The sequence below is a fragment of the Phycodurus eques genome, chromosome 12, assembly GCF_024500275.1.
Source record: "Phycodurus eques isolate BA_2022a chromosome 12, UOR_Pequ_1.1, whole genome shotgun sequence".
Classification (NCBI taxonomy): domain Eukaryota; kingdom Metazoa; phylum Chordata; class Actinopteri; order Syngnathiformes; family Syngnathidae; genus Phycodurus; species Phycodurus eques.
The window spans coordinates 22,398,751-22,505,721 of NC_084536.1; the positions used below are offsets into that span (position 1 = coordinate 22,398,751).

General features: G+C 40.5%; 7 protein-coding genes across 17 annotated transcripts; 5 read left to right on the forward strand and 2 right to left on the reverse strand.

Annotated features, from left to right (window-relative positions):
- Positions 1-1,911: 1,911 nt before the first annotated feature.
- tlr7 (toll-like receptor 7) lies at positions 1,912-5,661 on the forward strand. Its single transcript, XM_061691506.1, has 2 exons — positions 1,912-1,945; positions 2,483-5,661. The coding sequence occupies exons 1-2, from the start codon at positions 1,931-1,933 to the stop codon at positions 5,618-5,620; spliced, it is 3,153 nt and encodes a 1,050-aa protein (XP_061547490.1). The 5' UTR covers positions 1,912-1,930; the 3' UTR covers positions 5,621-5,661.
- On the forward strand, positions 1,917-12,353 carry LOC133410386 (toll-like receptor 8). Of its 2 annotated transcripts, XM_061691508.1 has the most exons (5): positions 1,917-1,945; positions 7,007-10,056; positions 11,269-11,327; positions 11,837-11,947; positions 12,017-12,353. In XM_061691508.1, the coding sequence occupies exons 1-5, from the start codon at positions 1,931-1,933 to the stop codon at positions 12,040-12,042; spliced, it is 3,261 nt and encodes a 1,086-aa protein (XP_061547492.1). In that variant the 5' UTR covers positions 1,917-1,930; the 3' UTR covers positions 12,043-12,353. The 2 variants fall into 2 exon arrangements, with proteins under 2 accessions (XP_061547492.1, XP_061547491.1); XM_061691507.1 differs by lacking the exons at positions 1,917-1,945; positions 11,269-11,327; positions 11,837-11,947; positions 12,017-12,353 and adding an exon at positions 6,321-6,488 and having other exon boundaries at positions 7,007-10,585.
- A 15,668-nt stretch (positions 12,354-28,021) lies between these two features.
- On the forward strand, positions 28,022-37,227 carry egfl6 (EGF-like-domain, multiple 6). Its single transcript, XM_061691509.1, has 13 exons — positions 28,022-28,294; positions 30,030-30,136; positions 30,931-31,023; positions 31,115-31,234; positions 31,342-31,461; positions 32,669-32,803; positions 32,891-33,013; positions 33,404-33,466; positions 33,855-34,094; positions 34,886-34,960; positions 35,725-35,820; positions 35,965-36,227; positions 36,357-37,227. The coding sequence occupies exons 1-13, from the start codon at positions 28,110-28,112 to the stop codon at positions 36,462-36,464; spliced, it is 1,728 nt and encodes a 575-aa protein (XP_061547493.1). The 5' UTR covers positions 28,022-28,109; the 3' UTR covers positions 36,465-37,227.
- A 405-nt stretch (positions 37,228-37,632) lies between these two features.
- Positions 37,633-40,704, forward strand: rab9a (RAB9A, member RAS oncogene family). Of its 6 annotated transcripts, none has more exons than XM_061691664.1 (3): positions 37,633-38,260; positions 38,996-39,090; positions 39,334-40,704. In XM_061691664.1, the coding sequence occupies exon 3, from the start codon at positions 39,371-39,373 to the stop codon at positions 39,977-39,979; it is 609 nt and encodes a 202-aa protein (XP_061547648.1). In that variant the 5' UTR covers positions 37,633-38,260; positions 38,996-39,090; positions 39,334-39,370; the 3' UTR covers positions 39,980-40,704. The 6 variants fall into 6 exon arrangements, with proteins under 6 accessions (XP_061547648.1, XP_061547652.1, XP_061547649.1 ...); XM_061691668.1 differs by having other exon boundaries at positions 39,352-40,704; XM_061691665.1 differs by lacking the exon at positions 38,996-39,090 and having other exon boundaries at positions 37,633-37,740; positions 38,041-38,260.
- Positions 40,705-42,252: 1,548 nt separating this feature from the next.
- On the reverse strand, positions 42,253-43,913 carry trappc2 (trafficking protein particle complex subunit 2). Its single transcript, XM_061691255.1, has 5 exons — positions 43,718-43,913; positions 43,032-43,142; positions 42,772-42,920; positions 42,596-42,677; positions 42,253-42,516 (listed from the first exon to the last, which is right to left on the reverse strand). Exons 2-5 carry the CDS (start codon positions 43,122-43,124, stop codon positions 42,418-42,420), a joined length of 423 nt encoding a protein of 140 aa, XP_061547239.1. The 5' UTR covers positions 43,125-43,142; positions 43,718-43,913; the 3' UTR covers positions 42,253-42,417.
- ofd1 (OFD1 centriole and centriolar satellite protein) lies at positions 43,616-54,412 on the forward strand. 4 transcript variants are annotated; one of them, XM_061691249.1, is made up of 23 exons: positions 43,616-43,779; positions 43,855-43,967; positions 44,045-44,233; positions 44,317-44,385; positions 44,469-44,490; positions 44,588-44,695; positions 44,784-44,920; positions 44,994-45,167; positions 45,243-45,349; positions 45,427-45,546; positions 46,533-46,606; positions 46,686-46,777; positions 46,855-47,044; positions 48,337-48,467; positions 48,549-48,660; positions 49,264-49,914; positions 50,091-50,244; positions 50,360-50,451; positions 51,715-51,855; positions 51,939-52,099; positions 52,186-52,353; positions 53,977-54,044; positions 54,199-54,412. In XM_061691249.1, the coding sequence occupies exons 2-23, from the start codon at positions 43,875-43,877 to the stop codon at positions 54,248-54,250; spliced, it is 3,105 nt and encodes a 1,034-aa protein (XP_061547233.1). In that variant the 5' UTR covers positions 43,616-43,779; positions 43,855-43,874; the 3' UTR covers positions 54,251-54,412. The 4 variants fall into 4 exon arrangements, with proteins under 4 accessions (XP_061547233.1, XP_061547235.1, XP_061547236.1 ...); XM_061691251.1 differs by having other exon boundaries at positions 50,094-50,244; XM_061691252.1 differs by having other exon boundaries at positions 45,243-45,325.
- On the reverse strand, positions 54,232-94,073 carry gpm6bb (glycoprotein M6Bb). Of its 2 annotated transcripts, none has more exons than XM_061691253.1 (7): positions 93,940-94,073; positions 67,586-67,772; positions 66,363-66,519; positions 63,727-63,895; positions 63,436-63,509; positions 62,152-62,217; positions 54,232-56,850 (listed from the first exon to the last, which is right to left on the reverse strand). In XM_061691253.1, the coding sequence occupies exons 1-7, from the start codon at positions 93,941-93,943 to the stop codon at positions 56,701-56,703; spliced, it is 807 nt and encodes a 268-aa protein (XP_061547237.1). In that variant the 5' UTR covers positions 93,944-94,073; the 3' UTR covers positions 54,232-56,700. The 2 variants fall into 2 exon arrangements, with proteins under 2 accessions (XP_061547237.1, XP_061547238.1); XM_061691254.1 differs by lacking the exon at positions 54,232-56,850 and adding an exon at positions 58,288-60,293 and having other exon boundaries at positions 93,940-94,072.
- Positions 94,074-106,971: the final 12,898 nt, after the last annotated feature.

Consider the following 106,971-nt stretch of genomic DNA (forward strand, 5'->3'; position numbering starts at 1 on the left):
TTGGAGACTCTAAATTTCCTGTAGGCATGACTGTGAGTGCAAATGGTTGTTTGTTCCTTTGTGCCCTGTGATTGGCTGGCAACCAGTTCAGGGTGTACCCCGCCTCCTGCCCGATGACAGCTGGGATAGGCTCCAGCACGCCCGCGACCCTCGTGAGGAGAAGCGGTTCAGAAAATGGATGGATGGATGAATCTTGGGAAGGGAAGAAATTGGAGGGATTTTTTTTGTTGTTGTTGTTCCATTTCCAAATATTGTAATCAACCCAGACAGATTTGGGCAGTGGTTACAACTACGCAGTCATCCACACAGCATTAACTGTGTTAATCCCACGGAAAATCAACAGGCACCCCTTTGTCTGTTTTAAGATAAACTATGAATTTGTAACAAAACGTGAACATTATGATAGTAACATAAGGCCAAGTTACTTTCATAGGCGCTAGAAATCTTAGACTGTGAAGCTAACAAGGTTAGCCTGTTGCTTTTTAAGCGAATGGCTTATTAATTATTGTCATAGTAAAAAGAGAGTCAGCCATTGAAAACTGTTTTGTTACTTAATATAATTGTTTCGAAGGTTCATCAGGCGATCAGTTGGTTTACTTTTGTCTATTTAATTTTCCCATGCAGGTGGATCAGAAATGTACAAACGAGTATAAGAAAAGTATATTTTTTAACAAAAATAGTTACCTAATAGAGAAAAAAGTTGTAATGTCTTATATTGTTGTATTTATTTTATTATTTCTTAATGTTGCATTTTTTTTTTAGATTATTACATTAGTCTTTAGAAAAAGTGATAATAATACTATCCATCCATCCATTTTCTGAGCCGCTTCTCCTCAGTAGGGTCGCGGGCGTGCTGGAGCCTATCCCAGCTGTCATCGGGCAGGAGGCGGGGTACACCCTGAACTGGTTGCCAGCCAATCGCAGGGCACATACAAACAAACAACCATTCGCACTCACATTCACACCTACGGGCAATTTAGAGTCTCCCATTAATGCATGTTTTTTGGGATGTGGGAGGAAACCGGAGTGCCTGGAGAAAACTCACGCAGGCACGGGGAGAACATGCAAACTCCACACAGGCGGGGCCGGGGATTGAACCCGGGTCCTCAGAACTGTGAGGCTGACGCTCTAACCAGTCTCCACTGTGCCGCCATAATAATACTACAACTCCTTTAAATTTTACAAGCAAATATATTATTTAAAAAGTGAATTTAAAAATTCCCCCAAACACATCTGAGTCAAGCAGTCCCTCGTCTCTCTCAGACTTGGCATACAATTCCAAACTAATAGTCCTTTCTATACAATCAACAGGTAACATAACTGATGAATAAATGAGCATTACTGGATGATGACCCAGCATGCTTAGCACTCCATATCTGTGGGCTTCTTTCTTCAGAACATAGACAAACAGTGACACAATCGCTTCAAATAGCAAAACTAATTATATCAGGTGTTGGTGCCAAAAGACAATTTCATTATTTTTTTAAACATCCCAGTATAAATTGACAAGATACTCCACATTGTTCATCTTAACGCATGCAAAAAACTGCTCTTCTGATATCCTTCTTTGCAGTATCGTTTTGGCCACTCATTATATACAGAGACTGAAAATGCCAATGTCAGACAAACTTATTTTTCTTTCGAATAAGACCATGCAAGTGTGTCTATGATTGAAGATTTCTTTGTCAGCACTGTCTGCTCATGAAGCTTTAAAAAAACTTCTCATCTAAGCGTACCCATAGTTGAGGCAACCATGACATAAAAAAGGTCAATTGAGCAAATCATGTCAAACAGTTTAATATGAAAAGGGACAATTGCATATGCATGTGATAATAGGGAAGTGATACTGGGGAAACAGTCTAAGGTCAGGCACCTGGAACTTTCATCTCTCATTATTTTTTGCAACTCAAAGAAATCTCTTGCAGGCATCATGTTTTTTTATCTGGTGAGTAGCGTTTATTCTTACTTTTGCTCTGTACAATGTTTGGAATTATGAGTAGTGGCAAGTCAGGTGGATCAGTTGGACCGACATATTTACTGTATACTCACCACTCAAAGGTTCCTCCTTTATAAAAATTAAATTGCTGAGTTTTGATTGACACTGTGAGAGAGATACTCATTTAGCAATGTTTCTTGTTGTTACTGTAGCTCATAGGCGTGTAGAACTGCACTCCATCATAACAAGAGCGGTTTCTGATATTTTGAATATCTATTCATCCAAAATGTGAGAGACGAAATATTACTAACATTTCTCATGATTCAAAATGAGAAAGTTGCCAACGCAAAACCTTTATTGACTGCAAAAATGTATGTAGAGGTGTAGTTATAGTGTAGTATGTGCACAATATGTCACCATATAGGCAAAAATATCATCAAATAAAACTCAAATATTAGATAGACGTCATTGGATAATGCGGTACCAAATAAAGTGGCCCCTAACCCTCCCACCCTTTCTCTGATAACTTTGTGTGTTTCCGTACAGATGTGTGTTGCACTGCAAGCACTTTTCTACTGTCCTTATAAAAGTGCGGCTATCACTTCATACCCCAAAACTCTGCCATGCGATGTCAGTGAGGTCGACAACGGGAGCGTGGTGCTCGTGGACTGCAGCGCAAGAGACCTCAAAGACGTTCCGTGTGGCATTCCAAGAGACACAACCAACCTGACGCTCACCATCAACCATATTCCCAAATTGAACGCCACCTCCTTTGGCAACTTAGAGAACCTGACTGAACTTAACATGAAGTGCAACTGCGTGCCCATTAAAATCGGATCCAAAGACCACATCTGCACCGAGAGTTTGATGATAGAGGAAAATACGTTTGGTAGCCTTAAGAAACTACGAGCACTCTATTTAGATGGAAACCAACTTAGCAGCATACCTAAAGGACTGCCTTCCAATCTTATCCTGTTGAGCTTAGAAGTCAATCACATCTATCAAATTTCTCACAAAAATTTGTCTACAATCCAAAGTGTCGAGATGCTCTACCTTGGTCAAAACTGCTACTATCGAAATCCATGCAACATTTCCTATCAAATCGAAGATGGCGCCTTTTCACAGCTTCACAATTTAACTCTGTTGTCTCTGAAGTCAAACAATTTATCTTTTATTCCACATGAGCTGCCTACAAGTCTGAAGGAGTTGTATCTATACAACAATAACATTGAGGAGGTCACGGACAATGATTTAAAAAACCTAACGAACTTGGAGATTCTTGACTTAAGTGGAAACTGTCCACGGTGTTACAATGTTCCTTTCCCATGCACCCCTTGCCCGAATGAGTCCCCGCTTCAAATTAGCAGGTCAGCTTTTAGAATGTTGACTAAACTAAGGGTTCTCCGTCTGCACAGTAACTCTTTGAGAACTGTGATGCCTGAATGGTTCAAGGGTACAAGAGAGCTGAGAGTCCTTGATCTTTCGTCAAACATTTTAGCCGGGGATATAGGAATTACAGAGTTCCCACATTTTCTGAGCAAACTGGAAATACTGGACCTTTCCTTTAACTATGAACTACAGCGATATCCCCAAACTCTAACTTTGAGCAAACATTTTTCCAAGCTAAATTCCCTTAAGGTCCTTCATATAAAAGGCTTTGTGTTTCAGCATCTGAAACTCGAGAGCATTGCTCCATTAAAGCCTCTGCTAAATTTAGAAGTCATAGACTTGGGTACAAACTTTATTAAAATGGCAAACCTTAGTATTTTAATGGGTTTGCCAAGTTATAAAATGATCAGTCTCTCTGACAACAAAATATCGGCCTCACCTGAAGGGCAAAATGATATTGAAGGAGAGGGGAGGCCATTGCTCTGGTCTCACATGCTGTTTGACTACCAAAATAAGGAACTGCGAGAAATGCAGTACTTCCGATATGATGAAGAAGCGCGCAGCTGCAGATATAAAGATAAAGAATTTGGAGTTGCTAAATCATTTGCCCAAAGGGAATGCACTAGGTTTGGAAAAACCCTGGATATAAGCAGGAATAACATTTTCTTTTTGCATGCAGCATTTTTAAATCTATCCGAGCTGCGGTGCCTTAATCTGTCAGGAAATGCAATGAGCCAAAGTCTGAATGGTTCAGAATTTAGCTACCTGACTCATTTACAATATTTAGACTTCTCATTTAATCGTCTAGACTTGCGCTACGCAACTGCCTTTCAAGAGCTGAAAAATCTCGTAATCCTTGATATCAGCTCCAACTACCATTATTTCGAATCCGAGGGCCTCACTCACATGCTGAACTTCACAAAGAACCTGAAAAAACTCAAGACACTGCGCATGAACCACAACAAGATTTCTACTTCGACAAACACTGAGATGGAGAGTGACTCTTTGGTGAGACTTGAATTCAGAAATAACCGACTGGATATGTTGTGGAGAGACGGGGACACCAGATTTGTCAATTACTTTAAGAAACTGTTTAACCTGAAGGTGCTTGACATCTCTCAGAACAACCTCAATTTTATCCCATATCAAGTGTTCGGCGGTCTGCCAGACAAGTTGTCTGAGCTCTACATAAAAAACAACAGATTGAAATTGTTTCAATGGTCAAAACTAAAACTTTTACAATCACTGCAAGTCTTGGATCTTAGTGGCAACAGTTTATCCACTGTTCCAAGCATCCTCTCAAAGTGTACCAAATCTCTCAAGAAGCTCATCTTGCAGCAAAACCAAATCCTGACCCTTACCCCAGATTTCCTCAAGAATGCGCATAACTTAACATATTTGGATGTTAGTTTTAATCACATACGACACATTGAGAAATCTAGCTTTCCAGATGATGTTGTCAATCAAATGGAAAAACTACTTTTGCACAAAAACGATTTTGTGTGCTCGTGCAACGTTACTTCTTTTGTCACGTGGCTCAACAGCACCAAGGTGCCCATCCCCAAACTGGCCACGGATGTGACCTGTGCCGCCCCAGAGACACAACGAGGTCATGCCGTGATCTCGGTTGACCTCCTGGGTTGTCAACACAATGACTTGTCAATCATTCTCTACATGGTCAACGCTTCTCTGGTCCTGAGCTTCCTCATCCTGTGCATCTCCAGTCATCTCTTCCTGTGGGATGTCTGGTACATCTACCACTTCTGCCAGGCCAAGCTCAAGGGCTATGGTCGCTTATACTCGCAGACTGCTCTCTATGACGCCTTTGTATTGTATGACAAAGAAGATCCTGCCGTGTTGGAGTGGCTTACAAAGGAAATGTGTGTCCATCTGGAGGGACGAGGAGATCGCCGGCTAACTTTGTGTCTGGAGGAGCGAGACTGGATTCCCGGCTATCCGCTGATCGACAACCTCTCCCAGAGCATCCACAAGAGCAAGAGGACGGTGTTCATTCTCACCAATAAATACATTAAAAGCGGAAACTTCAAGACTGCTTTCTACATGGCCCACCAAAGGTTAATGGATGAAAAAAATGACGTTATCGTGTTGATCCTCTTGGAGAAAGTGCCTTGCAATTCCAAGTACCTCAGACTGCGGAAAAGGCTGTATAAACGCTCCATTCTCGAGTGGCCAACAAACCCTCAAGCTCAGCCATACTTCTGGTTCAGCCTGAAAAGCGTTTTAGCCACTGAAAGCCACAAGCAATACAACAACCTCTTTAAGGAGACACTGTAAAATAAATTAGTATGACCAGTATCACTCTGCAAACACCTTCCTGCTACCTCTCCATTACATTTGTATGTGTCTTCAAAGTGTGATAAGTTCAATGTTATTTATCTCTTTTTTTTTTTTTTTTTTTATTACACAGTGGTTAACTTCTCTTAAGTTCAGAATGTTAAAATGTTACTTAAGATATTTCCAGTACATTTGATCAAGGTGATATTTATGTAAGTAACAAATTGATTCGCTTTTCATTATTTCTTTTAAGAAACTTGGAAGTCAATCAGCTTCATGGAATTGACTGTGCTGGACTTAAGATGTTTCACTGTACTGTATATGCATTTTAATGGAAGCTTCGAAAAGCCACTCTGAACCCTCCATTCTCGAGTAGCAAACATCCCATACAGCTGAGTCATACATCTAGTTTCTTTTTTTAGCCACCGAAAGCCACAAGCAATACAACTACTTCTTTGAAGAGATGTTGTCAAATAGACCAGTAGAGTTCTCTACACATATACAAGGGTTTTTAGTGTACTGTGTGAATGTTCTAACATTAAAATTAAAATAAAACAACATTGATGTAACATGATGTAACTTCTTTCTCTGTGTAAAAAAGCAGGCATAATGCGCATCTCATTTGTTCAACATTTTATGAAACAAGGAAGTTATGCTCTAATGCACTTCTGCAATTCTTTTTCTACTTCTGTCCCAGAACTTAATGCAGGAGATCATCTGAGCTTTGCACCTGTTTGATTAGAGGGGGTTATCGACAGAATACAATAAATACAAAAGAAGAGTTGAGAATTGTTGACTTGTGATTCCAGGCTTTATAGTCTAACAAAGCATTTGGGAATCCAAAGGAATCAGTGACGCATCCGCAATGGTGAGTGTCACCGATGCAAACTTCTCTCGACACATTTTCAAGCTTTAAACGTTTCCTTAAAACTACGCAGGCAGAAACTTTTGTGAATGCCTTTGTTTATATTAGCTATTGTAGACCTTTGTGTAATAAATCTTGGCATAAGGGCCACATGCATCTGTTACTGTGCTAAGAACTGAGGAGCTCCGGCTAAAAAGAGTCAGAAGTTGTAGTTAGTCATTCCCTAACACCCGTGATACCGCTTACACCATAATTGTCAAAAGGAAGGCGAGGGGGCGAGGTTCGACACACCACATCTTTTTATGTCGCCCAGCAAAGCAAATAAAGTCAACTTTGTTTCTTGCTGATTGGATTTGTTTCTTTATTGTTTGCTGAAAATCTCTGCCAAATTTCAAAATCTTCTTCAATTTTAACAGACATTACAAATCCCCTTCTTAACATAAGAAGGGGATTTGGTAAAATATAAGGTGAGGAAAGAGTTCAAAATATTTTACTGACTTAATTTTGTTGTTCATCTACAGGCTGCCAAATGTTGGGTGCACTTGCTCCTGCTCTTTGCTTGTTTTTGTCCAGTTGCGAGCAAACCTGAATGGATGTTACCTCAGTTCCCTTGTGATGTCAGGGCCCAGAATGTCTCAGAAGTCAAATTTGACTGCCAAAGGCGCAGACTGCAAAAAATACCACATGGGATAACAAGTAACGCAACAGTGCTGAACTTATCAGAAAATCAAATCAAGCATATTGAATCTAATATATTTTCACGCCTACTGAATCTCACTCGAATCAACCTGAGCTGGGCAAATCAAAAGCAATCAGTGAAGATTGATGACAATACGTTCAGAAACTTGACCAAGCTGCGTGTGCTGGAGCTGAATGGCAACCGCCTGACTGCACTGCCTGCCCCACTCCCTCTTGGTTTGACTGACCTCGAGCTAAACAGCAACAACATTTTGTCTTTGGATAACAGCAGCCTTATTGGACTTCCAAATGTGACAAAACTATGGCTATCCAAGAATTGCTACTACTGGAATCCCTGCGGGACAAATATGAACATCGCGGAAGGCAGTTTTGCACCAATGACCAAGCTACTGAATTTGGACTTGTCCTTTAACAACCTAACCAAAGTTCCCAAAGGACTCCCCTCATCATTGAACACGCTGGAGCTGGCGTCCAATCAAATCCAGGACATATCTGAATATGATTTTCGTGGCATGGAACAACTGAAAGTCCTCAAGATACAAGGGAACTGTCCGAGATGTCAAAACGCTCCCTATCCTTGTGTTTCCTGCAAAAACGAGTCTCTTGCCATTCATGTGAACGCCTTTAATGATCTAATACAGCTACAAAGTCTGAGTTTGGCAGGAAACTCACTGACCAGCATAAACCCATCCTGGTTCAAGAACCTATCCCAACTTAAAGAGCTGTTCATTTCATTTAACTTCTTAGAAACAGTAATTACCGGGGACGCTATATTTCTTACACATATTCCGAAACTTGAAAAAATTGATCTCTCCTTCAACTTTTTACTAAAGATCTATCCCCAAACATTAAAACTTTCCAAGTATTTCTCACATCTAGTGTCACTCAGAACTTTGCATTTGGCGGGTTTAGTCTTCCAGGAAATTGGAACGGACACACTTCAACCTCTTTACGACCTTAAAAACCTGTCTGCACTGAACTTGGGGACCAACTTTATCATTCATTTCAATTCCAGCATAATGGGCAAATTCTCAAACCTGAAAATGATATACCTTGCAGAAAACCGTCTGTATCCGACTAAGGTGAGAAGTGTGATGCATTCGAACGAGGGATACAATTTGTTTTCAACATTCACAAGCCACCATCCGCAGGACTTTGAGATATCGCACAGCCTTATCAAACAGGAGTGTTACGATTCTGGGCGGGTGCTGAGCCTCAACTCAAATAATCTGTTCTTCATCTCGCCACAGCAGTTTGAAGGCTACGGCAACATCACATGTCTCAACCTCTCAGGGAATGGATTCTCGTCAGCGCTCAACGGCACAGAGTTCACCTCGATCCCAACACTGACGTATCTAGACTTGTCCTTTAACAAGCTCGATCTGGCCTACGACCATGCCTTCAGTGAGCTAAAGAAATTACAAGTACTGGACATCAGTTACAATTCGCACTACTTTCAGGCCTACGGCATAACACATAATCTACACTTTCTACAAAATCTGCCTGTCCTGAGAGTTTTGAATATGAGTCATAACTCTATTTCCACATTGACAACAAAACACATGTGCAGTAAATCATTGTCAGAACTACAGTTTCAAAACAACCATTTAGGGAATCTGTGGAAAGAAAGGGATCCGTCATACATAGCACTTTTCAGCAATTTAACAAATTTGACCATATTAGATATATCCAATAACCGTATCACCAAACTTCCCGACAAAGTTTATAATTTTTTTCCCAAAAACCTGACGATATTATGTATAAGTCACAATTCCCTCTCAGTTTTCAGATGGGACAAGTTAAACCATTTCCTTCACCTTCAAAGTCTGGACCTGAGCTACAATGTCATATCTGATGTAACGGGTATCAACTTCAATGCCACCAACAAGTTGCTCCACCTGGACCTGAGTCATAACGAGATCTACCACTTGGATGATGGCTTTTTGAAAGGCGCCAAAAGCCTCACGACTCTTTCCCTTAGCTACAACAAACTGGCTGTCATTAATCAGTCAACCTTCCAGTTGAGCCCTGAATCTCCAATACAAAAGTTGTTCCTCGGGCATAACCCATTTCAGTGTACCTGTCACATGTTAGACTTTATTCTGTGGATTGAAACCAGTGGTGTGCACATCCCCCAACTGACCACTGATGTCACATGTGAAGCTCCAGAAAACCAGAAGGGTCGCGCGCTCATTTACTTTGAGATCAATCAGTGTGTGAATGGCAGTTATGCTTTCTTGCTCTGCTTGTTATCAAGTTCCTTCATTATTGTTTTCATGTTTGTGGTGACGAGTGCTCACTTATTTTACTGGGACGCTTCCTACATTCTACACTACGTGAAAGCTAAACTGATGGGGTACCAATCCCTGAACTCGGGACACAGTGTTTATGACGTCTTTGTGACTTACGACACCAAAGATCCACACGTCTCTGAGTGGGTGATGAGGAACCTCAGGGTGAAGCTGGAAGAGGAGGGGGAAAAGCATCTTCCTCTGTGTCTGGAGCAGAGGGACTGGCTTCCTGGAGTGCCACTCATGGATAACCTCCTTCAGAGCATCCGACAGAGCCGCAAGACTATGTTCGTCTTGACGGAGGGCTACGTGAAGACCGGGGTCTTTCGGCTGGCCATGTACCTGGCCCATCAACGCCTGCTGGACGAGAACGTGGATGTGATCGTGCTCCTGATGCTGGAGCCCGTGCTGCAGCACTCGTACTTCCTGCGGCTCCGGAGGAGACTGTGCGGGAAAAGCGTGGTGGAGTGGCCCAAAACAGCGGCCGCCGAGCCTTGGTTTTGGCAAAACCTGCGAAATGTCATCAGAGTGGACAATCAGGTCATGTACAACAAGACCTACTCCATGTACTTTACCAATAGGTGATGGAGTCCTTCACAGACATCAACTTGTTTCCAACGACAGCGAGCAAACTGGCCTAATGATGCGTTAATATGAATCCCACCCAAGCGCTCGATACGACATGCCCCGATGCAATAGAATTGACTGTTGCATCCAGGCGGGATATGCCCTACCGCATCCAGGTGGGAAGCGCGGGCTTTGCAGATGAAACGAGGCGACCATTCAAAATGTGTATCACATTTGTACAAAATAAAAACAATCAAGTTTGCTAGGGTTAATGGGATTCATAATGACACCCCCACACTGAAGTAATAAGTGAATACTGCCTTTCCCGCCTGGATGCCGTAGGGCGTGTCCTACCTTGGGATGCAGCAACCAATCATATTGCAGCGGGGCGTGTCCCATGACGACAACTCAGTTGGATTCCTAATAACGCGTCTAAAACTTCTGTGCATCTTTGTAAAGATACTGTGTTGATATCATGCAAATATCCTGAGAATGTTTAGCTAATTATGTTTTTTATTTTACTGTGACACATTAAAAACAGAATTGCAGTCTCGAAATAAATGAAAATACCTGTATTTCAAGCTATATGTCTACATACATAAGTAGAACTAACAAAAGACAATTGATGAGGCAGGTAGGTAGATTAGATAGATCGATCGATAGATAGATAGATAGATAGATAGATAGATAGATAGATAGATAGATAGATAGATAGATAGATAGATAGATAGATAGATAGATAGATAGATAGATAGATAGATAGATAGATAGATAGATAGATAGATAGATAGATAGACTGGTGCTGTGAATTTACGCCGCCATTACTCCATTCCACCACAAAGCGTCACTGCTGTTGCATTTTCCACTGTCAGAGTTTTGGGGAACCTAAAACGCGGTTCACTTGAGAATAGTTGGACGTGAAACATTTCCTTTCTTGCAACGGGAACTAACACAGACTTAATTAACTTCCGGTGGAAGGAGGAGGGATATACCTTCGGATACACAGCTGAGACCTAAAATAACGGTTTTATTTATTAATGACGACTGCTATAAAATAAAATTTAAAAATCGGTTGGTTTGAGAGAGTGTTGAATCCAGAATTAAAATATAACCATATGCCATTTCTTTAAAAAAAAAAAAAAAAAAAAAAAGGGGAGGGAAGCGCTACGTATTGACGTCATGACTTATTTGCATACTGCATCATATTTAAACGGTACTTGCGGAAATGAACGCCACTTCTTCTACTGCCACTCGCCGTGCTTTCTTCTGCATCGTGCTACAGCTAGTGAGTTTACTTTTTTTTTTTTTTAAATTAAAAAATAATTGTATTGAAACGTGCCCATTTTAGATAGCATTTGGTTTCCTTTCGCTGTCATTTTGAACGTTGTTGCGACATCCGTTCTCATTAGAAACCGAAGGAAGGCTACTTTGATCTCAGCTCCATCTTGCAGTAAAGGGTGATAGTCGATGTTAGTGATGTAGAAAAGGGGGCATCAAAATCTCGAGAGCGCCGTTTTTGGTTTTTTACTATCCTGTTTATTTGCGTGTGGTCTGCTGGGCTTCGGGAGCATGCTTTGTGTCGCTAGCATAAAGGGCGTTGGTTCCGCATCTGCACAGTTCCTCCAGTCGCATGCTGTTGTGTGTTTCCTTTTGTTTCTCAAGAACTCCACTTTTGTTTGCGTGATCTGGTTGAGGTTGAGAAATGTAACCAAAACTTTTTTTTTTTTTTTTTTTTTTCCCCCCTCTCTCTCTCTCACCCCCCCCCCTCCTCCTCTCCTCTCTCTCGGGTTTAAGTCTACGCCAACATGTCTGACAAACCCGACATCGCGGAAATCACAACCTTTGACAAGACCAAGCTGAAGAAGACCGAGACCCAAGAGAAGAACCCACTGCCAACCAAAGAAAGTAAGTGCATCTTTTTCTCACAAAAATGTGGCTTTTTACATCGATGTTAAGCAAATGTGTCTTTTGCAGCCATCGAGCAGGAGAAGGCGTCGTAAAGTCTGACCTAATGTACTGTACATTCCACAAGCCCTTCAACTGAAGTCCACCTGCAATGGCTGGCCAAATGCCACCCCATCACTTTGCTGCAATCACGTTTTTGTCACAGTGAAGAGCCGCTTGTTCACATGGATCCACGGTCTTGTTTTTTTTTTTTTTTTTTTTTGTGGAGGCTTCCTTTGGGGATGGAAGAGTGGAACCACACTTCATGATGTGGAACGCCTGGATATCCTCTCACAGAAATGTATTATTTTTTTGTAAATCTGGAATTCACTTTGTTAAATATGCAAAATAAAAGTATAAAGGGTCAGTTGTGTCTGGTTTTGATTGAAATTGTGGCTCAAACAATGGTGTGTGTGTGTCTGTGTGTGTGTGTGTGTGTGTATATGCTTCAATGGTGACTGGGGAGTGATGTGGGGGAAGGGTATTTGCAGATTTGATCAACTCTTACCTAGAAGGGCTCATCAAATTTGCGAAAAGCTTTTGAGTCTATGGTACAACTCCACTGTGGTTGGGGTGGGAATTTGTTAGGAGCTAAGTGATGACCGCTGCTTCATGTGCATTTAATCAGATCATTATGCAACTTCAGCTGCTCTGTTAACAGCTGTGCTTTTACAACAATCTGCTCTGCTGTGGGATTGACACAGATTTCCATTCAGTCTGTGAGTGGCTGCATTTAACCTAGTCTGAGAACAGCCAAGGGGGTATGAGGGCAAGTGTTTATTTGTGGTATTTTTAGCTAAAGGCCACAATTCCTACACTGTACACACAGCTGGGAGATCTCCCAGCTGCAGGCACAAATATCCTGTCATAATGCACTAGATGTGAACTAAATTTCATATAAAACACTATCTTACTCCGTGGAACCTCTGAAGGACACTGGTCAACCTCAGTTTGGTAAGTAGGTAGCCACCTTTCTACCCCAGAGCAAACTGGGAACATTATAAAGTCCATTGCATGGCCTTTTTTAACTACAGATTTGCTAATAACTAGCATAAAAGTGTGAAAAGAAGAACTATATCTGCAACACGAGACAACACAGCATCCGTAAACCTCTACCACTGCCAATAGCGACCTTTCTCTTCACCATCTTGACATATTTAACGCCCTGCTCTCGCCGGCGTCAAACCCATGAGCCTCGCCTTCCTGTCGGCCCTCTACCGAATTCTTCTGTTTGCTGTCAAGCTGGCTGGGTATCAGCTCGTGGCTGACACTAGCTACGTGTACTTCTCTACTAACATGGAACCTGAGAAGTTGAATAGTTGTTTGTTAGGTTTTACAGAAAAGAAAAGAATTGCGATGAATCGCAAATCTGCGGTGATTCACTGTATATTGATCCTGAAGGACATTCTGGCTGAGTGGCAGCAATAACTGGTACGAAACATCACAAACAGGTATTAGGTCGTTAAATAGGCAAGTATGAGCAAATATATAAAAAAGCTGAAGGCCAATTTAAAAAGTAATAAAACAAAGACAGGTTTGGTATATACAGGATACTGTAAGCGCCAATTTATTGTCGACTTGACAGAACGTGCACTATTTTCCTATGTTACATTTTGTTTCTGGTTCTATGCTTATCAATTCTTGTTCTCTTTTCAACTCGTGTAGTTGAACCTTTAGTTGTTCACTGAGCTGAAGTTTCATGATATTTTCTGAAGTTTTTACATTTTAATCGGTTTTCCAACTCCACAACTTTAGCGCGTTCATATTTAAAGGTTCTTCTGCAATTTGCGACCAGTTCAAACTTCAATTCATGTTATCTAATCAAGCGTGCTGACGTTGATTGTTTCGAATGAGAAACGATGCAAAGTTGGCCAGAAGGGACACCAAGTGGTCATCTGCCAGCCCTGTGGACTGACGGCTCATGACGACGATGCGGTCGCATGTGTAATGTGATTTGAGACAGCGAGAAGATTGCTTTAATTGGACTACTGTTGTGATTGCTACTTCCAACACAATCTACAAATACTGAACAATTAACACAGGCAATAGAGGTTTTCTGAAAATGCCCATCAAACCCATGCCATCTTAAAGGAAACAAAGAACAAAACAAGCCAAATGTGTCTCTGTTTTCATCCACAACACATGAAGACTGGCTCCATCTTTCCTGTTCTGTTTCCATGGAAGCACACAGTGGGTGATGAGGGAAACTGCTCTGAAACCAAAATGATTTCACTATAGCATATTGACATCCAAGGAGTCAGTGCAACACTCTACAATTAGCAGCAGCGCTCTCTTCCAGTTACAGTGCAATGACATTTTCAAAATGTGGACGTTTATCCATCCATTTTCGATTATGCTCTTTCTGTTCAGGTCCGCAGGGAGCTGCAGCCTATCCCAAGTGACTTCGGGCAAAATTCCATCATCAGTCCATCGCAGGGCACATACAAGACAAAAAAACACCCCCCCCCCCCCCCCCAAAAAAAAAACCCACTTACACTCACATTTATACTACTACCTAGTCCACACCTAACTCACGCTGCACAAAACTAGAGTAACCCATAGTATGATATTGTCATTACACTTTGCCAACCATACCGATAGAATTACGATAAAGCAATTGTGCGATAATCGATATAGTGGAAGAAAACACACGTGACACAAAGATATCTGTTTATGAGGAGAGGATGTTTTTTATTTTTTAAAGTACAGTCGGTGGAGATACTTGAAAAGAAGTGTGATGTAGATGTCATGAAGTATGTCTTTATTGGTTTATTGTTTTTTTTAGTGCTGATATAAAGCAATATTGATATCTTGACGCATAAAACTACGATGCATTGTGATATTGATATATTGCCCCACCCCATACAATATTGTACTATGAAGGGTTACACTACTCATCAGAGAGCATAAATGTCCCAGAACTCCATGTTAATATTTAATGGAACATTTTCTTTCTTGTCCCTATAGTCTATATGTTGCCGTGCATACAGATAAATAAATCAAAATAAATAAATAGGAATAAAAGTTCTGAGAGTACCAAACAAGCCGGGATGGTTTTGTGGTTTGCAGGTCAGCTGATTGCAAGAAACATTCCCTCCAGGTTTGGGGGGAGGGGCAGTACAGCTAAAGAATGTTTTTCTTGTTAAGGCATGTTTTGGGGGATGTGCCTCACAGCATCACTGGCACCGATATAGACCTGACATTGATAATTAGACAGTGTGGTAACTTTAAACCACAAACACACTAGCAGTTTTATAATATTAATATTATTAGTTTTTTAAAGGTAAAAAAAAAAAAATGGAAAGGAACCAGCTACTGAGGCTAAAACAACAGTCTGCTCTCTTACTTTCTGATGTCAACAGCAATGTTCTAAATAGCACGTATATGTTCTACATCGTTGACTATACATTTGAATTTGTAAAGCTCAAACGTAGCTGCACCATAGGCCAATGAGCAGTACTGCATATCCCTGTTTACTGTTTGAATGGCAAACAAGGGGCTGACAGCCAGAAAAGGAACAGGAAACAGGAAGTCAGACAAACACACACGAAGGAAATGACTCCAAAAACAGCACAATAAGGAACACAAGACAATGGCATTGATACAGATTAATTTCACAATTGTGTCACTGTTCTGTATTCAATCACGTATTGGAAAGAAAGACAAACTTCCAACGCTGTACAAATAGACACATCCAGAGGAATACTTTTTAACAAATGGTTACAAACAGTAAGAGTTAAACTGAACACCAAGACTACAGCTAAATCAAAGTGTTTTGCGGCATTGCAGTAATGCTGTGCAATTCATTTATACGTGAAAGACGAACCTGCATTTGCAGCGTAATGCGAAGGTGTGATTAAAATCAGAAACTAAGACCTTCTGCCGGTCTTTAACGGTGCACCAAGAAAAGAACAATTCCTCTTTGTCTTCATGATCATGCTCACGGTGGGGAAAAAATCTCTGCTGCTATTGTGTGATAGGTGGACACAAAAGTTGAGGGTGTGAGCTCTCCAATCCAGTCACTACAATGCCTTTTTGTGACCGAAACATTCCCATTCCTTTAGTTCAGTTTTTTTTTTTCCATTTAAATAAGCTCCATTAAGATATATAGCTAGAGCGCGTCGAATAATTAACTTGGTACTGAGTTTAATAAGAAATAGGCTATCTGAAAGGTTTTACCTCCATAAAAGTCAAAACAACTGTCATCGCCTAACCAGTTTGTTCCTATCTACAGATTGTTCAACATTATGGACGATAAACTCCTACATCTTGCCTTGGTGGCTTTTGGAGTACAGAAGTGCATAGCAAGGCGAACAGCCAAGGGGCTTTCTGGCTTGTTATGTGAAACATAAGAACTCACTAAATAAGGGAGGAAGAGATAGTGGAGAAACGGGACATTCCGAAACCCTGAATCATATCAACTTGTAAAAATAAAATGTCTCTAAACAGCTTAGAAGCTGCTTTTCTTTGAAGTAAATGGAAACCAACTAAACTGTGCGTCCAGCAAAAAGCTGGCTTTGTATACAAATGGAGGTCCAAGACATTTTTCCGCAGGCCTCCCTCCATTTGGTATATCAAGTTAAATACCGGCATTTACTTGCTGCATTACTGCTACTTCCCTGACTTTGTGGATTATTATCTTTTGTGCAAAATGGTGGCCATAATGAGTACTATGCGAGCGGTGCAATTCAGGTATATTCATATGACACATACTTTGTGTGCGCATGACAGAGCATGCAGGGAACAATTTCTATTTACTTTGTGTGTTATTTCTAGTCATTCTGTTTATTTCTATTTCTATTATTATCAGGAATAACTATCAAGAGGAACCATCGCATTCATTATTTCGCATTCATTATTTTGTATTATCATACGTAGCATGCGCATATGCGCTTGTGTATGACCAGCTGTGTAGTGGACTATTTTTTGACTCTGTGGACTATTTCAAGTCATTCTGTTGATTTCTACTTTGCAAGGTGGTGGTTATTATGGACAACTGGCAAGAGATGTGATCACTTTAAAGCACCTACGTCATATTGCGAATATTGGCATTTATTCCATAGTTCTGGACTTAAAAACAATGTCTGCAGAAAACATTGTCCCAAAAATAGACTGTAGTAATATTAGGCTTGTTTTCTGATGAGGTATTTGACCAATTTCGGCCCGTCCACATTTACGTCGAAACCTGCGTGAGCGTGCTGTTCTTAGTTGCTTCACAAATCGATACTATTTTGTCATGTGCCCACCTTGTCTGTTATTTTTACATTATATTAGCCAATTTAAAGTGTTGAAATTAGCTTGACAACAAATCTATGAATGCTCTTGAACCCTCAAAATGTCTTAAGTGTTGTAAAACTCCGCTTAGTTCCATGTTCGGCAGAAGCCTGCGGCGTAATTGTTGCCCATATTGAAAGTCGAGATTTTTTTTTTGTAGACAATAACGAGTTAAAACAATGAGATTAGATCATTTGAGTAGGCTTGTTTTGTTAAAATTGATTGCTGTAATGCTTCGTGGCAGAGGGAAGAAAGCCGCATGAGTCGTGTGGAGGTAAGTGAGTGCAGATTAAATTTCTGTCTACATGTGTTTAGTCACCTCTTTGTTGTACTGATTGCATCACTCATGGGTCAAAGGCCTTTGAAAAAGATTAGGAAGATGACATAACACAGGCCTTTGCTTTTGTGAAGTTAAGGGCTTTTTGTATCGTCGGTGGTGTCATGTGACCGTGGCAGACCTTTATGGACACGGCTGGTGCCCGGTGCCATGTTCGTATCATTTTAATTCATGACAGTGTAATGAATTGCATTTTTCTTGTGGCATATTAAATTAGAAATTGAACACAATTTTGGGGTGCTGTTGTGTTGATGTGAGTGTGCAACAGTATATGATAGCAATATATATATATATTTAAAATAGCTTAGAATAAAAAAATATACCAGGCGGAAAAATACCAACTTGAACAAAGCGGTGTTTGGAAACTCAAGCAAGATGTTGTTTTCTTTCTAATTTCCTGAAATTGTTATTAAATTTGGAGGCACGAGGATTGCGTCCAAGAGCAACGACATGCAAAATAGGAGTAAATACTGCCACTTTATAGTATAGTACATTCCTTTGTCCACACCGGATATACAACAAATTTGGTTTCCAGTTCAGTCGCTGACATTACCCAAGACATGGCAGCATATCAATTTTGGTGGTCAAAGGCGGCGTTCACCGGCCAATTAGTTATTTACCGATTGCTCCGAAATGGATTAATAAAATTGGAAATGACCGCCATTTTCATTTTCCTGAGCAAAAATTACATAAAGAGAACGTGCTCGTGAAATATAGGCCATCTGGATGCTATACCGTAGGTCCTTTAATCATATGACACATGCATCTGTGCCTGGGTGCGACAAAACGCACAGTGGACTTTTTTGACTACGTGGATTATTGAGAGTTGTTGTATTGATTTGCTTTATGCCAGCTGCCACTTATTATGAATAGCTGGCATTACAGTAGTTTTCTGTAATATCTGTGCTGCGCTCGCACACGTACTTGTGCATGACTGATGGTGTTGGGCCAAGGGCCCACCTCTTCTAAGCGTGCCAAAAGTGGGGAAGTGTACAGAGCTTGAGACTGAAATGATGATCTTGTCTCAATTTACTGACAAATGGGATTACTCGGTGTGAAATCTGGGCTTATTTAATTGAACACAAAAATGATATACTCATAGGAAGTCTTGACTCGTACTGTTGTATGCATGGCAACAGGTGGTTACAGAAGTTTATTGCACTTTCTGTCATCTGATGGAAGAGCATTTAACTATTCTGCCTTTGACTATCCGTTGTTGGCATTGATGGAGTAACAAGATGTATTTGTAATAAATAATTATTTTCATACGAATTAAGTGAAACTGGATAATGAGTCTCTCACGGCACACGAGGGTGCGACAGTACTTTGGCTGGAAATCATAGCCCCAAGGGTATGGATAGAAGAGAGCATTGAGCAAAACAGGTCTGAACAGATGACAGCATGATTAAAGCATGATTCCTTGTTCCCATAAACCTTCATGCAATCATTGTAATATTCTTTTCACCAAATGTTTTCAGGCTGCAAAATCCCATTATCATGTAAACAGTCAAGATGATGCGGTTATTTCCCAAAATCAGCCCTATATATACAACTCCAATTCCAATGAAGTTGGGACGTTGTGTTAAACATAAATTTAAAAAAAAGAATACAATGATTTGCAAATCCTGTTCAACCAATATTTAATTGAATACACTACAAAGACAAGATATTTAATGTCCAAACTGATAAAATACGACAACGTTGTGCAACTTTGTAGTGTATTCAATTAAATATAGGTCGAACATGATTTGCAAATCATTGTATTCTGTTTTTATTTATGTTTAACACAACATCCCAACTTCATTGGAATTGGGGTTGTATTTTATCTTTTTCAAAGTGCTGTAAATTGACATATAGTGTTGGTTTTTAAAATGTAACACTTTATACTACACCACAATGTTTTTGAGCTAAAACAATTTAGATGAAATTTAAGTGTAGACTTTCAGCTTTCATTGAAGAGGTTTCGCAAAATATGGCGTTTACCTTTTAGGAATTACAACCAATTTATGCACGCTTCCATTTGAAAGGCTCACAAGTATTTGGACAATATGATACAACTGTCATACCTCTTCAATTAAAGTTGAAAGTGTACATGTCATTCACATCTAAAGGATAATCATAACTCTGTCACTGTCCAAATACATCTGGACCTAACTGTATCTCAAGCACAATAATGATGCTTTTTGAGAGTCAAAAGCACAATTGAACATTTTTTGACAAAACAGCTACAGTGGTGGTAGGAAAAAAAAGGAAGCTTGTCGAAAGTAGCGAACACAGACAACGTTTATGTTAAAAGAGGAACAAACTGAAGCTGAACTCAACTGCTTCGGCAGGGCCAGCCACACATTGTCTTGTTAGTGGAGAACTGATTCACTGAGCAAAGAAATACAAAAGAAACCCATTCTCTACAGTGGAAACGGCATCACATGGGACCTCAGCAAACCCCATAAGTAGAGCTCAGTTTAGCAGGCATCAAACGATTTGGCACATCTGTTTTGCTTTTTCTCCGACTTTTTTTGGTAAGTTTGCCAGTGACAGAGTAGCTGCTATACGTTTTGGGGGTGGGGGCTGAGGGTGGAGAGGTTAAACCCTGGACTAGTCGCCAGCCAATCACAGGGCACGTATAGTGGAGAAAAACAACCCATTCAAACTAGAGTCAACAATTAACCGAACATGAATGTTTTTGGAATGTGGGAGGAAGCTGATATACCTGGAGAAAACCTACGCAAGCACGGAAAGCGCATGCAAACTCCACAGAGGAAGGCTGGAGCCGAGATTCAAACCCCGAACCTCAGAACTATGGGGCAGACGTGCTAACCACTACCCTCTGCTGACTTTCCATGGTTCTTCACAAGTAAACATGAACTTACGGTTAAATGGACCACAATTGTACGCTTATAGTTAGAAATCCAGTTCACAACATATGGCAGCATGTCAACTGTAAATATATCAATATATAGTCAGAATATATTATATTTTAAAACACATAGCTGTGTTAGTAAGAAGCTAAAAAGCTCAGTTTTTTTTTTTTTGCTCTAGGTTTTTTGCAATCCAAGTATAAATTAGGCAGATGTGTCCTGGCGGCGATGCAGTGTAGTGTGATGCAAAGTGACGTGTGCATGCAAGCTCTCAGCAGAGAGAGAGTGAGAGAGAGAGAGGCATCAGTCTGGTGTGCACAGGACCTCTCCAGCTGTGAACCTAACCCAAACCCTCCCGAATGTCTCCATGCACGTATAGTTTGCATGTGAGGACAGGAGCAAGTATTTCAAACTTGAGCTGAGTGCGCATGACAGAAATACAGGAGGAAGTGAGGCACGCCCCTGTGCGCAAAAAAGGGGGAAGACAGAGATTGCGTGACAGTCTTAATCATGTGATTCCTCCTTAGGGAAGAAAGGGCTTTGTATAAAATGGTGTATTTGACAGGCTGCTTGATGTAAATGTTTGACCTCTGCAGCCAAGTGATTTATCGTGCCTGAGCAGCCTTTGACTGATTTATCAGTATTGCGTCTGGTCAATTACCAATATGAAAAACACTGAGTAATATAAGCGTATTGTAATGAGCACCCTTGACCTAACATCACATAAAGTGAAGATTTATGAAAATGTAAGAGACCCCACTTATCTTATAGCTCATCTAGTTGCTCCAATTTGTAAATGTTCTTCCAGTATTTGCTTCAGTTTTTGCCAAAGGTGCAGGTTGCTTTGCTTTCAGCGACCTACAGTAATGACCCAAGTTTCATTTTGCTTCATACTGTGTGAGCACTTAAATCATGAGTTTTGACTTTTGGCTGCAGGTAATGTACTCATAGAGTATACAGTGGAACATCATTTTACAAACTTAATTCGACTGTTTACAAACCGAAATGTGAGTGAACCAAAGCAATTCCCCCCCCCCCCCCCCCCCCCGTTAAAATGAATGTACATGTAATTAATCCTTTGCAGCCTGAGAACCAAATCTCCTTCAAGCGCAGCCGGCACAGACACCTGGTCCAGACGGCCAGCAGGGCCCAGCAGCATGGCGGGATGCTAGTGCCCATCCGCTCCTTGCCGGGCATTTGCGCCCAGCCCAACTAGCAAGAACTTACCAGACACATTTGGAACCGTGACACTTTCCAGCATCATCCTAGTAGCAAAATCACCTGCACTTTCCAGGGCTTCGTTATATAGCAAAATCACTTGCACTTTTTGACTGAGTGATTATCTCACAAACCAGTGCATCTCTCATATTAGATGTCAATTACTGTGAAGTACGGTATATTGTTTTTGTAAAACCAGGCAGAAGACTTTTTTTTTACAGAATGTCAATTTTATGAACGGTAACACTCCACGGTTAACTGCAATGCACCATGTTTAGAAACAAAATGTCACGTTTAGTTTATATTTCTTTCATCTCTTTATAGGGGCAACCCTGTCAAGGTGCAAGCTTGTTTTAGAAGTAGATACAACTCAGTCATCCGCCTGTTGCACACAGCCTTGTTGCGTAACAGGAAGTGGCTTTTAAAGCTCTATACAAAATGTAAAGCACAGCTGGTGAATGAAACAGCATGGGTGAATTTGCAAATATTATACTGATGCGAGTGACTGTGAAAGCTCGGATTTCAGTTAAATATTGTCCAAATTATGTCAGAATGTGCATCTAAGTCTCAGCAATGTCAGTTAAGGCTACCATATTTTTGTGTGCACAAGCCGGCCACCTGAAAAATGTGCCCGTCTGCATTTAACATGCCTGAACTAGACAAGCAGATCATTGGAACAGGCATGTGTTGACAGCGTTTTACAATGCTTTGCAAATACTTGAAGAAATGCGTCCCTTTTTCTGTGTGCGCGCACATGTGGGGTTGGAGTAAGGCATCAAGACAAAGTATATTGAAGTTGGGTTCAAAGTTTCCCAACTGTGAACTTCCGTCTTCATGGCGTCCCTCTTTTTACAGGCTATTTCAAGTACATATCTCCAACAAGGGTGAACATAATGCATTCAAAATTATTATTATTTACGTTATTTGATTTGTATTTAATCCATGCATTTATATTTGAACATATTTTAAAATTTGAGTCATGTATTAATATTTTTCATTTTTTATGCATGTATTTATTTATATAGTTTATTAACTTGGTTTCATATGTGTATATTGTTTAACTAATACTTTGGAATACTATTTGAACTGATTGATTTTATTGTTGAATTTTGTTTATTTGACGATGGACACGTACGTTGGCGTTCGAAGCTCAGCTCTGGCCTTCCTCTTTGAAGTTTGCATGTTCTCCCCATGAGTTTTCTCCAGGTACTCCGGCTTCATCGCACATTCCAAAAAGATGCATGTTCGATTCATTGAAGACTCTAAATAGGCCATAGTTGGGAATGAGAATGTGAATGGTTGTTTGTTTACACGTCCCGTGATTGGCTGGCGACCAGTCCAGGGTATACCCCACCTCACCCCTAATAGGCTGGATAGGCTCCAGCTCGCCCATGCAATAAGGATAAGCAGTACAGAAAACGGATGGATGGATAAAAATAGACAAGTCTGTTCTTGTTTAATAGAAGAATATGTGATGTCTGCCTTCCTAGTAACTACGTGTTATCAATATAACAACAATAAATACACTGCAATACTAGTTGTATTTGCACAATGGAATGAAATGGAGAGCTCCATCAAAAAGTCAGACTTTACAACAATAATACTGCTCAGTTTAGCAATAACAACAAACTCAGCCCTAGCTAGAAACAGGAAATTAAACTTTCTTTTCATTTTCATAAGGCTTTGTTGATGAACAGATACTTAAATCCAAATATTGTAGCCACACCGAGGAGCCGATGATTCCGACAATAATAGAGGCATTAAGTTGATGCTGGAGCATGTCTTATCGTGTAGGGCATGTGTGTTCCATGAGCAGGGTCGCTTCAGGGAACATTGTCTTGTAATTTATCCAACCAGGACTAGTTTGACTCGTTGACTTTTTAGGTTGACTTTAACAGGCTAAATGTTGCTTCACAGACACAGTAAAGTCATCCTTGAACAACACAAATTTGCATAGTACACATCCATTCCGATAAAAGGTTAATATTATAGCTAAAGGCAAGAAGGGTGTGCCACACGTCTATTTATGTACTGTATGTCGTGCTGCGAACAGAGTATGTGCTTTAAAGTTCTTTGCACGTCTTTGCATTTAGGGAACAAAATACATTTGTGTGAAAAAAAAATGAAAGGAAATTAATAATCAGAGGGCAAGTGCTAATGATGATGCATGGCTTAGCAGAACACACGCAGTGACTCCTTTGATATTGCCGAACTGAGCTCTAGTGAGATCTCACGAGCGACTTCTGAGGCATATTTTTGTTCATTTTCAATATTGTACGAGGATACATTGGGGCATTCAGATTTTGAGGTTTTTCCGTGTCATGATGTTGCAGGAACAACAAACGGGGAAGTGAAAGTCATTTCACCCAAATACATGTGCTGTTGTTTTGTGGTGAGACGGTAAAGGTCAGAATTACACTTAAACTAGGATCTCGAAAGGAGGGGGGAGAGTCAAGTCATGTTACCGCTTGGCATTTTCTGGCATCATGTTTCGGACCAGGAATGCTGATGAAAAAATAACAGTGAGTCACTCATCAAGCCCCAGGAGGGAATGGAGGACTTCATCACCAAGCCTTCCTCCCCCCTGCAGTGCACTTTGCCTTCTGCTGTATTCTTAATGCAAGAAGGAGAGGCAGAAGGCATCCAGCTGAGGGCAAAAAGTAAGAATGCACTTACACCATCAAAGGAGTCATTTAAGAGGAGGGTGCGACCACTATCGCCTAAAGGTGGGGGTGGGAAGCCAATTAAAGGTACTCTGTCATTGTATGCAGCAGGGGGAGATTCACACAAGAACTACCTGAATAACAGGGAGCGAGGTTACAGGGCTGTTAGAAATGACGACAAAAGAGAGATTGGACACGACACCAATCGAAAAGTCATCGTTTTACTTTGTGCACGAGTAAAAAAAAAAAATGCTGTACATGTCAATGAGAATCGATGAGATTCAACGTAGAATTTGAACTATGTACGCGTGCTGGGTTATAATTGTTTGACTTAATTTGTTCAACTCATCCAGAGCACTAGCAACCCACGGTAGGCCACAGACTAGAATGCCACTCGTTAGATAGCAGAGCTCCACCAATGCCAAACTGTTAACAAAAGTGAGGAAAAGGAATGCGGAGTGTCATATTTGTGTTTGTTTGTCCGTCTGTTTCTTACAGTACATTTGGGTACTACTTCCTGTTTGACTCAATAAGTGAAAATCATTTCCTGTTTTTGCACCTTTATCAAGATCCTCACCAAAATTTCCTGGGTTCATCTTTGGCCCACGCGCCACCCCCTCTACAAGGTTTGATGGAAATCAGTTTTGTAATTTTCGGGCATAGACTTGTATCTATCTGTCTTAATGTTTCGTGTTTGCCCATGTCAAAATGGCTTCTGTGAAAGACACATTGAAACTACAAAGTAAGAGGGGCTCTTAGAATTTTTGCATCTATCACTCTTTTCCATGCGCTTGTCCTCATTTGGGTTTTGGGTTGAGAGGTGGGGTACACCCTGGAATAGTCAACAGCCAAAAGCAGGGCACATACAGTGTACAGACCGACAACCTTTTGCATTCACACCTGCGGACAACTTTGAGCCTTCAATGAACCTAACATGCATGTTTTGAAATGTAGGAGGTAGCCAGAGTACAGTATCTGAAGAGAACCCACACAAGCGCGGAAGTTTGGTGGTTCCATCAAATTTAATCCCTCGTCAACTTGACAGTCCTCTAGTAAAGTGAGCATGATCGATGAGTCAAAGTCAATATTGCACAACAGAGTCATTCAAGTAAACAAGAATGCCACTCAGAAGAGCTCTGCTCAGACAGAACAATCCTAAACCTGCCCCTCTTACTTGCTTGATTAAAAAAAACATTAACACACAGAAAGCCTTCTTTTTTTTTTTTTATAACCATCTGCTGGATCTGGTAGCTCACTGGCTAGCCCCAATACTGTGACAGCAAAAATTGCAAATGGGAATGAGTTTTGTAGTTTTTTTGTGTAATCCTGCTAACTACATAACTGTGGCTAACTGAATAACTGTGATCTTTTGACACTTGGGAGAGAGTTAAAAGATAAACCCATATTATAAGCCTCCAGCCTCCATTACGCTGAAAGTGCCTAACGTCTGCGTATATTTTATTAGCACACTCTTATTGCAGTCTGTCATCTCCCGCTGAGGGCAGGATGTGGTTGCGTACGCACATAACAAAGTCACCCATCAACTGTCATGCGTCTCCTTTTATAGTAAAAGCCTTGCTCTTGATCACTGTGAGCGGATGAGTGTGCATCTCCATGTTGACTGGGGGTGGGGGGGAGTGCGATAATGCCTTTCACGTTGTCAAGTTATAACTTATTGTTTGAAAGCCTGGGGCCTACTTAAGTCACCGCAATTGTCTGAGTGAGGTCTAGCGTACGGGTGGGGGTGCCCATGATGCAATGCTTGGGTTAGCAACGCCTACAACATTACTTGCAATCTGCATTTTCCCAGACACAGATAAATGTTGAGCTATAGCAGATGCATTAGAGCTCTTTGTAGCGAACACTTTTAAATACGTACAGGAAACAACGGCCGATCAATGAGTGAACCAAATCGATGCTGTCCAATGAAAAGCATTGCATATCTTTTTGTTACGGAGATACTTGCGTTTCATTGGACAGCGATGATATCCAGACAAACCAAAGGTTCCCTCTCAAGATACACAATTACAACAACATATTAAGTATTATGTCCTCGATCATATCATATGATTGTCACAGCCATATGAAGTATTTACAAAGACAATTTATTCTAATCCAAAATCAATACAGAAGCAAAACAGCGATCAGTTTAAATATGTTTAAATAAGTTAAACTGATCGCTGGCTTATTTATTAACTGCAACATTTCATCTAGCTAACGACTTGTGTCTTGTTGCATGTTGGCACAGGTCTCCCCCTGCTGGTTAACAGTTTGCTGTGCAATAACCTTGCTCAAAGCAACAGTACTGTAATAAAGCAAACGTGACAGGTTGCACACGCACAAATGGGAACTTTTTTTTTTTTTGCTTCAACAGATAAGTTTTAAAATGGTTCTACTCATACTTCTGATATTTTAATAAGGAAATACAGAATGTAAAGTATATATTAACATGAATGTGCGTGCAGATGGCTGTTTATTTCTGTGCCCTGCGATTGGCTGGCGACCAGTCCAGGGTGTACCCCGCCTCTCGCCTGAAGATAGCTGGGATAGGCTCCAGCACGCCTGGGATCCTAGTGCGGATAAGAGGTACAAAAAATGGATGGATGGACATTTTATGGTGCACATAGTCAAACTGTCAAGGCAGATTTTAATGTTTCCTATTAAAACTAAGTGAAATGTCGCTCACTTTTTGATGGTTTTGACAGCTTTGCCAGTCCGGGCTGCCCTTGTAGTGAACTTTGCCAACATGAAATTAGGTGTCGAGATGTCTTTTAGCAGTCTTTAGATAACACTTGAGCCAAACTTGAGGTATTGTGGGCCAAGCCATAAAAGCCCACATGGCCGCTAAAGCAACACAGGAGACTTTTCACATGACACTAGATTAATAACTGGTAATAACTGCTCCCTTGCAACCAAAATCTCCACCACCGTCCCACGATTGATAGTCACAGAGGTGTATTCTAGTCCATGTTCTCATCATTTGGAATGAAAAACAAAAACACCACAAATCATGTTTTCATTTGCCTGGATTTGTTGATTTATGTGTAATTCACATTCATTCTTTTGTTCTTACAAGGATGTACAAATTCATATTTGGTGACAGGTCTGGTTAAACATACATACATACAATAATGTTTAAATAAAGATTACTGTATGAAAAAATGTTGCACAGTCACCGGGGGGGACCAATGCAAGTTAAACAGATGTTGATGGTTTTGAAACAATTACAGCAACCTACTTAACATGATCGTGCGGTTTATAACTACTGTGATCACTGAAGCAGGTTACCATAAAAACATAAAGCCATCCATCTTTGAGTACAGAGAGGACCAGATGTCGACTTGTGAGAGGCCCGTTTGTGTGCGTGCATGCGTGCGTGAGTGCATACGCGTGTGTGCGTGCGTGCGTGCGTGTGTGTACTTCTTCAATTAACTGATACAGCTCATCACAATATCAAGCACAAACACAGGTCAGGCAAATGCATGCAAACATTCTCAAAGGTAAGACAAAAACTGGATCAATTTATGGTTTTTTTTCACCCCGTTTGCAGACTTGTAGTAGGAATTCCATGTGGTCTGTGTATTGGGTTTCAGTGAGGAGACATAATCCCCTCCCCGCTTACAAACCCACCCCTACTTCACAACCAACCTAGTCCTCCTCACTTCTATATTTCCAGAGAGGAAAGAGCAAATAATGGGACACTGAGTAGAGCTGCAGCTTTCAAGAGAGACATTTTCTTTTCTTCCTTGGAGGAGCCTTTGTTGTGGAAGTAAATGCAACACAGCATACATTGTACAAAAAGACGACGCGTGAGACTCGCTTTTGCACAGGAGCAATCCAAACAGCAGCACAAAAGTCAGTCCGGAAGAAAAGAAATCTCAGCGATGAAGCCAATCACTGTCATCAGTGCTCTTTTGCTTCTTCTCCATATCTCTTCTCAATGTGCAGAAGCATATAGGTGAGTTGATAAAGAATTATGAGCGTTTGTGGATTCAATGTTTTTTTTGTTTGTTTGTTTGTTTGTTTGTTTTTAAAGACACAGCATTACGTATAACTCTAACCATATACTTGGTTTGAGAACACCACCGTGGGCCAGATCAGAAACAGATCCGAATATGGCCCACCGGCCGTAGGATCCATCCTACCCAGAGTTTTAAATCTTTACAGCGGCTTTACATTTTGTTGTTATTATAATGGCATGTTTATAGTGTACCAACTGGGTAAAGGAGGTTAATAACTGAGGAGCACCTGTCACTCTCCCGTGGGCTATTTTGGTTGATTGAGCTCCTGTCTCGGATTCCTCAAGTCCCGCCGGAGCCGAAACTACTTTTAAGAGGTTGCTGCCCGATACCCCGAAACATGGGTGGTGTTAAACGTTTGGCATCGAGCCTGATGGGTGTCAAAACGTGACAGCGGCTCATCCTGCTGTGCATTCCCAAGATATTAATTCTCTGTGTAAAGACTCCATTTACTCTATACAGGTTATAAATATACACGGGTAACATAACCTCTTTGCACTGTACATTATTCTAAATGCAGTGCCTGACATGCCAATGTTAGCAAGTGAAAGTGGAGGAAGATGCTGGCTGACAAAAACAGAACATATTAGAATATCACTCAGTGGAACGCAAACCTCCACCAAGGCCATAAAATCGTGGAACACCTTACTCGCGTTTGTTTGTCCATCTGTTCATAAATTAGCAGCCAACTTTTTAGTCCACGGAGGATGACGTAAGATGTCACAAACGGATGGACAGGATATTTTGTATTCGGAGTGCCATGAATAGTCCCGTTGGCTTGCCTTGGCCTTATGTGAAGTTTTGTAATAGTACAGGGCCATTGCTTAACTGGTGCTATGTACCAGTTCACTGGAAAATGTGACTGGACGTAGAGGACCAATATGGCAAAAGTGAAAATCAATATATATCAACACCTTTACTCAGATCCTCAACAATATTTTATGGTTCTTCATCGGCGCACAGTTCCATGGAATTTGTTTTATTTTTTTACTTTATGTGTAATCCAGCAACGAAACCAACAAACTGAAGTCAAAACCTGAACAACAACGAAACATCAATACCAGAATGGCACTCAGTAGAGTGCCATGCAGACCTTCACCAAGGCTGAACCTGTATTTCCAACCGGTGGCAGTAATGGCCACCATTTTCTGCAAAACAGTTTTAACAATGATGATATTTAAGCAAATCCCTGGCTCCGCACCAAAATCTAGTTATGCTCGTAACGTACGAATACACAAACACAACCATGTGCTTTGTGCTAGGCAGAAGTAATGAGATGGTATGTGAGGTGTCAAGGTGCAGGAAGCAGGAAAGAGTCTGATTAGGGTGCTTTTCACCCTCTATAACCAGCATCCTTTCAACTGATTGTTGCTCCATGGGTTATCCTCCTTTTATCACTACAGGAAACATGTAAGATGCCTTGGTTTAACTGGGTTTTCACACAATTGCTATAATTGGCCTGAAAAAAAACCTGCAAATTAGTTAGCCAGTGGATTTCGGCATCGTCCTTTCTGTCCACCTCAAAATGGATCACAAAGCAACATGTGTTTTAAAGTCAAGAGAACATTTTGCTACAAGCACCAAATGCTATCGCACTCTCCATGTGGGCTATAAATATTGGTCTGACAATAAAATTACACATCTTACCTTGAACCTCTCTGTTCCTCTACAAAGGCAGCACAGACAAGTTTCTACTGGAAACCAACCAGGTGTGTGTCGCTATGGCAGGAGGCTGGAGTGTTGCTTTGGTTGGAAGAAAAATCGCAGAGGCCAGTGTGAGGGTAAGAAAGGTCAAGGTTGATTAATCCATTCATTCATTTTAAAAAAAAAACAAAAACAAACAAACAAAAAAAAACTACGATGGTACCAAACTTTCATGTCTTCTCTTTATAGGATATACTTTAGATACATTTATGAAGACTGATCTAATCTTAATCAATTAGGGTTTAGGCTTTGTTCTTTCTAAATCTAAATTCTTCATTTCATCGAGGCATGTTGGACACTTGTATGCTTCCAATTTTGTCGGACCATCTGGAAAAGACCATTCTCTGAAAACAGCAGGACTGTGCCTCAGTGTACAAGCAAGGTGTATAAAGTATTTGGTGTGAAAGAACTTAACCTCAACTGCATCAAACCACAAAAGGCCCTTTTAGACAACCTGTAAAAGACATCCTTATCACATTTTTTTTTCTTTGAGTGCTGGTAATATCTCGCTTCGCTGGGTTCACTGTTAAAGGTAAAGTCGGATAAATGCAGTATCTTCTTTTACAACTCTAATGCTGCAATTTTCAGCATCTCTGTATAAAAGAGGTTAAATATTGTGTGATAGCCAGATAATTTCTCAAGTAAAAAAAAATAAAAATAAAAAAAAAATAAAAATTTAAATCCATAGACTCTAAAGTCTGAGAGTCTTCCTGGACTGTAATTGTTGTCCAATTACACAAAATGTTCAGTTTAGTTTGTAAATTCTTGCCTGAAACCATGGAAATATTGTATGTGGTTTGACTATAATCCATCCATCCCTCACCGTCCAACCACTAATATGTCTACTTCTTCATACTAAATGTTTTACCAGCTCAGTGTGAGCCCGGCTGCAAGCACGGCGAATGCGTTGGCCCAAACAAATGCAAGTGCTTCCTGGGATACACCGGAAAAACGTGCAATCAGGGTGAATATGTGTGCACGGTCATGAGTTTTAGATGGAAAAGTGGGTCTTACAGTTGAAGATATGGAAAAAAAATTTATCTTTCTATTTCAAGATTTGAACGAATGCGGCTTGATCCCTCGTCCGTGTGAACATCGCTGCATGAACACCCATGGCAGTTACAAGTGTTACTGCCTCAACGGATACACGCTGATGCCTGATGGATCTTGTGCCAGTGAGTCTCATCCAACTACCTACCGTCTTTGCACATAAAAATGTAAGATTTTCATGAGTTTTTTTTTTTTTTGTGTGTGTGTTTGTGTTGCTGAACGTGCATGTTAGATTCCAGGACCTGCTCGCTCGCTCATTGTCAGTACGGCTGTGAGGAGGTTCAGGGGGAGATTTGCTGCCTCTGCCCCTCTGTGGGGCTGCAGCTGGCTCCAGATCAGAGGACTTGCGTAGGTGAGAAAAAAAGGCACTTTCAAAGAAACAGTTGTACAAAAAAACATTTGTCTTACATATGGTATAATCAAAGACAGTCCAAAGTAAGATGAAAGAAAAGAAGAGGAAGTTCAGGATACAAAGAGAGGAAGAAATTGACTTTGGCTTGAGTCCAATGCATTGGGGTTTGGGGGTTTATGCATAGTGGAAAACGCTATAAAGATTCCATTATGTGGCTTTCGCATGCTTGGTTGGTAAATCAGAGAGAGGCAATTAGGTTTGTAGTTCCACAACGCTTCCTGGATTGTAGCAGAGCCAATTTGGCATAGTTGCTAATAAAACAAGGCGATCAAGACAAAGGAGTTGGAGACATTTCAGAACCTTTCGCCGAGCCAACGAATGTTAACAAAAATGTTGTACATGTTTGAATTTCAGCCTAGTTATCATTGCAGGCATTTACAAGGCATAAACTCTTGTAGACATATGCACTCATGACGGGTGTGCATCTGGACTAATTGAGCCTCATCTGTCTCACTGAATTTAGTTGGTATGACAAACATGCATTTGCTGGCTTTATTTATGAAAACATGCACCCTAATGCTGGATGCAGTTTTCTGAAATATCATTACTTGGAGCCTGCAACACTAAAATGTTCTAGTGAAACATACACATTTAAGAAATGTATGATGACTTCAATAAGCTAGCAAAAGTATGTTCTGTGTTTTTTAACACGATGCTTTTTGGGGCAGCTTTCACAATTTGGAAAAATGAATTTGACCTAATAACTTAATGCAGGGAAAAGAAGAGCAATATATTTACAGAACATTTTGTTTAATGCCAAAGTGTTGTATAATCAGTAAATACAGATAAAGTAGTAGTCTGTCTCTATTGTGATCAAATGTTGTGTGACATCAGATAAGGCCTACTGCATCTCAGTGAAGTCAGGTTACGAGCAATCCAGGTTGGAGGTCAAACATTTCTGAGTTTCCAGTTTTCTGGCAGGCAGCAATCATAAAATCTGGCATAAATTGTGAGAAATATGAGTTCAACAGCATTATTATATAGTACGGCGAGCTGATTTGATGCTATTTATAGGTTGCACTGCGTCCATATCAACATCAAGAGGAGGAAACAAGTTTTAACCACAGTTGATAATCTGGTGATGTAAATGTTATGATCGCTCTATTGATGTCATCAATGTGGCATTTTGTGTTTGATTTCCCCGCAGATATTGATGAATGCGTTACTGGAAGCAACCTTTGTCCATACAACAAGCAATGTGTGAACACATTTGGCAGCTACTTCTGCAAGTGTCAAGACGGATACGATCTGAAATATGTCAACGGCAAATACGACTGTGTAGGTAAGGCATAACTGATGTAATTCAGGGGTAGCGTCTGTGGTCACGTATGGTCCTAAAGGTACAAAAAGGCCTTCTTCCAATTTCCAGACCTGGATGAGTGTGCATCCAGCACCGACAAGTGCAGCCATCAAGCTGTCTGCCTGAACACTCAAGGATCGTACAAGTGCAGGTGCAAGTCAGGCTTCCGAGGCAATGGCTTTGAATGCTCCGGTGAGATCCCAGATATGCTCCAGAATCACAGACCAACTAGTCTCAGGGGTTCCATTTGATGTCCTAAATCTTCAAGCAGGGTGTCCAACGACAGATGCCTTTCTTTCCCGGTCACTCTGCTGGACCGACAAGACGTTTTCCGGCTGCATATTTGTAGTTTGAGTATGAATACATCACCAGTCGTTCGAAGACTGATTTCCTGCACTTAGAGCCAGTAAAGTTTCACAGATGTTGAAAGGAGAGAGCCAAAGATTGTCAGCACACGAGTAAATATTTTACTGCTTGACATCTGAAGAGAAATGGGAATACTCACCAGCCTTTATGTATGAGCGACATTGACCGTCAGACAGAGGATCTTAATGTGAATGAAGGTGTTTTTATTTCTTATAGTCAAGCCGTTTTATCAGAGGTTATGGGATGGAAACAAAGGCAGTGCTGATCACGTTCTCAATGGTGAGACTGTGTGGAATCCGAGACGCTGCTTTCACTGCTAACTCCCTGGCCGGCAACTCAATTAATCGCTTGTTTTCTCAACTCCTTCCGAGAAGTTATCTTCTTGACTTTGCTCATGACATTTGACATCAAGCCTGGAAACTACCGCATGCCCTTTATACATACACTGTACATGTATGATTGAATGCTTTTGTAACCAGGTAACAAATCTAAATTACATTGTTGTGATGTTTCAACTGCATGTTAAAGGTTGTTAATATATGCGGTATTGCCTTTTTGCTGTTAATAGTACTGTGTAAGGTACTCCGAAGATGCACTGATGCATAACACCTGGTCAAATACTGTAGGTCTCTGACATGTATAATTTGGTTCCTGTTCCTGCCTGTAGCCATCCCAGACTCCCAAGTAAGGCCTGGAATTCTGGGAGGTAAACTTGAGAATGAGGACATCAAAAACATTATCCCTGAATCAGTTGTGACCCCACCTCCGAGGAGCCGCCAGCAGCCTTTTGACTACGACGGAGAGGTCTACATCGGCGAACCAACTGTGGAGACCCCAGTGGACGAGTTTCTTGAGGAAGAAGAAGAAGAGGAAGACAACCAGCTCAATCCAAGAGGAGATGTTTTCAGTAAGTGGCTTCTGTTCTGCGTAAACTCTAACTGGACTTTCACTTGTATAGTGCCGGATAAGCGGTAGAAAATGGATGGATGGATGGTTCTCATATATGTACGTCATCCGGATACAATTACAAAATCCATGCCTAAAGTCTTCAACTCCTCCAGTACCACCTTAATTCTTCTTCAGAAGGTTTGTGTCAGACCAGATTTCACCCCCAATCTTTTGGGGAACACCAGAGTCTGTGAAAGACTTTACTCAGCAGGAGAAGACAGGCCTCGAAACATTCATCACATAGTGGAGAGGAATTTTTCACTTTTGGCATGTGAGAGCTGAGGGATATAACTCATCCTGGATCAGCTTCCCATAACCTGGGAGAAGGTTACGAAGCCTTTTATCACGCTTTCCCCAAAACAGCTGTTGTGCAAACAGACTGACTTCTCATAAGGAAGCTCTGTCATCAGCACTGGAGATTTTTCACTGCACTAGACCACTTAAGGTGTTCAGGTTCAATAAGCCCAGCTGTCACTTGTGTGAATGTCGAAAGCCGCCTGCCTTGGGGGTGGTTTGCTACAAGAGCCCTTAAACGCTTGAGCGCTGAAACCTAAACTTGTAGTTCCTCCCCCCTCAAGAAATGAGTGACAGCAGGGCAGGTCAAAACCTGCTGGTTGAAAGACCGTGTATGGCCTTTGCATCATAAATTCATTTTTGTTGTGATGATTCTGCATGTATACATCTTTCCTACCACCTACTATTGGAACCACAATACATTGTCACTAATACTTATCTGATCTCTTAATCTAGCATCAGAGGATTTTGCATCAGTTTTTGGTCCAGCCAGAGAGGTCCAACAGCTTGAAACAGCGCCACTTCAGGAAGGTAGAAAAATGACATTTTTGTTTCACAAGTTTAGTTTAACAAAATCAGTGCACTTTTCGTTTAAAAATGTATTTTTCCAATAGGAAATAATGGAAATAGCCACGGTGGCCGACTGGTTAGAGCGTCAGCCTCACAGTTCTGAGGACCCGGGTTCAATCCCCGGCCCCGCCTGTGTGGAGTTTGCATGTTCTCCCCGTGCCTGCGTGGGTTTTCTCCGGGCAGTCCGGTTTCCTCCCACATCCCAAAAACATGCATTAATTGGAGACTCTAAATTGCCCGTAGGCGTGACTGTGAGTGCGAATGGTTGTGCGATTGCGATTGGCTGGCAACCAGTTCAGGGTGTACCCCGCCTCCTGCCCGATGACAGCTGGGATAGGCTCCAGCACGCCCGCGACCCTATTGAGGAGAAGCGGCTCAGAAAATGGATGGATGGATGGAAATAATGGAAAAATAAATATTTCGTTCCATAGTGTGAACTTTAGCCACGAGGACCACCTTGACTTTAATTTAAACAGAATGTTAAGTAACCTTTGCCTCGCTGTTGTACAAATGTGGAAACACCTACTGTTGAAGATAAAATGTTAAAAAATAAGAGATATATAAAAGACTAAAATATTCCCATTTTTTGACTTTTCTCGAAAATGTGGGTCCAAATCTGTATTGTTCAACAAACCATCCTTCGAGATTGTACTGAATTATGTCACGGCATAATGACTCTATCCGACAATTTGGATAATATTGCAACTTTTCTTTCTTTACACAAGAGTTTATCATGGATTGCAACTTTGATCAGGGAGCATGCGAGTGGGTCCAAGACAAGGCTGATGACATGGACTGGAGCGTAGCTTACCATGGCAAAGGTAACAAAATGATGAGTACCGTATTTCCGCAAATAGTGGTTGGAGAATACACCAGACTCATTTGAATCATACAATAAGACACCACACTTATGTTGTTGATTGGCTAATGGTTGCGGAACTATTAACCCTTAGCTCTTTCTTCAGGTGCTGAGTACTACATGTCCATGAGTGGTCTGCAAGGGGAGCAAGAGGACGTTTCCAAGCTCAAGTTGCTACTCAGTGACCGAACCCAGCAGGGCAGCTTCTGCCTGACATTCAACTATCGTGTGGTGGGTCATGACGTGGGCTCCCTCAGGGTGCTGCTGGATAACAACGCTTACCCGGTGTGGGAACAGAGCCACAGCAGGAATCAGGAATGGCAGACAGAGCTCCTCACTGTGGCCTGGAAAGAAGAAGCACCGCAATCAGTGAGTCATTTGGTGTCGGTGTAAATCATTTCAATAATCAAAACAATTGGCAAGCAGGAGAGTGGAACAACAAAATAAATAATAACATGGAACATAACACTGCAGATGATACCTTTGAATGTTTTACAGATCATCTTTGAAGTGCAGCGCGGAAGAGGAGTCGGAGGGGAGATCGGGCTGGACAATGTTGTGCTGACCTCAGGCCCGTGTCAAGAAGATGACTCTCTGATCTTCTAAAAATCAACTGTTTCAAAGTCAAATCCACAATGTTTCAAAAAGTGAAGAAATTTGAGGAGTCACTGATTGCAGATTAGCTGAAATGTCATGGCCTGATTTTTATAATAAAAACGTTTAGTCAGTACGTATGTATAATAGATTGCTTTAAATGAAAAGTCTTGTGTAATTATTTTTTTCGTCCTGTTCGGCTGTTAGGTCAAGCAGAATGGAAGCTCTGTATCCCTTTTATGTTGGAACAGTTTTACTGTGTCACAGTGGAGTTTTTAAATTGTTGTGTAATTCGAAACTCAATGTGACATTAATGTTTTTTTGTTTGTTTTTTTAAGACAGGCTAGTTTACATGATTTTAACAAAACAATCTGTGCATTACTGCTGTAAATGTTGCTTTCACCTTACTCTGTGCTTTTACATACAGTAAATCTCTTATTTTCTATCTCGGTCTGTCATTAGTTTGTCTCCTCTACATTTTGTCCGATACCCTGGATGTTTATTGTAGTTTATCATCGATTTGAACCTCAAGCCTCAGAACTGTGGGGCAGCCATTTTAACCACTATTACACCCATGCCGCCGCTAATAGCCCAGCGCAATTTCGCCTAATTGGTCCGAAAATAATTCCATTTTTTATTTACTACAAATAATGTATCTTTGTGCATCTATCAATGCCAACGACGTATAATGATTTGCAGAACAATTGAATGCCCTTCTTCCACTAGATGGCAGAATGATACAGCTAGTAACCATGTATTAACCTGTTGCCATTCAAACAATAGAATACTGTAATAGCTTTGAGTTCAACTAAATTTTACATTGACCAAGTAAATGTGTGAATAAATTGAGACAAGAGCATCATTATTTCAGTGAAGATACTTTTTGTGACATTTTAATTTGGTGAGATATGTTCCTTGGCTCAATAAAGGTTAGGAAAAACTGCTTTGGACTCCATCTACTCAGTTTAATTTTTCCATTTCCTACATATAAACTGCGTTAAAATGTACAGAAAAGTTGCAAAACAAACAACAAAAAGTTATCTTGCCTGGAAGGTCAGCACTCCAAAACCTCTCTGAACCTGAATCGCCGCAAAATGTCGCCACTTGGCGGTGATGCAAAGCGAATCGCTGATTGGTCTATTCCGTCACGTGACCTGGGCAGTCCTTAGCTATCGTTAGCATCCCAACAGGCTAGCGGCGCGCAGCTAGCTAGCTAGCATCGAGCCTTCGGAGTGTCCAGAAAACGACGTGACATTGTTGATCTCGGCCCGCGACAGAAGGCAAGAAGGTGTCAAACACATACACAATACATCTGTCGTTCTTTTCGCGTGAAAACCGGCGTGGACGCGGTCGCTTCGTAGAGCGAACTGGAATGAAGCGTTTTTTTGCTCTGAAGTGAACTAACGTTACATAGCTAATAATGCTGTTGCCTGCTTCTTAATTCCAGCTGTGCTGATGCCTTGCTATCCTATTTTGTTTATTATTTGTCATATCCAGCTAGCTGTTTTAACATGACCCTGTACCGGTATATGCCTTCGCTATTTGTTCTACAACCTGAATATTTATATCAAAGCGATGTTGTTGGGAGCGTTTCTATGGAGTACGTTTTTGCAGGTCCATTACTAGCTGCCCAGCCGAAGTCGCTGTCTCCTGCCAAGCATTTACAAGCAAACCGCTGTGTTGCAGCCAGAGCAAGTGGACCTTACATGGCCGTCCATACCAACACTGAACAAACGAGCATGTGACTTGAGTAGCAGGGTCTGCACCACATGATCTGGACTAGTGGAGGAAGCCTAAATCAATCAGTGGTGAGTATCCAACCAGCCATAACATCTCGTGATTGTGCTTTAGTAGAAATTTCATATGCTTGTGATAGTCTTCTGTCAAAATTACTTATTAATATGGGTTAGTGGCATGGATGTGTGAGTCACTGATGGCATACTGGTACTCGCATGACTTTGCTGTAGGCAGCGTGTATTAATTTTCCACTCAGTGACAGTGTGAATGGTTTTCTGTCTCACTATGTGCAATGCGATTGACTGGCAACTGCAGGCCAGGGTGTAGTCCGCCTTTTTCCCTAAGTCAGCAAAGATAGTTTCGAATTCATCAGCGACCCTCAGCATGGATAAGCAGTATAGAAAATAGATAGCTTGATGGATGATGTATGTAGATAAAGCATGTACATTTTTTGAAGCGGACTTAGTCATTTATTGCAGCATAATGTTGAGCTGCACTTCAATCAGATACGATCCACTGGAGATAAAACTTTATTACGTAATTGTCAACACATGATTGTTTATTATCTGATGTCGTCACTTGGTTTATTCAAACAAAGTGAACATGGTTTTCCCACTTCGACATGTTGTGTGTTGTCTCTCGTCTAAAGCAGGTTACACTACAAACGCGTATCGATTTTTAAAACGTAAGAGACTCCTCACATGATAAGGAAAAATCAGCATGTTTGTGTTGACTTTCCACACTGTTGGCTTATCTTGTGACTATACTTCGTTGACTGTCTCCTAATTTTTATTGTTTATCTCCAGCAACAACCCGAGGTTGATTCCTAATTGGCTATCGGTCCATTTCACGTTCCAATCACGGATTGACTCAATCGACTTCGTGTTGACCACACACGCGCGTAAGGATTTGCAATCATAAATATTGAATGAGTTTAACATTAGAATTTTTTTTTCCCAGAGGGTTTGAAATTTAAATTAACTGTTTAAATCTGTAGGAAGAAAAGGAGGTGTCTCAGCTCTTATTTGTTTCAAGTGGACAACACACTAGGTTTTTTTAAGAAGCGTCTATTAGAATAGAGGCTAGTATTGGAAGAAATACTGTGTTATGTTTGCTTAACTAACATGTTACATGTTTAAAACAGGACATCCCTTCTTCGCAGTGATTAACCGCGAGCAGCCATGTCAACCAAAACGTCCCTGCTGAAAGTTATCCTCCTGGGCGACGGCGGCGTGGGAAAGAGCTCCATCATGAACCGCTACGTCACTAACAAGTTCGACGCGCACCTTTTCCACACCATCGGTGTGGAGTTCCTCAACAAGGACCTGGAGGTGGACGGCCACCAGGTCACCTTGCAAATCTGGGACACTGCCGGCCAGGAACGCTTTCGCAGCCTGAGGACTCCTTTCTACCGAGGCTCCGACTGCTGTTTGCTCACCTTCAGCGTCGACGACAACCAGAGCTTCCTCAACTTGGGAAACTGGAAGAAGGAGTTCATCTACTACGCGGATGTCAAGGAGCCGGAGAAGTTCCCTTTTGTGGTGCTGGGCAACAAACTGGATGTGAGCGAGAGACAGGTGTCCTCCGAGGAGGCCCGGCAATGGTGCCAGGAGAACGGCGACCATCCGTATTTCGAGACCAGCGCCAAGGACGCCACAAACGTAGCGGTGGCCTTCGAGGAGGCGGTCCGCAGGGTTTTGGCGACGGATGAGCGAACGGACCACTTCATCCCCACGGACACTGTCAAGCTCCACAGAAAGCCTCGTTCTGCCGCCACCTGCTGCTCATAATGTCTAAGTGGCTGTCCGCAATGTTTATAAATAATGCTGTTTAAACAACAAGGCTGCATTAACACCTTATTGAAACTTATAACATATTTGATTTGTGCTATCAGGGTTTGCTTACAGATGGGGTCAGTTTAATAGTGGAAGCACTAATTGTGTCTTACCATAAATAAACATGAAAGCACTGAATTCTTCACTCAGTTCAAAGGTCACATTTTAAGAATGATTTAAGTGCATTTCATATGAGCTTTGTGTGGGTACCTAAAAACATGCCAATCTGTAGATGAGTGCAATTATGTGATGATCATGTTAATGTTTATCAATTTGCATTTTCCTATTGTTTAGGCATATGTTACTAACAAATCAATTGCTTTTTGACACCGTTTGCACACGTTTTAGCCATGTAAGTTGATTATTAAGTTCTCAAAGCCCAGATGCTCCCTAATTGAGAAACAAAACTGGAAACTTGTTTCACTTTATTTAATCACACATACCATAAATGAAGAGAGGAGGGAATTAGTGGTGAAATTTTGGCGATTGAGAAACACCAGGGGTTTGGTTTGGTTGGTTTTGGGGGGTTGTCTTAAACATCGAGCCTGATGTTAACATTTTTTACTTTCAGTTGAAGGTCTTTTGTTTTTCAAAATGAAATGAAATACTCATTTGCATCTCCTGTTTGTTATTCATATGCCAACCAACCAATAAAGTGTCGAGGACTCTGTTTACTTTTATGGGTTTTGTCATCATCCTAAATAGGAACCGATGTCTTATATACTGTGTATATAATCTCAATACTTTTTTTCATGCATTTTTTCCAGCTCTAGGTTTTTAAGTGCTCGTAGGTATGACCAAGATAAAGTTTTGAAATCTGACCACCACTGAAGAGACTTGAGTTGCAGTGTCGAGATAGGGCCAAGAAATATCTGGACAGATTTTTAAAAGGTTTTATCAAATCATGAGATGAGAGTGACTATTGCTGGACCAATGAGTAACTGGCATGGAGCTCCACTTTGAATGAGGCACCACCATGGTGGAAGTGTGGGGTGATGGTTTGGGCAGCTATCAAAGAAGAGTGTCGGACAAAATCTACACGCAAGACTACTGCCAGAATTTAATCAATTTTCTACAAGCAGTGGTACTGCCTGCAAAAAGACTGATTTTTATGTAAGACAATGCTCCACGACATGCATCAAAGTACTCAATTTTAGTGTGGGCAGCCAATAATACAGGTTATTTTAGGTAATATAAGGTTTAATAACATTTTCAGATTGACCGCAAACATTGTAGTTGCTCAATAACAGTAATCCTCAAAAATACAATTTGCCTAATGGTAGTGGTACTAGCCATGATTCAAACTGCCATAGTAGACAATATAAAGCCTCTTAAGCAGAGATCCCATAAAATTGTCACATCAGAGCTGTAACCGAAGACCCACGCGCTTTTAGCAACAGTTTCCTTTTACGAAGCAGAATATTACTCCATATTTACATTGCGTCCCACAATCAGATAATTAAATGCGTGGTGACTCAGCATCTGGTGTGATGTATAATAGATGGGAATTAATAACATTTTAACCATTCATATTAGCAATATTGATCCGATTCTTTTATCGATTCACATTGGGTGAGGGAATGAAATAATATAAATGAGATATATTGTTGATGTAATTAAAATAAATATAATGCAAAAGATGTTTCTGCCGCACATTCCCCACCCCTTTGATAAAATTAAAAGCAAATTTGCAAAAGTTGTAAATAGCCAGAGTATCGTCTTTTCACGTGAAATACAGCTTAAAGCGTTTCTGCGTTGTTGACATGTTGAAAAAGTTCAGAACCAAAATACGCTTCTTGCGTGTGACATCATCATTCATTTGCAACACAAGAGGAATCGATAGGCGGAAGCATCAGGAAAGCAAAGGAAGAAATTAGGAATTCAATTACTGGGAAACAGGTTCTCATAAGAACCGTTTTTTTGATTCCTATCCTTACTTCTCAGACAGCAAATTATTTTCAACAAAATAGGGCGGAAGAAATGCATTACAGGTGTCACACCTCCGTCTCACCTTTGCCGGCATTCCTTTACACACAAGCTCCATCCTGCCTTCCATACTATGAAGGATAAAAGCCAGGCCAACTTCTTCCCTATTCCGTGTCAGTTCCGCTTATATGGAACAGCATTGTGGAAAAATTACTACTTTTACAGGCAGTACCAAAGAGGCTAATGTAGAACCTAAAATAACACAAACCTTTTTAAAGAAAAAAAAAACATATTACAGAATGTAGATTATGAAGAAAAAAATGCTTTATAGACAAATTGTGTGTACAGTGCATTTGGCAATTCACAAAACACTTAAAAAAAAAAAAAAAAAAAAAAAAGACACGATCAAGACAGCAAAATTGCATTAAGAAACATGTTGCATTTAGATCATTGTGCATGTGACATAATTAACTAAGCAGATGTTTCTTTCCAAGGAACTGCACTTTCCTCTCAAAAGCTGTGGAGCGGATTGGTGCGTTGGTCTCATAGAATGGATTCATCGCAAACTGGAAGACAGGAAGAAAACAAAAACATTAAATACTCATAAACAAACTCTATATTGAGTTTATATGACAGGTGGCTTACCTTAATGTATAAATCATACACATCATTAAAAAAGTTCTTGATTCCATCTTCTTGCCGCACGTCATGAAGCATGATGAATCTTATATGTATGGCAAGAAATTAAAGTAAATAAGACCGTACTCGATAATATCAGTAATCAATCGACATGCAGTGGGGGAAGTGAAACACAGAAAAGGATATGTCCTGCAGTGACAAAGGCGGAAACAAACCACTCGTTGAACTTGTCCACAGTTTTCAAGTACATGTTGTTTGACAGCCACATGTTTTCATCCACCAAATCCAGGGCTGCGTGTGCAATAAACTGGTTTAAGTGACGGTGGTCGTCCTGTGATTAAAAAAACAACAACAACCAAAACATATCAACACGTGAAATTACAAGCATTTTCGCTTCCAATTACACAGTTGAGACAAATTGACTTTGTTAGGTACACCTTACCTTGGATTCAGGCTTCCCCGATGGTAAGAACTCCATCTCGAACACCGGGTTGTCATGATGACCAACCATGACAAAGTAAAAACTTCCAGACATGATTTACTCTGCTTGTCTCTGCAGTGGAATCACACCAAGCGAAATAACAATGAAACGATAGCCCGAAATACAGTATTAGCGTCATTCTGAGCACATTAACGATAGGCACAACTTCGTAAATGTGCTTTGCATTGCTGGTTAGTAAATATAGGGATATCAAAGTCAGCACCAACATAGTAAGACTTACATGTAAAGACAATATCCTAAAATTCACAAACTCGCCGATTATTGAATATACCAAACGTTTGTTTACCTGCTGCTGTTACTTCCGCTAAGCGGTGACGGCTGTCGCATGGAGATGACGACAGGGTGTTTCTTTATTTTTATTTTTTTTAATTTTAATTATTTTCGTGGGGAACCATAATAATATTTATACTAATGCTGTAAGGGGAAAATGCACCGTGTGTGCCATGAATAACATTTTAATTAAAAAAAATACAAATGTATTTGAACGTCATAACTGTTGGACGGGCGACGCTCGAACAAAAATATCCGTTGAAAGATTTAAATTTCAGGGCACACCTCCTGCGTCGTCACGACGCTATTCTGTCTCCAAGCGCAATATAAACAACTGAAAAACAACAACAACAAACCTGAAGATATTCCTCACAATGTCATAACATCGGACAGTAAGATTGGCGACCGTTGACATCGGGTAAGAATACGCTAGAGTTACCGGAAGTTGTCATGTCAATTCTGTCGATTTACTTTTTAATTCCTCGCCTTTCAGGAGCATAAATAACAGAAATAATGTCAACCAAGGAAGATGCGTTATCCCCAGACGAGTTGAGGAAGCGACTTTATAAAACTCTGAGAGACAGGGGCGTGCTGGACACGCTAAAGGTAGGTCTTCAGTGTTGTGTAGCCAATGACTGCCTTGCATTTGTCTTAAGTCTTTTTTTGTTGTTGGTCTGATTAAGACTCAGCTGCGAAACCAACTCATTCACGAGTTAAAACCTGGACGATTAAGCGCAGCAGAACCATCTCTGAGATCAGATTCCCTTTTGGTGTCAGTCTGCAACAACATCGTGGCTGACTATCTTCACTGCTCAGGCTATGAGTACTCCTTATCTGTATTCTGCCCTGAGAGTGGCCTGTGCAAAGAGAAGGTTACAATTAATTTATTATAACCCTTAGCAGCCCAGACTGGGAGTCATATTAATTTTTGTATAATAATGTTTGTGTATGGCAGGTGTTCAAGAAAGGAGACCTCCTTCAGCTTCTTAAAATCAGCCCTCAGTCACCATTTTACAAATCCTTGGTAATAAACAGTAACGGCTGAAATGTTTTTGTTGATGTATGTACATTAAATATGAGTTGTAATGTGTTTTTGTTCTTTTACAGTATTTGAGCATCAATGATACAGGTGCTATATGTTTGTAATGTACCATATTTCCTATTGTGGCCTTCAATAGAAATAGCTCAATGTCATGTTTTTGATATTTTTTATATTTTCCTATCAGGGTTTTTAATCAACCTCGTGTCACACGTCACTGACCATCAGACTGCGTGTCGGCACCGGGATGCCGACACTCAGACAACAAGCTCAGCAAGTTATGAAGAGTCTCTTGGTATGATCTTTTTTTTTTTTTTTTATAAAAGAATATTCAATACACATGCATAATGTTTAATGTGCCCTTTCTTTTTTTATGTTCCCAGTTGAGAAGATGAAAATGATTGACAAGGAATATGAGAATGTGAACTACAGTGGGGGAAAGTGGTTTTCATTCCAGTCTAAACTGGCTTCCTATAAAAGAGAATTAGAATCCCAGATGCAGATTGAAATGAACACAAAGGTACTGGGGTGGGGGGAAACCTCAAATATCTTGGTCACCACTGTGGCCTTAATGTTGTCCTTATTCCCTTAAGATGCAGCATTTTAAAGAGGTTGAACTGGCCAAGGTTAAGATGGAGGAAAAAGTGCAGTTTCAGAAGGAGTTTGACAAGCTGAAACAGGAACTGGAGAGAACCTATGAGATGAAGACGACAGCATTGAACACCAGGGAGAAACACGCCATTGAGCGGCTTCAAAAGCAACAAGAGGTGAAGAACCATGACAGCAATTTTTATGCGAATTAGTATAGCTGATGCAATTATTGAAAATTTTCGTCGCCTCAGATCGAGGAAAGAAATGTCTACATGCAGAGGCAAATGGTGCTGAAGGAAATCGACACACTGCGGAACAGAGAAAATGAGCTGAGGTTGCGAATGGAGTCTTTTGAAGAGTTTGTATTATTTAAATTTATAAATTTCTTGTAGATGACTGTCTAGTAAATTACATTGACAAAAATTCTGAATGTAGGACTTGTCAAATACACGAAGAGAAGGTTAAGACAGGCGAAGAGCTGCTGAGGAGGCGAGAACTAGCAGTGAAGACCATGGAGGAGATGCACGACCAAAGGCTGAAGAATGAACTTTCAAGGTACTTTATTGCTGAACAATGATTCTGTCAGTTATCTATTAATTGTTGCTTTGTTTTGTTTTTCCTCCTGGTTATGTCCTATGTGTTGCCTCAATGTTTTAAAGTTTTGTATTCTGTCCAATTCATCCCAAACAAGCTCAATGGTGTTTAAGTCAGACATCTGTGCCCTTTTGTCTTTGTTTTTTCGTTCTGAAATGTAGATTAACCTCTCGAGGTTGTCTTAGTTTTTGCCATTTCAAGATTTTAATTGGACTTTAACTGCTTGACTTTCAATTCAAAAAAAAAAAAATAATAATAGAAAATTGGGGTGTTCTAAAACTTTTGTCTGGTAGTATACAGTGGAACCTCAAAAGTTCTAATTTCAAAACAGTGTTCCCAATAGGTAATTGTGTTCAGTGAACTCATCTGTTTTAGCGTCATACAGTTGCCATCATACAACGTTTGTTAACTTAAAATTCTAAGTCATATTTTAATCATCTTAAACGTCATCGTCATACAAGTGTTTGGCGAAGTTAACCACTGCAGAATAAAAACAAACTAAAACTACTCACCCTTTGAAGATAATAATGAGGGAACGGGAACGGATTTGCAGAGCGGTGCTTTCACCTTGTTTTCTTTTGGTATTTCTGGAAATAAAGCCTTGTCACATTTAATCAAATTAAATTGGTTATCACACTCTTTGTTATCGTATCACAAAAAAAAAAAAAGCCAAAGTAAAATCTCGTGAGATTCCCTGAAATCACATATGAAGGTTTTAAGAAAGGTTTGAAGGTTTTAAGAAACTTTTGAGGCATACCTTTGACAACTTTTGGAAGGCATTTAACTTTAGACGTTCCAGTGTGTAATGATTTCTGTGGTTTTGTATGGCACCTTTGGAATTTTTGCTTTGTTCATACAATAGAAACAGGTTTTTGTTGCACCAAAAGACATGACATGTTCTAACCGGCTTGGGTCATTACTGCAATATATTGTGCTTCTGACCGTAGTTATCAGCTGGAACTAAAGGAGGATTACAACAAGAGAGCAGAGCAACTAACAGCAAGTGAGAAGCAAAACAAAGGTGAATCTTTAATGCATCCATTGTTGTTCGCTATCCTTTTCAGCATTAAGCTCATGTTTATGCTTCTTTCCTTTAATAGAGGAAAGCATTCGCATTCAAAAAGATTCGGCTGCAGCTAAAGCCAAATTAGAGAAGTACAATAAAGCCTGTTCAGAGATGAAGCGGCTGCAGGTAAAGGAAATGGGATGTTCAATTTTCATCATGATACCCACCAAAAAATAATCTCAACGATATCTGATGTCTGCCAGGTGGAGCTGGATGCAGCACAGCAGCAGACTAGTCTGCTCCGTCAGCAGAATGAACTGCTGCGGGAAAGACTGGAGAATATGAGCGACTTCCCCAATTTGAAAGAAGACAACGCACGCTTGCAGGGGCAAGTGAAGCTTCTAAAGAAACAGCTAGAGGAGGCCCAGGAGGAGAACCGACATCTCAGTGCAGGTAAGCAGCGGAGAAACCGAGCAACAGCGACATTATGACCACTTCCATAAAAAATGGCTTCCAGTACAAGAGCTATATGAAATGACCTTTACAAAAATAATAAGGTTATTTTTTAATTGCCACTCTAAGGCCTGGTACACACATAAAGAGTTTTCCACTCTTAAAAGATTGTTTATCTTTAGCTACAGACCCTAAACATGAAGATAACAAAAAAACGGGCATTCAGCAGTTTTGGTCAGCATGTATGCGTGTGTGTTCTGAGAATCTCAACACAGCAGACCACACACATAAAGATTCTGTTCTACCGCTGTTCTCGAAGTCTCGTGCGGTCACACATGATCTCACAAAACCGAAGAAGAAGCAACACTTCCTGATACGTGCCGATGTCACACTAGTGTTCCCGTAGGTTGAAGGAGAGCCTTGTAAAATAGCGATGTTCTCAAAAATGCAACTTCATGCCGTCTGGGGAACCCACTTTTATCCATAAAAAGACATCGGTTAAGACATTACTGTTTTCATTTACGGTCGCTTCGGTATTTGTCAGTCTTGGGTGCTTCTTTGATTGGCTACATTCTGTTCCACGTCACCATTCTCAACATCATGACTCGGGAGAAGTCGGCATTCTCCACGCATATGAAGAGTTTTGATCGTAAATATTGAACGCGTTAATTGTTTGAAATTATCGGCCCCCGACCTGTTTCGGACCCTAAAATCGGATGATGATGAAATTAAATGAATCCACTCTTAACACACATCAGACCTAAGGACAATCTTATAGGATATTCTTAGAAGACTTAAGATTGTTTGACGTGCTTGGTCACGAAGGGGCAAAATCGGCACAAAACTAGGCCGATTGTCTTTATGTCGGGACCGGACCTATGGGGTCCACTACTGTATGATTATTACTGTGGTTGTAATTTGGAGTAGTATAGAGCTGAACTGCATCATAATGAGAGCCGTGTCTAACATTTTGGTTACCTCCATTGACAGCAATTTATTGAGATGCACCTGTATTTGCTCAGCACTCAACTTCTCTGTTTCATTACATAATTCATGCCATGAAGAGTCCAAAATTGAGCTTTGCTGGACTTTCATTTAGTAAAATTGCAACCTTAAATGAAACTTTGTGGATACTGACAAATCTCATTTGAAATCAATCGCCAACATTTGTGGGAGTATTTTGTAGTATGCCATAGAAAATCTTGATTCTGAAAGGAAGGTCGAGATTTTCTAAACAAACCCGTTGGAGTGTTCTCATTTATGTTGAGCACTGAATGTCATCCCTCTCTCAGACTTGGGCAAACCCTCCGACGAGCAGCTGGCCTTGCAGGTGGAGCTCCGCAAGCTTCAGAGCGCTTGCAAAATTGATAAGGAGGAGTTTGCGAACCAGAAGCACATGCTGCAGAAACAGCTGCAGTTGGAGGTAACCCAAGTTTTAGCCTCATGCTTTGATATCTTTTGTGTTTTGGTGCTCAAGATTTCTGCCCGTGCTGCATTGTGGTAGGTGGAGCGATGTGGTCAGCTGAATGTGCAGCTGATGGAGGTTGAGGAGAAGCTGCAGTGGACGACCACTCACGTTGAGGACCTCAAAATGCAGCTTCATCAAACCCAACAAGGTATCTCCTACAAAGGAAGCTAACGTGGGCTTTCAAGTTTACGATACAAAACTGGATAAAAGTATGAAAACTTCTGAAAAGGATGGTTTTTTTAAAGGTGTATTTACGACACTGCTTGTCAACACTTCAGGCTAAGGCCCATTGTTCAACAGTACTTCTTCATAAGACAACCACTTGTCGTGTTTCATGAGTCAAATGAAAGCACAAAAACAGCAAATAGCTGAGATTTTCATTAAATAATGGAGGGTAGGTTAAAAGTAAAATCAATGAGTATGCAAATTGGCTCTGTTTCACGTCACTATCGCACACTCCGTGGCTCGGCCGAACTTGGTGTTGACTCCACAATTATGTTGCAGACATTTACGATTTTTTGCTTCGCTGTTTACTGAGCAGATTGAGAGGAAACCCCCCTATTAACACATCTCACACCACATGATAATCACTCAGGATAATTCTTTTAGAGACATCCTTTGCTGACTTTGATCGTAAGGGAGGAAAATTCTCAAACCTGGCTTGATGGTCCGTAGGTTGTGTAAGCCTACCTAATGTGTATATGTGATGTCCTAATGCTGATGGCTTCTGTAATTCATTCTTCTTCCACAGCTCTTGAAAACGAAGTGCTGTTCAACCCCAAACCCTCGCTGGTCGACCGCTCTGTGTTGGACTTCACCGGCGACAAGCTGGTCCCCCCCGACATCTACGTGGACCGAGAGGCGCTGATGCCCCTGGCGGCCTACGAGCACGTCGCCGACGTAGGCCGGCTCGTGCGGGGCGATTCCAACTCCGACTTGGAGATGCTGGCCGAATGTAACGCTCGCATGCGGCAGCTGGAGAGGGAGGCTGAAAGCTTGGAGGAAAAATGTTTGACGTACCAGCAGAGGGCAGCGCGCTCCAGCATCTCACGGAGGCGTCCCGCGACGCCTTCAAGTCGGGCGGACTCTCCTCTGCTGACCCTAACTTCTGACCTCTCCCACCCTTACACCGCCCACCTGTCAAACACCTTCATTAGACCAGTTTCTCCTGAAAAAGCTGGAACCCCCTCCCCAGCCGCATATGACGCCGGAAACGCCTTCCCAGCTGGTCGACACAGAGTGACCTTCTATCAAGAGCAACTTCAAAAGTCTTATGGCACGAGCAGCCTTTCGTCGGCTGAACGTCAGTCAGCAAGAAATGATGACCTCTCTCAGGGGCAACACTCATTCACACATCGATCCTTCCCCACCAGGAGGACGCTCCGTCGAGATGCAGCAGAAGGTAGTGCCACTTCATTAGGTTCACCCAATCGATCTAACCAGATTCAACACAAGTCAAAATGTGCTTGGAATTCCTGAATTGCAGGAATTTCAGTATTGCATTTTAACATTCGATTCAATTCCAACCCTTTTGAGCAATGTAACGCTTTCAGCATTTAATTCTTCGCCCTTTGCCAGAAGTCACTTCATCGCCGTTGTTCCGGGACATGTCACACGACAGCCATCTGCCCTCGGCCCACCGCAGTGAGGCGTCCAGTTCAGGTGAATTCTCTCCCGAGCTGAGCCCCCCTCGCAGCCCCCGGCTCCAGAGCACTGTGCGAGACCAACGCAGGTACCATTTGGCACTGCTTGCTTTTTTTTTTTTTTTTTTTGTGACAGCACAGTGAAATCCATGCGTATGTGTATGTGACTTTGTGCAACCTGGCAGTGAATTATTTTCCTTTCAGTTCTCCAAGTCAACAACGTGTCTCCTCCAGCTCGCATTCCTCCCCGCAGCCTGAGAGGATTAACGTTGAGGATCTCACTGGCATTTCACCAGGTAGCCTAAATGAGTGCTTCTTCTTAGCACTTACTGCATTTGTGTTCATTTTGCTTTCAGCAAACAGCACAAAAAGCACTTCGAATCGTCTCCTGTCGGTTGTTTGGAGTAGAGCTGACACAGTTTGTAAATGTATCCTGTTTTATACTTCCAAACTCGTGATCAATACCAGGAATGTCACACAAAGCTATTTACCTTTGCCACAGATGATGATTCAGATTCAACATACTACTCATAGGACATTTAAGACTGCAGTGGATGCAGTTGTCTTCTACTGTATTTGATATGCACGAAAAATGTTCAACCCCAAAAAGTTGGTACACTGTGTAAGAGGCTTTTTTTTTTTTTTAATCATGTTACTGACTTTTTGCTTTGGTTACTTGCAAAATGTTCTTTTGTTTTTTTGCCTTTTGTTGCACCCAACCCGACTTTGTTTTCGACTTGTTGCGGCCACCAAATTCGAAATGAAATGCACTTTTTCACAATCTAGTAAAATCATTGAAATTATTTAATTTTTGCCATATAATAAGATAGAAACTTTTGACAATTTTGAATGATAACAAAATAACTTCATCGTTTTTTTTTTTATTTTTATTTTAATGAGGAATTGTAATTTATATAATTGGTTTATACCAAAAAAAACTTTTTGCTACTTTTCAAATCAAATGAAAGCTCACAAAATTTGGAGATAGACATCGTTTTGTTTTATTTGATCCAAAATAGAGAAAAAAATGAAATTTTGTTTTGTTTGCCAGATAAATAAAAAGCCTCAAGATTTGGAGATACATATTTTTAAAACCAATATGTCAAGAATTTTTTAAAATTAAAAACACATTTAAAACATTTTTGTTTTGTAGCCCTAAAATGAAGAAAACACATTTTTATTTTCATTAAAACAATTTTTTTTTAAAATGCTTTCCATGTTTTGTATGCACTATTGAAGTAATTGCGTTATGGATTGGATTCATGAGTTTTTAAAATGTTTTTTTTACTTATAGATTATCACAACTTTTGGGGTTGAATTGAAAATGATTAAGTGTAGCTTGCATTTTGTGATTGTCCTTAAGATTGCAAAACATCCTGTATGGATGTACTGGCCATTCTAATTGTGTGTGTGCGCGTGTATGTGTGTGAGACCAGGTCCTCATACAATGGCCAAGATGAAGGGCCGCTGATTATGTATTCTTTGCTGCTTCTCCGGCCCTGTTTAGGAGGGGCAGTGGGCAAAGCATAAAAGATCCCTTTGTGCGTGTCTCCCTCTAGAACCCGGCCACATTCCAGAGCTTGTCCTGGACACTGCCGTCCCTCTCTCCTCCTCCGAGGCCCCCGGCGGCCCCTCTGTCCCCCGCCCACAGGCCCCTCGAGACCTCCCGGAAACCGCCACTGACCCACGGGGTCGAGCGGGTGAGTGAGAGGAACAGCTGACAAGTACTGTAAGGTGCAAACGATTGGGGATTTGTTTTTTGTTTGTTTGTTTGTTTGTGCAGAACCCTCCCGAATTTCATCAGCCTCGGAGGATGAGGATAAATTGGATGAGGAGCAGCGTTGGGAAAGAGAGAGGAAAGAAAGGCAAGAAGTGAGGCGACGGGAGCAAGAGGAGGCCAGAGAAAGAGAACAACAGAAGGCGGAAAGACTGGAGAAAGAAACTGTAACTAAACTGACGAGCCCTCTATTTTTCTTTCTTTCTGTCTAAGCCACTTGTGTCATTGACTGACTGCATGAATGCCTGCGTAGCTCTTGCAACAGCAACAACGAAAGGAGGAGAAGGAGGAGGATGAGGAAGAGGAGAAAAAAGAGGGCAGAGATGAGTTTGAGAGGCAGGAAGCGGAAGTCCCGAGTGAAAACCCTTTAGAGAAATACATGAAGATGGTCTTGGAAGCCAGAGAGAAGAAACAAGACAAGGTAAATCTTTGTTTTTGTTTTTTTTTTCTTAAAAGTCCCCTCCCATTAGAATCTATTTTTTGTCTACTGTTCTATGCATAACATAAGTCGAAAATGAATCTGTGACATGGTTTAATTTCTGAATCTATCCGGTTTGTCGATTGAATGCAAAAGTCAATAAACTCATTAGGCTTGCAAAACTGGTGAATTTCCAATCGCTGACATTGTGACGTACTTTTGTCAATTAATATTCAAATACCTGCCCACTTTGTGTTTGTTACCCACCTACTCAACTCAGCTGTAGGGCAACGCGGCATTTCTGGATTCTACGTGAGCGAGCCATAAAAAATACATATGTTGTGTTTTACAACGGTACTTAACTACTGTATTTTCATAATTTATGATGTAACAGTGATGGATGAAATAGCGAAGCTTGCATTCATTTTTGCCAGTGATGGTCGTCTCGGCAGGTTCGTTGGGAGCAGATGACGAGCTCAATATATCCTCCTCTCAGAGAATCTAACAGGTTAACTCCAAGTGTGATATAGTTTTTAAATTGGCTTTATTTATTTGTTTAGATTTTTTTTTAAAAGTGTGATAAACAACATAGAACAGGAAATGTAAATTGCGTGACATAGAAAAGCGATACATGCGTCACTTTACTGGTTGATTTATCATTTTAAAATAAATTATGAATTGCTCTTTTCTCTTGGATGACAGCTAAGAATGTTAAAAAAGAAAAAAGTGCAGTGCCTAATCTTGACTCTTCACAAATTGTGTAAAGAAGTAATAGTCAGCAAACTAAACTCCAGCACTTGTAGTTGTTTCCACTGAGCAAAGAGACATTAAATGCATGTGAGTATTGTTGGATGTGTTGCTGTCCCGTTTATGTTAAAGTGGCAATTGTTTGATGGTTTAAAATGACCACAATAGAAATGCTAATTTCTGTTAGCTCGGATATGGCGTTTTCCGTTTTTGTATGTTAGCATTAAGATACTGGACTTATGTCAAAACGGTGGAGAGAAGAAAAAAAAAAAAAAAAAGTGGCGACTCATGCTGTACTGTGAACTTTATGGTCATTTTGCTGTCCTGTCGTTAACGTCTTTTTATACCTGTATGACAGTTAAGAAAGTTAAAACGGCGATCCCATTTTATATATTTGCTGGATATGGTGTGAAATATTTCACAATTTGTTTGTAATTTTTATATAATTTGGATGATTATAGTTTACAGCCAGCGAATACCCAAAATTCACCACCTCAAGAAACGTGAATATTACATATAAAACAAATATATGATTCAAAATAATTTTTAAAAATAAAAATTAGGTAGAAATTGACTTTCTGAAAAGTATTTACTCATGCTTTTAATGAATCTGTATAATATACTATTTTTGGTTCCTGAAGTACCAAAATCAGTAAATAGGTTTTTTACATTATAAATTATTGAGATGCACCTGTGTGCATACAGTATGTGTCATCAAAGAGCAAGGGTCATTTTGTTTTATAATACTGCAAGTTGACTTATTTTTACACTTAAAATGCTTTTAATAGGAAAAATCGAGAGGTGTGTTCAATTATGGCGGTTCCACTGTACTCACCTCTACTTTTTAAACGAAAATGATTTGTATTTTTTTTTCATCAGAGCTCTGGAGGTGAAGAAGAACACGTGAGCCCAGAGGTCAAGAGTTTGTCTGAGGAGAAAGATAATAGGTAGGGCTTGATTTATCCATTTTAATAATACGTATATCATCCCCCACAATCCATTTCATTTATTTTGTACTTTCTCATTTCCTTTTTTTGTTTTTAGCCCCCCCCCTTTGCCCATGAAAAGTCCCACTTAATGAGCTCGTCTCTGTTTCCACAGCATTGCGGCATATTCGCACAAGGATGAAGATGCCGACGATGATTTCTGGTGAACCGCGAGTTTGCTGGTGAATTTCTTTTTCCGCCTTTATATAGTGTGGATGAATACATGAATGAACACATTGCTTTGTATTTGTTGTAACATCAGATGAAAAATTAGGAGAGATTTTGTTTCACTTTTTTTTTAATTTTCATTAAAAAAAATTAACAAGCCAGTTGTGTGTGTGTTTTATTTCTCCGGCAAAACAATATGTTGGTTTGTTTGTCCTCCTGGTGATTGATTACTTGATAGGTAGCATTTTTTTTTCTTCTTCGTGTTTTTGGTTGATTCAAAAGGAGACACTTGCCGTCCACACTTAGGCTAAATCCCATTGCATGAATGTCGTTGCTTGTTTAAAAGTCTTAAAATGACTTAGGGTTCAGTGGGGGGAAGCCCTTTAACATTCATAGAAAAGACGTAGAAAATGTGTACTAATAAGATTTACATACAGTAGGATAAAAGTAACCTATAAGCATCAAGAATTACTGAGCTAATCATTTGTATTAAACAAAACAGGAACAGGCAAACACTGCCTACTACCACAAAGTCAATATACGTGATCGTGTATCAACTCTGCATTTGATCTTCATGCAACAAAAACGTTAGCGCAGCAACTAACATCATAAAAAGATTACACAACAGTAATTATAACACTTCAAATTCCGATGCAATTATAGAAAAAGGTTGGAGAAAAAAAAAGTATTACAAAAATAATTGTACACAGGTCACACTTTCAAGCTCTTTAGATAATCCAAACTTGTTCCACTGGCACCAAAGCACACACACGTCATGTTTGATAACACTGTAGAGTAACTACAATTCACAATAATGAGCTGAAATGGCAAATGTGAGAGATCAAATCCTTACTTGTAATTATATATGTAGCAAGCATGTTGTTGTTATGGCATACAGTCGCATGCTGTGATGCAGAGTGTGACTAAGCTAACTTAAACTGTACTCACGTTCCACAATATTAGGTACACCTGCACTGTCTAAAGTGAACCAATATGAGACCTGTGGGGAAAAGTCCTGTCCTAACATAATAATGCTCTGTCAATAATGAATGATTTTATGTTTGATTTATTTTTTGTAATTTGCAGTCTTTACATGTAGCCATGCTAAGACTTACGTTCTTATGCGTTATAAGTCCTTATTAAATATAATATAGGCTACTCACAATTTGGTGAATTTAAACTAGTTTAAAACGATGAGACAATTAGGTACTGTACTTCCATTCATGGCTAGCAAAGTTTTGGACAATGCAATCTTAATAAAGCATTAACAAACCCTTTACAAGGATACCCTGACTAGTGTCACAAATAGATGTTTCATATATATTGGTTACTAAAATAGAACGAGAATCATTTTTTATGAAATCACCTTTAAAAACAGCTTGCAACAAGTTCTAAAGGTAAGCTCATTTCACAATATTGAATTGTAGTCCCATCACTTTCTCTAAAAGTCTTTTTTTAATGCTAAAGTGGAGAAAACGAAAGCCACACTATAACATTTGGACTGTTCTACATACACTTGTATCTTAATAAATTAGAATATCATAGAAAAATCTATTTATTTCAGTAGTTCAATTCATGATAGACAAATGAATTAAACACGGGAAAATATTTTTCTGCTGGCCAATGCCTACCTAATTTCCCTACTAAAAATTACTTTTGATTGTTTCTTATCTAATATTCAAATTTCTTGAGACAGGGAATTTGGGGTTTCAATCTTTAAAATGAAATAAAACATTGAAATATTTTACTGTGTTTTCATTTGAACCACTGAAATAAATGAAAGTTTCTGCAATCATCTAATGTACTCAAATGCACCTGTACATAGTCTGTAGTATTTGAGTTTGCAGGTATAGCTAATGTTGTGGCTTAATGAGTATTACAATGAAAATACCCAACTATAGTTGTACAGCACATGCTTGACATTTTCCATGTTCATCCGGCTCCAGCAGACCCCTGAGGTAGAGTTAATGTAGGCCATGAAGTTAACATATTTGCACACAAAAGCACATAGAACTGCCTCCATGCACGTTTTTGATATACTATATCTACTTTTTGATGCGGTTTGAGTGTATTCACAGCAATGTTTTTGTGCATGTCGTAGATGGATTATGCAGACTAAATAAACCGGGTGGGCACGGGCGAATAATTCAATGCTTCTACTGTCACATGTGCTTATGCGTAACAATAATTATAATGCAATCATGTCTCGAGCTTCACCTTGCAAAGAGTGGTTACCAAATGACAGCCGTAGACAATCAAGACATGTAAGAAAGAAAAAATAAGAAGCAAATTACTAGATGGTGAGTTAGCGCGGAGGACGCAGTGTGTTAGTCTGTTAGTGCGGCACAGGTGGTTATTGTAGCTCAGCCTTGTCCCGACGGGCCAGAACGGTTGCCCTTGCGTGCCCTTCGCATGAATGCGTGTGCGCGCGTGTGCGTGTGCGATGCCCTTATGTGTAGGAATGAAGGCATTCCTTGGAGCGTGACGTGATGTCCTGCAGCTCCTGCTCCTCTTTCATTTTGATGTCTTGGTAGGCATGCATTTGACTGGCGTCCTTAAGGTAGGCCCAGTTTGCGGAGAGAATCATGAGGAAGTGGATCTGGAAGAGAAGGGTGAGGTGGGTGGCCGGTGAGCAGGTCAAAGAGAAGAGGCAAAGCAAAAAGCTAGTAAAAAGGAGTCCCAAACTACAGTACATTACACAAACACACACGCAAACACACACATGGGTCTTTAAAAAGGGAAGATGACAGACCCCTTTTCTCAGTGACGTCAGACCACTTCAGAGCGTTCTGCTACTTGTACAGTATTTGCCAATGTGGTGAGACATGAACAAATATAGAACGGTAACGTGAGATTTATTTTGTGGAGAGGAATATTTTTCCAGGGGGTCTGAAGATCGCTTTTATGGGGGCTAAAACAAACAAAACAACTTCGCCATAAACACATACTACCAAATAATTTGGGTGGGGGCTTCTTAGTTTTGTTATTTTTGATAAATATGCAAAAATGTCCATGACAAAAAAACATTTTGATGTTGTCGTTATGGGGCAAATTTAATTTTGAGCAAAAGAAGAAATACATTTATTTTATTTTGGAATACGGCTGTAACATGACAAAATGTAAACAAAAATAAAAAATAAAATACATAGGTCCATGAGACTTTTTCGTGTGTCCTCTCATAATAGAAGTGTACACCAAATTTCATCTGGTGTCATAGGTTAATTTTGGGTTAAGTTTTTAGAAATTTCCCGACAATTCTTGAAATGATCCTCAAAGTTTTATTTCGATAGTGTCGGCAAAAAAAAAGCTTTGAAATTTACTGTCACCCAAATGTCTGTTGTACGCTGTGCAACTTCGGTAGCAGTTGAGTTTGTTTTTGAAGGTGTGACCAGAAAAATTGCCAATTCAAACCAAAATGGCCGACTTCCGGTGTGTTTTACAGCACGAGTTCTTGAGACTTTTTCATGCGTCCTATAATGTTGAACATGTCCACCAAAATTCGTGGTAATCGAACTTACTATTGGAAGGTTTGACACAATGTAACTTTGTTTGTTTGTGTATTTTCACACAATAGGGTTGAAAATCAGTTTACCACAAAGCACATTGAGTCATACGTCAAACAAAAGCTTTTGATGAGCCCTTTTCAGATCGGTAATCATTTTGTCAATATACTTTCATAGGTTGACACATTGACCAAAACCAGTTTTTTTTTTTTTTTAGCTTTAAAATGTCACCCATCACCGCCACTTATTAATTACACTTTATTTTTCATCGTTTGTTTGCACCTTACCTTACCAAATACAAGTTCAGAAGTGGTCTGACGTCAAAAGGATCTACTGTATTATTGTAAGGTGGCGCTTCATATTAATTATTAAAACTATAGAAATGACACCTTAAGAACATGTGGGTGAGTAGAAAAAGAAAGCCAGAGGTTGCAAGCTTTTGAAGGTTAGTGCAAAGAGCGAGCACATTTATCTAAATTTGTGTGGTTTCAACACCTTTTCATCAGGACTTAAAAGAAATAAACAAGGTAACATGTTTTTAAACAAAGACTGTTTATTTTATATAGAATGTAAAGGCTACAGTCTTCAAAGGAAAAAAAAAAACATTGGACGTAATTAAATATATGAAAAATGTAAGTGACTATAAACAGACTTTTAAGCATGCAGGCTCAGTGTTAAGATAAAAAAAAAAAGGCTCTTTAATGGCACTTGGAGAGGAAATGAAGGACAAAAATGTATAGTGGAGCCAAAACCAGCATCTGCTCTTATGTAGAAAAAAAAAAGACATGTATTTAATAAAAATAATAATGGGTTTTAGGGCCACACTGAAACAAACAAAGAAATACTACGGGAAAAGAGTGGTAACGTTTTAGAAAAGAAGCCATAATCTTCAGAGAAGGCATTCTTCTCTGGAAAATGTTATGAGAAAAAAAGTCATTATCTTTTGAGAACAAAGAAGTAGATTTTTTTTATTTTTATATAAGATTGAGGTTTTACTATTACGATAAAATAATTCAAAATCGGAAAGAATAAAAAATAATTTCATGAAAACAAAGAACTAATTTATGGGAACAATGTTGTACTATTCCATGATATGAAATGAAATTGTAACATTGCATCAGTTAGTGAGGAAAATTGTAATTCTACACTGTACATTACTAAAAGAGTTATTTCATGCAAACAAAAAAGTAATTTTACAAAAAAATAAAGTTGTAATAAGTCCCATTTTTTGGCCCATTTTGACACGTAATGTTTAAAATTACAGCTTATAATAATATTAGGCCTTTTCCGATAAGAAAAAAGTCAATCTTACAAGAGTAAAGTAGTCATTTTAGGAAAATAAAGTCATATTTATGAGAATAAAGTCTACATTTTACAATAATACAGTTGTAATATCACAAGAAAATCATTTGAAATCTAAGAGAGTAAAAGAAGCCAGTTTTATAAAATAAAGAACACATTTTTGAAAATAAAGTTGCAATATTACAAGAAAAAATATATTCATATAATATCAGTAAAAGTAGCAATTTTATGAGGAAAAAGTCAGAATTTTACGCCGTTTGTGTCTAAGAATAAAGAAGTAATTTCATGGGAACAAATATGTCCTTTTACAAAATTAAAGTTGTAATAGGTCAATATTTTGGCACATTTTGAGCTTCACTTGTTAAAATTACATCTTATAAATATGAGGCATTTTAACACAAAATCAGGACTTAATTCTTTTAATATTAAAACTTGTTTTTTTCGAGAGACCATATGACTTTTTTTCGTGTCATGTTACGTTTCATGAAAACGTTTATACTATGACTTTTCTTCCCACAAAATAGGACTTTTTCGGAAAAAAAATATATATATTTTTCTTGTAACATCACAACTTAATTCTTGTATTATTTTCCTCGTAATTTTACCTTTTATTTCATTGTCAGTGTGGCCCTAATACAACATGAAAAACGCGACTGGAAACGTGATGTGAGCCTTTTCGTAGTGTGCTCAATGTATATTATACAAGACACGAGTGGTGACATGACAAGCCATGAGAAGGTCACATGACCTGGTAATCAATCATGTCTAATATGTAAACCATTCAAATCTACTTGCACTTGTATACTGTGATGCATTTGAGTAGCTCCAGTGACGTAAAGTGAATACTGATGACTAAATACTGTCTTGTCTTTGAGCATGTGAATTGAAAAATATAAATAACACTGGTGTGGTCTCGTCGGCGTGCATATTGCAAGAAAATCAGGTGACATCATCAGTGAGTGGTCCAAACTAGTCATCTAAACACTCCATTCATAAGGACAGGTGTCATTAGGCGTCCTCGCTAAAGAAAGCGCACAGTCAGCTATTTACACTTCGGTCTAAGGGAGGTTTCCTGTCTATTGTTTTTAGTTGGTTTTGCGGCGAGCGCTGCGCCGCGCTGTTAAAAACAACAACAACAACAACAACAAAAACGAGGTTAAAACTTAGTGCAGCAGTCTTCTCGACTCTTAAACTTCAAAACGGCAAAGTTATAAGTGGTAGCCATCATGTAGATCAGCTGGTGGAAGAGAACAAGAGAAGGTGGTGAGAGAAGATGCCGGCGTACTCGGACCACTTAGTAAAAAATGAAGTCACCTCGCAATACAAAGAACAAATGGATTACACAGGATTCTACATGCACAAGACGTTTTGGATGTGATGCACATTTCATTGTATTTCGTTTGGCCTGTTCTCATGAGAATTTAGTGGGATTACGTTGAAAAATGTTATTAAGTTGTTATTACAGTGGAACCTCTGAGGCAGTGATTGTCAAAGTTTGGTATGACTCGCGGTACATGAGCTCCCTCTATTGGTACATGAAAGAATCATTGCCCCAGTACTGTTCAGTTGTATTTAACTTTTTTAATACATTTTCAATTAATCTTTAAAAATGGTCTGTTTTTATACTTTTATTAAGGCACAATTTCTATCGAACGTTTGCTTACAATACTTTTTAAATGATAGATGATTTAAGTGATGTTTTTTTTTTTTTTATGTTCCTATAATTAAGCGCAGTGTTAGTGTTCAAACTGTGAATGATGTTACAATGGCTCCCAATAAAAAAACTCTGCTCTAAGGTGTAACTAAATTTGTTATCCATCCACTTTCTGAGCCGCTTCTCCTCACTAGGGTCGCGGGCGTGCTGGAGCCTCTCCCAGGTGTCATCGGGCAGGAGGCGGGGTACACCCTGAACTGGTTGCCAGCCAATCGCAGGGCACATACAAACAGACAACCATTCGCACTCACATTCAAACCTACGGGCAATTTAGAGTCTCCAATTAATGCGTGTTTTTGGGATGTGGGAGGCAACCGGAGTGCCCGGAGAAAACCCACGCAGGCACGTGGAGAACATGCAAACTCCACACAGGCGGGGCCGGGGATTGAACCCCCCTCCTCAGAACTGTGAGGCTGACGCTCTAACCAGTCGGCCACCGTGCCGCCTGAATTTGTTATCATATCATGTTTTTCCCCGCAGAAAATAATGGAAAAGAGAAATAATCTATTCTTGGGTTAACGTTATAGGAGAGTATTTTGTTGTTATTTTCCTTTTTATACTTGCATCTTTGCTTTATTATTATACATTGTTCAATATGAAGAGTAGTAAATGTAGTTTTTTTATACTGGACAGTTAAGAATGTTAAATTATTATTTGAAACATTATCTGTACTTTAGAGGTTCCACTGTAGTGGAATAGTGATATTTTTTGTATTATTATTTTTTTTGTTACCTGAAAAAGTCATCGTATTTTGATCATCAACGTTACATAAAACAAAATACGCTAACACAACCACAGTGCTATTTAACTACCGGGATTTTATAATAAAACAAATGGTATATTTGTGACAAAATACAACTTTGTGCTATCATTAAACCATTCGGTAACATTTCAGCATAATCACTAAGTATATAGTCATCTACGTGCAATAAGAAGTTAGACAAGTTACTGTTAAAGGTAAAACTTAATCATACAATTCAATGCATAGAAAACCTTACCATTCGCAAGTACTACCGATTTCTACCGTAAACCCATTTTACTTTTATAACTATCGGTGCCATTTTACTTTTTGGCTTAAAATCCCTGATTGTATTGTTTATGGATAAACGCGTACACAAAAAGCCAAGTAACATTTAAAAGAGATCTGTTGATTCAAAAACTTGTCTCAGTTTCTAGATTCCTGTTTTTATTTTCTTGAAACTTATCTTGTTCCAAGTCCGAACTCTAATTGTAGTAGCGTTCCTCAACTTTAGCTCCTGAATTCTCATGAGAACACGTTGCTTGTATACTTGCAGAGTATACTCTCCAAGGTTGCTAAAACGGAATGAGGAGTAACCACAACATTTACACAATAACGTGTCGTGTGGAAAGGCTTTCTCACCAGAGCGATCACAGTGGCTCCGGCTCCAGCGCAGGCAACAATGTACAAGTGATATGACAGGTAGAACTGGGAAAAAAAATAAAAATGTACAAAACATTGTTTTAGTATCAAACATGTTATATGGAATGAAAACAGGACATAATTCAAGTATTTCCTCAAATAGTGACCTTGACTCTAACAGACACCGACGCGCCTACCTGCAAGCACTTGACCAGTCGCTAAGAGTTTTATGCTTGGTGTAAACTATCCATCCATCCATTTTCTGAGCCGCTTCTCCTCACAAGGGTCGCGGGACTGCTGGAGCCTATCCCAGCTATCATGGGGCAGGAGGCGGGGTACACCCTGAACTGGTTGTCAGCCAATCGGAGGGCACAGAGAAGCAAACAACCATTCGCACTCACATGCACACCGACGGGCAATTTAGAGTCGTCAATTAACCTACCAAGCATGTTTTTGGGATGTGGGAGGAAACCGGAGTGCCCGGAGAAAACCCACGCAGGCGCGGGGAGAACATGCAAACGCCACACAGGCGGGGCCGGGGATTGAACCCCGGTCCTCAGAACTGTGAGGCAGATGCTCTAGCCAGTCGCCCACCATTTCACTGGTGTAAACTAGTTCCTGAAATCCTGAAATAGACAAATTTGGTCCTTCACGATTGCAAAATCTTGCATCCCGATGCCACCGCATGCCATCTTTTCCGATCACTGGGCACCATCATACACTTGTTACCGTGGCGATGACAACAACAATGGATCGCGCCGCGTGTATTATAAGAACAAAATGGGGAAAAACGTGTGGTGGTGGTCACCGGTGTCCGGGTGAGGACGTTCATTTTAGGATTGCTTAAGGTATGCTCGTGTACTTTTAATACGATACGGCTCGCAAGCAAGCAACAAAACTTTATGTAGCCTAGCAAGCTTGTGCGAGCGCTAACGGTTGTGCGTAAATATGCGGGCGTTCTGTCGAATCATGCTCTAAAGTTCGTTGTGTGTGAAGTCATTTATTTACAAAAAAGTAATTTAATTACAGCACCCATTATTTCTGTCATCTGTTTTAATGTTGGTTTGACCTGATGAGAATTCATGACCTGACGAGAAAATACTTTTGAAGATACTCACTATACAGGACACAAGTATATACAGAAGAAGTCATTTAAATAGACACATTGCTCCATCTTGTGATCGGTTATCGTTTTTTTTTTTTAAACTCGCTGATCGGCCCCAAAAATCCAGATCATGTGAAGCCGAGAATTAATATACATGAAAGATGAAGCGTGCGTCTCACCTCGCTTGTGTTGCAGATGTCACCTAGCGTGGATCCACAGGCCTTCCCCGGTGTTGCGTTCCATGGGATGATTCCTGAAACCACAAGTTACAGGTTTTTTTGAAACTGCACCCCCCCACCCAAGAATATAAAATGGTGTAGTTCTGTACAACTGTTTCTAACATCTTACGCCATTTTTCCTGAACAAAGAACTAGCCTGCCATCGAACTGACCGACAAACATGATTCACCGCGGAGGTCTTTCGGCTACAACTCTCCTTCCCAAGTTACCAAAATGTCTGCCGCGTCTTACCGTACTGACGCACGTCCACGCAGATGGAGTCGATGTCGGTGAGGTTGGACATGGACGACTTCATGCTGGCGCAGGTGGACCACATGTTGTAGAAGAGGAAGACGGGCACGGCGGAGAAGCCGAACACGCCCAGCCAGGCCACGCCCAGAACGTAGGTGAGGAACACAAACTGAGGACACACACACACACACATACACAATCAGTAATCTATCAATCACATCCATTTATTCATGTTTTTGTTTTGAAATTATGTTGTTTCATTGTCTTGGGCTTTCTTTTGCGTTTGTATTGTGTAGAGCACTTTCTTTAAGATGAGTTTTTTTGACTGCTCTTTAAACAAAGTTGAGTTTTTTAGTGTTTCTATCAAATTTTAAATTATTAGTTTTATGAGTATATGAACAATGATGATGGTAAAAAGAATACAAAATAAGTTTTGAATTTATTTAATGAAAGGTAGAAATTATTTTCATTTTTGTGCAAATCCATACATTAACAAAATAATTAATAATACATTTTTTTTTTAAATCAACTTACACTTCTGTCCTGAGTCTAGCCTCCACTACTCTTTCCCATAACTTCATTGTGTGGCTCATCCACTTTATTCCTCTATAGTTCCCACAGCTCTGCACATCACCCCATCCCTCCTCAGGCATCTTCTCACGCGCTCGAATTCTATTGAACAAGCTGGTCAAAAACTCCCCAGCCACCTCTCCTAGATGCTTCCATACCTCCACAGGAATGTCATCAGGACCAACTGCCTTTCCATTTTTCATCCTCTTTAATGCCTTTCTAACTTCCCCCTTACTAATCATTGCCACTTCCTGGTCCACCACACTTGCCTCTTCTACTCTCCCTTCTCTCTCATTTTCCTCATTCATCAACTCCTCGAAGTATTCTTTTCATCTATGTAGCACATTACTGGCACCAGTCAACATATTTCCATCTCTATCCTTAATCACCCTAACCTGCTGCACATCCTTCCCATCTCTATTCCTCTGTCTGGCCAACCTGAATAGATCATTTTCGCCTTCTTTCGTGTCCAACCTGGCATACATGTCATCATATGCCTCTTGTTTGGCCTTTGCCACCTCTACCTTTGCCCTGTGTCGCATCTCAATGTATTCCTTTCTCTTTCACCTCTAGGCCACATCCTACCTGTGGGGCATAGCCACTACTCACATTATTATTAACACCCTCAATTTCAAGTTTCAGCCTCATCACTCGATCTGATACTCTTTTCACCTCCAAGACATTCTGAGCCAACTCTTCTTTTGAAATAACCCTGACTCCATTTCTCTTCCCATCTACACAATGGTAAAATAATTGAAACCCTGCTAGAAGTTTAGGGGCAGGGTTTCAATTATTTAGAGGCTAGAGCCTTACTGCCTTTCCACCTGGTCTCCTGGACACACACTATATCAACCTTTCTCCTAATCATCAGGTCAACCAACTCCCGAGATTTTCCTGTCATAGTCCCAACATTCAAAGTCCACACATTCAGTTCTAGGCTCTGTGCTTTCCTCTTCTCTTTCTGCGGAAGATCCCGCTTTCCACCTCTTCAACTCCAACCCACAGTAGCTGACTTTCCACCGGCGCCCTGCAGGTTGACGGCGCCGGTGGCGGACGTTATTAACCCGGGCCACGACCGCTCCGGTATGGAATTCTTTGGATGAACGCTCGTATTTGTTTGGCAAAGTTTTAAGCCGGATGCCCTTCCTGACGCAACCCTCTGCATTTATCCGGGCTCGGGACCGGCCTACAGTTTGCACTGGCTTGTGCTCCCCATAGGGCTGCCTAGTTGAGGTACATTGTCCTTAAACTGTTCGACTATTTTCTCACGCACTTGTTCACAAAGAGGTGAACCTCGCCCCATTTTTGCTTGTGAATGACTGAGCAATTCAGGGAAGCTCCTTTTATAACCAATCATGGAACCCACCTGTTCCCAATTTGCCTTTTCACCTGTGGGATGTTCATTCCCAACAGGTGTTTGATGAGCATTCCTCAACTTTCTCAGCCTTTTTGGCCACCTGTCCCATATTTTTTTGGAACGTGTTGCAGCCATAAAATTCTATGTTAATGTTTTTTTTGCTAAAAACAATCAAGTTTATCAGTTTGAACATTAAATATCTTGTCTTTGTAGTGTATTCAATTAAATATAGGTTGAACATGATTTGTACTCTGTTTTTATTTATGTTTAACACAACGTTTCAACTTCATTGGAATTGGGGTTGTGCATACAGTACATACATTCATACATGCATACACTCACACATACATACATGCATACATACATAAATAAATTGGTGATAATATGTCATAATAATGTCAAAATAGTTACATATCTGCAGGCTCAGAAGCTCTAAAACAAGCTTTGCTCCGGATATGATATCATATCATATTTCATCAGATCAGGTTGTAATTACAGTATAATGGGGGATTTTGCTACATTTTGTGCCGAAGATCATAATCATTTCTTTTTATAGCTGCAAAGAAATTATTACGATCCTCGATCGTAACCAACTATGAGGTGTGTTAGACTTTGCGTGCCGTTGTTTCCTTTGAATCCCACAGTTCATCTTCTGCCCCCGCACTCAACAATCAGCTGTGACATGCCAACGGGCTGTTTACAAAAATACCATTCCGCTGATGCAGCGTCCGCAGATGGTGGTCTTGAACTCGCTGTGCAGCTCCTTGACGGCGCTGGTGGTGTAGAAGCCCTCCGCCAGCAGGATGATGCCGTACAGGAAGAAGAAGGAGGCGATGCCGTAGATGACGTACTGCATCAGCTGTATTCTGAAACGAGACCATAACACAAAACGGCTGCTCACTTGATGATGATGTCTCTGGAGGAGACGGATGACTTTTTCAAAACAACAGAGGCCTCTAAATTGACGCTTACACCAAACATGCACAGTCCCTGTCATTCCTTTTTTATTACCGAGGCTAATGGGCGCTTTGTAACAAGGTCCTTATTAGGGCTGCTATGCTCCAGCATTTGGAAAACACAGCCGACTAAAAATAGCCAACATGAAGTCATTAGAGAAGGTTCTTTTCGTACATTTGCTCTCCTGTCATCATCTGAGGAAGATTACATCACATACTGTGGATTCAAATATTGACACGCACTTCTAAATCAATGAATTAACCAATCAGGAGTTGAGCAAGACCCATGAATCTTAATTCCTGCTGTTAGTGAGACATTTTGGGGAAATGTACGCTTCCAAACTTTGCGGAAACAGTTCGGGGAAGGCCCTTTCCTGGTCCAGTGTGAAAATGCTCCTTTCAAGAAAAATGGAAAATCTGAAACATCCGACCCAAGGCCGGACATTTAAGCGTGTCGGGGGACCAAGTTGCACATAAACAACAAAAGATGGCTGACAGTGGACTTCATTTGTTTTTCTTACATCTTAATTTCATGTAACAGACTATACTGTCGCGCTATAATTCCATGCATCTGTTTTCTACAGGGCTCGTCCTCATTAAGGTCACAGTCGAGTCGAGATTCGAACGTGAAACTCAGAACTGTGAGGCAGATTTGCTCATCACTAGGTCACTGTTGTGATGAATTATGACCAATACGGATAAGTACAGTTATGTCTTCCCTCTTGCACGTTCCAGTTCAGAGGTGAGCGGCAGCATTTTGAAACAACTGGAGACATCTGAGGTAAGGCTGGCTGACTCCAAAATAAAGTGCATGACAGTAATCTGGACTGTTTCGAACGTTTCACCTTTGCCATCTGCCTGAGATGAAAAAAGATGGATTTACATACTTCACCAATTTGCCGATCAAATTTTCTGCAATCTTCTAATTAAGATGCACCTGTACTCAGACTCAAAGCGCATGCATTATTCCACTTACACGTCGGTGAGCATGGCGTGATCACTGGCGACCTTGGAGAAGTGACTTTCTAGGATACTGACGGTGCCCGTCAGCGCCACGTGACCGCAGCCGCAGAAGAGGGCCACGCCGGAGAAGCACAAGATGGTCGCCACCAACGACGCGTACGGCACGCCGCCTAAACATTTAATGCAGCACTCGAAGCAACCTGAACACAAAGCAAAAACCAAAAGTATAGCTGTCGGTAAAAAGTGTCAAAGATACCATAAACTGTGTCATAGGTCATAAACTCAATTCAACTCAATTCAACTTCATTTCTAGAGCGCTAAAAAAAAAAAAAAAAAAAAAAAAAAAAAAAAAAAAAGCCGTTCATAATAAAGAGCGAACATAAAACATAATGAACAATAACTATAGTTACAAATAATACATCAATCAAAATCTAATTATTAGACTATTTCTGCTGTTTATTTTAATTTATATTACAGTATTTACATTTGTATCAATTATATCCTGTGAGCTCCTGTCTTGTATTTTTTTTTTATTACCACACTTGCTTAAAATGTAAGTTATATAAAGTGTGTAATGTTCAGATTGATCATTTCTAATTGTTTAATTGTAATGATGAACTTTTGCTTAATTTAGTAAATTACAAAAAAAGCGTGAGAAGTATTAATTTCCGCAAATAATGATGGAAATATTGCAGCAAAACCCTAGTGTGCAAAGTTCACATAAAATGGAAGAAAATGAATAAAATAAAAGAATATAAGAGTGAATCAAATATTTTAAATCCTTCAAATTAAAAACAATTCATGAATTATCTTTACAACAAAAGGATAGCTGGATACTTTTTCTATCAGATGTGTCTGGTAAAAATGATTCTGGGTCTAGTAACATGTACAAATGTACTTTTGGCTATGTGTTTGAACAAGGACACGAATGGCCTTGCAATTTGAAAAACACGAGTGTTGTGGAAGTCAACGGAGAGGATGAAGTGGCCCACACGGGCCGTCCTCCTCTCAGGTGAAGCCCCAATCGCACGCAACCCGACCGAGCGACCACAGTGTGTTTTCCATCTCTTGCACGTGTGTGCGCGTGTGACAGGATGTCGTCGTCCAGGACGTCCTGCTTGTGTTTGAAAACATGCGTGCAACAAAGATGCTTAAAGATGACATCATTGATGTGCAGTGCAACAACAACAACTTTTAGAGTTCGAGCGTGCATGTTCCTGCTTCCTTCTGCTATTAATTCCCCAATTTTATTCCTGCTTTTTCCGTGAGGCTTTGATGGTTGGAAGCTCGTCGTCTGAGTATGTTTAAGCGCATATAGAACCATTGGTCCTTCAATTTGACCGCTCATCCGGACTGTTTGTGTAGTTCGGGGTGATACTAAAATATTTGTCCCAGGCTGGGAATCGGAGGCGTCTTGGAGGTCTGAAAAGATGTGGGACAAAGTGTGAAAAAGGCTTTTCTGTTTTCGCTGGAGCAAACTATCTGACAGGAAGTACTAGCAGGGGTAAATATTTGCTTTCTTTGGTTGAGGATTTTTTTTGGGGGGGGGATTTTTCATTAAGTTTGCCAGCTAGTAAGATTATTTATCAGGAAATGGAAGTACTGGCATATATGGAGTCAGAGTAACAAATCAGATCAAATTAAACCTCCAAAGTAGAATGGCATAAATTTGGATTTTAACCAACAATACCAAAAAAAAAGTTCAAACATCATCATTTGTGAGGCCTCAGTTCGGTGAAAAGGAGAACGAATTCACCGCGCTGCCCCCCAATTACTTACATATAGTAATTAATTTTCCAAGCGAATGTAAGATTTATAAGATGCCATTAAGGTGACAGTATCACTCTGCAAATGCATTCCTTTCCGTCTTCAAAGAGCAAGTTGTTTTACTCTGTTTTAGTTGGACTTCCTTTTACTTTACCGTGTTTAACAACTCTTTGTGTTTATAATAAGTTAAAAATATCATTTGTAGAGGTAATACATGTTAAATCATTTTCGACAGTTTGAGGCTGGAAGGAATGAACGCATACAAATTGTATCCTGATGCAGCTTCCTGGGCTGTGCCACGGCAGCCACTCGATCACATTTTGCATGTCAGCGATGGACACATATAGTCGGAAAAAAGGAGCTGGCAGCCAGCAGGTATAACAGCCATGCAAACATGTAAAGAATTCTTTTAAAAATTGCATTAAATGTATTAGGAGACTTCTAAAATTTATACGCATGCTTTTCGCTCCGGCAACTCTGTGACCTGTTCTTCCCATGCTTGCTCGCTTTTCTTTGGATGGAGACATTTATAAACATCCATTTCACTACTGAGTCATTCCTCTGTATCAAACCTAAAATCTGCAAGATCTGCCGAATAGGCCCACAGGGTCCCTGCTCACAAATTAGGTACATCTGCCTTTTCTAGGTTGAGTGCCCGAATCCTTTAGATGCTCATCATTAGTGGGTGGTAAAATAAAAAAAGGAAATACAGGTATGTCTTTCCACATGTGGAGCAGACATGTCGGCTGCTCTCTGATCACTAGTGTGTGTGCGTGTGTGTGTGTGTGTGTGCGTGCGTGCGTGTGACACATCGGCAACAGAGAGCCATGTGTTTAAAACATCAACCAGGCCAGACGTGCACCTCGCAAAAGGGGGCCCCAGCCCCCGCGAGCGCTTCTCTGCTCGGGATCGAACATCTGAGGAGATGCGCGTTTACAAGAAGTCCTTCACAAATACCGTTCTTTGCCCCACAGTCAAATCCAGACAGCAGATGGCTTATGCAGCTGCATGGCTTTGACAAGGATACATTTTAATAATATAGAGTATATTCGTGGAAAAAACAGACTGAATTGCTATTGGCTGCACAAAACCGCCTCCATAAGCATGAACAAATGTAATCACTAGCCACCTGGCTTTCACATCGTTAACATATTTTTTTTTTTTTCAGTTTTTTCTTTACAATTGTGGTCAAAGATTTATATCGACCAAGACCACAACAATACGAAACTCCATGATCTCTCGTAGATGCCAATGATAAGTGTACGTAAACCTCCATCCATCCATCCATCCATTCATTTCCTGAGCCGCTTCTCCTCAGTAGGGTCGCGGGCGTGGTGGAGCCTATCCCAGCTGTCATCGGGCAGGAGGCGGGGTACACCCTGAACTGGTTGCCAGCCAATCGCAGGGCACATAGAAACAAACAACCATTCGCACTCACAGTCACGCCTACGGGCAATTTAGAGTCTCCAATGAATGCATGTTTTTGGGATGTGGGAGGAAACCGGAGTGCCCGGAGAAAACCCACGCAGGCACGGGGAGAACATGCAAACTCCACACAGGCGAGGGCCGGGGATTGAACCCGGGTCCTCAGAACTGTGAGGCTGACGCTCTAACCAGTCCCCAAAATGTCTCACTAATACCCTGTAATTGATTATTTTTATAATTTACAATGGGAAAATTGCATTAAAGTTTCAAACTGATTGGAGGTGGAGCAGTGTCCAAAACATCATGTGTAGCCTGTGCGTTTATATGTTCGTATATAAGGCTTCTTATCGAGTTTAATAGCAAAACAAATGCTTTCGGCTGAAAATGAAAAATCGCGTTGGCAACTTTGTTTTCCCCCTTCTCTGCCTTTGATGATTTCACATGGTTGTGATCTCGCCGACACACAACACTCCTGCTCGGGTTAGACTCGTGAAGGCGACGGGTGGATGAGGATGAGGAGGAGGAGAAGACAACTTGTTTGTGGTGAGCTTCCATTTGTCACGCTGGCATCACAAGGAGAGAGATACTTGTGTGTGTCATTGTGTGAGCGAGGAGAAGAAAAAAAACAAAACAAAACAGACAGAGGCCAAGAAGTTTGAAAACAAAGACGCGTCTGTGTGCGACTCTCCATCACGTCCAGTTCATTCAGATCTCCGCTGAGAACCACGGCAAGGCTTTTTCCGGCCAACCGCTGGGCTCCGACCCGAGTCTAACTCGCAGCGCTTGGCCTCATGGGCCATCCAAACCACTTCGCAATCCCCCCCCCCCCCAAAAAAAACAAAAAAAGGGTCTCCCGGGGGAAGAAAGATGGCTCAGAGGGGCATCTTTGCTTTATATGTCATCACCGAGACATCACGCACTAACAATCCTGCAGCAGCCCCCCCCCAAACCACCCCATAATCCCTTCCTCTTTGACATCCATTCATCACCACCAACCGCAACATGACTGCGGCCTGTCGTCAACGCAGAGCTAAAGCCTTCCAACAGCTGAGAAATGTAAATACAGGGCACCCTCGGAATTATAACACGATCCAGACATCCCAAATTGGGGGTGAGTTGGGGTCTATCTCAGACGACTTTTGTTCGAGAGGCGGGGTACACACTGGACTGGTCTGGACTAACAATTTAGAGTCTTCGATAAACTTAAGGTGAATGTTTTTGGAATACGGGTGGAAAAAAAACAAAACACACAAGCATGAACCACGAACCCAAAACCTGAGAACTGCGGAGTAAACATGCTAACCACTAGTGCTGCCTTTATCAATTATATTAAAAACAATAAAATATAAAAAAGATTAATTGATAGCTAACAATTTTGTCTATGGTGTGGAATTGATTGAATATGAATCAAGTCTTAAAGCAATTGCGTCAAATTGCAGTGCACTACTTGGAGGCAACCAGCAGAGGCGCTGTGGATTTACTTGCAACCAGAGGTGTAACAAAAATTTCAGGCTCTCAACATTAAATATTCTCAGATTTTTGTCGTCCTCCACAAAATCAGACTCATTTTTTATTTTTTATTTCATCAAAATAATACATTTGCAAACTTCTGCAAACATCTTGGCAAACAATGATCCACATGTTTGCCTATTTTCTGACATGTTGTGGACCAAACCAGTAACTGAACCATAACAATCAATTTATGTTATTGCATTTTCTCCACTGTCAATTTGAAATAATCTCCTGCTTTTGAATAAAGGCATGTAAATATATCGAAAAAAATCCAGTTCATTGATTAATTGAAAAAAATTAACAGATGAATCAATGATTTAAATAATTGTTAGTAGCAGTTCTACTTGCAACTACTTTATAAGAATGGCGCTTGCGCAAAGCTACCAATAGCTACTGTCGAGCGGAAACCTCGTACATCCAAATATGGTCAATTTCATATTTTTTCACAAAGCGAGTTAGTGCAGGTACAATTACTTACTTTAATGCCCTCACATGTGGGAAAGGAGAGCCACATTAGCCGATGCACTTTTTTGCCATGAGTTGAACACCGGGAGAAATGTAAAAAAACATGAACACAACACGCACAATCACCCAGGAGCTGCTGTCGGCCACAGCTCACGCCGAGACACTCACACGCAGACTCATCAACACCCCGAGCCCCCCCATCAGGCCCCGTCTCTTAAAGGCATATGCATGTACACAGACACGACAATATGTGTAGTAGTTTCTAAACATTTTATGCTTTGTAGACCACAGCATTGTTGTTATGTTTGTGTTCCTCAAGATACAAGTTTGTGTAGCACGAAGACACGACTACTTCCTAAAGATGTGACTTCGATATGTCAAATTGTAAACCCACAGTATTTAAAATATAAGTATAAAAAATACTTTTGCAGCTTTGTGTGCGTGACTCAGGTTTTCATCTGTACACAAAACATTTCCGTTTTCACTAGCTTGTCGTGGAAACAGATTTGGATTCACACGTTGCAAATCATCCTCAAGCCCCTGCAGGCCCGCATCGTTGTGAAAAAGCACCATCCGCGTTTTAATCTGACGTTTCGGCCTCATTGCTTACAGATGTGTCTGTTTACAGCTGACTATTGTTTGCTGGCGCTCGGAGGGCAGAGCTGCTAAAACACTAACATATCTGTGAGTCTTATTTTCCACACTCTCTTCACTCTGAGGGCAAGCATTAAAAGAGCCATAATGGCTCTAATGCCTTCCCTCCAGGGACCGGGCAAATCTGAGCGGAGCGGAGGGGAAATTTGTCAAATGGGGCCGCCGTGTTTACTTTGCTAAGAGGGCAAGCACCGGTTGTCCGATGATAGCTGCTGACTGCAACTCGTCCAATCACAGCTGAACATTCATCATCAATCCAGATTCAACACAAATGAATTGATATCAGTGACAACAATGTGCTGTCAGAGAGGTATTACTATGACAATATGTTTTTGATTGTGGTTGTAGTTTACTGCATCCCAACATACTGGGAATTCGTTCCAATATTTGGACTCTCATGAAGTTAAATAGGAGCACTAAAATTTAGGGCACATTTTTAAATCATTACACAGAATAACACTATTAAATTTAATCATATGTTATATTTGTTTGAATATATTTTTGGGATAGATTATTGTATGATTATAAGGTTATTTATAAAATAGTACCTTTGAGCACTATTTTTTGGGGATTTTGTGATTTTGTGACTCAATAACCCCATTATATTTTATGATGTATCATTATGATACTAGAATTTTATGAGCAGCATATTACTATCATTTTTTGAAAATATTAGAATATTATTTCTTTTCATCTTTATAATTTTTCATTATTATTATTTGTAATATCGATAAAACATGATATATTATACGGGAATGTCAGTATTGTGTTACAATCAAAATATATTTTATACAATTTTAATATTGTATACATTTTTATCAAGGTTGTTCAAGACGGTTTGTATTAGTTAAGTGAGTGGCTCCCGAACTTTTTACAGCACCTCCAGTCTTTAAGGACCACCTCAAAATATACTTGGCTCCTTAAGTCCATCATGACTGAAACACAGTAGCGTAGTAGGCCTTAGTGTTCATCAAAAAGAAGGCAGAGGTTTAGTTTCTAAAAATTACATTTATATGATTGTAAACTACCATAACATTATTCACAGACTGAACATTAACACTGTGCTTAAATTTAGGAGCGGGGGGCGGGACATGTAAACAGTGATTCGATTAAAATGCATTATAGAGAAATTGTTAATAAAAATAAATATAAGTTTAAAAACAAAGAGTTTTTAAAAATAATGCCAATGTATTGAACTAAAAAGTTCAATACAACTGAACTATACTTAGGAAGCAATTCATCCACGTACCACTAGTGGGAGCCAGCATAGCACTGGCGGTACTACTACCACACTTTGGGAATCACTAAGTTGAGTGATATACAATGAAACAACAATAAATGTACTGTACTATATTATTATTATAGTATTCATTACCAATGCAAAAGTTCCTACTGCGTACTTAATATGTAATTATTTCCTGTATCGCGTTGTTATTTATCTGTAAATGTGTGCACAACCGCTAATAAATCAATCCCTCCTGTTGATTACTACCATACAGGGGTCGCGAGTTCAAGCCATATTTTCCTCTTTAGTGTACATGGTCTTTGTAGCAATCTGTTTGCAAGACATGCCATTTATCTTTGTCCTTGGCGCCCCCTCTCATCCACCTCATTAATCGCTCGTCCCGAGTGACTCAAACACTCCCGGAGGTTTGATTGATCGGATTCTGGGAGCGCCTCATTGTCATTCAACGTGTCACGAGAAAGATGACGGCCGCCGGCGGGCGTGATGAAGGAGGGTTACCAGCTGAAAACGTCGCACCAGAAGGTACGCATCAACGACGATCGTGCGATGGATGTGGGTGGCGCGGGAGTAGTTAACCATGGTAACAGGCTGATTGATGAGCCGCTGATTGTGTGAAGTGAAACTTAGCAGGCTGGAGGAGTTTAAAGCTTCGGTAAACACAGCAGTGGGAAGGAGAACACCTCTGACGGTGGCAGTCATGTAGGACACTCCAATTTGTCATAATTACTTCAAGATGATTAATTAGCCATCAAGTACACACAATCGTAAGGATCAATAAATCAAATTATTGGTTATTGTGTACATTCTTACTTCGTGGTTGGTACGGCTGCTTCGCATTCAGAGATTCTCAGTTTGAATCTTAGCTTGCCTCTTCCTGTCTGTTTGCATGTTCTTTGTGTGTGAAGTGTGAAGCTTGCCTGCGATTGTTGAAATAAAAAAATTCCCGAAATCTCAATATAACCGATATGTTTATCTTTCACTGTTTGTTTTAAGTTCTAACAAAAACAAAAGGTGCAGGGAGTTCCCAGGGTCAGCAACATCTCTTATAAAGGTAACTGACAATGTCCATCCATCCATTTTCTGAGCCGCTTCTCCTCACTAGGGTCGCTGGGCGTGCTGGAGCCTATCCCAGCTGTCATCAGGCAGGAGGCGGGGTACACCCTGAACTGGTTGCCAGCCAATCGCAGGGCACACAGAAACAAACAACCATTCGCACTCACAGTCACGCCTACGGGCAATTTAGAGTCTCCAATTAATGCATGTTTTGGGGATGTGGGAGAAAACCCACACAGGCACGGCGAGAACATGCAAATTCCACACAGGCGGGGCCGGGATGGGAACCCGGGTCCTCAGAACTGTGAGGATGACGCTCTAACCAGTCGGCCACCGACTTCTTATTGACTGTCAGATTTAGAAATAAATCAATAAAAGCCCTGGTCGGCAGTCAATCAAACATTCACACCGTCATTGAGTGGTAATTAAACCCGGAAGTCAAGTGCGTAAACTACGATACCACCCAAAATCCTACAGCCTTAGTCCAAATACTCCTGGGCCTAACTTGATATCACTTATTCAACGTGTGAACCAAGTGGGCTGCTCCCAGACTCTTTCAGAGACCAAAAAGGAGCCCCATGAATATCAATGCAAGTAGATTCCTGACGGAAGGATGTGAACACAAGTATGACCCCAACTTTGAGCCGTCAAGTAGTTCTGCATTTCCACTGTGAGGTCAGTCAAAGAGGTGCGGGTGACGGGTTACATGTCACTGTTGTGATTGTCTAGCTCATATTTGGGTAAAACAGCGAACAAGTTGAAGATTAACACAAAGAGGTGGTGATGTTTAGAAGCAGCTTGTTAAAAATAACAGACAGGCGAGGGCCGATGGCGAGGGATGACCAGGGCGACGGGGGAAGAGGATCTTGGCAACGGCATGGAGAGCGGCCCCCGGCGGCATGCTAATGAGAGAAAGGCCTTTCAGAGGGGTGGGGGTGACGAAGGAGGGTGGCTGGAGTGGGGTCTTCTCACGGGTACTAGACTTTGGAGAAAAAGGGGGAGCCTCAGGGGTCAGGGAAGCGAACTTAGCAGGGATCCCACAACACAACAACAAATGGCCACACTAATCTTGAGACTTTTTTTTCACGGTCGGCCCTGTTAAACACCGCGGAGAGCTGACATCATGCTTGTAAAGACGAGATGCTTTGTTTGAACTCTTTATATGGTCATATTAAGATGTTTATTGGATCTTTATTTTGTAATGGCCAAAATCTAAATCGTACCACGAGTTCAAAAACATACACAAAAGACGGTTCAAGGTAAGGAGAGAAGCAGTAATCAGCATCAACCCCTCTGCAAACATGGAAAAAGGATTTCAAGTGGGATCATTAGTATCAACAGGGGGTCCTCAGTTTACGACAATTCTGACACAACAGTTTTGGAGCTTACAAATCGTGCAATTAACTCGTTTGTGCAGCATCACAAGGAAGAACGCTCAGTTTCCGCCATACTTACTATTTGTTTTTTATATTTACGGTACAGAAGTATTTTTCAAATTCTTTCATTTATTTTATTTTATTTAAAATTATTTTAGGGCTGGGAGAAAAAAGTCAAAAGACCTCTGTCGGCTAAGTCGACTTCAAAAAAAGGGCCGACACAAAATTTCTGCCTCGAAGCTCTACCACGACCAAAAAAAAAAAAAAAAAAAAAAAAAAAAAGAAAGTTCCGCCTGGAACATGTGTTTCAAACGGACATTGATTGCAGACGGACGCAGTTATGGACCAATGATAAACTTGACCAAAAACGACAAAGGAGTGTCTGTAAGTGACACTGTTAGATGTATAATGTACATATATGGTAGTTCGGGTTTTTTTTTTGTTGTCGTTTTTTTTTTTACCGAAAATGGTAATCATGATTATCGTGATTGCTAACCGTTTAGCATTTCAAATGTTGCTGTCTCAAATTCTGTACACCAAATTTATACCATACACTCAGTACCAACATCTGCAGTTTCATGATTGAATTCTAATACTGGAGGGGTAATCACCTGGCGAGATTTTAACAAATCTCGTGAGACTTAATGTTACAGATCAACTCCAGATCCAGCTTTGCTTTTACCTTGTTCTTTTTCACAAAGAGAATACATTAAAAAGCTGAATTAATTTATTTATTTAAATGAGGTTTAAACAAAGGCTTACCAAAACCATGTTACAGGGAGTTCTGCAGAAGACTGTACGTTGAATTGCATGCGCAGGTGAGTTGCTGTGCTGTGCTATGCTAATGATGCTAATCAAGCTAAGTGAAGCTACATGTCGTAGAAGCCATTTTGCTAATGTCATGGTATTTGACCTTGAAATGTTGGTTGTATGTTCAAATATGGTGAATTCATGGTTGTTGTATGCATTTTGCCAGCTTGGAGGACCGATAAGAAATTGATATTGTGTTTCTTATTTTCTCAGCGCTCTGAATTTTATTTTTTGGGGGTCTACATTTTCAACCCCAGGTTGAAAACCAAAACAAAACACAGTGAGGGAAGTAAAAGTTGCTGGAAATAATAATTACTGTATTGAATGAATGCCGGCAGTTTGGTTGTTCAAATTAAGCAAGTCAATAAGTTTTATTTCCCCTATATCCTCCTAGCACCTGTGCATTTTTCACTATAAGGTTTGCTATAAAAGTGCTGTATTAGACACCCCGTTAACAACAATAGCAAAAGTCACATTCTTGCATTTGTAAAAGACTTTGACTGTACAGTTAACTCATTCACTGCCGTGGACGTTTATATTCGGCAATTGAAATTAAGTGTTTACTGCCACTGCCGAATAAATTCATCAAGTATGTTTTTCAAGAAGAGAAGAAGAAAACTGTATTGACAAACAAATGTCAGTAGTTGGCAGCGTTGCATCGCTTTGGATTTGAGATCCGCACAGCTTTTGAGCCAAAGATAAAGATTAGGCGTTGAATCTCAGCACGTTGATTATGAGAGAGAAATTGATGTTTAAATTCTGACAGTCGAAGAATATGTATATGTATGGTATAGACGGATTATGTGTTGTGGAAGTTAGTAGAACGTATGTGTCATGATATGTAAACAAAAATCCACTGAAGTTTAACTTGAGCCATATGTTGAGTCGGTGTCGCTCACGGCGTGTTTCTTAGTTGTTTCTTTAAAAATATTATTAATATTGTTTTGTCATCAAGAGTCCTTTCTCTGCCTTGTTTTTGTTGTTTTGTAGTGTGAGGTTTCAACAAAGCAAAAAATATGAGCGTCAAATGTTGTTTTTCACATAAAGCTAATTTTCTCTGCTTTTCGGTCAGAAACGTGTGTTTTAGGTGAAATAAACCCATGCTCTACTGCTGATTAGGCTACTATAGAACGGAAAAACCAAGAAAGAAACTTTTTTTCCCCTACTTTTTCTTCAGTGCTTATATTGTCACAGAACATTACACAACAATATTCTGTGGGTCCTGAAAAATCAATCAATAGACTTTCTATTAGGAAAACTGCTCCTAAATTTGAACAACTTGGAATGAATTCCGTTTGGACTGTTACTAGAGGCAAAAGAGTTTGAATTAGATAAGCCTAGCCAAGTCTGGGAATTGCACACTCGAGTCTTCACGTGAATGACGATGAAGGCCCAACTGAGAAACAGAGAAGGCCTCATTGTGGCTTTCACACAGCGAGATTGGCGGCAGTGAATGCTCCTCAGTCGCCCACAAAAGACCTGCACCCTCCGTTCCCAGGCAGCTGTTTCGTCAGTGCCATTCAGCACGTCGTGACAAAAGCCCGGTCGTGGCATCAGAACCAAGAAGCGCTGAGGGTGTGGTCCACTGGCGGTGGTCCAGTGGTAAATACCATGTACTGAAGCGACACAATTCTAAACACCACTCACTGTCTGCCTCCAATCAAACTCATTGATTGGTTAAACAAAAGCACAGGACACAAACTCATTACAGCGATCCATTCACTTGTTTTACTGACCCACTTTTCACAGACTATATATACAAGTTCAATATGTGAAAAACAGGAACAGAGGCTTATCCATTAGTTTCAGGTTATATTCAGCAACAAACCGATCCATCTCGACTGAGGTGACGGGTTCCGTGTCTGAGATAGTGGAATTTTATCTAAGAAGGACGAAATAACCACAAGGAGTTGATTAATAAGAAGCCTCGTTCCTGTTTCAGGCTCAGCATCCGTCTCCGCTTTACCGTCTTCAAAGGCTCTTTTGCAACGCATTTTACGCTCGCGTGTGCATGACTGTTAATCATCAGAAGACTTGTGTTGTTTTACTGCAGTCAGAAGCTTACAGAGCGAGCACCCAACTGAGGTTACTTGCCAGATGTCTGCGTTCTTCCTCCTGACTTTAGAGTTACAGTGTGTACAGTAGACTCTATAAAGTACACATGGTCATTGTAGCTTTGCCCAAAAAATTTTTATGGTGTGTCAGACTGTAAATGTGACATGGAGAAGTGCAAATGATTCAAATAGCATTAATTCTTTGATGGCATAAACAATCCAGAGCATTTTTTAAAATTATTATTATTTTTTTAATTCTTCCCATTCTACTCCCAATTCCACTTCCAATTCTTTCTTCACAAATCACAGGCATCAATGTGTTTAGCGCCATTCTACACATTCCCATCCAACTCAAGTACCTCAAGAAGGGTGCTGAAAAGTGGGATGGATGTTTTGGGCTCACGGGTTTTGCTCGAGCCTATCCCAGCTGACTTTGAGCAAAAGGTGGGGTACGAACCTGGACCGGTTGCCAGGAAACATTCACCTAGACACGCAAACATTCACAATAACATTTGGACCTATTGACAATTTAGAGTAAGAGTGAATAGTGAAACCCGCATAAGTAAGGGGAGAAAAGGCAAACACAACCAAGGGAATAGCATGCCAAGATTTTAAGCCCGAACCTCAGGACTTTGAGGCAGAAGTGCTAAGTTTGCATGTTCGGTTGCTGGTTTCCTCACATGTTCCAAAAGCATGCTTGTTAGCTTCACTTAAGACGCGAAATTGTCCATAGGTGTAAGTGTGAATGGTTGTTTTTTAACGAGCCTTGTGGTTGCTGTACAACTAGTCCAGGGTTTACCAAGCGTAGGACAGGCGTAATAGAAAATGCACAAATTGTGTAAAAAGTCAAATATTAGTACTGTACATTGTAGTTTGTCCCACTGGTGTTGCCATATAACTTCCGTAGCAGATCAGGTAAAGTCACGTGCAGATCAGGTGGCCTCATGTGCGGGTTTACATGTGTACGAGGTACCAAAGTAAAAGGAAAATTTTTCAGCACGAAAGTAATGTTTTGCTCCTCAAATTTCAACCCTTTCCTGCTGTTATTAAGAGCCTTTGATGAAACAATGGCCAAGAACACTGCCTGACTCAGCACCATTGTAATTGCAAGTTTGTGTTACTGTCTTAATAGGTCTGGGAATGGTCTCCAGCCATGTTTTCCTTCAGTCATTCTTTCCAAAAAAAATACAAATAAAAAAGAAAGACTGAATATGCGGCTCATCCACAGGCGCTGCGGTTTTGGCTCGCGGCACGTGGCAGGAAAAGTGTTAGACAGATGCTTCGTGTTACTGTAGGCATGCTTGGAAAGATGTTACAATGTACAAACCGACAATGTTCATCGATTAATTTAAACGAGGAATTTGCATCAATCATTGCATTTTCTGTGAATATTCTTTGCACTTTTCTGCAAACACAAACTGTTGCTTCCTGGCTACAGTGAGCTCATGTTACAAAGCTGACAAAAAACATTACTGCGAAAAAAATATACCTCTATTTTCCACTTAGGATAATGGAGGATAATAAGCTTGCGTTGACCCAATTCATATTGATCTTCCATTCCAGAAAAGTCTTATACCAAATACACACACAGCATTGAAAAGTGCAATATAGGGAAAATGTTAACCTCGTAAACATATTTGTTTTCAGTTAATTTTGTTTTACTATTTTTGTTATATAAAAAATATACAATATAATCATATAGAATAATTATCTAAAAATAACGCTGATTTATTTGTATTTTTGAACATTTCAAATTGATTTTAAAATTGCACTAATTATTATTATTATGTTATTATTTTTATTATTATTCTTTAATCATAAAATTTCATTTAAAAAATCATTTTTTTCCCCATACTATAATTGAACTTATCCTTTTTCCTGTCATTGCATGACATCCAACATGTCTCCAATCCTTAATTGACAGTAAATCTCATTCCGTGTGGTTAATCCCTGACATGCATAAGCGTCTTTATATTTAGCTCAGAACAACAGCCAATCAGCAGGCTTGAGTTTAAAGGTCTTCATCTTGTCCTCGCAGCTTTGTTACGTTATAGCTAAAAGCCACCATTGTGAGAAAACACATGAAAGCAGCTTTTTAAAAAAAAAAAAAATAATAAATAAAAAAACAAGATATTTTCCCCTTTATGGTTGAACAACATGTTGACACAGTGGACCGATATCTGTTATCACTTACGTGGTCGTGCACCATGAACCGTCATTCACCCCTTGCTGATTACGACCACAAGCACGTGCAGTCCTCTGCCAAACGCTACAACGCTCGCGCTCAGTGCACATCCACACATGACAGTTTAAACTGATGCGGGCCTCTTCTGGACCAGAGGTATCAGAATTGGACCTCGCTTCCAACGTCGGTACGCACGTCCACGGCAAAACTTTGTGGGAAAATATTTGCGGCGGGCGGTATTTGCGTTCGTTTGCGTGGCTACCTCTCGGTTCGACAAATATGGCATAAGATGATGGGAGTCAAACAATGCAAAAATATGTCTTGCAAAAATGAAAAGTGACGATTTTCTGCTTGCCTTGACACACACACACACACACACACACACACACACACACACACACACACACACACACACAATAGAGACATAATGGAGCAAGCAGTGGGTGTGGGTGTGGGGGTGTCGAGAGGTGTTTCCCATGAACGGAGCGCTCCCTCCTGGGATCTCCATCCGCTATTGTCCTCAGCCTCATACCACCAACCTCTCACCCCTGACCCAACACTTGGCCCAGTCTCAAACCCCTCCTGGATGCCCCCTGCCCCCACGAGCACTCCCTCCCAACTCTCCACAACTTGTCACAGCAAAGTGGATCAGGGGACCACTTTAATTCAATTACTGGGCCATAAGGTGGGCAAAGCCCCGCATGCCGATGCTGGATCCTAGAAGGACAAAAACCTAACCTGAACCTGACGCTAATAGCCCCAGCCGGGCCCAAACGAGGGCAAAGAGGCTCCTAACAAGTAGCCGATGGACGCTTCTAGCTGTGTACACTTCACTGACCCCTTGTGAGAGTGGGTCAATCCATTGCCTTATTGCTTTGAGCGATGAGAGGCAGCCAGCCTTCCAAAAGTGAAATCTATTTGGGACTCCACTTTAATCCAGACTTTTAACTCTCACTGTGTGAACAATCCATCAAAGTGGAGGAGAAATATAAATAAACACTGACACCTGGACTTGTAATGACATTAATAACGTTATTACAGTGTATCATTATTTAATGCCATTGATTCTTTGCATTAGGATCTGCCGGTCTGTTAGATGACTAAATGTTTATTTATTCAAACGCAGAGTACCAGGCATTTATCAGATGTATGGAATGTATTAGAGAGGAGGCCTTTTTCATTACATTTCAGTATTTTCCACAAAACACTTAAATATAAGTTAAAATAATATACAGTGGGTACGGAAACTATTCAGACCCCCTTAAAGTTTTCACTCTTTGTTATATTGCAGCCATTTGCTAAAATCATTTAAGTTATCCCCCCCCCCATCATTAACGTACACAGCACCACATATTGACAGGAAAAAAAAACTGAATTGTTGAAATCTTTCCAGATTTATTAAAAAAGAAAAACTGACAAATCACACAGCCATAAGTATTCAGACCCTTTGCTGTGACACTCATATATTTAACCCGGGTGCTGTCCATTTCTTCTGATCATCCTTAAAATGATTCTACACCTTCATTGGAGTCCAGCTGTGTTTGATTATACTGATTGGACTTGACGAGGAAAGCCACACCCCTGTCTATATACGACCTCATCGCTCACAGTGCATGTCAGAGCAAATGAGAATCATGAGGTCAAAGGAACTGCCTGAAGAGCTCAGGGACAGAATTGTGACAAGGCACAGATCTGGCCAAGGTTACAAAAAAACCTTCTCCGGAGTGCTCAGGACCTGAGACTGGGCCGGAGGTTCACCTTCCAACAAGACAATGACCCTAAGCACACAGCTAAAATAACGAAGGAGTGGCTTCAGAACAATTCTGTGACTGTTTTTGAAGAGCCCAGCAAGAGCCCTGACTAAAACCCAATTGAGCATCTCTGGAGAGACCTGAAAATGGCTGTCCACCAACATTCACCATCCAATCTGACAGGACTGGAGAGGATCTGCAAGGAGGAATGGCAGAGGATCCCCAAATCCAGGTGTGAAAAACTTGTTGCGTCATTCCCAAAAAGACTCGTGGCTGTATTAGCTCAAAAGGGTGCTCCGACTAAATACTGAGCAATGGGCCTGAATACTTATGGCTGTGTGATATTTCAGTTTTTCTTTTTTAATAAATCTGCAAAAATTTCAACAATTCCTTTTTTTTTTCTGTCAATATTGGGTGCTGTGTGTACATTGAGGGGGGGGGGATGAACTTCAATGAGTTTAGCAAATGGCAATATAAGAGTGAAATATTTAAGGGGGTCGGAATAATTTCCGTACCCACTGTACATTGAATTGTAAGGTAACTCAGAATACATGTATATAATAAATAAATAATTGGGTATGCACCACTTACTGGTATGATGAAATCAATTATATTTGTAAAAAATGCTTTAGTAAAAAATGTTTTGTAAAAAAAGACTTTAGACATGACTATGGAGTGTCTCTGTGGGATTTTTTTCCCCCTGGGGGTCTTATTCACTATGTCTGTCGTGGGTCATCCCAATTTAATGAGGTTGAGCTGATGTTCTTCCACACCAAACTCATCCAAGCATGCCTTTAAAAGAAGCTTCCATACACAGTTCTCACAATTGCATAAGATTTTTCAGAATGTCAGTCCATTAAGAGGTCTCTTCGAACCTTTTATTGATTGATTAATTGATTGGGAGGTGCGCCCTTTGGGTTTTGTCCATATCGTGTAAGATCACGTACAAACATTCCCCAAATTGAGAACAGTAAAAAGTATCTCTCCACACTGCAGAAGCTGCAGAAGTCTTTTCCCATACAGTGGGGGTCAAAAGTTTAAAATGACTTCGGAGACATTGATGTAATATTCGTAACGTGAAAAAAAATCCCTCATTGGGTCTGCACGTGGTTGCGGGGTCCCACATCTGAGATTTCCTCTCCGCCCCCAAAGCTGCTGTTTGCTGCCATTTGTTTCACCAAAACAGATAGGACCGCTGCCAAATATCTCCCAAATACCTGTCATATTTAAATGTACCCTGTTTAAAAATGCAATTGTTCAAGCAACAATTGCATTTTCTGCTGTTGCCTTCCAGCCAGCATCTGTCGCTGCACAAAAGTTCAACTTTTGCAGGCTTTCGACAGCTTGGCAGAGACACTTCCTGTGGGCCTATCGCGCCTTCCTCCCGAGGATTATAAACAGACAATGAGAGCTCTCGCATGGAAACAAGTGAGAGAGAAAGCAGGTGTGTGCAGTGGCCTTTAACTCTGGCAGCCCGGGAGCACAACATCAGGGTGAGTCATCGAACTTCGCCGCCAAGCTCCGCCCACACACGACGACGAAAACTCAAATCCTTCGCAGTTAGCATCGCTTATTTGTCTTGTATTCCTGATAAAAAAAAATTGTAGCAATCAGACAAAATCTCATTTATGAAAACCCTTGGAAGTGAAACTGGAATGGGGGATTGAAGTCATCGAACTTCGTCACCGTGCTTACACATAATGACAAAAACTAAAATTCTTTACAATTGAACATCACACATTTGAGTAGTTACATGGTTAAAATGTAATCACAGCACGACAAAATCTTCTCTGTCCTGTATTTGGGGAAAATTAGCCTAAAAGGGCGGCTTCAAACCAAAATGGCGGATTTCCTGTCTTTTCAGGACTTTTTGTGGACATACTTTTGAGAGACTTGCTGACCAGATTTTGTGCTCTGACAGTAAACTGACTTGTGGGAATTGGATTTTCAAAAAAACAACAACAACAACAACAACAAAAAAGCAAAATGTTCATTTTTGAAGGACCTCTGGTTATGACTCGAAAATGCCTGCTTCAAACGAAATCAGAATCATCTTTATTTGCCAAGTATGTCCAAAACACACAAGGAATTTGTCTCCGGTAGTTGGAGCCGCTCTAGTACAACAGACAAGTCAATTTACGGAGCACTTTGGAGACATAAAGACATTGACAAAAAACAATTGTGCAAAAAGATGCAGAGTCCTCTAGTCCACAGACTTCTTGTGTTTTTACGCATGAGACTTTTTTGTGGATCTGCTTGTGATAGACATGCCTACCAAATGTTGTGTTCCAATGGAAAACTGGCTTGGTGGATTGAATTTTCCAAAATGGTTCATTTTTGAAGGACCCCTGGAAATGACTCGAAAATGACGTCTTCATACCAAAATGGCAGACTTCCTGTTGCAGACAGACCTCGATTGGTTCATGAGACTTTTTTTGTGGGTTTGCTCATAATAGACATAGAGTACCTGCTAAATGTCATCTTACTAAGGGGAAATGGGGTTGGCGGCCGAATTTAAAAACAAATAAAAAATCCAGGGCGAGATATTACATCAAATTTCCATAAGAATGAACAAGCATAAAAATAGGCCGAGTATGTTGCTGAGTTATTTGTACTAAGAATAACGGCGCAACTTGAAGAAAGCCTTCACACTAGAGTACATCCTAAATTTTACGACCGACGGCACCATTGCAACATCTCTATGCAGGAATACAGCGAGCATCCATTTTACAGTCACACCAGCCACAACGTGCCGTCGGGCTTTCCTACAAAGCACCGAGCACTTCTCATCGGGTGCCCCCCACCCCCACCCCCCAACATGCTTTTGTCTTACGGTTGTTTAGCAGCAGCGCAGAAAGAGAAAGCGGCGAGCACAAAGGCCGATCTGTGGCGGCTTGAATACACTCAAGCGGGCACAGGGCCAAGAGCTCAATCCTTGCAAGGCCCCACAGTGGAGGAGCGCGCTAATGAATTCTGCTCTCTCTCACACACGCAAACGCAGATGAACTTGCAGGAGAAATTAGGTGGAAGGGATTCTTCTCCTTCTGCACACTTCATTTCTGCCGGTGGTGCTGGAAAGGGACGCATTGCATACAGCTGTTCGTTCACTTGAAGGCTTGACAAGCAAGTAAAATACAAGAGCTGAATCGACACTTACTTTTGATTGACAGTGTCAGAGAGGTATTCATATAATGTGTTTATTATTGTGGTTGAAGTTTTGAGAAAGTCTGAAGTCGAATGTCCCTGATGTCACACAATACAGAAATCTGTCATCAAACAGTTAGACAAAACTTTGCAGTTCGAGCAGGCTGACAATGCACTTTTTCTTTGGCTTTTTGTGATATTTTAAAAGGACCGGCCTCACCAAGGGTTAGTAAGACTCCTAATTCGCCCTTTGATTCATCCCAATACTTGTCCATCATTTACATTTAAAAGTGGTTAACTTCTTACAGTATATGATAATTTAGAATATTTTAAAAAATAAGGCACAAATCACCATTAAATTAAATGTTTTTGCCATTACAGACGCTTTTGGGGTTTTTTTCACCATAGAATAAAATCTCAACTGTCGGTTGACCAGTGTCTTAAGAGGCTCACCTGTGTATTGAATGTATACAGTGGCGCCTGAACATACGATTGACCCGACTTTTGGGTTTTTTTGGAGAAGCGAGCCTTTGCTCAGCCAATTTTAGTCTTTGCCTTACGAAAGTCCGCTAGCTTAACGCTAAAACCCAATGCAAAACACCATTTAAGGGCTAACAAAACTAGCATTGATGTCGCGGGATTTATCACCATGTAACCAACGGGTATTTAAACACCAATACTCAGTCATATATTCTTTATCCTCTGTGAAAAATGACAAAAATTACTGCAGCTTACTAAACTTAGTTGTGACTGTCTACTTTGTGCATTTAATGTTTGTATCAATGTTTGTTGTGCAAGTGTGGCTAATAAAGTGGCTAACGCAAAGATGGCAACTGCCCCCCCCACCCCCTACCCCCACCCCAAAAAAAAAAGTATTATCGTATAATAATACACTATATCGTTAAGTCACGTTTAGGCCATCATATGATAGAGAGCACTTTTGCAATGTCACGGCTCGACCACTATGTCGAATGAGCAAATTCCTCTTGACTCGTCACAGTCACGCCCTGAAAGCTGAACGGTTTGTTCGCCCAATTGCATCTTCACATTATGCCAGTGAATTTCTCACTTCATTTACTCTTTATTCTATAAGTCGTCACTTTTATTCAGCTTTTCTAAAAGACTTGAGGTATCAGCTTCGGTCATCAACTCCCACCGGTTGCCCCCCCCCCCCCGTCACTGCAGCGTTAATCCTCTAACCCAGATCCGGACCAGGCTCTCTGGATTTTAGTGTCTAGGCGACCACTTGACTCTCTTCAACACTGTGGGCTATCAGCACGAAATACACAATTTACTTCCGTATCAATGTTTCCTCACATACTGCACATGTGTGTTCAGGGTGGCGGTGTAAAAGGGAATTCAATTGCATGGATGCCTGTTGAATGTGTGAATGAAAGTTCATCTGCTGCATGCTTCCATTGTGTCCCCGCCGGCCTTCCAGAACAATCATCCGACTGTGAACAAAAACACCGATCCAGACCTCTGCGTCGCTGGCAAATAGCAGACGTGGAAGCTGCCAACATATTGTGTGGATGTGGATGGGGGGGGGGGAAAAAAAAAAAAAAAAAAAAAAAAAAAAGAATTAAAAGCCTTATTATGCATGCGTGTGGCAGGAGGGTTAAGTCTTTTGGGCAAGGTCAGATTGTGTCTTAAGCAGCTTCCAAAAAATGAAGCAGTCACTTACTAGTCACTAGTTACTCAAACAGTCAAAATTTGGAATGGTCAAAGTGTCATCATCACATAACTTTATCAATGGACTTATTACAGACATTTTCAAGTACTGTAATAGCTTAACTGTCATTCAAGTATAAAAGTAGGTAAATCACTGTTGATATTAAGATGTAATTTTAACCAAACTGTCGTCACTTGAAGGACAAAGGTGATTCTCGATTTTCTTTTTTTTTTTTATTCTTGTCACGCTCGTGTAAAATGAAGTTTAACTTTAAAATGTGAAAAACAACAATAATCATCATCACACACCATTTTTATAACACATCATACTCAAATATTATTTTAATGCTATGTTCTGCCCACACTAGCTAGAGTAGCAAAAAAAGCTTTGCAACTTAGCGTCGGCCATCTTTCTAGTGTAGCTGCTTCCAATTGGAGCTTGTTTGGGCTAATTATCTATGAGTAATTAATCAAAGCAATTCGCTCAAAATGGCTACTTCAACCCAAAGTGGTCGACGACCTCCTGTCCAATTTCAGGCATGGATCTTGCATATGTTTTCGTGCGTGTTGAACCAGCTTTTTTGTTGATTTATGAAACTTCCACGAGTTACAAGCTCGGTCACGGAATAAATTAAACTCGTAAGTCAAGGTGCTACCGTATTGGATCGGCACTTGGACCATGCGGATCCTTGAACAAGGCCAAATGACACACAATCACACTCGGTCAACGGGCTTCCAAGTAGGGGTCAAGGCCATTGCACATGCTTGATCACAGGCATCCCCAGTCAGGACCTTCTATTCCAATCACTTCACAAGTCACAATAGTCAATGGGTTTGCTTTGTCTTTAACAGGTCACAACTTTCCAGAACATCAACATGCAAGCGGCACGGCAGTGATGCTGCAGGGAGGAACAAAAAGCACGGGATTAAAAGTCATTTTGGGTATTATAAATTTAAATTAAGCAATTAAGATTGCACGCTCACCTTCAAGCGCAATCAAAGCTGGAGTAGCCAGCCTTCCCAGTTAACATGGATATTTGACTTCTAAAGCCGTCAATGGCAGTGAATGTGTTAATGAGAAATCTTTGGAGCCGACATGTTTGAAGACGTAAGTGATGACATAAAAACGTATGGGCTTGTGTTTGGCTCGAACAGAAATGATAGTAGCTGCAGCAAAATTTGTATGGCGCCTGTCGGTTTCTGAAATAAAGCCTTTATTTTACACTACAGCTGTTTGGTTTTGCAGGGTTAGGAAATGCAACATTGAACGATGCTGTGGTAGGCAGTCTGCTAGTAGGTCTATTTTTGTCTAAATGACACTTTATCGGGTTTTGTGCTTGAACTCGTCACTTGTGAATTCCAACACAACTCATAAAAGTCGGCTAGGTGTTCTCAAAAGGTGAGTAGTTTTACTTTATTTTAGTTCAATTTTACAGTGGTTAATTGATTTTTACACTCATATGGAAGATAAGAATGTGCAAATGTTTTTAAAAAATAAATAAATAAATAAATAAGTTTTTAATGTAGCCATTGTTCCCTATGGTGGTTTAAAGAAAACTAACAAAACAAAACAAAATAAACGTCTTGGTTTCCAAATGGAAATGAGCCCAGCAAATATGCAAGTGTATTGACGCCCCCTCATTACTGAGCATAATAAGACTGAAGACGTGATGTTGTTTACAGCTGATTAATGGCGACATAAAGTGGATTCATCGGAGGTTAGCACATATGAAACAGCCTCTATCTGCGACTAAAATGGTTATTTGGGTGTGTTTTTCTACATCTCAGGGGAACATCGGGGGAGACAAAGTGACTCCTTACATCATTTGACATGTTGTTGGTGCTATCCAATTTTCGATACCACTTATCTTGATTAGAGTTGCAGGTGGGCTGCAGCGTATAAGGGCAATAGGCGGGTAAATCCTGACATTCTGGACTGGTTGCCAACCAATCGCAGGGCACAGAGACAAACAACCACTCACATTAAAACGTATGGACAATTTAGAGTCCTCAGTAAACATAGCATGCATGTTTTACCAATGTGAGAGGTCGATGCAAACTCCTCACGAAAAAGGCGGAACTGAGGTTTGAACCCCAAATTCTAGAAGTTCGAAGCAGAGGTGCTAACCACTAGTCCAACATGTTGCCGTTGTTGATGCTAAGCATGGAAAAAAAATAATAATAATTTGCTCTGCTCTGACTCAGGATGCTAGGTCACGGCGCACACTGCCCACCACTGTATGTGTGTTTGTGCGCGTGCGTGTGCGTGTGCGCGTGTGTGTCAGTGCTGATGTGACACTTTCCAGGCATCCCCGCACAGATTGGACAAGAATGTGGAAATCAGAGACAGCGGCCTCCCCTCGGAAGACACCAAATCCTTACAAAGCATGTGTGTGTCGTGTGTATGTGTGTGTGTTATCTCGGAGCTCGCACTGTAACATCTGACACCGCCTTCACGCCTCCGCACTGTCAAGAGCAGCTGGAAAACATATTTCATCACCCGGGCCCTGTTACCGAGCGTCGGCCGAGACGCACTCACTTCATATTTAAGTCCGTGTCCTAAAATCTGGACGCGATTCGGATAAACTTCACCTAAAGCGTGGCCACAACACAAGGAGAAGTTTCCGCAAAGGAAGAAAAGTGTGACTTTTACAATGGGAGTCCGACTCCCAAATACAAACGGTGCGCTGCGTTCAATTAGTTACAGTAGGTCGTAAAAGTGAAGTGCTGGAATCTTCACAAAACCAACTGAAAAGATGCCGCTGAGGGATAAAATTGTGTATGTATCTACTCATGTTTTTAATGTGTTGTGGGTAATACTGAGCTTTGACGTAATTGAATATCTTTAAAAATGAAGAAGAGGACACCGTGATGAACAATTAGTCATCGGGTGTGTCAACTGGATCCGCATATAGACACCTCCCTTTTTCACCATGAGAAAAAAAACAAAAAAAACAGACTGCCATCGTAATGATGTCGATTCATACACGGACATTATGGGGTTGAGCCAATTTAAACACTGTCGCTAACCAAAAACAGCAGCACCTACTGAAGCCATTAGCAGTCTCAAGTGTGGAGACTTGTAAATGAGTTCCTTATACATTTTTTCGCCATTTCTCTTTGCAATTAATCCTTTTTAATAATTATTTTGACTTGGACAATCTGTCTCTGAATGTTCTGAACTCCTGTTTCCAAGCCAGTGTCGCAATGAGCACGGAGGAATTGTGCCGTAGCGAGGATGAACTCAACTTCCCAACCGCTTTTTTTAGGCGCCTCTCCCAGCTGACTTTGGGCGAGAGGCGGGGGACACCCTGGACTGCTTGCCAGCCAATCGTGAGGCACATTAGACAAACAACCAATCACAATGGACCTAACTTCGTTTGGGATGTGGAAGGAAGCCGGAGCACATGTGTGACAAAATGGTGGGAACATGTGACCACAAAAAGAAGACCCGCGGGTGAAAACTAGCTTGGAATGATGCTCTCATGTCTCAACTACGAGGAAACAAGTCCTCCATTCGCCCGTTTGAAGACCATGATGTTCTCACTCTGTGAAACCGCAAAAAAAAAAAAAAAAAAAAAAAAAAAAAAAAACAATGGTGGTTAGCGTTTGAGGAGGAAGTAGAAGAAGAAAGAAAGAGGAGGGTGTGCGGGGATTCCGTTCAGAGGCCGTGTTGCTGTGAGACTCTCCGGCGATTGGGGCGACTTGGGCGTTCATGAACGGAGGCGCCGCACAAAGGAGCGCCTCCAAATTAGGAACACAAAGACGCCTCTGTCTGAACCTCCCAGCGAATTAATGAGCACCGATACATATTCTCACAAAGCATGGAGGGCTGCATCACGGGATTGCATTTTGTGGTAAAATAGCCTCAAGCCAGGACGCTTTGTTGGTGTTTACCTCGAAAAATGGAACAACCCCGAAGAGTTCAGTTCTTTGAGCAAAAAGGAATTCATCATTGATTTTTTTTTTCTTCCTTTTTGCAAAACTTTCCAAAAGAAGAACAAGTCTTAACTCATCAAGGATTGTGACATAAATTACGGACTTGCTTAACCAAATTACGGACTTGCTTAACCTTAACCATCAAAGTGAAGTTTGGTTATGTTTGTTGCACAGTGCTTAACTTCTTTGTTAGGATGTTAAATACAGTCGTGCCTTGAGCTAGTAGTTTCATTTATTCCGTAAGAATTCAACGGTAGAAGATTGTGAGGTCTTGGAAGGTCAGGATTTTTTTGTTCGTTTGTTTGCAGGATTGCACAACGACGACTCATCAACTGATTTCCACCCAAATTTTGAACCATGGAAATTTTGTTTCATTGTGCGCTGATCTGATTTTTCAAATTTCATTATTGTGTGTTTTTTTTTTTTTTTTTTTTTTAATTCTTTTTTACAACGGTTGTATTTTTTTTCCCAGTCAACAATGTTGTTGCTGCATTAGTATTACAAAAATATAAACAAAATTATATACATTTTATTAACATGACAAAGTTTTTTTTCAGTAAACATAGAAATATTACATGTACAGAATAATGGCAATACATTTTTCAGGGCATTTTCACACCCTATAAAAACAATCGCTTAATAAAGTGGGACAGTGTTATCCCAGGATATTTCCACCTAAATTAAGCATTTTTCAAAGAATATTTGTCCCTTATTAATCCTAGTAAACAATCCATATTTGGTGCACAGCATAGTGCTGATTCAGATTTTGTGTGAGTGTGTTGGTTGGCTGGGATGTGTGCGTGGGGAGAGATTAATAATATGAAAAACATGTGACAGTGTTCCATCAATACATGAATGCAGTGTGACTTTTATTTACTTTTCGGCCACTCGAGCGGAACAAACGGGATCTGCGAGACAATGCAAGCACTTGAGTGATTGAATCTCACCGCTGATCGATCGCCGATGACTGATCAGCAAAGGCGTGCATCCAGTGTGAGATCGTGAAAACGCGGCTGAGAAAGACAAGCCAGCAATAATCATTTCAACAACAACAAAAAAGTGCAAGAGAGTCCGGCGAGTGATCGCGCGCACACAATCCTGCAGCGCTTTAATCTCTCTAATCGCTTTCCTCGACTCAATCTCGCCGTGGACACAGTTCTTATTGTGGAACACACCTTTTGACAGCTGAATGGCATTTCCAAATGATGATTATTATTATTATTCTTTTTAAACTGACGATTAGACACGAGCAAAAGTTTGCAGAGTCAAACGCGCAGCCAGCCCGTTGTTTCTAATTCCACACGAATGCACTCACCCATGTTTGAAGATCTGCCCCGTGACAAGTCAGATGCAAGCGGTCGTCGTGGTTGTTTTTGGGTGCACCGCTCCTTTCGTGTGAGTCCTGAGATGCGGCGCTGTCAACTGGACGCTCGCAAACATTTTGGAGACAGCCCCGGTGACGTCACCGGCACGAGTGGGAGGGGTTTAGGATCAGAAGCGAGGCGAGGGTGGTCCAGGGGCGGATTTAGTCATTTGGGGGACCGAGGCAAAGTTGTTAAAATTTCACCCGTCGCCCCCCCCCACCCCCCCTCCACAAAAAAAAAGATATATTTTCCATTGAAGTTCACTTTTATTGTATTAAGTAGATGTTATGCGGTTAGAAATACATATTGGTCAAGCTCCTAATTATTATTATTTTTTTAAAATAAATTAACTGCAAGCAGACAATTTACAGTGAACCCCCGCTATATCGCGGATTTTTATTATTTTTGGGGCAAGTTTTATTCCAGTATTTACTCTATATTTTGGTACTGTTTGTGAAATAATGTTGTGTTCTACTTTGCTCTTGCTCTCTCTTAATATATTAAATAGCATATGACTAAAACATGACTAGGGTGTATTTAAATAGAGTATTTCTATATCGCAGATTGTCGTGGGAGTGGTGGTCTGGTACCTAACCCCGGCGATGCAGGGTGGGGGGGGGGGGGGGGGGGGGGGGGGGGGGGTTACGGTACATGCAAACAGCAGAATAATATGTGAGCTTGCTGATAGGGTGGACATTTTGGCTAATGTTAGCATTTTATGAGCGCATGGCGGAAACTTCACTTTGCAACATGATTCAGTGAGCAAGCTGACTTTGTACTGTACAACAAATATTTTTTTCTGAAACTATTAATATTTCAATGTGACAGAGTGGACATGTTAAGGTTGACAGCATACAACTGCACACACATTATGATGGAATTTATGAAACAAGTGTAAATATTTATTGTGCAACTATTCACTGTTTCTGCCTCCATCAAAGAATGACAAAATGCTGTTTTTTTTTGTTTTGGTTTTTAAAGGGACAGTTACCCCATAATGACAGGGTGGACAGCAAATTCAGGGACATGCGCAAGACGTTCAATACGACTTTGAAAATAAAATGTATGTGATCGAAGCAAAGCAAATTAATTTATATTGGGCATTTAATACATAAGGTAACTCAAGGTGCTTTACATGATTAAAAGCATTTAAAAACAACGGGGAAAAAAAAATAAAAATACAATGAAAACAGCGTACAGTACAGGAAATATCATGTAAAAGTGGAAATGCTCTCGAAAGCATGGGGGTGGGGGGGGGGGGAGATTTTTTAACCTGGACTTAAAAACATGCACACTTGGGGCTGACGTTCTGTTGGTAACTTATTCCATTTGTGTGCAGCATAATAGCTAAATGCTGCTTCACCATGTTTGCTTTGGACTCTGTGCTCCACTATTTGACCCGAGTCTATCGATCTCAGAGCCCTACTGGGTTTATATCCCATTAGCATTTCATTCATGTATTCAGGACCTAAACCGTTTCAAGATTTCTACGACTCCTGTTATCTGTTCACTTGTCGTGTACAATAAAATCATATAAAATGTAAGGGGGAGGGGGGGGGGGAGGAATGAATTAGTATAATTTCACTACTTATTACACACACTGTGGTTAGCAGAACAGTTTGTGGGACATGCTGAAATCACAAACACATCTATTTGAAAAAGGAAGGTTTAAGATGAAGGGAACACGGTTTCGAAGATTTATCGTTGCACTGGAATGTGTTCAAACATTTGGCCACTGATATTACAGCCTCAGAGTTTCATTATTCTGCCACATTTTCATGAAGACTGAGTCAATCTGATGAGGACACCAAAGCATGTTATGGTGACGCTGACCCGATTATCGAACGAATGCATCACCCCAATGCTTTTACTGTCATCGATAAGATTAATCACCATTTAACACAGTTGACTATTTTAAGCACTTAAATTACTCACCGACAATTCACATACTGTAGATGTGTCACTCATGAAAAACATAACTCGCGTCACTATCGAGTTGATCTCGACTGCGTCCTCCTCAGCTGACAGTGACAGCAGTGCTACTGCTATAAAAAGAGAAACACATTTGTGTCATCATGAAAGAAGTTGAAACCTTCGGTAGTTTTCATTCAAACTGTGTTTTCATCTCGCCCTTTCTTATTCTCCACTCCGCCGTCGTAGGCTAAGTCCGCTTTATTTTCCTCACAACCACATCAAAAAGTCTGTTTTGCTGCCATCCTCCTGAATCAAGTCTGCACACTTGCAGAAAGAAGATGGAGTAGTCCGTTGCGTCAGAAGCGAGGGGACAGCAGTCGAAACGATTAAAGATTTAGCGTTTTGTTGTGTTTTTAAGCATATGCATTAAAACTAAGATCATAATAATTGCATTCACTCAAAGTAAACGTTATGAATTACTTTGCTGGGATGTTGGAACTTTCTAGGGCCAAAGCATTTCCCTGTGTTTGCCCAATGGTAAGTCCGCCCCTGAGGGATTCACGTTAGGTCTCATGATGATGGGCCATCAATTGCATCCCGTGAGCCTTGTGATCTCAAAAGAAAGCTTGTCGTCGATGGGGTGTTGATCACAACGGCGTCGTAGTTCACGTGGTGTGATGTCCCTTGTCTCGAAAAAGAGCAAATGACAAACGTTGAGGAATCTGTTACAGTTGCCTTTTTCTCCAGTGGAACTCACGCAACACTTAAATTGCATTTTGAAATTGAGTTACCACAAGCAAATGGCAGCGATTCAGTGGAACGGCCAAAGAGCAACGGACAAAACAGCTATCAAAAAAAAATGATTGATAAGACACCAATAGCAATAACAACCTGGTAGAATGCAGTTTCACATAGAAAAGAGATGGTGAGCATTTATAAATAATTGTCCGATGCAAAAGACAACCAAGAACAAAAACTAGTTAACAATCACAAAATGTAGAAATGTATAGCCAATAAAATAAAATGAAAAATATATCGTAAAAGACATATGCACATGCAGTAGACTTAGCGTCCTGCATACTGTCCTCAAGTGAGTTCTTTTTACATGCGCATTACGCTCGTATTGACTCAGATTGAGCGATTGTGTGCCGTGTACCATTGAGACGCCTCCACCGAAACCGGCCGCCATCGCTCGACTGCGCCGGCATCCGGTAACCAAGGAGGTGTCGGCAGCCCCGGAGCCGATCCGGCCTTTTCACCGGGGGCCAAGTGGGCAACGCTCCATGGGATTTTTCATCACGACGTGATCGATGCAACGGCCAAGCGACACTTTTTTTTTTTTTTGTGGACATTGGAACCTCCGAAGTAGAACACGAGTTCAAGTGAAATGTTTTGGAAAAAATAGCCAAACTATCCCCATGTGTGACGTCAGAAAATCTCATGGGCATGACTGTATTAAATGTATTTTGGAATATTTTTTTTAAATCACCGATTCCATCCAGCAATACGTACAAAAGGCCACAAGTTGACAGTATTTTGTGCTTGCCAGGTGTCTTCAAATGGTGAGCAATTTTTACTTTGTTTTAGCTTTACTATACAGTGATTAATTTCTCTTAATACTTGTATTGCCTGCGCAGTCTTTAAAGCACCTACTACCAGTAAGCACTACAGCAAAAAAGTAAGCAGATATCCTAAAGTATTTCCCTGTGCTCTTTAATGTTTACAAACAACCTAAAAGTAAAGTAAAGGTAAATTCTGCAGCGTCCGCATGCAAATTAGACAGTTATGGTTGGAGGGCTGGAATAAAAACAACAAACAGCATGATTACAAACTGCGGTGAGAGTGGCAGACATATTTAATGTGAGCCAAACCAGCGGTGGGATTCTCAAAGATTTAAGGCCTTGCAAGCAAGTTCAGAATGTGTTTGGGTTTTTTTTGTGTCAAAAAAAAAAAAAAAAGGTTTTCGGCTGAAAAACAATGCAAAACAACAATTCAACATTGTTGTAGCTAATTTGGTAAAAATAATATTTTATTGCCTTTATGTCATCGCACGACTGTCTTATATTCTTGTCTTTGTCTAATAGTTGAAGGCACACGTACCGATTTTGAGGACCTCTCTAATGCTGTAAAATTCCATAGTTGTGGACCTAAAAACAAAGGATATCTGCAGGGGAAAAAAATCCCCCCAAACAGACTCAGTAGTGATTTTGGGCTTGTTTTCTGGCCACATATTTGATTTTCAGCCAGATTTTGGCCCGCCCACATTCAGGTTGGAAACCTGCGTGAGCATGCTGATGTCAGCAACAGAAGACGAGCACATTTCCGTATTCTAGTATGTGTTATTTGTTGCTTGACAAGTCGATACTATAGATCTGCGTGGCTATATTAAAAATGTCGATGTTTTTTAAGACAATAATGAGTGAAAAATGTGAGGTTAGATACATTTGAGTAGGCTTGTTTTGTTCAAATTGATCGTCGTAATGCTTCGTTGCAGAAGAAAGAATGCTGCTTGAGGTAATTGCGTGCAAATTCCTTCCTACACAAGTTTAGCCAGCTCCTTGTTATATTGATTGTGTTGCTCATGGTTCTAAAACGAGTTTTTGGCAAGATGACATAACACAGGCTTTTGCGTTTGTGAAGTTAAAGGCACTTGAGAACTTGACAGCCACTGTGTGGACCAGGGCTTCGAGCTGGCGTGGCTGCTTTAGAGTGCCTCGTTGTCGGCCATGAGTGCGCGCACAACATGGAAAGAAGGCGGACGAGTGAGGGGAAAAACATAAAGCCTCGCTGGACACCCAACGTGGACCTTGGGTAGTCTTTCCATCCATTTTCTGATGAGGACTTGAGCTGAGATTCAAACCTAGACTAGCTAGCCATTCTTTCACATGGCCTCCACATGGGAAGTAATCCAGTTCATGAAAGCGCTCATAGTTCAAGGTGGACACCATTACTTCACATGTCAGCTAAACATCCCCTTTTTAGCATTCGCTGAGTGAAACATGAAGCTTTATTGCAAAAAAAAAATAAAAAATAAATACTGTTGGCCACATCTTTAATTAAAGGGCCACTATTAGATCCCTCAACACAGATGACACCCATTAACAAAGTATGTTTTGTGTCTCAACATTTTCCATCCATCCGCGCAGCACATTCTCTTTGAAGCGAACATCATTTATTCAGTGTCGGCGAGAGGTTCTGCAAACTGCAGTCAGCCCCAGCAGTGACCGACACCGAGCTCATTAAAGGCGAATTGGCAAAAACAGAGTGCAGGGCAAGGGCCTGTGCACAGGAAGTCACATCTTGGATCTTACGGGCTCCGTAGAAGCATTCCCGTCGATAAGCTCACTTAAGCCGGGGTTGTTAAACCGGGAGAGCAAACAGATTCCAGCGGTAGATAGCACATAACAACACCTCAAACCATAGTCGTTCATACTGCTCACAGAGAGAGGAGACACTTTTTGGGAGGGGTCACATTTGGACGAGTCATCACAAAAGCAAAAGCCCAAGTATGCGTGTCCTCGTGAGGCCTGCACACAAGTGGGTCACCGCGACTCGTTAGTCACCACAGAGGATGCATCACGAGCGGCGTGAGCAATGTTTTCCACTGTAAAAACGCAGCAAAAGCCAGCAGCTGTGAAACTGGAGACGGAAAACAGATTCTCTGATGGCATGAGGGGGACATGCTACAAAACTTGCCTCATCTAGCCTTTTTTTTTTTCCATTTTATTTTTTTAAACTCATGTCTGAGTTATATGACCTGATGGAGCGACAATGTTCCTTGAAATGACCCCATAAATGCAATTTAGAAAGGATAACAGCACCAGTGCACTGTATTATGCTGCTATCTGGTGGTGTATTGCAGCATCAACTAAACAAGTAAAAAAAAAAAAGAAAAAAAGAAAGACGTTTACTTTGTAGTGCTGTTCTTTAAGGTTTTAGTGCAACTTAAACATTTTTTAGAAATCAATCATGCAAACCAAAACAAAAGTCTGCTCAGGAATGCAAGTAAATAACACGTCTACAATTAAATTAGAAGAATATTTATATAATAATACGTATAAAAGCAAAGGTGATTGACCCGAAAAAGCACGGCTTAAAGACCCCCAATTACAAATAAAATTATTGAACCATGTTTTCCCTTGCCCGGGCGGGTGAAGGGTCAAGTGCCCCCCCTTTGCAGGTGGGGCTCGGGTTGGCCCGGTGGCCGGGCCTGCAACCACGGGGCCCAGCCCCGGGCACAGCCCGAAAAGGCAACGTCGGTTCCCTTCCTGTGGGCTCCCTTGGCCCCTCGCACCTGGGGGTGCCGTGTTGCCGAGTTGGGCGGCGGCCGAAGGCGGGGACCTTGGCGGTCCGATCCCCGGCTACAGAAGCCGGCTCTAGGGACGTGGAACTTCACCTCTCTGGCAGGGAAAGAGCCTGAGCCTGAGTAAATACATGGACGGATGAAATACATACAAATATATCATATATTTTATCATGTTAATATTTGCATATTTACTGTATTTAGTATTTATTATTGCAACTTTAAAAATTGAAAATGTATCAAGCACACCAATTATTATTATTATTATTTTAAATTCTGCTCGGTAATGCAAGTAAATAACCACATTTAAATGATTAAATATTTTCAGATCATTTTAGGGCAAAAGAGTGGACGACTGGCAAGCACCACTCCGCCTCACAGTTCAGAGGTCGTGGTTTCAAATCCGGGCTGTGTGGAGTTGAGTGATGTTCTCCCCGTGCCAACTTCGGTTTCCTCCTACATTCCAAAAACATGCACGGTAGGTTCACTGACGACTCTAAATTGTCCGTAGGTGTAAATGTAAGTTGTGAATGCTTCGTTGGTTTATATGTGCCTAGCGATTGTCAGACGACCACTTCACGGTGTACCCTGCATCTCACTTAAAGTCAGCACACCTGCGACCTTAGTGAGGATAAGCATTACAGAGAATGAATGGATGTGCGGATATCATTTTATTCAGAACAATGAATGAATTTAAATAAGTCAATAATATGGCACTATCCAACTTTGACTTAACCTTAAAACACATTCACTGCCATTGTCGGCTTTAGAAGTCAAATACCTATTATCTGGGAAGGCTGGCAGTGAATGAGTTTTTAATGGACAACAATAAACAATGATATTTTCTCTTTTTTTTTTTTTTTTTTTTTTTTTTTTTTTTTTACGGAAACCAAAAAATAAATATATTTTGGGTGTAACAAATACAGTGGAGTCTCGGTTTAGGAACTAAATTTGTTCCGTGAGCCTGTTTGGAACCCAAAATGTTCGTAAACCGAGGTGATGTTTCCCATTGAAATGAATGAAAATGCAATTAATCCTTTCCAGGTGCAGAACAACATTATAGTTACATTTTTTTCATTGTTGTCTGGTTAAAAAATAATTAAAATAGGTGAAAACCCAACTTCTGATGCAAGAACAGTGGATTCGCTCACAACTCACTGTGTAGTGTCATCGGGTTTTCGGGTAGAGTAACATTTACGTTCACTGTGGTTACTACTAGCCCTAAATGACCACCACCTCCAACAGTGCAGTACAGCTTTTGCATTGCATTGTGGGGCATGGTGGGCATTTTAGGCAAAAAAACAGATACCTGAACCACGGAGCTAATGATGTTTTTAAGCGCAAGAAAAAGCACAACGTTCTGAACCCTCCGTGGCTATGCCAAGACTCTTTGTAAACCAAAAATAGTATGTAGTCCGAGGTTATTTTTCTTTGAAAAAACATTTTCATGAACTAAATTGTTCGTAAACTGGGGCTTTAGTAAACCAAGGTTCCACTGGACTGTTTACTGGAATCAGATGTGACATACATTTTGCCAATCTTTGTTCAGTGCTGTAAATCCAACAACAATCAAAATTTGATTGCTTTTTTTTTTTTTGCACAAATATTACACAGCATGCAGACACTTGAAGACAGTCTAGGGCTACACTATCAATAGTAATAGTAAATAAATACATAAAAAATATACAAAAGAGGAGCAAATAAGATTTTCTTTTTTAATCCGGCGGCATTAGCCCTCATGTTTGGATTTTGCATCGCAAATAGTGTCATCATTATATTTACAAATGTCTACCACTCCAACGTAGGATCTAATTGCTGTATTTACTTTTTTTCGGGGGGTTCTGTATCTATATAAGTAATGGTGCTGGGCGGTTCTACATTATAAAAGTAGAATATAAAGCATGAGAGCGATGTAATGAACAACTATTTTCCCCCAAACTTTCACCACCTGTAATTTTTGTCTATTTTTGACATTCCCGTGGTGATGGCACACATGCACACCAACACACACACGCGCACGTCGACATAAATCAACATTTTCAATTAACAAGCAGCACTGAGATCTGTTTTTTTTTTTTTTTTTTTCCTGCCGCATGGAAGTCAATTTCCCCAGAGGATTCCTGTTATGTTCTCTGACAGATTAAAGGAGTAGTGCGCTTGAGTTTACCTGAGGGAAATTATCAAGTCATTGGCTGACAGGCGACTCATGTTATGTGAATGGTATCGCCCGCCAGCAGATGTTGGCTCCTCTGAGTTAAAAGAGATACAGTGGTGTGGTGTGCATCTCTGTGCCTTCCCCCCCCCCCCCCGCCCACAACTCCTGAGATACACCACATCTGCGCATGCAGCTGATTGTTGGACAGTGAAAAGCCTGCCGGCATTTTATTGTTAGAAATGAAGCTTAAATGTCATCGCTTGGATTTTTCTAGAAACGAGCAGTCGGAAGTGCTGGCAGCCCACGAAATTTTAATTTTAAAAGGCGACGCTCTCATTTAAAGTCAATGAAATAAGGTTGGAAAAATATTGGGAATAAATTTACACAATTTACAATAACTGCATAATCTAAATCGGTGGTTGTCAATAGTTTTTTGTACACCAAGTACTACCTAAAAAAAAATACTAAGTTGAGTCTCCAGGTACCACCAAACTGACCAACATTAACGTACAGTAACTTAATAGGCCCAAGTGTTCAACAAAAACAAGGCAGAGGTTTTATACCTAAAAGTATATTTCGTGTTATTGTAAACCCATGTAACGTTTAATAAGGATTAAAATGTAAAGCACATGAAAGTTACATTTTACTTAGATCAATTTTTGTAAAGAGACTTTTTAAAAACATTAAAAGCTGAATCCAAGCGAACTGTATTTAACCAATGTACTGTACTGTATTTTTTAAAAAGTGGAAGACACTGTAACTGCACAGTTTAAACCTTTACTTCAGTGGTTCTTGCGTATCACTAATGGCACTTTTATTGCACTTTGAGAATCACTGGTCTAAGTACATGTTCTATTTTTTGAATTACAATTAATATTAAAATATTTGTACTCTTTTGGTTCTACATTTAGTACTTTTTGCTTTGACATTTTTGACACTATTTTTACTCATAACGCTTTCTAAAGATTTTCTTTTTACTCAGTGAATGCGCTTTCTATTTCTTTTTTTGCAATACTTTATTTTATAGTTTACATCAAATGCTCTTTCTAGAGATGTATTTGTTAAATTTAAATTCTGTATTTTATAGGGGATCCTTTTGTGTTTTTTTTTTTTTTACATGGGAGTACTTTTGTTTTTTAAAAATTTATTTTAACATTGTACAACAAAAACTTAAAAGACTTAGATTTTTAAATATTTTTCCCTTACAGAAAATATCTTTTCGAGAGCGTGTTTGATTTTTCTGGGTTTCGTTTTGAGCGATTTTTGTCACTCTACAATTTACAGCCAACGCTATCAAGATATTCTTATTAAGATTTTTTTCTTGATATTTTACAATTATTCCTTTTATAAATTCCTTTTTTGAAATGTTCTCAATATTTTTGTTTTACAGCCAAGAGTTTTTGTACCCTTTCAAGAGCTTTTTCCTTCCTGAGAGCTTTTGTTTTCCACATTGCTTTTTAAATATTTTGAATCTACATTTTAGACTTTTTTTCTGAATATTTCCCCTATTAAATACTGCGACAAACCCACATCATCTTGAAATATTTATACATGCATACATACATTGTCTCTATATCCCATGCCTACTGTGTATCTGAGTTTGTAATTCAGAGGAAATAATCCAGTACACAGTGCACAATAGCGATTTGATATTCTTAAATTCCTTCTGACAGTGTCAATTAAAACCGAACATTGTTATCTCCATAAAAACAAAATTCACGCTTCATCTCTTGTATCTTACTTTACTGTGCAGAATACAGTACATATACATTGTAGAACATTTGGAATACATATATAGTATATCGTCTATGTACAGACATGAAAATATTGAATCTGTGATTTGAATTTAATTTCAAACCGTAATTTAAGGTTAACAAATCGTTGCATGCTTCCATTCTGACATGAGTAAATCTATCTTGATGGCTCCCTGACGACACTGTGTCTGCCCCAGCACGCACATTGTCGATACTAATTAGAGAACATCTCCCATTTTATTCATTTAAAGGTTTGCTGACCTTCCAGTGGGGTTGTGCACCTCACCGTTAGAAACATGACTTGTAAATCACAAGGCATTAGCTGAGGTCATTCGTCAAGACTGTCTGCACGTGTGACATCATTTTAGAAAGTAAACAATGCCAACACAATTTCGGGATGAGATGATAAGATTTTATTCACTTTGTTTTTTTTTGTTGTTGTTTTTTTCAACCACCAAATCAAACGACTGTCACAGCAAAAGCCTTATTCGCTACTCTTGAAACAATATGCTTTTTATGTTTACCCCCACTATGGATGCTCTCTCGCCTCATGGGAAATAGCGCTGCTACCATATATTTTGAACATAATGGCCGGTTGTCTTCACGCTGGCTGGGTAATAGTGCCATTCATTACTACATGCAATTGTTTAAGCAACAGCCCGACGACGCTTTCATGGGCTCATTTTGGGATCAGCCACAATGGATGATTTTAGCCCAGATTTTTCATTCCATTATAGCTCTGCCGAACAGTACAGGATGTTTGTTGAATCATTAAGTGGTGGTATATTTGGCTGCGTGTTATTAAATGATATACTCAGTATGCTGATTTCTCCCCCGTCTGAAGGCTTTTCATTAGAAAGACATCAGCATTGATCCACAAATTATAGATCCAAGTAGTCAGGACATAATTCAGTCAGCCTGGATTTGGACAGTAAAACTTGTTCCAGTATGGATTTTATATTCAGGACAAAATACTCAAATTGATTTTTGAAATCTTGAAAATTGAAACATGCATGTTTTGAGAATGTGGGGGGAAAGCTGGAGTACTCGGAGAAAGCGCACACACAAGCACAACATTTGAACCCAGAACCTCTCTACTGTGAGGCAGAAGTGCAAACCATTCTTACACCTAATATAATACTAGTGCTGAATTGTGAATACAACAATCGACACAAAACAAATTAAAATAATCACACAGTTTACACACAATAACTAATCATGCTAAACTAATAAGTACAGTACATTTACACTATACAATAACTATATTACGACTAATTATATTTACCCAAGTAAACATTAAGTGCATGCACTTTTTTAAATGTGATTTTATTTAATGAGGAAAAAAAGAAGTTCAAATTCAAAACTACCAAAGCTATAGCCAAAGGTATTTTGTCAGAATTGTTTTAATTCAGTAACACTGGAGGGATTTGAGGGTTTTTAACATCATGCCACAGCATTTTTTTTTTTTTTAACCATTCAGAAGTTGACTCCCTGGTGTGTTTTGAATTGTTGCAGAACCTTAGTGTGTTTCAGCGTGAGGTCATGAACCGATGGCTGAACATTCTGCTTGGGGATTTTCTGTAAAAGAGGAGAATAAATCATTTCATCACTCACAGCAAGTCGTCCAGGTCCTGCAGGAGCAATGCAGCCCCACACCATCACACTACCACCACCATGTTTGACAGCTGGTGTGATGGGTTTTTTTCATTTCTTTTTCTGAAATGCTGTGTCACATTTACGCCAGATGTAATGAGACACACACCTTCCAAAAAGTTCAACTTTCATCTTGTCAGTCCATCGAATATTCTCCCCTGAGCCTTTGGAATCATTCAGATGTTTTGTTTTGCAAAAGTAAGACAAGCCTTTGTTGTTTCTGGTCGGCATGGAAAAAAAAAAAAAAACACCAGTGTGTCGAGTGTCTTCACTGTGAGGTGCGGTCGACAGGCTGCGCAGCTTGTGTTTTAAGATGTCAGACATGTTGTGTGCATCCCGTGGAGGCCCCAAAGGCCACCGAGGGGGGACATGCTGTTGCATCTCCTGATCCCAAATTGTGTTGGTCATAAGCACGCACATTACGTTGTGCTGACCTTGATGCATGTTTTTAAACAAGCATTATTAGTTGCATCTGCTCAAGATTATTGACTGCTGCCAAATGAAAATGTCCGTGATTATCTCCCCCTCCCCTGCCCTGACGAGAATAGCAACCAGCAGATCAATATGTCCATTTGCAAAGTCAAAATCGAATTGGAAATTGTTGCTCGTTTTGTCGACGGCGAGGTGCACCCCGTGGCTGGCAGCAGCCGGGAGAGGGGAGGAGAGGGCACTTTGGCAAAAGCCAGATAAGAGTCATTCGTTATCTGCTCCATAATGAGAAATCAAACAGATTCCTATTGGCGGCATTTAATTGTGCTTGCCAGCTGAAACCCCTCACCGCTTTTTGAGCGTTCATTAGTCATCAGAGAAATACAGCTGCTACAATCCTCTTATCAATGTGTGTCTGGGCCGTGTTTCCATGGCAACTGTGTTTACTGCCCCACAGCTTTCTAAAAAGGGTTCCATGGTGATAACGGCACGGAGGGGAAGCGGCGCTACGGTGCGACAGTTGGCAGAAAGACTGACACATGACAGGAAAAAAAAAAAAAAAAAAAAAAAACGTGCCTGTGTGCGTTCTCATGAAGAAAAATATTTCATTTTTGGTTAGTGGGTGTCAATCTGTTGTCAAATGAGGGTCTCTCGCTCCGCACACGTTTTGGAAGCAGCTCTTGAGTGGTGGCGCATCTGTTAAGGGCAACTTAGATTGCAAATGAGATGTTGAAAGTTGAAGTTGTGCCACGAAATGCTTGGAATCAATTCAAGA

What these genes read in the sequence shown, in the direction of transcription:
- ofd1 (XM_061691249.1), top strand. Translation starts at nt 43,875, where the DNA reads ATGTCAACCAAGGAAGATGCGTTATCCCCAGACGAGTTGAGGAAGCGA. An exon ending in AAGTGAGAAGCAAAACAAAG is followed by an intron (nt 46,607 to 46,685) that starts GTGAATCTTTAA and finishes TTCCTTTAATAG; the next exon opens with AGGAAAGCATTCGCATTCAA. An exon ending in AGAAACAGCTGCAGTTGGAG is followed by an intron (nt 48,468 to 48,548) that starts GTAACCCAAGTT and finishes GCATTGTGGTAG; the next exon opens with GTGGAGCGATGTGGTCAGCT.
- egfl6 (XM_061691509.1), top strand. Translation starts at nt 28,110, where the DNA reads ATGCAACACAGCATACATTGTACAAAAAGACGACGCGTGAGACTCGCT. An exon ending in TGCTGATCACGTTCTCAATG is followed by an intron (nt 33,467 to 33,854) that starts GTGAGACTGTGT and finishes TCCTGCCTGTAG; the next exon opens with CCATCCCAGACTCCCAAGTA. An exon ending in AACAGCGCCACTTCAGGAAG is followed by an intron (nt 34,961 to 35,724) that starts GTAGAAAAATGA and finishes TCTTTACACAAG; the next exon opens with AGTTTATCATGGATTGCAAC.
- LOC133410386 (XM_061691508.1), top strand. An exon ending in TCCATGTACTTTACCAATAG is followed by an intron (nt 10,057 to 11,268) that starts GTGATGGAGTCC and finishes TACTTGCGGAAA; the next exon opens with TGAACGCCACTTCTTCTACT. An exon ending in CCCACTGCCAACCAAAGAAA is followed by an intron (nt 11,948 to 12,016) that starts GTAAGTGCATCT and finishes TGTCTTTTGCAG; the next exon opens with CCATCGAGCAGGAGAAGGCG.
- trappc2 (XM_061691255.1), bottom strand. Translation starts at nt 43,124, where the DNA reads ATGTCTGGAAGTTTTTACTTTGTCATGGTTGGTCATCATGACAACCCG. An exon ending in CGGGGAAGCCTGAATCCAAG is followed by an intron (nt 42,921 to 43,031) that starts GTAAGGTGTACC and finishes TTTTAATCACAG; the next exon opens with GACGACCACCGTCACTTAAA. An exon ending in TTTGTCACTGCAGGACATAT is followed by an intron (nt 42,678 to 42,771) that starts CCTTTTCTGTGT and finishes TGCCATACATAT; the next exon opens with AAGATTCATCATGCTTCATG.
- gpm6bb (XM_061691253.1), bottom strand. An exon ending in CACGCCATGCTCACCGACGT is followed by an intron (nt 66,520 to 67,585) that starts GTAAGTGGAATA and finishes GTCTCGTTTCAG; the next exon opens with AATACAGCTGATGCAGTACG. An exon ending in GAGCCACTGTGATCGCTCTG is followed by an intron (nt 56,851 to 62,151) that starts GTGAGAAAGCCT and finishes CTTCTCTTCCAG; the next exon opens with ATCCACTTCCTCATGATTCT.
- rab9a (XM_061691664.1), top strand. Translation starts at nt 39,371, where the DNA reads ATGTCAACCAAAACGTCCCTGCTGAAAGTTATCCTCCTGGGCGACGGC.